Below are 144179 nucleotides of genomic sequence, written 5' to 3'. Positions count from 1 at the left end.
GCCATACCTCGGAACTAGTAGGGACCAGTTACCGAGGGGGCTATCCTGGTCCCTATGTCTCTTTGTCCATAACACCTACCATCAACTCCTCCGAAGACAATCGGCTCATGGTCATTGCAATCCAGTTGAACCACCTACATCAGACATTCGAGGTCCTAGCTCTATTAGACTGCGGAGCAGCTGGATGTTTTATGGACGTCGTCTGGGCTGACAAGACCGGTATCAGTCGTCTGGAGAAGGAGGAAGATCAAAAGGTTGAGGGCGTTGATGGTACACCGCTAAGCTCCGGTCCTATCACTCATTCCACCGCACCCATGATCATGAAGATTCTCCATCATACTGAGACCATCCAATTCGACTTGATTCGAGCTGCTCACTTCCCTGTCATCCTGGGGGTTTCCTGGCTCCGGAAACATAACCCTACGTTTGATTGGACCAAGAACCAACTGTCTTTTTCTTCTAGTTTTTGCAAGAAGTCTTGCTCAATACAATCCGTGGCTGCAACTATCCATACTCTTCCAGACCCTCTTGCCCTGACTGATGTTCGATCCGTGAACAATATTCCTAAGGAGTGTCTTCATTATCCGGAGGTCTTTGAGGGAGAAGGTCCTCAAGAACTACCCCCACATCGACCCGAAGATTGCCATATCACCTTGGTTCCCAATGCAGTGGTTCCGTTTGGCCGGATGTTTTCTCTTTCACTCAAGGAAAAGAGAGTTCTTAAGGACTACCTGGACTCAAATTTACAACACGGTCTCATTCAACATTCCCATTCGCCTGCGGGGGCATCTTTGTTTTTTGTTCCGAAAAAAGGTACAGATGAATTAAGACCGTGTATTGATTACCGGGGCCTAAATCAAGTGACAGTAAGGGACCGTTATCCCATGCCTCTCATGAAGGATATCCTAGAGGCGGTGCAGGGAGCACGGATCTTCACTAAGATCGACCTTTGAAGAGCCTACCATCTTTTACGCATCCATCCTGGGGACGAATGGAAGACTGCGTTCCGGACTCCGTTCGGTCATTACGAGTATCGAGTAATGCCGTTCGGGTTGGTTAATGCTCCATCTATCTTTCAACGTTTTATGGACAGAACATTCTCTGATCTTCTTTTTCACAGTGTCATAATTTACCTTGATGATATCTTGATATTCTCAAAAACCGCACAAATCCATAACACTCATCTCATTCAAGTTCTCAAAAGGCTACAGGACCACCATCTCAAGGCCAATATAGAGAAGTGTGTCTTTGGAGTTTCTCAGGTAATCTACCTTGGGTTTATTCTTTCTGCGGAAGGCATCCGCATGGATCCAGCTAAGACCGAAGCTATTTTGCATTGGCCTACTCCGGAATCTGTTAAGGACATCCAAAGGTTCCTTGGGCTTGCGAATTTCTATCGCAAATTCATACAGGGATTCTCGGAGACGGTTCTCCCTATTACTAGTCTACTCAAGAAGACGTCCAAACCCTTTTCCTGGACTCAAGACGCTGATCAAGCCTTCTTATTGTTAAAGGAGAAATTTTGTTCTGCACCCATCCTTCGGCAACCCGACCAAGGATTAAGATTCATTGTTGAGACCAATGCCTCGTCAGCTGCCTTGGGTGCAGTCCTCTTACAGGAACATGCTGGTCTTGAATACCCAATAGCCTATCTTTCCAAAACTTTGAATGAAAGTCAATCACATTACTCTGTTATTGAGAAGGAGCTTTTGGCCATGAAGACGGCTTGCGAAGAATGGCGTCATCTACTACAGGGAGGAACACACCCTTTTGAAATAAGGACGGATCACAAGAACCTCAAAGTCCTACAAAGTATGGAGTGCGTCAATTCACGTCAGGCCCGTTGGGCCCATTTCTTCTCCCAGTACGACTTTCTATTGACCTATCTCCCGGGATCTAAGAATATTCTAGCAGATGCACTCTCTCGGAGGCCAGGTTCCGGTGTAGCGAACAGGGAACTTCCCAGTTTACTGCTAACTGACGTAAGATTCATATTTACCGTAGATGCCTTTTTGGAGAAGGTACGTAAAGGCACACGATCTGAGGGAATTTCTCATACCATTCCTCACTCAGATGACATCTCCATACAGGATGGCCTGGGATAAATTGCAAGACAAAATATGTGGTGTATGCCATCATTTGCCAATGTGGAGAAATATACAACCATTGGAAGTCAAGCAACCAACCTACCACTAGCCCAACACTGGCAGAAGAAACATCAGATGGACGATAAAAAAGCGCTGAGATTTGTTGGCCTGAAAAAGTAACCTTAGGCCCAAGAGGCGGGGACCAAGAACTAAAACCTCAACCAAACGGAAGGAGTGGAAAAGAAAATCGAACACCACAGCCAACTAGACATTCCATCGCAAAAGTGAACGACCAGAAGAGCCCCCAAAAAACACGGAACTGCAGACCTTCAAGAGGCCAGTGGGACTGGTTTAAACCTACCTGGTCTAAGAAAACTATGAAATAGCAGCGAGCAGGGCCGGGCCTCGAAATAGTGGGAACAACGTCGACCATCGAGAAACGGCCCGACAAGGATCTTTTCATCCTCGGATCCTGGAACACCAGAGGACACAATCACCTAACTACGCCGGGAGATGTGAACTTGGGTTTTTTCGACATTCTATGTCTACAAGAGACATGGCTGCTTTAGAAACCCACATTGGACGGATTCTGATTGGAAATCGCAGCAGCAACGAGGGGACCCCTAGGAAGACCATCATCTGGGCTGCTAACGGCGATAAAAAACTGCCTGGGTCTCAAAGCGCCGAAGAAATGGAGAGAATCATATGAAATGTTAGTGACCCTTACCACATGGTCCCCATCCACCCAGAACGCCAAGAGGATAAAACGCAACATTTTGGCAATTATAAATTGCTACTGGAATCCCCAACGAACAACCGTAAAAGAGTTCTGCTCAACAATGATTTCGACCATCGATCAACTATATGAAGAGTTTGACGAAATAGAGATAATGGTATGTGGGGACCTCAACGCAAAATGCAACAAAGAAAATCAGGGAACATGGACAGACGCAGCTTTGGAACGTGGGAAAGCCTGGATGGAAATAATCAGCTTGAGAAACCTACAAAATACAGCCGCCTTATTCCCCAGCCAATTGAACATTCCAACTTGGGAACGAGGTGCCTCTAAAGCGACGTTAGATTACATCTTCATCTCCGCGGCCATAGCAACAAACATAACAAGATTTGAAGTCATAAAAACGACTACTAGCGACCACAACCTACTCACATGCACTTGGCATGGGTGGAAACCAAGGAAACCGGTCTACACGGCCACGGTGGGAACGAACGCCCAGCAAACACGGCTATGTCTAACGAAAGCAAACCTCAAACAAATAAAATCGGACTGGGAGGAAAAAACATCAGCTAACCAACTAAGCAAGAATAAAGAGAGACCAAATTATCTCGCTCTGCTGCTGCCATACAAGAAACCGGCAGGAGCCAGAAGGACGCCCCAACCACACACTGCCCACGCATATAACAAAGAGCTGGTAGAACAAAGAAAACTAGGGCGCAAACTAAAAAGAAGGGCAAAAAACTCAAAAAACGAACAAGACTGGCGGGAGTGGAAAACTGAAGTAAAAAGATACGTAAATTGGCGGAAAGAAACTAGAGCAGCGCAATACCAACTAGACGCTGAAGAAATGTTGAGAACACTGGCAACAAACAAATCTAGCAACTTCTGGTCATTAATCAACAAAAGCAGCCTTACATCGAACTCGGCTCCGATAAATGCTGTCCCAGAAGCGAAATGGATCGAGTACCTATCAAGGGAGTTTGAAGAGCCCAAGGAATCAGTAGAACACACTAAAACAACTGCAATCACGACCTGGGAACCAACCTCAAACCCGGAAGTTATCGAATTAAAAATCAGAAAATTGAAATCATCTAGATCTCCAGGTCCAGATGTACTAACAAACACCACCCTCAAGCAATTTCCAAAAGAATGGGCAGAACTGATTGGAAGGATCTTCGAGGAATGCGAAAGAACGCAACAAATCCCAGAGTCCTGGCTAAAAGCAGTTATCGTCCCGATTCATAAGAAGGGTTGTCGGGAAGACCCAGTAAACTATAGACCAATCGCATTACTAGACATTATGGAAAAGATCTTCTCTTCGATCATTCTGGACCAGTGGAGGATTTGGGAAAAATCAGCAAAGTGTAAAGACACTTTGCAAACCGGCTTCCAAAAAAATGGATCAACAGCTATTAACACCTTGATAATTAACATCTTAAAAGCCAAAGTAAAAGAAGGAGCACCCAAGATCTATCTGGCGTTTGTTGACCTGTCAAAAGCTTTTGACAAAATAGATAGAAACCTGTTATGGAAAAAATTGGAAGCCTGGGATTGTCCCAAATCAGTGCACGACCCTCTAATCGCACTACACTCACACACAACTGTCAGAGTGAAGCTTAATCAAGAGGGCACCTTATCGGAGGAAATCCAGGTAAAAAGAGGAGTAAAACAGGGCTGCCCGTTTGCGCCGGCGCTCTTTATCGCCTTTCTTGGTGACCTGCAATATGCTGAAGAAAACATCAGAACATTTCCGACAAAAATAGGGAAAACCACCATCCCCCGCCTACTATACGCTGATGACGTAATTTTGATCGACCAGACTAAAGTGGGACTGCAAAGGAAACTAACAAATCTTACAGAATACATCGCGACAAATCATCTAGAGATTAACAAAAATAAAACAAAAATTATGACACTTGAGAAAAAATCGAAAAAACCAACAAGAGCAGAGTGATGGCACTTAGATGACATCAAAATTGAAAAAGTCAAAGAGATCAGATATCTAGGGTTCGAACTAGACAACTCAAAAACTGATCAGGCAATGCAAGCAAGACTGCTGTTCATGAAAGCGAGACTCAACCTACTGCAGACAAAAGAAATACTCACCATTCGAGGCATGGCGGAAAACCAAACCTGCCGACTATGTAAATACACGGAGAGCGTGGAAACGCTCAGACACCTGGTGCTAGCGTGTCCCTGCACCAAACAAAACAGAATCATTTATCTGCTACGACTGATTATGAACCCGCTGTTGGCCCAGGAAGACGATATGTGGAAAAGATTAATCTCCGGAGAATCCACACGGTGGACGGTGGCCATGGCGACCCTTGTCGAACTAGCTTTCACACAGATCAACGAGACCACCCTTTAAATGAGGCAACTTTCATGCAGCGAGCTTATTGGACAAATCGCGCAACAACCTCTTTTGTGGCTGTCGCATCCCGCACTACTCACCTAGTTTTTGATTTGTGGAAAGCCTTTTTAGAAAGAACCTGGAAAACCTTTTTAGAAGAACCTGAAAAGAAAAACTATTCAAAAACAAATTCTCAAGACTTCCTTTGATAAAATTACAGGTTCACCTGAAATATAAATCAAATAAAATAAAATAAAAAAAATAAAAAAACTCAGGCAACAAGAAGCTGAACTAATTTGCAAATTCTGAGCTGTAGTGAAAGGCCTCAACACAGACAATGAGATGGCCTCCTTTTTATGAATAATGTGTGTGTTTTCGCACTGAGAAGAGCATTGACTGAAAATGTATTTGTTGAACTTGCGGATTGAGAACAAGCATGTTTTAATAATTAGAAAATGTGCAAATGTACAAATTGCTTTGTGTTAACCATGAATACAGACTTAGAGAATATATCAATCCATTTTTATTGAATAATAAAGAACTACCTTCAACTGGAACTGATAAAGTAAGGGATATTTGGTATCAGGGCAGCCATACGTGCTATCAGACAGGTTTTCACACATTGACAGAAAAGCGTTGACATAAAATCCATTCATAACATATCGCAGGGACTAGAACTGAAATACTGTATTAAACAAGACCGTAATTTTGAGCAGCCCAGGAACATGGCCGCGGTACCAGTAATTGAGAAAGGAGTATAGATCATGCGGTATTAACCAGCATTAGTAACCTATTAAAATAAAAAGAAAAGTAACAGGCAACTATTTGGCTAATATTTTCAACAAATGCCAAATTAGTAACTGTACATTGTACATCGGATCACTCTTTGCAACTAAAGAGGTTAATTCAGGATCGGAACTATGGGTAAACATGTGAACTCAGTTAGTTTTCCCATTCCAATATGGCCGCGGGCAACTACGGTGAAACGAGACTGGGTTGCCAGGCAACCACAGCGTAGCATACAATAGTCTGGTGGGGACGCTGTAAACACAAGGACATTTTGGCACGGGACGCAGTGAAGGAAAGGTAAGCCCGCTCACGGGGGGGCTAGAAATACGAAGGGGTCTGGTTTATCTTGCACACGCGGGAACACGTGGAACATTTCTGAACAATTACTAAAGTGTGTCTTTAAAATGCAAGAGAACCGAAGCCTGTAAATTTAACGCTCTCAATTTGCTGTGTTTACCATGAAGGCCAGCCAACAACAACAAGGAAAAAAATGCTCATAGAACACTTTTCCAACCATTTAAAGATTTTTACTCTTTCTTTATGGGAACTATGAGAATAAAGAAACGTGAGCCAGCACAAATTCGGTTAATGTAAACACATAACAGGACAAACATTCTTCCCAACAACAATTCCTTTTGTTTTTTGTAGATGGATCTGGTATTTAACCCATGATTATTCACAAGATATTAAGAATACTAGTGGGAAACAGTGCAACTAGGTAAGGCTGTGTACGTAGTACCTGATATCATAATAATTAAAAGTAAATCAAGAATAATAACAAAAAAATAAATAATAAAAAATAAAATATATAAATCAAGAAGTGCATGGACCATTACATGAATACCTGTTCATTTACCATTGAAAAGTACTAGTGAAATGTAACCTTATGTTATTTTGTGGTTTAACTTACTATTTTCTCTTTTTTCTCATCTAATTGTTTTTTCAATCCTTAACACTCCTACCCTTCACCCCTCCCTACAATGGCCATTTTTTAATTTTATTGTATCTTACTTAATTTGTGTATTTTTGATTTCAAACCAAAAATTTGTTGACTTGAATGTTCTTACTTGATAAATCAATGACTCTCATATGTTGTTAATATGGGAATATCATGGAATGTGCTTAACATGTGTAAATTATCAAATTATAAAAAATGTTATGTAATACTAATAGCCCTGATTTGAAAAGATGATTTAGTCATCGAAACACGTGTAATCACAAAGGGCACCAGAATATCTCATAATAAACCACAAGATGTGGAGTTTCTGAACACTGCAAAGGGAGTCCTTTGTCATCCTTTTCAGTTATTTGTGGGCGCTTGGGAAAAAGCCAATGTAACACCATAAAGAGTTTTATTTCATCGACCCAACACGGCCACCAAAATTGCCTGGATACCACTTCTTGGGTGGCCTTAACACCACAATGGCCGCTAACTCGGGAATCATGGAACCCATGTAGCATGATCGTCCGAAGAGGAACTGTGAGGATGTATAGCCTGCTCTGATAGAAGAGCAATCTGTTGCATTCCTTGATCCGTGGTCGTTTCAAGAGGTCCGTACGAGCTGGGTCTGCTAGAATTTCCGGCAGAATCGTCTGTAGGTTGGGTGAGTGCATGAGTAAAATATGTTTCGGAGAGATCAGTGGCATGTCCTGAGAGTTGCTCTCGATGTCATTCTCCAAGGAGCGGGACAGGGCATCAGCTTTCAGGTTTTGGGTACTGGGAATGTACGTTATGTGGAAATCATAGTGGGAAAAGACAAAAGCCCACCGGGCTTGGCGAGAGGCACGACACTGTAGAGAACGCAGGTACCGTAAGTTGCGATGATCAGTGCAAACATCCGCAGAAAAATGTCCCCCTAGCAGATGGTGCCTCCATTCCTCGAACGCTGCTTTTATGGCCAGGAGTTCCTTTTCAATCACGGCGTAATTCCGTTCACTGGAAGAGAGTTTGTGGGAGAAGTAAGCCAAGTGATGTTCAATGCCGGATCCAGGTGCTTTCTGCAGGAGAACGGCACCAACAGCAAAGTCGGCAGCGTCTGCCTCTACAATGTATGGCATTTCGTTGTTAGGATGACGCAGAATGGGGGCCATAGCGGAAAGCCGTCTTCAAGGTGTCAAAGGCCACAGTAGCCCGTGAGTCCCAAAGGAAAGGCACCTTGCTGTTGGTCAATCAGTTGAAAGGGGCCGTAAACTGCGAAAAATGGGGTATGAAAAGCCGATAAAAATTGGCGAACCCCAAGAAACGTTGGAGGGACTTAAAATCATGAGGTTGCTTCCAGTCCTGAATGGCTTGTACCTTAGGGGAATCCATGAGGATGCCTGAGCTGCTGATCACATGGGTCAAAAACTCCATGCTCTCCTGGTGAAAGGAACACTTCTTGGCTTTAGCGAACAGTTGGTTCTGGGACAACCGTTGAAGCACCTCTCGGACATGTATCACATGTTCTTCCTGGGTAGCGGAAAAAACGAGAATGTCATCAAGATACACCAAACCGAGATGCCGATCAGATCCCTGAAGATGTAGTCCATGAACCGCTGGAAGACGGCCGGTCTTGAAGGACGTCTTCCACTTATCACCTTCCTTTATCTGGACCAGATGGTAGGCTCCATGGAGATCCAACTTGGTGAAGATTTGAGCCGATCCGAGAGACTCCATGATGTTCCGGATCAAGGGCAGTGGGTACCCGTCCTTTCCTGTGATGTTGTTCAGCTGACGGTAATCAATACACCAGCGTAAAGTGCCCTCCTTCTTCTACACGAAAAACAGAGGGAAACCTGCAGGGGATTACGAGGTGGCGATGTACCTCTTCAGCCAGGTATTCCTGCAGGACCTGCTTTTCGGATTGAGACAAGGCATACACCTTCCCGTGAGGTACCACCGCACCTGGTATCAAGGCAATGGAGCAATCGAAAAATCTGTGAGGTGGTAAAGGTATATTTCTGGGCTCAGAAAACACAGTCTGGTAATCGGCATATACCTGCGGGAACAGTGACAGAGAACAAAGACCAGGCGAGTCTTTGCCCCATGCGAGAGGCACAGGAGTAGTGGTGTTCTGGGGCGTGCTGGCCAAACAATAATTCTGAAGGCAATGGGAAGAAGCAAACACCAAGGTGCGTGCCTCGCAATCGATAGTGGGGTTGTGTCACAGAAGCCAAGGTAAACCCAAAACCACCGGGTATGAGGGTGATTTGATTACGTCCAGGGTGATCCTTTCCCCGTGTTCCTCGATCTGGAGAAGCAAACCCATGGTATGTTGTCGTATGGGACCTGAGGATAGAGGAGTACCATCAATGACCTCCATGGGCAGGGCACTGCTCCTGGAATATAATGGTATTCTATTGATTGCGGCGAGGACTTCATCAATGTAATTACCAGAGACTCTGCAATCTAATAAGCCAGGGACTTCCATCGTTCTGTCTAGCCAGGCCAACTTGATCGTCAGAACTAACAGGACAACTGGTTGCATGGGCTGGCGCGTTTGGCTGGAAATGGAACGGACTGAAAGTGAAGGAGGGCCTGTCGTTGCCTTTCCCATAGACGACAGGCCCTCTAGTTTTCCGACTTCCTGGGACGGTGTAGAGGACAGGTAACCAGGTAATGGCCGGCGGCCCCACAGTACAAGCACAATCGCAAACTTCTTCTGCATTTCTTTTCGGCTTCTGATAATGGGCCCCTTACAGCATCAAACTGCATGGTTTCTGGACCGGAATCCTAAGACCCAGATGTCCTGGTCGGAGCATTTGATGGTCTAGGGAACATCGTCTCAGCCCAACTTCTTTTCCCTCTTCGTTCTGCCAGTCTATGGTCTATCCGCAAAACCTGCTCAACGAGTTGCTGGAGGGTATTGGGTTCTGGGATGTGCAGTAACTCGTCTTTGAACTCCTCTCTCAACCCCTGACGGAACAGGGTCTTCTGGGCTATTTCCGCCCATTGTGAATCAGTTGCCAGTTGATGGAAGTGCCCAATGTATGCTATGATATCGTTGGTACCTTGTTTGATGTCCATCAATTGGTTTTGTGCCACTGAAGCCAGATTGGGTGATTGAAAGACCTCCAAAAAAGCCCTTTTGAAGGCCACAAAGTCGTTGAGGATTGGACTGTTGGCAGAAACCAAGGGGGCTGCCTAAGCAAGTACATTCCAAGTCAAATTGCCCAGAATGTAACCGATTTTGGCCTTTCCTGACTGAAATGTGAGGGCCTGAAGAGGAAATGAATCTTGCAATAGTTACAGAATTCAGCCACACGTCTGGGATCCCCATCGAACTTGATTGGCACTGTGTGGGCCATTGCATCTTTGGCCTGAGGAGCGGCCCCGGTACCTTGTGCCACCATCTGCCGTAATGCGACGTTCTCCTGATCAAGCGTGGTCATCTCGGCACAAAGGGCCTGTATCTCATCCCCGAGTTCCTGAGCTTCATCCATCTCGGAGTCGGAAGGCAGGTGTATCAATCTGTTAAGGAAAGTGTCTCGGGGGTGCTGAGTACCTGAACTTTCAGATGATGGTTGCGGTGAAGTAGCCAGGCTGTCCGATGAACTGATGATGAATGAGTGATGCGAGAAACCGTCCCAACACCCACCCGTGAGACCACCGGGTCGGAGGTGAACCGCTCCCAACGCCATGGGTGCGCACTTCCCTGATTAACGTGGCGTCAGGACAGTGCAAGCACTGACAGGAAAGATGAGTCTTGGCTGGAGCGAAGATTCGAACTCTGGAAGCGGTAGGGCCCAGTAAGCTGCAAACTCTTACGAAGGTGAAGCAGCAGGCGAGGTCCACAAGGCAGAGCACCCAGGCAGAGGCAGGAGGCCAGGCACCAGAACCCAGATGGACAAGGTAAGAACCAGGGAACAGGTACCCAAGGGGGAGCTAACCCGAGTGAATGAATAGGGAACCCAGGGGTAGAGACCAGGTGTCAGGGGAAAACCCCACTCTGAGGATACTGGAAGCCAGGGAGAAAAAAGCAGATGGAGTCTATAAGATTATTTTTGATGTCCTGGCTGTTAGTCTTAGCAGTGCACGGTGCTGGCGTGAGTTATGGTTGCTTAGCTTACAATAAAGGGCACATTTCTGGGGGGTTTCTATTTTACTTGTAACCATAACATCCTTTAATAAAGTTTGTTCACTGAATATAAATACATATAAAGTTAAGGTATGTAGCAAGTTCCATAGGAAACCCAAAAATGTAATTGCTAATAACTTTTGACTTGCAGGATGGTTTGGGCTGATATTTTGCAAACAAAAATGTTGTTGAGGCCCCTCCAGACTGGACATTTTGGGAACATTCGCAAAGGAATGAAAAAGTTATTAAGAGCAAAAAACAATGTTTTCGGCTTTCTCTCATTAATCTCCACATAGAGAAAAAGTCAAAATATCCATGCAGCACACAGCAAAACCCGGTGAACGGAATTGGACCAGGTATCAAACAACTTGTGCACAACGTGTTGACTTGATTTCTGGAAGGGGTCTGGGTTATTCCGTTATGGCCGAAGGCCATGGCGAGTGGGCCCTAAAGAAACCTATTGCTGCCTTTGGCCATGTCTACGGTATATTTTACAGCATTACCAATCCACTAGCCATTAGCTTTGGCCGTGTCCACTGTATATTTTGCAACATTACCACGCCATTAGCCATGGCCTTCAGTCGTGACCACTGTATATTTTACAGCACTTTCATTCCCGATCTTGTCTTCTCAGGTAGCCACAGTTATCCTGCTGAATAATCGCAGCTACGGGAACATGTTTGTGCTGCAAACCCAGACCCCAGCCCACCTCCAACTCCCCAATTTGACATACTGTACCCTCCCGTCCCCTCACCTATATCCTGATGCCATTTCACCAGTTTACCTCTTCAAAATGGCATTTTCCTGCTTTTTGTTTGCCTGTATTGGCGTGTATAGCCGCAGCTATCTCTCGCATTGTAGGAAAAAAAGCTTTTTCAATTCTGAAAAGCCTGTCTGCTGCAATGCCCCATATGAGATATCTCTATTTTTTGTGAGAAGGTGCCCCCCTTTGTCAATTTTTTAAAAAAATGACTGAATTCAGTGCCCCAGAACCCCAAAAGGAACGCTAATGTCAATGCTTCGTGCCCAAGTTGTTTCGGACCTGGTCCAATTCCATCCAGCAATTTTTGCAATGCGGCCTGACAACAATTGTCTTTTTTTCTCCATGGCAAAATGAATGGGGACTAGGCCGAAAGTGCTTTTTTTTTTCTTAATAACTCGTTTATTTTTTAACAAACCGTTCCCAAAATTTCCAGTCACGGTATGTGGTCGGGGAGGAATCGGAGGGAGGGGGCAGTGCGTACAAAATTGTGCATGTGGGTGTGTGCGTATATGTGTGTATGTCACTATGGCTATCCACATGTATGATGCATATACCCTGTTTGTGTGCAGACATACATTTTGTCATATGCCAATTCTTTCTTGTTTGTCTGTGTGTTTGTGCATGTATGCAATTGTGTGTGTGTACATCTGCATGCGGGTACATTTGTATGTTGTGCCGGTGTTTGAGAACAACTGTGCACAACAATTAGGTCCTGTATTTGTGTGTGTGTAGATGTGTATGTCACTGAAGATCTCTGTATGTGTGATATTGGTACATAGGTGTACATTTGGTTGTTAAAAATAGCATTCACAGCACACATTCAACCTATATGAATAAATTGTTAATGTGCCAAAATTGGCAAAGTTGATTTTCAAATTATTTTCAGTGCTCCAATTCTTGATGAGCGAAAAGCTAACAAAAGTGAATATATATTTTAAAAGAAATTGTAAGAAGCAATTTTGAAGATATTTGGGCCACTTTTTCTCTATTGGAAAAAAACACATTAAAAGCTGTTCAAAACACAAACTGACTCATCATGAGTTTGGCGGTAAACCTTAAATGCAGTGGTAACGCTATTACCGTCGCATTTAAGGATCCGCCAAATCATGGGCTGGGCTAATTTACCCCCAGCTCTGAGCTGGGGGCAAACCTGCTGAGATTTTGCTGATTTGTGGTGCTATTACTGCCGGCGGTAATAGCGCCAGACATTCCCCGTTGGTCCCAATGGGGAATGGGGAATTCCCGAATGGGCCCAATAGGGAAAGGGAACTTACCATTCTGCCAAACCCGCAATCCAGCGCTAATAGCACCGGTGGGTTTGGCAGCAACGCTAATACCCAACTTGTGATGAGGCGTAACATTTTCTTGAAAATATGAAGCCATCTTTTGAAACTCAGACATTTTGCATATGGCTTCCTTTGAAATTGAATGTGATTTTTTTCAGAAATGTCCATGCAAACATTCAAAAGTTATTCAGAAAAGTTATTTTCTGAAACTTCATAGACAATTCGTCTTAATCATAACTATGCTATGCGCTAGAGTGATAGCATAGTATCTATATTTGTGTGTGTTTGCAATGGTTTTAATCCAGAATGAGAATTGGCATGCAATTCAATATGATAAATGAATGGCAAAGGTACAATCTTTGCTGTTGTGGTAGAAGGAAAAAAAACAGTAACCTTCATAACTACACAAAGTTGCGAAGTCAGGCAATTTACACAATTATGCTGCCATGTTTGCTCTATATATGCTGTTAATAGGCAGATATAATTGTGTTGTATTCATGCAATCATTTTCCATATGTGTTTGTGTGTGTGTATGCTGATGTGGCTCTCCAAGTGTTTTCTGCATATATGCTATTGGTAAGCAGACATACATTTGGTTATTTGCCAATTCTTTCCTGTATCAGATTTTCTGGACTACACCATATTAAAGAAAATCCTCGAGGGGGCAATCAAGAGCTTGAACTGCGCCAGATGGAAACGAAGTTCATCCTGGACCTCGAAACGAAAGAACCCAGAGGACAAAATCTTGACGAGGAGTTGTATATATTCCTGGGGACATAAAATAGCAAAGATCTAATCCATCTTGTCCCCTTTTTTCTAACCCATTTTTATAAGTTTTGTTTATCCTTTTGGAAACCATCTTGATCTACAATCCTTATTAAGAGGTGCAATATTTATGTAATTTTGTATCATCTCATATGTGCTTGACATAACTCTCCCAACTAGATTTAGATAATTTTGATAATTTTATTTATGTTTCAGTCTCTCTTCTCAGTTGTCCTTTGCACAAAAACGTATATTTCTTTCAATTGTTTCTTAGTATAATTTGAAGTATGAGAAAGAAGATCAAATAGTACCTTATGAAATCACTAGCCATGGGGTTACTGTAATCTTAAATGTGTCCAGAACATCCTAACAGTACTTTTCTAAGAAGACAAAGTATTGAAGCACTGTGCACTTTATTGTTCTTAAATAAGCAGTTTATAGGACTGGGAATGCCTAGCCATGAAGTCACTGGAATCTTAAATGTGTTTCAAAATATTCATGCATCATGCACTTTATTGTCAGGTTATTCTGTGGCTCTATTTTGCATAGGATTGTAATGCACTGTGCACTTTATTGAAACATACAAATACCACAGCAGCATGCACCTTAAAATTGCAGCAAAATGAGGCTATTTTTTTTAATTGAAGGTATATGAATACGGATGCAGCATGCACTCTATAGTCGCAGCAAAACATAGCTCATAAATTAGCAGGTGACAGTCATACATGCTCTCCGTAGTTTAAGTGGGAAGTGTTAGTCATGTTAATATAACATCAACAGCTTTCCAGTCTTGACACATTGCACTTTATTGAAATAACATGTAATATGCAACGGCAGCTATGAACTATATGCACTAAGCACTTTAGCTGACAGCAATCTTTGCAGGTTTGCTGAATGGGTATCTTTATACTCATGCAATATGGAACGGCAGCTGTGAACTGTATTCATTAAGCACTTTAGTTGATAGCAATTTCTGCACTTTGCTTAATGTGTATCTTTGCACTCAAGCAATATAGAGTGACTCAAAATATGACATCAAAAGAACCATGATTTTGGCACGCACAGCAAATATTTCTCAGAGGAGTGATTGTTTGTTACATTTTGTTACAGACAGCATATTCTGCAGAGTGTACGAAATGTTGATTCTTTAATGAATGGAATTCGTTGCAAAATGGCCACTGCATTTTTTCATTCTTAAACCATTGGATTTTGACTTGTATAGACAAAAGAGAAAAGGGACAACTAAAGACGAGAACCATAGAGACTGTCAGGCCGATTCATGGAATAATTAGCGCGGCGCAAGTGGGCAAAAACGTGCGAATCGCAGTGGAATAGCGAAAATCGCAGTGCAAGTGCGAAAATCGCACGAAAAGCAGCGCACGTCGATTCATGGAAGTCCGTGCGTGAGAAAACCAGCGGATGTGCGATAAAAAGTGCGCCGAGCACGCTGGCGCACAGGCCATCTAACAGCGTGCGCCAGGTCACAGCGAAAATCGCACAGGCCACAGCGAAATTCGCACATAGCGCGGCGCACGCAACAAAAGTAGGTGGAACACGGGCGTAACACTCGGAATGGGGAACAACTTGCAAAAACGTGGGCGTCACGGGGGAAGTACAGGGCACAAGTGCGCGGAACGCCCACACGCTTGCCTACAACACGTATTCATGGAATAGAATAGAGCAAAAAAGCGCACGCTCAAACCAGCGCACAGGCACAAACACGACCGCCACAAGAAAGCAGGCGGTAGCGTCTCTGCGGCTGTAAGAAATGTGTGCCAAAAGGTGCGCCAACAAATAGCACCCATATACTGCCATGATGAATGTCCTATACTGTGGCCCTCCTGGACAAATGACGTGCAAAGGGGTACCCACAAACACGGACACGCTGACAAAAAATACGTGTGCGTGTATACCGGGGTGCGCGGGAAGTCTCACACGCGATTTGGCCGGGTACGTGGATTTCAGGGGTGCGCGGGAAGTTCCACACGCGATTCCATCAGGGTAGGTGTATTTCGGGGGTGCGCGGGAAGTTCCACACGCGATTCCATCAGGGTACGTGTATTTCAGGGGTGCGCGGGAAGTCCCACACGCGATTACAGCAGGGTACGTGTATTTCAGGGGTGCGCGGGAAGTTCCACACGCGAATAGCCTGGGCGCGTGTATTTCAGGGGTGCGCGGGAAGTTCCACACGCGAATAGCCTGGGCGCGTGTATTTCAGGGGTGCGTGGGAAGTTCCACACGTGAATAGCCTGGGCGCGTGTATTTCAGGGGTGCGCGGGAAGTCCCACACGCGATTACAGCAGGGTACGTGTATTTCAGGGGTGCGCGGGAATTTGCACACGCGAATAGCCTGGGCGTGTGTATTTCAGGGGTGCGCGGGAATTATCACACGCGATTTGGCTTGGTACGTGTATTACAGTGTGCGTGGGAAGTTACACACGCGATTAGGCTGGGTGGGTCCTCACAGGTGTTCCCTGTACACCCTCCACGGCCCCTGCAGGCAGCCCACAAAACAGGGGACTACCCTGCACACCTGCTCATGTCTCCCACCACCCCCACCCCCCACCATCCTGGGGCACCCTCCACCAGGCCCCCACTCATGTCTCCCACCATCCCCACCCCCCCAGTCACCAGGGGCAGCCTCCACCAGGCCCCCACTCATGTCTCCCACCACCCCCACCCCCCAGCAGTGCAGGGGCAGCCTCCACCAGGCCCCCACCCATGTCTCCCACCACCCCCACCCCCCAGCAGTGTAGGGGCAGCCCCCACCAGGCCCCCACTCATGTCCCCTATCACCCCCACCCCCCCAGTCACCAGGGGCACCCTCCACCAGGCCCCCACTCATGTCTCCCACCACCCCCACCCCCCCAGTCACCAGGGGCACCCTCCACCAGGCCCCCACTTATGTCTCCCACCACCCCCACCCCCCAGCAGTGCAGGGGCACCCTCCACCAGGCCCCCACTCATGTCCCCTATCACCCCCACCCCCCCAGTCACCAGGGGCACCCTCCACCAGGCCCCCACTCATGTCTCCCACCACCCCCACCCCCCCAGTCACCAGGGGCACCCTCCACCAGGCCCCCACTCATGTCCCCTATCACCCCCACCCCCCGCCACCAGGGGCACCCTCCACCAGGCCCCCACTTATGTCTCCCACCACCCCCACCCCCCAGCAGTGCAGGGGCAGCCTCCACCAGGCACCCACTCATGTCCCCTATCACCCCCACCCCCCCGCCACCAGGGGCACCCTCCACCAGGCCCCCACTCATGTCTCCCACCACCCCCACCCCCCAGCAGTGCAGGGGCACCCTCCACCAGGCCCCCACTCATGTCCCCTATCACCCCCAACCCCCCAGTCACCAGGGGCACCCTCCACCAGGCCCCCACTCATGTCTCCCACCACCCCCACCCCCCAGCAGTGCAGGGGCAGCCTCCACCAGGCACCCACTCATGTCCCCTATCACCCCCACCCCCCCGCCACCAGGGGCACCCTCCACCAGGCCCCCACTCATGTCTCCCACCACCCCCACCCCCCAGCAGTGCAGGGGCACCCTCCACCAGGCCCCCACTCATGTCCCCTATCACCCCCACCCCCCCAGTCACCAGGGGCACCCTCCACCAGGCCCCCACTCATGTCTCCCACCACCCCCACCCCCCCAGTCACCAGGGGCACCCTCCACCAGGCCCCCACTCATGTCTCCCACCACCCCCACCCCCCAGCAGTGCAGGGGCAGCCTCCACCAGGCACCCACTCATGTCCCCTTTCACCCCCACCCCCCCGCCACCAGGGGCACCCTCCACCAGGCCCCCACTCATGTCTCCCACCACCCCCACCCCCCCAGTCACCAGGGGCACCCTCCACCAGGCCCCCACTCATGTCTCCCACCACCCCCACCCCCCCAGTCACCAGGGGCACCCTCCACCAGGCCCCCACTCATGTCTCCCACCACCCTCACCCCCCAGCAGTGCAGGGGCAGCCTCCACCAGGCCCCCACTCATGTCACCCACCACCCCCACCCCCCAGCACTGTGGGGCACCTGCCAGCAGGCCCCCACCCATGTCACCCACCACCCCCACCCCCCCAGTCACCAGAGGCACCCTCCACCAGGCCCCCACTCATGTCTCCCACCACCCCCACCCCCCACCATCCAGGGGCACCCTCCACCAGGCCCCCACTCATGTCTCCCGCCACCCCCACCCCCCCAGTCACCAGGGGCAGCCTCCACCAGGCCCCCACTCATGTCACCCACCACCCCCACCCCCCAGCACTGTGGGGCACCTGCCAGCAGGCCCCCACCCATGTCACCCACCAACCCCACCCCCCAGCCACCAGGGGCTCCCTCCACCAGGCCCCCACCCATGTCACCCACCACCCCCACCCCCCAGCATCCAGGGGCAGCCCCCACCAGGCCCCCACTCATGTCCCCTATCACCCCCACCCCCCCGCCACCAGGGGCACCCTCCACCAGGCCCCCACTCATGTCTCCCACCACCCCCACCCCCCCAATCACCAGGGGCAGCCTCCACCAGGCCCCCACTCATGTCTCCCACCACCCCCACCCCCCAGCAGTGCAGGGGCAGCCTCCACCAGGCCCCCACCCATGTCTCCCACCACCCCCACCCCCCAGCAGTGCAGGGGCAGCCCCCACCAGGCCCCCACTCATGTCCCCTATCACCCCCACCCCCCCAGTCACCAGGGGCACCCTCCACCAGGCCCCCACCCATGTCACCCACCACCCCCACCCCCCAGCATCCAGGGGCAGCCTCCACCAGGCCCCCACTCATGTCCCCTTGCACCCCCACCCCCCAGCAACCAGGGGCAGCCTCCACCAGGCCCCCACCCATGTCACCCACCACCCTCACCCCCAGCAGTGCAGGGGCAGCCTCCACTAGGCCCCCACTCATGTCACCCACCACCCCCACCCCCCAGCACTGTGGGGCACCTGCCAGCAGGCCCCCACCCATGTCACCCACCACCCCCACCCCCCCGCCACCAGGGGCACCCTCCACCAGGCCCCCACTCATGTCTCCCACCACCCCCACCCCCCCCAGTCACCAGGGGCACCCTCCACCAGGCCCCCACTCATGTCTCCCACCACCCCCACCCCCACCATCCAGGGGCACCCTCCACCAGGCCCCCACTCATGTCTCCCACCACCCCCCCAGTCACCAGGGGCAGCCTCCACCAGGCCCCCACTCATGTCTCCCACCCCCCCACCCCCCAGCAGTGCAGGGGCAGCCTCCACCAGGCCCCCACTCATGTCACCCACCACCCCCCCCAGCACTGTGGGGCACCTGCCAGCAGGCCCCCACCCATGTCACCCACCACCCCCACCCCCCAGCCACCAGGGGCACCCTCCACCAGGCCCCCACCCATGTCACCCACCACCCCCACCCCCCAGCATCCAGGGGCAGCCCCCACCAGGCCCCCACTCATGTCCCCTATCACCCCCACCCCCCCGCCACCAGGGGCACCCTCCACCAGGCCCCCACTCATGTCTCCCACCACCCCCACCCCCCCAGTCACCAGGGGCAGCCTCCACCAGGCCCCCACTCATGTCTCCCACCACCCCCACCTCCCAGCAGTGCAGGGGCAGCCTCCACCAGGCCCCCACCCATGTCCAACCCATGTCTCCCACCACCCTCACCCCCCAGCAGTGCAGGGGCAGCCTCCACCAGGCCCCCACTCATGTCACCCACCACCCCCACCCCCCAGCACTGTGGGGCACCTGCCAGCAGGCCCCCACCCATGTCACCCACCACCCCCACCCCCCCGCCACCAGGGGCACCCTCCACCAGCCCCCCACTCATGTCTCCCACCACCCCCACCCCCCCAGTCACCAGGGGCACCCTCCACCAGGCCCCCACTCATGTCTCCCACCACCCCCACCCCCCAGCACTGTGGGGCACCTGCCAGCAGGCCCCCACCCATGTCACCCACCACCCCCACCCCCCAGCACTGTGGGGCACCTGCCAGCAGGCCCCCACCCATGTCACCCACCACCCCCACCCCCCAGCCACCAGGGGCAACCTCCACCAGGCCCCCACCCATGTCACCCACCACCCCCACCCCCCAGCACTGTGGGGCACCTGCCAGCAGGCCCCCACCCATGTCACCCACCACCCCCACCCCTCAGCATCCAGGGGCAGACTCCACCAGGCCCCCACCCATGTCTCCCACCCCCCCCACCCCCAGCAACCAGGGGCAGCCTCCACCAGGTCCCCACCCATGTCCCCCTGCCCCCAGGTCCTGACGATACACAATCATGGCAGTAATGGGCAGCATACCCAGCACAAACACCCAGGCAAGGATTGCATCCACCCACATAGTGAATGCAATTACATGACACAACCCCAATGGCAAGTATGTAAATGAACACATGTCCGTCACACACACATACACAATGGCTGCAAGTGAATGTCAAAACCCATATCATGACATGTATGAAACCAAAGACAAAATAACACAAGTGGAAGTAAAAATAAAAAATGTATTAAAGATTAAAAATAAGTAAACAAATCAAACATACAACTATGTGGTTAACAAAATAAATGGTCCATGTCGGAGAACAAAAGTAAAAATCAAAAAAAGAAAAAGGAATACAAAAACAAATGTTGACCAAAGCAATATCAAGTAGAAGGAAAAGAATGAAAAACCATTTCCACATGGTGAACACAATAATGAAAAAAAGAAAATGTTCCTTCAAAAAACAAACTAAATACAGGAATGTACCAGGGTCCATGAGCCCAACACCATAAAGGAAACCTACTACTACCTAATGAAAAAAATATATACAAAAAAGTGGCCATTGTCCGAGCGGTCCAAAATAATAAAAACAAATAAAGGAAACCTAACACTAACTAACTATATAACTATATACAAAGGCAGCGGGCAAGTCCTGCGGCTCACTTGTTGATGTTGCTGGCGAGGGCATCACCGAACTCCATGTCGATGTCCTGGAGGCGGGACTCTGTCCTGGCCCCGAGGTCTCGCAGGGATAACCCCATGTTCAGCTCAAACTCCCTGCGAGCTTCCTCGAGGCACTTAGCCCGCCTCAACGCCCGACGCATGGAGAACTCCGCCCTGACCATGGCGAGCCGCTCCTCTTCCGCCGCTGCCGCTCCGCACCTATCCGCTGGACCAACTGCTCCCACACGGAAGACACCACCATCCCAGGGTTGCCCTGCCCTCCGGCCGATGCCTGCCCCTCTGATCTTGATGGCCCCGAGCCATGATGCCTCCCACGTCGAGCCCGCTGCTGCCTCCGACGCCACTGCCTCTGCCAGCACGATGGCATCCACGCTGATGGAAACCACCGACGCCGTTGTGCACGTGCCCTGCCTGATGATGCTGTCACATCTTCCATCTGCTGGGGTCCAGTTGCTGTGTTGTCCACCCCTGCTGGACCTCCGACTCCCAACTGTGGCAGGGATGGGATCCCCACCGAGCTGGCTGCATTGGTCGGGGCAGGTCCACAGGGGGCCCTGGTGGCATCTGGGCTGGAAGACGGCAAGGAGAACGACTGGTGTATAGCCTGCACAGAGGAGGAGAGGGCCGCCACATTGGCCAACACATGCAGGAAACCCTCGAACATGGCCGATCCCAATTGGGCCATGTCGGCACGGTGCACTTCGTGATGACGTGCGTGCTCCTCCCGGGAAGCACGCACGGCATCACGAATCACAGCCGTGCACATCGCGACCCCAATCAGGACCTTCTCCGCACGGCCAGGGGTTCCCACGTCCGCAGGTGGAGGGGAGTCAGGTGACATGGACATCCCCTCTACCTGCGGACGGGCCTGGGACGGGGCATCCCTGCTGGTGCATGGTGGTGCACTCACAGGGTCAGGGACAGCGACATGCACAGGCCCCTCCACGGTGACCTGTGCTGCCTCTTGCCCCTGGCCCTGGACTGCACCACTTGCACCAGCAGGGATGCCCCCACCAGGCCCCATGTGTGCCCCAGTGGCGGCCTCCTCCTCCTCTGTGCAAACCACCAACCTGGATGGCTCCTCACCGTCTCCCACCGTAGCAGGCCCCTGTGGGGGCTCACCCACCCCTTCCGCTGCAGCCGTGGGGGCATCCCCGCCGCCTTGCTCCACAGCGCCGTCTCCGCCCTCTTCTTCACTAGCCGCTGCGTAGAGGGAGACAAAGAACACAAGCATCAGGGTACTGTACAATGGTTCCCTAGACAGGAAGCAATAGCAGATGACCACCACTGTCAAAGTACACTTCCATCATGTCCCTCCACAACACATGGGTCAGTCCAGGCAAAACACACACAGTAACAGGCATGCTGCATGCCATGGACATTTCCATGCATGTCCAATGGACTCTTGAAACATTCAATGATATGGAACTCACATGCATCATGGCTCATGCCTTTCACATGCACACACTTCACCTCAGTCACATCCATCTGGCCCCAAACACAACAAACACAGCGGATACAAGGGCAATTTGGCTGCTTCACTGAATCTGTGCATTGTCACACACATGTATCATGCATCCATGGCATGCACAAGTCACAGACACGCAGGTCAGCCACACAGACATGGCTACCACATATGTACCTGGCATCAGCACCCATCCCTCACCCCCACCCATGTCCCGGTACAGAGACTGGCATGCTCTCATGTTCAAAATCTGCATAGGGGTCCCCATGCGGCATTTGAACACATGCAACAACCATGTGGGTCACACATCACTGGTTGCACATGCATTACCATGATGTCCATGCACACATACATGCATACATGGCCTATGGCACACATACAGGCAAGTATCATAGACCCAGCACACAGCAACATGCCCTGTGTCACACAGTAATGCTTGGACACTTACCGCTCAACACCAGACGGGCCTCCCTCTCAAGGATCTGGGCGTGGAGCGCTGGGCGTACGCGTTCCAGGACCCTCATCTGGATGGAACTCATGCGGCCCCGGCCCCCCTCCACGAGGCGCCGGGCCATCATAAGGGTCCTGGACCTCAAGTCCTCCCAGCGCTTCTTGATCTTCTGGACGTTGCGGGTTGCCACCCCCTCCGCGTTGATGGCAACCACACAGTCGGCCCAGATCCTCTCCCGTCCATCCTTGCTGGCGCGGGACGATCCAAAGAGGGCATCATACTGCCCCAGGACATGCTCCACCAGGACACCAACTTCGGTGGCAGTGAAGCTGGTGCCCCTCTGCCCCTCTGGCCTGGGGTTGCCACTGGTGCCAGATGTGGAAGTGCCCGACATGGCAACCCCAGAGGCAGGTGTGGGTGGGCAACTGGGTCCTGGGGCTGGGCTGTGGAGCGATGTAATCCCAGTCGGGAGTCTTCAGTTCCAGCAAGGGTGGACACAGCAACTGGACCCCTGCAGATGGCTGATGTGCAGGCACCAAATGGCAGGGCACGGTGGCAGCAGGCAGGCAGGCAGGCAGGCAGCAGCAGATGGCACGTGGGAGGCTGCTCGGGGCACGGGGGGCAGTAACTCGTCCTTCTGGGCAGGAGCGTGGTGTTCCGTGTGTTTTCGCGTGGCCAGCTTGATACAGAGTGATTTGGCACGTGAAAATTCGGCACGTCAGCGTGAAATCCGAGGAAAGGCCCTTAGCGCGTAAGCGCGTAAGCACGCATACACGATTCTATTGGTCCAGAGTCCCTCAGCGCGTAAGCGCGTATGTGACGTGACCCGCACGGGTGTTCCCCACCCAGCACGTGATGACGGAGCACACGTGTAAATACTGCACGTCAGAGTGTCATCGCGTGTAATTGGACAAAAGTGCGCGTACACGCGATTGGCCTATGTACGTGTATTTCAGGGGTGCGCGGGCACTTACACACGCAAGTACGTCAGCGCACCTGTATCCCGTTGTGCGTGTGAATTTCCACACGCTATTGGACTGGGAACTGGATTCCAGGGGTGCGCGGGTCACACGCTCGCCTAGAACACGCGCAAAGCATGAATTTGCGCACTTTAACAATAACAAGCCAGATGCCAGGATGAACATACCATTCCTAGCAGCAGTGGCAGTGGGCTACCAAAGGAGGAGGAGGAGGATAGTCAGGGCCAGAATATTCACACCCAGAACCAGCCTTTTCGGGATGCCTGATGACCAGGTGTATGGAAGGTACAGGTTTCCACCACACATAATACTGGACCTGGTGAGTGAGTGGGAGGATGACCTCACATCACCCACCCTGTGCTCCCAAGCACTCAGCCCCCTGGAGAAGGTCCTCAATGTACTGCACTTCTTAGCCACTGGATCATTTCAGCGGACAAGTGCCATAGTGGGTGGGGTGTCACAGGCCACCCAGTCACGCTGCCTACACCAGGTCTTGAACATCATCACTGCACGCCCATCAGTCCGCAGGCACATATACCTGCCCAGAACACCTGCAGAAAGGCATGCTGCCGCCCTGGATTTTTACGGTGTGGCACGATTCCCCAAAGTGCTAGGTGCCATCGACTGCACCCATGTGGCTCTACGTCCCCCCAGGGCATCTGAGCACATCTATAGGAACCGCAAGCACTGGCATTCCATCAACGTGCAGGTAGTATGTAATGCCAAGGGAATCATCACCTCAGTATATGCCAACTATCCCGGCTCCACCCACGACAGCTTCATTTACCGAATGTCCACCCTATGCCGGGACCTAGATGCTGGGCGGCATGGCGATACATGGCTGCTTGGTGAGTATGTATGCCACTGCACATGCATGCATGTTGGATACTGAGCAAGGTCACAACCCCACCAATGATACCAATCACCACCTCCACAGGGGACAGTGCCTACCCTCTCAGCCCCCACATGATGACGCCAATTCGGAACGCCACCCGAGGTAAGATATAACACAGCCCACATTACAACCCGGGGCATAGTGGAGCGCACATTCGGAGTGCTAAAGTCATGCTTTCGCTCCCTTGACCGTTCTGGCGGGCAGCTGTTATACGCTCCCCCAGTAGTGTGCAGGATCATAGTGGCAGCATGTGTCCTGCACAACGTTGCAACACGCCGGGGCCTGGCCGTGGACATGGTGGTGGCCCCACATCCCCAACCACATGCACAGCCGCTGCGCATGGGAGGGGAAAGGGCACGGGGGGAGGCAGCCCGTACACAGCTAGTGGCTAATTACTTCACATAGTAATCACACCCCTGTGGACTGCACACTGGCCTGGCACATTCCATCTGACAGTCAATGATTACTCAACCTGACACTGATCCTGAATGTCTGGAGATTCAACCGTGAAAAGCATATCAGCCTGAGATTGTTCACCTGGAAGTGTTACAATGTGTGCATCCCTACCCACACACACCACCAATGCAGTGTTGTGAAGAAACACATTCAAGCAGCTAAAATGAATACCCACTTGCTAAATGCAACAAGAGGACAGTGCCATGTCACCCAACCCATTCCCAGCACCGCCACACAACACACCGTGCCATGTCATGCTATGTGCAGGTAAACAAAGTAATCCCCACAACATGACAAGTGTTGCGATGTACAGTGTCCCCAATTGAAACTTGCTACACCTGAAATACTCACTGTAATGCAGGACCAACAACAAACTTGAGCAGGTACCACCATTGACATGACTTCACTAATGTGATAAATCAGTAGTCTCACCACCTGGAAATGCCTGCAATCCCACCACTTCCAACTGAACAGTGTTGGCGCCATGTAGAGTTGTAGGTGCACTGCTGCCAACAAGGACCCCTTCTCCAGACTAGAGGGCCTTGTGTAGACATGAGGTAGGGACCTGCAAATTGGGAGGCAGACACAGATGATGAGTTACACATCAATGCAACATGCAGTGTACAACACAACAGCAATATGCACTAGGAATGTATACACAGTATTGACTAGACTACCCACACATGTAGTGGGAGTCCAATGTCACCATGTACTTCAATGTCACTTGGGCACACCCTTTGCAAGCCCATGGAAACGGGAAGCAGGAGGGGTGTGTGTGACTCAAACCCAGGCATCTGAACCTAATACATGACAAGCCTGCATGTGCCCAGCCACAATGCAGCGTATGCCCACAGGAACCACGGAAGCCGACAAATTGTCCCAAAAAAATTGGGAAAAATATAAAATTAAAAATAAAAATAAAAATAAAAATAAACAAAAATCAAAAATGGCCATTAAAGGGCCCGGGGGGGTTGGGGAGGCCACCCAGGAGGTCCGAGGTCAGGGTGCACACCAAAACCCACCTGTGTGGATCCTGGGAAAAAAAAATACCTCCATGGGCTCATGGCCCACACGGCTACCCTATTGTGGGAGTATCACTGCTGTCGCTATTATCACCCTGTGCAGCTGCATCCGGAGGTGGTTGCACTATGGGAGGCAGCCCACGCAAGGCCCTACTCTGTTCCTCCATGGCTGCAAGCATGCGGGTGTGGTAGGTCTCGTTCTGGAGGATGAGGGTGCGGAGGTCCCCATGCAACAACTCACGGGATGCCCGGACCTCCGCCCTCGTTGCTTGCATCTCAGCTGAGAGCGTACGGGTGAGACGCTCCAGCTGCTGTTCTGTCCTTTGGTGTGTTGAAGCCTCAAGCTCAACAAGAGTCGTCCTGAGTTGATGTAGCTCCTGCCTCAGGGCTTCCCTGTGGCCCTGGGACTCTATGGAGATGGCCTCCTGCAGAGTCGCCAGTGCCGCCCGCCTGTCCCTGTTGGACGCCAACATGTCCTCCCTGTGTGACTGGCAGATGGAGTTGGTTGCCTGCTCTAGTCGCTCCATCAGCCTTTCAGGGGGGACAATGGAAGTGGCCACCCTATCCATGGCCTGAGCCATCATCTCGGATGATGCTGCCTGTTGGGTAGCCATACCGTAAATGGATTGCTCCCATGCGGTATTGCCAGGTGGCGTACGGCCACCACGTCGGCGGGCACCACACCTGTCTGGGGCAAGGCGGACTGCGCCTTGCTGTGCCGGCACTGCCTGAGGCTGCAGGACTGCATTCCCCCTCTGATCTGCTGGCCCAGGAACAGGATCAGATGTCGCGGAGTGTGACCCTGCATCCGTAACCACCAAAGGCCTAGCTGCCAACACTGACATCCCCATTGAGGGTTCTGACCCTGGTGCAGGTGGGTGGGACAGAACAGAATCCCTCCCTGGAACACTCACCTGCGACGGCACGTAGGTCTCATCATCCGAGTCAACAGCTGAGTACAGCTCGGGGGAGGTGCAGCCAGAGACACCCCTTGAGAGCACGACCTGCAGCACTTGTGGGTTCTCACCCACCAGCACACCACGTCCCTCACTGGTGGTTGGTCGGCCCTCGGACCCCTCCTGGCTCTGCACCATCTCCACAACCCCAGCAGTATCAGGTGCGTCTTCCCCTGCAATGACATAATGACAAAGAAATGGAAACACGCATTAGCACCATGGCACACAATGAGGGCTGAGAAGCAAGAGAACCAGTACTTGATTGACACATGTCCCACATGACTAAGACCCTCCCATGCATGCACCCTCACTGCGTATGAAGGGCAGGCAAATGGCACACACTCATGACACAAAGATGGAAGATGAACACATTTTCTGCATGCTGCCTGGCAGTGGCATCACACATTGGCCTGTGATTGCCAGGTGACACACACATGCCATCACACAGCTGGCATGTACCATTGCTATTGAGTGTAGATGGAGAGGAGGGCAGCACTTATTCATTCAGTCCAGTTCCCGCATGCAATAGCTTTTCTAATTCAAACAGGTCTTATTTTTCACCTGGAGCTGCCAGTCCAATATGGTCCAATTGCACAGGGACATGTGTGAACATATGATATCCAGGTAACAAAGTCACTCCACTTTACCATAGCCATGCCAGACATGTGACCAGAGGACTGAGGAATGCCTAGTATAAGTGGTGGAATGCAAACAATCTGTCTGATTGAACATAGAAAAATAAGCAACAATGTTGTGGCAAGGTGACACTACAAGGGCAACTGGGGTGCTGTTGGGCTAGATGTCTACTGTTGGCAGAAGGGATACTGCAATGGCCAAATGCAGCTGTGCAGGATGTATTGCATGAAGCACATGGCTGACCCATACGACTCAGGCGCACACACGCTCACCTGGCACACAAACAGATGCCCTCACACACACACCATGCACATGGATGACACACACATGCATGTGCACTCACCGGACAATGCCTCGTAATCAGGCAGATCTCCCACGCCTTGGATCTGTTCCTCCTTGACGTAGGTCCCAGCGACTGACTCATGTGGAGTGAGTTCCATGTCTAATACTGGAGACCCACCTCCAGTCACTAGAGTTGCGGCATGACTTGAGGCCAGCTTCTTCTTTGCCCTGTGCTTTAGGTCATTCCAGCGCTTATAGCAATCATTGGCTGTGCGCCTCACGTTTCCAAGGGCACTTACGATGTCCGCAACGGTCTGCCAGTGTGCCTGGCGTTGTGCAGGTGTGGTCTTGGATCCTGCAACAATGACCATCTCGTTATCATGTCCAGACACATACTCGACAAGTGCATTCAGTTCGTCATCCGTGAAGCTGGGCTTCCTGGACGGGCCGGACTGTGTAGCCGTGTCTGGGGCATCAGCCTGTGCCGGACGAGCACTCTTCCTCTTCCGCTTGGAAGGTGGTGGTGATCCTGAGTGTCCTGCGCCGCTCTGGACACTAGGGGCAGGAGCCCTGGTGGGCTCTGTATCAGGTGTGTGGGATTGCACACTCAGCATGGGAGTTGGTGCAGGCATTGGCTCTAGTGTAATGGTGTCAGGGGGAATGTCAGCAGGATGGACTAGGACCGACACTGTCCTGGCTGGGTGTGTGAGAGCTGGGGTGGATGGAGCCGCAGCTGCCCCTGCAGCCTCTCCGCCCTGCCTACTTGGGGCAGCAGATGACCTTGCTGCCCCAGATCCACGTGGCATGATGGCATCAACGTGCACCAGCGCACGTGTCGTAGCCCTGCTGACCTGGAAGTCAGCCATGGAGTCAGCCAGGTCTGGTGCCACAATGGGCTGGTCCAACAAGGGCTGAGCATGGATGGTGTCAGCCACATCAGCCTCAACGGGAGGGGGGGAGGGGGGGGAGGGGGGGATTATGGGTGCCCTTGACTGGTCCTCCACACATGGGGGATAGGCTCACCCTGCAAGTTACGACCACGTCCCCTAACGGATCCACCACGGCCACCACTTGTGGCTCTTCCACCTTTGCCACCCTTACGGAATCCTCGCCTCCCAGCCATGGCACTGATATTAATGTGCGTATGGGAGTGGATGTAGACTATTGTCCTGGGCAATTGGGGGTCAAAGGGGTTGGGTACCAGATGGTAATTGTACCCTAGTGCTCTAGCAAGGCTGAATGTAACCCCTGGGGAAAGATGACGGGTCACGCAACGCACAGGAGGCCCAAAAAAGGGAGATGACGTGCACGCAACCCCTCCTAGACCACGTGTGCAGAAAGAAAAACCTGCACTACGCTGTGGCACCCAGTAACACAAGAATGAACGTATGCGTGTCACACGCAGCCTAGAATGACCTCTGAAGGGGTAGGCTACACACGGGGCAAGCACAGAAGTTAGATACGTGCGTGACTCACCGTCTGCCAGGTAAAAGAGCGTGAAAAATTAGCGTGTTTGGTTGGCAACACCGCCGCCAAAAGAAGATTTGTACGCTGTCTGAGGAGACAGGACAACAGTAGAAGGGGACACTGTTTGAGGGAACAGGCCCAGGTAAACATGAGTGGGGGCCTGGTGGAGGCTGCCCCTGGTGGCGGGGGGGTGGGGGTGATAGGGGACATGAGTGGGTGCCTGGTGGAGGCTGCCCCTGCCCCTGCACTGCTGGGGGGTGGGGGTGGTGGGAGACATGGGTGGGGGCCTGGTGGAGGCTGCCCCTGCACTGCTGGGGGGTGGGGGTGGTGGGAGACATGGGTGGGGGCCTGGTGGAGGCTGCCCCTGGTGGCTGGGGGGTGGGGGTGGTGGGTGACATGGGTGGGGGCCTGCTGGCAGGTGCCCCACAGTGCTGGGGGGTGGGGGTGGTGGGTGACATGAGTGGGGGCCTGGTGGAGGCTGCCCCTGGTGACTGGGGGGGTGGGGGTGGTGGGAGACATGAGTGGGGGCCTGGTGGAGGGTGCCCCTGGATGGTGGGGGGTGGGGGTGGTGGGAGACATGAGTGGGGGCCTGGTGGAGGGTGCCCCTGGTGACTGGGGGGGTGGGGGTGGTGGGTGACATGGGTGGGGGCCTGCTGGCAGGTGCCCCACAGTGCTGGGGGGTGGGGGTGTTGGGTGACATGAGTGGGGGCCTGGTGGAGGCTGCCCCTGCACTGCTGGGGGGTGAGGGTGGTGGGTGACATGGGTGGGGGCCTGGTGGAGGCTGGCCCTGGTTGCTGGGGGGTGGGGGTGCAAGGGGACATGAGTGGGGGCCTGGTGGAGGCTGCCCCTGGATGCTGGGGGGTGGGGGTGGTGGGTGACATGGGTGGGGGCCTGGTGGAGGGTGCCCCTGGTGACTGGGGGGGTGGGGGTGATAGGGGACATAAGTGGGGGCCTGGTGGGGGCTGCTCCTGCACTGCTGGGGGGTGGGGGTGGTGGGAGACATGGGTGGGGGCCTGGTGGAGGCTGCCCCTGCACTGCTGGGGGGTGGGGGTGGTGGGAGACATGAGTGGGGGCCTGCTGGAGGCTGCCCCTGGTGACTGGGGGGGTGGGGGTGGTGGGAGACATGAGTGGGGGCCTGGTGGAGGGTGCCCCTGGTGGCGGGTGGGTGGGGGTGATAGGGGACATGAGTGAGGGCCTGGTGGGGGCTGCCCCTGGATGCTGGGGGGTGGGGGTGGTGGGTGACATGGGTGGGGGCCTGGTGGAGGGTGCTCCTGGATGGTGGGGGGTGGGGGTGGTGGGAGACATGAGTGGGGGCCTGGTGGAGGGTGCCCCTGGTGACTGGGGGTGGGGGTGGTGGGAGACATGAGTGGGGGCCTGGTGGAGGGTGCCCCTGGTGACTGGGGTGGTGGGGGTGGTGGGAGACATGAGTGGGGGCCTGGTGGAGGCTGCCCCTGGTGGCGGGGGGTGGGGGTGATAGGGGACATGAGTGGGTGCCTGGTGGAGGCTGCCCCTGCACTGTTGGGGGGTGGGGGTGGTGGGAGACATGAGTGGGGGCCTGGTGGAGGGTGCCCCTGGTGACTGGGGGGGTGGGGGTGGTGGGAGACATGAGTGGGGGCCTGGTGGAGGGTGCCCCTGGTGACTGGGGAGGTGGGGGTGATAGGGGACATGAGTGGGGGCCTGGTGGAGGGTGCCCCTGCACTGCTGGGGGGTGGGGGTGGTGGGAGACATGAGTGGGGGCCTGGTGGAGGGTGCCCCTGGTGGCGGGGGGGTGGGGGTGATAGGGGACATGAGTGGGTGCCTGGTGGAGGCTGCCCCTGCACTGCTGGGGGGTGGGGGTGGTGGGAGACATGAGTGGGGGCCTGGTGGAGGGTGCCCCTGGTGACTGGGGGGGTGGGGGTGGTGGGAGACATGAGTGGGGGCCTGGTGGAGGGTGCCCCTGGTGACCGGGGGGGTGGGGGTGATAGGGGACATGAGTGGGGGCCTGGTGGGGGCTGCCCCTGCACTGCTGGGGGGTGGGGGTGGTGGGAGACATGGGTGGGGGCCTGGTGGAGGCTGCCCCTGCACTGCTGGGGGGTGGTGGTGGTGGGAGACATGAGTGGGGGCCTGGTGGAGGGTGCCCCTGGTGACTGGGGGGGTGGGGGTGGTGGGTGACATGGGTGGGGCCCTGCTGGCAGGTGCCCCACAGTGCTGGGGGGTGGGGGTGGTGGGAGACATGAGTGGGGGCCTGGTGGAGGGTGCCCCTGGTGACTGGGGGGGTGGGGGTGGTGGGTGACATGGGTGGGGGCCTGCTGGCAGGTGCCCCACAGTGCTGGGGGGTGGGGGTGGTGGGAGACATGGGTGGGGGCCTGGTGGAGGCTGCCCCTGGTTGATGGGGGGTGGGGGTGCAAGGGGACATGAGTGGGGGCCTGGTGGAGGCTGCCCCTGCACTGCTGGGGGGTGGGGGTGGTGGGAGACATGGGTGGGGGCCTGGTGGAGGCTGCCCCTGCACTGCTGGGGGGTGGGGGTGGTGGGAGACATGGGTGGGGGCCTGGTGGAGGCTGTCCCTGGTTGCTGGGGGGTGGGGGTGCAAGGGGACATGAGTGGGGGCCTGGTGGAGGCTGCCCCTGCACTGCTGGGGGGTGGGGGTGGTGGGAGATATGGGTGGGGGCCTGGTGGAGGCTGCCCCTGCACTGCTGGGGGGTGGGGTGGTGGGAGACATGGGTGGGGGCCTGGTGGAGGCTGCCCCTGGTTGCTGGGGGTGGGGGTGCAAGGGGACATGAGTGGGGGCCTGGTGGAGGCTGCCCCTGCACTGCTGGGGGTGGGGGGGTGGGAGACATGGGTGGGGGCCTGGTGGAGGCTGCCCCTGCACTGCTGGGGGGTGGGGGTGGTGGGAGACATGGGTGGGGGCCTGGTGGAGGCTGCCCCTGCACTGCTGGGGGGTGGGGGTGGTGGGAGACATGGGTGGGGGCCTGGTGGAGGGTGCCCCTGGTGACTGGGGGGTGGGGGTGGTGGGAGACATGAGTGGGGGCCTGGTGGAGGGTGCCCCTGGTGACTGGGGGGGTGGGGGTGATAGGGGACATGAGTGGGGGCCTGGTGGAGGGTGCCCCTGCACTGCTGGGGTGTGGGGGTGGTGGGAGACATGAGTGGGGGCCTGGTGGAGGGTGCCCCTGGTGGCAGGGGGGTGGGGGTGATAGGGGACATGAGTGGGTGCCTGGTGGAGGCTGCCCCTGCACTGCTGGGGGGTGGGGGTGGTGGGAGACATGAGTGGGGGCCTGGTGGAGGGTGCCCCTGGTGACTGGGGGGTGGGGGTGGTGGGAGACATGAGTGGGGGCCTGGTGGAGGGTGCCCCTGGTGACTGGGGGGGTGGGGGTGATAGGGGACATGAGTGGGGGCCTGGTGGGGGCTGCCCCTGCACTGCTGGGGGGTGGGGGTGGTGGGAGACATGGGTGGGGGCCTAATGGAGGCTGCCCCTGCACTGCTGGGGGGTGGGGGTGGTGGGAGACATGAGTGGGGGCCTGGTGGAGGGTGCCCCTGGTGACTGGGGGGGTGGGGGTGGTGGGTGACATGGGTGGGGGCCTGCTGGCATGTGCCCCACAGTGCTGGGGGGTGGGGGTGGTGGGAGACATGAGTGGGGGCCTGGTGGAGGGTGCCCCTGGTGACTGGGGGGGTGGGGGTGGTGGGTGACATGGGTGGGTGCCTGCTGGCAGGTGCCCCACAGTGCTGGGGGTGGGGGTGGTGGGAGACATGGGTGGGGGCCTGGTGGAGGCTGCCCCTGGTTGCTGGGGGGTGGGGGTGCAAGGGGACATGAGTGGGGGCCTGGTGGAGGCTGCCCCTGCACTGCTGGGGGGTGGGGGTGGTGGGAGACATGGGTGGGGGCCTGGTGGAGGCTGCCCCTGCACTGCTGGGGGGTGGGGGTGGTGGGAGACATGGGTGGGGGCCTGGTGGAGGCTGCCCCTGGTTGCTGGGGGGTGGGGGTGCAAGGGGACATGAGTGGGGGCCTGGTGGAGGCTGCCCCTGTACTGCTGGGGGGTGGGGGTGGTGGGAGACATGGGTGGGGGCCTGGTGGAGGCTGCCCCTGCACTGCTGGGGGGTGGGGGTGGTGGGAGACATGGGTGGGGGCCTGGTGGAGGCTGCCCCTGGTTGCTGGGGGGTGGGGGTGCAAGGGGACATGAGTGGGGGCCTGGTGGAGGCTGCCCCTGCACTGCTGGGGGTGGGGGGGTGGGAGACATGGGTGGGGGCCTGGTGGAGGCTGCCCCTGCACTGCTGGGGGGTGGGGGTGGTGGGAGACATGGGTGGCGGCCTGGTGGAGGCTGCCCCTGCACTGCTGGGGGGTGGGGGTGGTGGGAGACATGGGTGGGGGCCTGGTGGAGGCTGCCCCTGGTTGCTGGGGGGTGGGGGTGCAAGGGGACATGAGCAGGTGTGCAGGGTAGTCCCCTGTTTTGTGGGCTGCCTGCAGGGGCCCTGGAGGGTGTACAGGGAACACCTGTGAGGACCCACCCAGCCTAATCGCGTGTGTAACTTCCCACGCACCCCTGTAATACACGTACCCAGCCAAATCGCGTGTGATAATTCCCGCGCACCCCTGTAATACACGTACCTGGCCAAATCGCGTGTGATAATTCCCACGCACCCCTGTTATACACGTACCCAGAGAAATCGCGTGTGGAACTTCCCGTGTACCCCTGTAATACACGTACCCAGCCAAATCGCGTTTGATAATTCCCGCGTACCCCTGTAATACACGTGCCCTGGCTAATCGTGTGTGAGACTTCACGCGTACCCCTGTAATACACGTACCCTGGGCAATCGCGTGTAAAACTGCCCACGTACCCCTGTAATACACGTACTCTGGCTAATCGCGTGTAAAACTTCCCCCGTACCTCTGATATGAACGTTACCCGCTTTGCGTTCCTTGTTTGGCAGCCCTGTAAACTGGTCCAGGGTTAGCGCAGCCCTTTGCGATGATTTAGCGATTTTGATGGCTTTTCCTTGCGCGAGGGCGTTCTTGGGGGCGTTACTGGCGCTGCTGCAGGGTCGCTGCGATACTCTGCGCCACGGCTGGTTTGGGAGCCTAAAATCCATGAATACGCTGTGCGCGGAAATCGGTTTTAGCGCACGTGCCTGGGGCAGACAATCGCACGCGGACACTCTGCGCCAGCCGCTTGCGACACTTTTCTGCGAAATTCTATGAATTACCCTGTGTGTTGTTATTGTTCAACTAAGTCTATGTACGTGAACAAGCAGCGAGAGTGCTGCGAAAAAAGTTGTAGCGTGTTTTTTCTCTCTTTTTTTATTATTTGTCTTAAATAAACTGGATATTTGAAAGAGTTGACAACCTTTTGTTTGGTGATTGCATCCTAAGGAGTAACTTTCTGGGGTTCAACCTTTGTATATGCCATCCCTCCTAGGAGAGACAAAACGACTTTCCTTTTTGATATATATATGTTAGCTACTTAGTACATGTTTGAAAGTACAGAAAAGTCTAATACAGAAGCATTCGCCGTTTTATTATATAACTTTAGAAAATTACAAATATCGCACCTCTGTGGTGTATGCTGCAGCCAATCCCTACATTTCTGTAGGAATAGGTTCCTATACTAGAAAGAACACTGCAATGGAATGTTCTTTAGGACACTACATTGTGTGATGAAGAATGTAGTGTATTTCACATCTCTCGATAATCCCTGATTTTTTTTGGCAACATTACATTCACAACCCCTTGTATGAAAAGTAAATGTACATGTGATGTGATCAGTGATGTCTTCAATGATATTTGTCATGTCATCATTGATGTCCTGTGTGTTAGTTTTAGCAGGGCACGGTGGTGGCGCGAGTTATGGTTGCTTAGCTTACCATAACTGGCGAATTTCAGGGGTTTTTAGATTTTACTTGGAACCATAACGTCCTTTTAACAAAATTTTTCGACTGAATGTCATAGGTTTTTATTAGTGCAACTTAACCACAACGTCCCTTTAACAAACTTTTTTTATTGAATTTCACAGGTTTTTAGTAGGGCAACTTAATCATACCATCTCTTTAAGAAAGTTTTTTTTCTAAAGGTCATCGATTTTTAGTAGTGGCACGTAACCATAGTGTAAAGTAACTTCTAACTTAATGACACACCTTGCGTAGAATGCCACATGACCATATGCTGGCGTACAGCACGGTGACGTGTCCGAGAATCCGTACACACTTCACAATAAGATGTATGCCTCGTGGACAGTGTGGAAATACATTTTATATTGATGTAGGAATGTCCACCTTCAACATTTCCCTTTCACAGCTTCAACACATATTAGTAGTCAGCCATTAGCATTGTAGTACACATTATAAACTTTTATCAAAAGGTCTACTTATCTGAAAACGACATCAGCTAAAGCCATCCCTCCTTCCCAACGAAACAGCACCACTGCTGTAATGAAGGAGCATGAGAAACACTGCCCCTACCTTTCAAATAACAAACACACAACATTTTTAGCAGTCCACCTACCCCCGCATATTACTGTTTGATGCCTCTTTCTTTATTGCCATTCGCAAATTCCTTATTAGCTGTCCTACAAGAACAAAATGCCATCCGTAAACAAAGTAAATGTTCTATTAAGAACCACCTTTCAAAGTGTAAACATATTTAAAAAATAAATGGCATACACGCCATTTACTTTGTATGTCTCAGTAAAGTTCATAGACGTAATAACATTTGAAATTAACAATGTAGATTTGCAAAGCACTAACGTGTGCTACTAAAAAATAGGATTACAAAACAAAATCCTTTTTCAAGATGGCCACCATAGAAAGGGAAGGCGGTTGTTCCATACATGGGCCCTGTTCGCTTTCCGTGGGAGCCTGCAAAAAAAAAAAGTATGTGCCGTGTCGCAGAACCTGAAAATGAACATACAGCAATGTACAACGTAGCACGTTGCATTTTGAAATAATACACTGGTTTTTAAAATAAAACATTAACATTTTAGAGTTTGTAAAGTAGTTTTATTTCACAAGAAACTGTACGAGACCATTAGACTATGCCCATTTTCAATGAAATTGTAACATTGTTTCTATGTGCGTCAGCAAAAATGTTAATAGTCAGTCACACGTTGTTCTTTTCCCATACACAAAGTATGCGTTTTCAATAAAGCAACTGCTTTGTTCGCACAGTGATTTCCAAGACATCGCCATGACCTTTGGCCTACACCACCATAAAACATGTAATGTTACTCCTTATGGCCACTTCAGCGTACAGACAAAAGGGTCTGGGGCAATCATCCCACAAAATTGTGACCGACAGGTAGCCGGTGACGATCAGTTGCATCTGGCGTCCAAAGAAACCACCACTTGGCATCTGGAATCCATGACACGCACAGTGAGGCAGGATATAGTTGGTTAGAAAATGTAGAGAAAGTACGTATCAATACCCAGCCTTCAGCAAACAATTTCAAAATAGAAAAAAATAACGTGGAAACTAATACACAAATCGAAGTGGTCAAGCAGGACGTTTTAAGGAAATATTAACGTTGAACATGGCTAAATCTAGTGACAGGCTACAAACGCCGAAAATCTGCACTCTCCATAAGTCTAAAAAAAATGACACCTACACAGAAAGATCTTACTTCAGTAACAAAGCCAAAAGTAATGTCCAAGTAACAAAAAATTACATCTCGTCATTACAAAAAAGACCAAAAGAACGTGCAAAGTGCTACACAAAGCGATGTGGTCAAACATGACATTTTAAAGCAGAAATATTAGCGATGAACAAGTGTAAGTCTAGTCATAGCCTGCAAACGTGGACAATCTGCACTCTTCGTAAGTGCAAAAAAATGAGAACTGCACAGTGAGATAATACTTCAGTTATATTGTCAAAAATATTGTTCTGCTAATAACAAATGTAAAGTCGGTCCGGTGTAGAGTCGTAAAAATTAAACTTACATGATATTTACCATCTCCATTGGTTTTAGATAAAGCCAAACTGCAAGGTATTTCCACCAAAGATTCTGCGTGAACTGATATTTCATGTGCCTTACAAACGGTTTTAAAACATAACCTTATCAAATGGTAGTTTTTTGAAAACTTGCACTCCCTTTAATGTTGCTTATTTTTCCCTTTTGCTCAAGGTCAAAAAACAATTGACCCTTATGGGTTTAGTGGAATGCGTGGGCCTACCGAGCTCGCAATGAAAAAAGAACATCAAGTGACCTTCACTCAGAATGCAAATACATTCTCACTTTGCAACAACATAAGGGAATCCATTCATGAGAACCGCGACTCCCATAAACGTGCAGAACCCCTGTTTCCATCAAACAGTGCAAGTGATTGGCTCAGATTTCAAACTGTAGGATGCCAGTATGACTGTAATAGTATTCTAAATATATTTTAACACAGACGCAGTGCTTCTTCGCCATATATTGAGCATGAACTTCCAATTTACCGTATGGCTTTGGTGACACTAAAACACCACTGCTTGTCTTCCTGCTTATGCATCCCATCCCACACTCATTAACGCTCACCTTCCGAAACAGTATTTTCTAAGTGAAAGAAGTGCAATAGTGTCTTGTTTTATATATGTTACCGCCGATGTCGGCGTACAACAAAATACGAACAAAAAATGGTGGACGCAGTGAGAGAATCTGACGCACTTCACGCTGTTCCACAACCAATCAGTGAACGCGTCACATGTCCACGGACATGACGCTACAGATTAGCCAATCCATTTCTTGTCCGCAGAGCGAACAGGGAAGTGTGTCCGCGGACCGAACATAGATATCACTAATTTTTTGTGACCTAATTTTTGGTCATTTTTAAAAAAAACTACTGGATGGATTTTCACAAAATTTACAAAAGCACGCTTTCAGAACCAAGCTGCTACTCCTGCTGCAAATTTGGTGAAAATCCGTTCAGCGGTTTGGGCTGTAGGCGTGAGCAAAGTTTTTTCCCCATTTTGTCTATGGGAAAAAAAGAAATTTTGGGAACCCCCTATAAATTTGCCCCCCCTGGACCAAACTTTGCAAAATAATTCAGAGTGGGCCATATATTTTTTTTGTAAATTTGGTGAAAATCTGTCCAATAGTTTTTTTAAATAATGACCAAAAAGTAGGTCACAAAAAATGAGTGATATCAATGTTCAGTCTGCGGACACACTTCCCTGTTCGCTCCGTGGACAGTGTCCTGATTGGCTAATCGGCTTGCGTCATGTTCGCAGACATGCAATGTGTCTGCTGATTGTATGGCGAAGAGCGTGGAGTGCGTTGGATATTTGGGAACGCCCGCCATCTTGTATCCGCAGACATCCACGGACACCGCAGTGACAAATGGTGATACAATTTTGGCAAGTGTGTTGGCGTGTAAGACTGTTTGGGGAGAGTGGGGGAGTAAGAGATGGGTCAAATATTGTATCTATATAGGTGGCAGGCACCCCTGTTGTGTTTGTTGTGTCCACGGACAGCCACGCTGCCCTCGATGTCCGCAATCGACCCAGATGAGGGTGTCCTAAGGACACTATACCTGTCCGTACTGTTCGCAGGCAAGTTGAAACTGTTCTAAGAACACACACGGTGTCCGGGAAGTCCGTAATTAAACGAAAATGGAGGTGTCCTAAGGACACTATACCTGTCCGTACTGTTCGCAGGCAAGTTGAAACTGTTCTAAGAACACAAACGGTGTCCGGGATGTCCGTAATGAAACGAAAATGAAGGTGTCCCAAGGACACTATACCTGTCCGTACTGTTCGCATGCAAGTTAAAACTGTTATAAGAAAACACACGGTGTCCGGGATGTCCGTAATTGGGCAAGTGGGGGTGCCCTGAGGACACTATTCCTGTCCGTACTATTCGCAGGCAGGTTGAAACAGTCCTAAGAACACACACGGTGTCCGGAAAGTCCGTAATTAAATGAAAATGGAGGTGTCCTAAGGACACTATACCTGTCCGTACTGTTCGCAGGCAAGTTGAAACTGTTCTAAGAACAGACACGTGTCCGGGATGTCTGTAATTGGGCAAGCAGGGGTGTCCTGAGGACACTATTCCTGTCTTTACTGTTCGCAGGCAAGTTGAAACTGTTCTAAGAACACACACGTGTTCGGGATGTTCGTAATTAAACGAAAATGGAGGTGTCCTAAGGACACTATATCTGTCCGTACTGTTGCAGGCAAGTTGAAACTGTTCTAAGAACACACATGGTGTCCGGGATGTCCGTAATAAAACGAAAATGGAGGTGTCCTAAGGACACTATACCTCTCCGTACTGTTCGCAGGCAAGTTGAAACTGTTCTAAGAACACACACAGTGTCCGGGATGTCCGTAATTAAACGAAAATGGAGGTGTCCTAAGGACACTATACCTGTCCGTACTGTTCGCAGGCAAGTTGAAACTGTTCTAAGAACACACACGTGTCCGGGATGTCCGTAATGAAACAAAAATGGAGGTGTCCCAAGGACACTATGCCTGTCCGTACTGTTCGCATGCAAGTTGAAACTGTTCTAAGAACACACACAGTGTCCGGGATGTCTGTACTTGGGCAAGCAGGGGTGTCCTGAGAACACTATTCCTGTCCGTACTGTTCGCAGGCAAGTTGAAACTGTTCTAAGAATACACATGGTGTCCGGGATGTCTGTAATTAAACGAAAATGGAGGTGCCCTAAGGACACTATACCTGTCCGTACTGTTCGCAGGCAAGCTGAAACTGTTCTAAGAACACCCACGGTGTCCGCGGACATAAAAAATGCCCAAATTGCATAGTTAAAATGTTTGTTTCTATTGGTGAGATCTATGGGTGTGATATGCTGCGGTGGTTGTGGCCCTGGCCTTGGGGCAGTTAGATACCTGTTGGTGTATTGAAACAGTTTATAATTTTTTAATTGAAATTTTGTTAATGTTTAAGTACAGATTAGTTATTCAATTTTGGTTTTAAGAAGATTAAATAAGCATTTGTAAGATTTGATGGTAATCTCTACTTTAGAATAATGGTACTATTATTACATTCGAACCATCCACATTTCTTTTTAATATATGCAGTGTATTGACCTGCATTGGTTGTGGCTCCTGCGTGGTAGATTATACCTATTGTTGTGAAGGTTTCCTTACCAAGTGATACTTGACCATGTGTGAATCCAGTCAGCTTGCAGTTATTTTTGGTACCATCTAGATTGTAACGTAGAAGCATTAGTATTATGTATTTACTATGTGTTTGTATTAGTAAGGTGGAGCGATTATCTGAATTGCAGGTAGTACATAACCTACCATGGTTTGCATTTTGTACAAGTTGCTGAAATGGAATGGATTCACAATTAGGTATGGATACATATACAAAGCGCTCAATAGGGATTTGTTCCTTTGCCACATTGTTACAGAGAGTGCATGTATGTTTCCACATGTATAAAATCTGGAAAATGTCATTTATATGTATGTTTTTGTTTTCAAGTACTTGTAGTAAGTACATTAGAAATTCTTGTGGATCTTCTTGTGAGTTTACAGTGAATTTCACCATTCCAGCACAGTAGTCCAATTCTTGTCTTATTCCATGAACACTATACATGTTGTCAGGATTGTTTGTTGCGTTTCTATGAAGTACTAACATTTGCAAACACAATTGGTTTGTACTGTGTAAGTAAATGTTGTCAACAATTCGTGGTAATTGAAATTGCATATTAATTGCTACATTTGCGTAGCAACTTACAACAGTTATATTTGAAAATTTGAATGGACTAGATAGGTCTGTGTCCAAGTCATTTTTTTGGAGTGTTTGTTGCTTCTTTGAAGAAGTACCTGAGTTACTTTGAGTAATAGGTTCTTCTTTGGTTGTGGTAATTGATGAAGTATTAGCTTCTTTTTGTCTCTATGGAGGATTTTGTCATGATCTCTGCTTCCAAAAGATCAGGACTTGCCCGACTCCCTTGGAAGCAGACCCATAACCCCGGTTCCGAGTGCCAGCCAGTCCCAATTGGGACCTTTTGGACCCTGTCCTGGCACCAGTGGCACCAGGCTCATAAAGATGCCCAGTCCCAGCGCTGGAAGCGCCGGGCTCATAATGCTTGGGTGGACTTACCTGCAGCAGACCATGCTGCTTACTTACCTGCCAGTTTAACCCCTGATCCTCTTCTGTTTGGGACTACTTTTCCTGTTGGGTGGGGCAGGAGCCACTCCCTGGGTTCAGAACACTGGAACTCTTCTGGAAAGCAGGAACTCTTTTCTTAGGCGTGGCTGTGGAAGGAGACACCTAAGCACTACAGGAGGCTATTTAAACCACACCCGATGGATGAATCTTGCTTTGCGTTATTCTGCACTCTCTGCAGCAGAACGCTCATCGTGTCTTCTGCTTCTGATCCTGGGCCTAAGGGAACAAAGGCTTACCATCCTGGAATCCAGTCTTCAGCAGCACCTGTAAAGACAAAGAAAGAACAGGTTAGCACTACGGTCTTCAGTGGCAGCGCATCTCTTACCTGGTCCATCGGCTGTCACCAACGCCTCGCGCTGCATTCCGGCATCTGAAAGACAAAGGCTTACCTACTCTTCGCATGCTCCGGAGGTCTTCGCACTGCATTCCGGCATCTGAAAGACAAAAGCTTACCAGCTCTTCGCACGCTCCGGAGGCCTTCGGCGCTGCATCCCGCATCTGAAAGACAAAAGAAGGTGCGTTTAAAGACATTGGGCAACTTTATTACTCACGTGCCATTACTCCTTCCCACGCCGAATCCAGTGGGTATTCCAGCACCCTTCAGCTTCTCTAAAGCTCCAAACTTGTACCTGCAAGATAAAAGGGACAGTTAGTGCGCATCGTGAAGCAGGCTACAAGCGCTTACTTACGTGCTTCCAGGCGCTTCTATTCCTCACGCGGGTTCGATCCTCAACTCTCATCAGCCCGCCATCCGCCATCGCCGGAACCCTGCAAAACAAGAGATATCATTACAAAAGACTTTTAAGACATTTGAAGTGCCCAGAACTTACCGTTCGTGCAGTTAACGACGGACAGCAGTCCTCTGAGGTCAAGAGGCCTGCACCCTTATCCAGTGAAGAAACTGGTTACGGCACCCTGCCCTGAGGCAGATGGAGAGCTCGGCGTTCACTTACCTAAGGTGAGGGTGTTAACCTTTGGGGTGCTACAGGAGAAGAGAAAGGGAAGAGGAGAGAGGCACCCAATAACCCCAGTTCATTAATCCCATATTTTCTATCTGCAGACATCTTACTCTTCAAGTCAGACATACAGCGCACAGAGGTCCAGCCCAAAGAGCCAACCGTGTGTTACACATCACCTTTGAAGATACGGCATTCACCCAGTCAAGACCGGCGCCTTTGCGGGAATCAGGTGAGCGTTACAGATTTGCAGTGAAATCCTGTTGCATTTCTGTTTGAATTATTTTTCTTTTACAATGTTTTCTTTTTTGTGGAACAGGATATGTTTTTACATGGGGGGGTGTATAGTGAACATAGTCTATTGTACTCTAAAATGCAAGGAATATCAGCATTTACTTTACTTGTATCAAAGTTGATTAGAAATAGACCATCAAGTGTACGTAAGCGTGATAGTGCTACATAGCTCATGGCTTCTTTATAGACTGTGTTACCAATATCTATCAATGCTTTGTCTAGGGTAAGACCTTGTGATTTATGAATGGTGACTTCGTATGCTAGAGTTAGAGAAAATTGTTCTCTGCGTACATACATGTCTTTGAAGAGAAGGAATTGAGCTGTTGAGCGCCCTATCCTTTTTACTTCTGAAAGTTTGTGAAAGAGAATATTGACAAATTGAATGTTGTTATCACGTTGGTATGTTTGAAAGCCAACAACTGTACTCAGTGCTCGCTCCATTAACTAGTCCTTGCTCCACGTTAAGGTTACGTTAAAGCATTACTCTACAGTTTAAGGATAATTTTAATATTTTTTCCAAACCAGCTGTGTTGGAGATAGAATTTTCTAAGGTATTTAGCCTTGTTGTGGCTTGTTGATACATGGGTAGTGTCATACCATGTATGTCCAGTTTGTCTGTTGTGGAAATTTCAATTATTGGTTGCATTTCTTTTTTCAACATTGTTTCATTGAATTTGGAACAGCTTGCAAGAGTTGGCATTAAGGACATATAATTGACATTTTTGTGCTCTAATTGTTCCATAACATCAGTAGCACATGAGTTATGGCCATAAAGTGCATGGATATGCTGGGTTTTTAATATTTCTTGTGCTTCTTGAGATAGTACACCAACTCTAATACTTTTTAAAATGTTGGCGTAGGTGAGGTCTGCAGACTGTCGCATGTTTTCTGTTAATTGTCTGTATTGGAAATGTTGCCAAAGGTTGACATTTCCTATGCTGCCAACAGTTTTCTGGCAGTGTTTGTGTCCTAAGGTTCTAAAAATTGGTTCACCTTTCACTGGTGTCAATTGAAGAAGATCTCTGAAAACAATAATGTGTTTTCCTCCAAAGACCGCTTCATAGTTTGTTTTAAGTATTTCTCGTAATCTGAGGTGAATCAAAGCCAACATTAGGTTGGAGACCATGCTCACTTCATCTATTGGTAGCATTTTCATTTGTTTTAACACTCTGCGTAGTTCCATTGCAGCTTCTGTAGAAAGTTTGTAATATTCAAATTTGTTTTGGTGTTCTACTGGCAGGGGTAGTAATCGGTTTAAAGTGACACTGCCTATGTTGTAGGCAGCTAAACCTGTGGGGGCAGTTACAACAGTTGACAGTCCGTTGTTTGTCAATTGTTGAAGGAACTTGCTGATGATTTTGATTAGGAATGTTTTGCCTGAACCAGCTTCACCACTGACATATAATAGTATAGGTTTCTAATTTTGGCAGGTACATTCTTTATTTTCATGTTGTACACCATGTGCAATTTCTTTTGTTACTTCTTGAAAAATACTACGCTGCTCATTGTTTAGTTTTGATTGTAGTGTACTTAAGTCTTCTGTATCTTCATACTGACACATGGAGTTTTCTACTTCTGTCATAGCTAATTTTGGTGTAGTATTTCCCTTTGTTTTTGTATTTGCGACGACAATATTTGCCACATTTGTGTCTTTGAAATTGTATAATTTGTGCATGAAGATCACTATTTGTTGCTTCTCATGGAATTGCACAAGTGACATGTTTTTCGATGTGGCATCACTGTCTTGACCAAATTTAGGAGCTTCTTTAATCCATAAAAGCATGTGGATATGTGGTTCTCTTCTGGCTTGGTATTCTTTTCTCCAAAAGAAGTGTTGCACTTCTCCGAGGGGAGGAACTGTTTTATTACAAATAAAGTGTAGCATAGCAATGAAGCGATGATGGAAATATCTTGAAACATTAACAGGATCTAGAGAGCAAAGTTCTCCAGGTGTTATTATATCTATGCTTGTTTTGTTTTTGTCTGATATGCGTAGGAAATCATGTAGATCTTCCCATGCATATTCTGCACAACTTAATGTAACAAACCAAGTGGGTGGGCTAAGGTTTCTTATCATACAACGTACATCTCTGTGACGTCGGAACCAGTACTCTTTCGTACCAAGCATGTTTGCTAACAGATTTGTAATGCTTGATTGTAAATCTTCATCTTTTTCTTGCACTTTTTGTAGTAATTGCGTAGCTGACATATTTTGAAAGTGGGTCCTGATTTGATTTTAATGTGTGTGCAACTCCGTAACATAGAGTTGCTAGTTCACTTTCAAAGAGTATGTGGAATATATATTCCACATTTTGTCTAAATCTGGGATCTTCAGAATACATTTGTAATGAGCGGTATTCTGATGCTGTTATCTGAGTGGGTCTATCATCGTACCTTCCTCCTTTTCCAGTAGGAAAGAGTAGAGGAAAAGCATGTGCTTCTATACTTTGTTCCCATATGCTGATTGGTGATCCTTTCGTTTGTCGCATTTGGTACGTTTCTAGTGCATCTTCTATGGTGTCATTAGAGTGTAATGGATGAATTGTATAATGGTCTAAAATATTGGATACTGTAGCAAGATCTAGAAGTTCAAATTGACCAGTATCTGGTGACTCTTGAATTATTTCAGTTGTTTCCCTTAAGTTTTCTTCAATATTTATTTCTTTGTAGTATTCATTATTGTATTTTAGATATTGCAAGGCTTGTCTAACTTTATGTAAGTCTACAAGTTGCTGGCAATTTTTTTTGCCTTTTGTAGGTACACCATTTACTAAGACAATTAAAGATTGTTCTATTGGACGTTGCACTCCCAGAGTGTGCACATTTTCTTTTAGATCTAATGGTAAATATACTACTTTGCCGCGAATGCCTTTCACCAATTCAGAGGGAGGTAATTTTGCTGTTTTTTGTTGAAGGAGTATTATTGCTTGAAATGGGTGCACTGTTTGAATTATGATGCTCCCATATAAATTGAGTTGTTGCAGGGGTTTTGGTAGAGGGAATAATTCCAAATTATTTGTGATAGCACGTGAAGGAGTTTGATTGTTGTCAAGTTTTGTAGTGCAGTAACTGCAAACTGTTAAGGGGTCAGTTATTTCGTATTTGTTTTCTGCTATAAGGTAGAGAGCTATTTCAAACCATTTGGAGTCTTCATTGTCTTCTATTTTGTATGTTATGTCTATAGTTTTTGTGTTACTTTTATAAAATGTTCTGTGGCAACACACCACACACGCACATGGTTTGGTATTTCAGCGGATGTACTTTTGAATTTTAGTATTTCTTTTTTGTATGTGTGTAGTAGAAGGTTGCCATGTGTAGAATTGTTGCTAGTCTGTTGTAAAGCTATTGCATTTTGTAAGTGGTTTTCACTTCCAAAATATTTACTCTGGATATGGTTGATTTCTTCAAGTAGGTCTTTGGCTGTACCATGTAGAAGATTGTTATTTAAATTGGCTAAGTGCTAAAGCAGGACTTTTAGCATAGTACAATTTATAGACTAGATTTCTTATAGTGGAATGATGTGTTGATATCATTTTGATATGATGGAAGCTGCTTTTGCAAATAGGTCCTGAAATGCAGGCTAATGAATGTCCTTGTAGTCTTGTGTATTTGCGCACTGGACAGGTATCCATATTTTGCAGCAGTTTTATTTTGATTTTATCTTTACCTTTTACATATTGATTGAGGAACTGGCGTAAAGATTTGAAAGGTTTTTTGGCAATGTTACACATTGACGTGCATGACCATTTGTATATTGGACGTTCTGGTTCAGTCGAATGGAGAATTGATTCTGTGTTTTCTGGGGATATTTTTGTAAGCAGTATTTCTTGTTCCATTATGGTATTATTAAGTTTTTCATAACCTCGTCCACTGCTATGGATGGCAATTATGTTTGTTTGATTTTGTTTGTATGCTTCTTCATTGAAATATGGTTTTGTGCTTGTGGTGTGACTCCATTCACCTCCACAGATATTTAAGAAGTTCTTTTTGTTGACATTCTGTTTATTGAGAAGTCTTTTTTGTAATTTAATACTTAGTTTTGTTAGTGGTTTCATTCTGTTTAACACTAAAATAAATAACTTTCTTTTGAGAAGGATTGCACTGTCTATCAAAGCTTCTAAGATTAATTTTCTATGGTAGTTTTTAAGGGTTGTGCATGATTTGTCTCCTGTTTTTTTTAAGATTCTGAAGGACTCTGTGGCGGAGCATTTTTGCTAATATACTTTTTTTGGTATGGTTACTTCCTACTATATCAAGATTTATAGGAGTAGTTTTAGCAGTAGTGGTAGCTGCATTTCTGTTAATCATTTTCTGTTTTCTTTTACATTTTGATAGAGGAGGCAAAGTTTCTTTACTGGAAGATTGTTTAGTTTTTCTAAATGACTGTATTAGCTGTTTTATTTGAAAGTTTTGTACAAACTCTGCTAGAGATGGATGCTTATTTTGGACATTTTTATTTTCATTTGCTCTATTTCTGCGTTGCTTTCTATGGACTTGCTTTCTGGTAGGCATTCTGTGGGGTCTGTTGAAACAAGAAAATAGAAGGTATGGGTTGGGCTGTTGTGCAATGTATGTGTGCTGTATGCATGAGTGTTTGAGTATGATGCTAAAGATGTATCTGGTGGTGTGTGATTGTGCATTGGGCAGCTACAATTAGTTGGGAAGGCTATTCTTCTATTTGTGTGTTACTATACTGCAGTTCAGATGACAGTAGAAAGTGAGCTAGTGGTGAGGATAAGCACTAATAGTAAATCAAATGGTATACAATTAAAACAATTCTTTGTTTTGTAATACTAATATTCTAGGGGCTGAGTTATGTTATTTGTGCTCTGAAAAACAGAGATTTGTGTGCCATTCTGCATGCTAATCCCTGTTTAATAAATGGTGATTTGTGGGTAGAATGGTACACAAATCTTCATTTTTTGGTGCACAAATTACATGAATCACCCACACAGTGTGTTTGAGTGATATATTTTAATAACAAGATGATACATATAACAATTAACATTATAAAAGTAACAGTGGAAGCAATTTAAAATTGAGAATCAGAGCAAGAAAACAGTAAGTATACCAATTAAACTGAAGGGGAGAAGGAGAGTAGTGCAGTAGAAGTGAGAGAGAGGGAAGGGTGGAGAAGAGGAGGAGGAGGGATACAGATGGGGTTAAAGGTGAGAATGGGAGAGAGGGAAGGTGGAGGGAGATGATTATGGAGATAAGGCAAGGGGGGAGGGGGCAAGAAGTTGGGAGGGGTTTCATGTTGGGGAATGTAGAAGGAAAGATTTGAGGAAAGTGTAGAATGAGGAAAAGGTAGAAATATAGCAGAGTGAGGGAGAGGTAAGGAGTTCCAGTGCAGGGGGCTAGGAGATGGAAGGAGCGGAAACAGGATGTGGAACAAGGGGAAGGAGGAACAGTGAGAAGAAAGTGGTCAGCAGAGTGAAGGGAGTGGGAGGGAGTGTTGAAAGAGAGGAGAGATGAGAGATAAGGGAGAGCAAGATTGTGGAGAGATTTAAAGATTAGGCAGAGAAACTACTTACTCTTTTTTGTGGAATGAGCAGGTTTCTTTGTAGTTGGTGTTTGTAGTTCAGATGTTGCTGTTTTCCAGGAGAGTGATTTTCACTGCAATTGTAAAAGAAAGAAGTCAGTAATTTTGTGTGTTTATAGCAGTGATGTTAATTGAGAGATTCATTTTTATGTCTTTGTGGTAGTATTCTTGTTTGATTTCTGAATATAGTGTATGCATGCAGTTTAATTTGACTGTGTGCAGCCTTTATATTTTATTTATATTATGTTAGTTCAACATGCTTTGTCAATGAGTAGAATATTAAGTGTATGAAATTCACTTGCTTTTCTAAAGCTGTGTTATAGAATGTTAGGAGAAAGAAGAAATAATGTTATATTTAGTTTGCAATTTTTATTAGGTAAATGGTAGAAACTGTATAGAAAAGCATGGAATATGTGTATTTGTGAAGCTGTGGGTAATAAAGTAGAAGGATGTGATTTACAGGTAGTGGTGTTATTACGGCTGGGAGCATTTCAATGATAGTGTCTATGTGTGTGAGTGTATTAAGATGCATGAAATTTTACTGGCTGTGTGTAATTTTATGATACACTACTAAGTGTTTTTCCACAATTATATTGTTATTTCTTCCATCTTCTAATATTATAATTTTTTAGATAGGTGTGTGTGTAAAATACAAATTAGATAGCAGACAGGTTTGGAAGTGATAGTTGATTTTAGCAGATGGAAAAAATGACAATAAGTTCATTTTATAGGCTATACAAGTTAAGTGGCAGTTACTCTGTTTATATTCATTTATAAGAGTTGTACGTGTACAGTGCAGAAAATATGCATACCTGTAGTTTGTATTCATGCATGTGGATATGCGTGCAGCTGCAAGTAGAAATCCTGGAGACATGTAGAGCAGTTTTTGTAGTAGGTGCTTTCCAATGATATGAGACTTGCACTCAGAGTGATCTACAGTACATTTGAAGTGCTGAACTCTGATGATGGCGTTAGATGTAGAGGTCTTGGATGTGATTGGTGGATGGTTGTGTGACTGGTTAGCTGTATCCAATGAGGGAATGGCACAGAGGGTGAAGTGGAAATGGTAGAAGGGCTGTCCAGGTTACGATATTTCCACGGACATGGCGGTAGTCCACAGACATCGCGTATTACATATGGGGATTTTGGGGTGGAGAGGCATGTAAATGAGAATGAGCAGAGCAATTGATTGGTCAGTAAAGTTTAGTGGGTGTGTTGTGTAAGGAGAGAGTTTGTCAGAAAGTCTTTTTCATGAGAGAAGAACAGTTAGCTATGGCTGTGTGTTTCAGAAAACAGATTGTCTGGGATACTCATGGATACATTGGTTGGAGGTGCATGCACAACGCTGTGGAGTAGCTGCAGATCTTGGTTTCCCTCATGTGGAAGTGCACTGGCATGTAGTGCATGGAATGAAGTGGCTGGACTTGGTACCTCTCTGTGCTAGTTTGGAGACAGAGCTTCATCCAGACATAATTATAATTCATTGTGGAGGGAACAGTTTAGGACATGTGTCAGGAATTTCTTTGCAATTTGCGATGAAAGAAGGACTTGGGAAGGTCATGGACATGTTTCCAAATTCCCAAGTAATATTTTCTCGTATTGCGCAGAGACAAATGTGGCTGCGTTCTTCTTCATTTGGTCCACAAATGGAGAAGCAAGGTAGAATGTTAATAAGGCTGTTTGTGCCTTTCTAGGAGATGTTGGCATGTCCTCTTTTCACAATGAAAATATTATGATTCATAGCACATACATTTTTCGCAGAGATGGAATCCATCTTACTTATGCTGGTAATCAGATTTTTCTGAGAAATGTACACAATGCATTGCGTCCTTTTGTGGAATTACAGCCATCCATTTTGCAGTAGGTGTTGACTATTTCAAGTTTTTCAACACAAAAAAACACCACCAAAAGTCTCTTTTCAGAGCCACCACTTCCTCCCAGAGAAAAGTGCAATGATCTTGATAGGGTAGCACCCCAAAAATGTTGATGTTCGCAAACTGTCTGCGGACTTCGAAAAAAAATGTACAGGGCCCTGCTCCATTTATTTGTCACTTCTATTTTTAGACTGTGAAAGGCGGCTCTGAAAAAAGCCTTTTTTGGGGGGGGGGATTTTTGTTGTTTTATATTTTTTTGTTTTTTTACACACAACACACTAGGAGAGGAGGGGAAAGGAGGATAAGGGGGGACACCAACCACAGGGATAAGAAAGGGCGGGTGGAGAGAGGAAGATGTAGGGTGGGCCTTACTTAGGTAATGGGCAGGTCTTCTCGTGCTCCGAGACCATAGTCTCGAAAGCACTTCGAAGACTCTCCCCCCTGCAGAGTACTGTGTCGCAGTACGTACACAAAACTGTGACCCTCAAAAGGTAAGGGTCATCAGCATTGTGAATGGCCTGTGAGGCAGCTGGAGGGATGCGCTCTCCCACAGGAGTGTCTCTTGTGGTGAGAGGAGTGGAAACGGAGGATGAAGTAGAGGAACTCAACCTACTACGCCCCTCACAAGGTACAACCTTGAGAACGGCCCCTCCGTGGAAGGACCTTAGGTGTCGCTTCATAGTTGTCGTACCAAAGCTGTACGAACCAGGCCTCCCGCGACTCAGCACCATTTTGCACTGGTTGCAGGTGACTTTGTTTGCACGCGCCTTGAGTACGTTACCATGAATGGTAAATAACCGCCACACCCAAGACTCACGGCGAGTACTGATAGTAGGGACTTCCACTACCTCATCCTCATCATCCTCTTCATCCTTCTCTACATCCTCACACCTGTTCCCCTCTTTAGGCGCTTGGGGAGGTGGTGGCGGTGGAGGGGGTGTGGTGGTGCTGAGGCAGATGTAGCACCAGGTGTAAGTAGAGGAGCCATGGATGCCATCAGGTTTCAGCAACATCTGGAAGATTGGCAGCCAAAGTACACAGTGTTCTGTCAGATAGCCAGAAACACAATGAGGATGAGCTCTGTGGTGTGGCCTTTTATAGGGGTGCGGGTGCGCGCTTCGTGGACAGATCGAAAACACCCCAAAAAGGCTCAAAAAGTTCCAAAAATTATGAAGAAAGTCAGGGTCATTGTCTGGGACATGTGCTATGGTATGGTGATTTTTTACAATAAAATACTGTGGATTGCCTGAAAAGGTACTTTTAAAATGTTCGGGGACCCGGACAGTGTCCGCAATTCAGGACACACGCTCAGCGTGGGTGCGGTCACATGATGGCGTCGCGAACATGTCCGCGAAGGGAACGGGTGTCTGCAGGACACCAAATGCACAGGAATGGTTGTGCGCATGCGTGCGGGTGTTCTACGGACAGTGTTCGGGTCCTGAAACTAATTAAAAGTGCGGCACAAGTGAGACGAACAGTTACGGACAGGCATGACGTTCGGAGAACTTATGGGTGTGGTGCGCATGTGCGTAAATGTTCTTCAGGAAGTACGGACAGGTATAGTGTTCTTAGAACACCCCCATTTTGCATATATGCGGACAACCCGGACACCGTGTTTGTTCTTAGAACAGTTTCAACTTGCCTGCGAACAGTGCGGACAGGTATACTGTCCTTAGGACACCTCAATTTTGGTTTCTTACGGACATCCCGGACACCAAGTGTGTTCTTAGAACAGTTTCAACTTGCCTGTGAACAGTACGGACAGGTATAGTGTCCTTAGGAAACCTCCATTTTGATTTATTACAGACATCCCGGACACCAAGTGTGTTCTTAGAACAGTTTCAACTTGTCTGCGAACAGTACGGACAGGTATAGTGTCCTTAGGACACCTCCATTTTGGTTAAATGCGGACATCCCGGACACCGCATGTGTTCTTAGAACAGTTTCAACTTGACTGCGGACATTATGAACAGGTATAGTGTCCTTGTGACACCCTCAGTCCGCAATTCAGGACACACGCTCAGCGTGGGTGCGGTCACATGATAGCATCGCGAAGATGTCCGCGAAGGGAACGTGTGTCCGCAGGACACCAAATGCACGAGAACGGTTGTGCGCATGCGCGCGAGTGTTCTACAGACAGTGTTCGGGTCCTGAAACTAATTAAAAGTGCGACACAAGTGAGACTAACAGTTACGGACAGGCGCGATGTTCGGAGAACTTACGGATGTGGTGCGCATGTGCCTAGATACGGACAGGTATAGTGTCCTTAGAACACCCCCCTTTTGCATATATGCGGACATCCCGGACACCCTGTTTGTTCTTAGATCAGTTTCAACTTGCCAGCGAACAGTACGGACGGTATAGTGTCCTTAGGACACCTCCATATTGGTTAATTGCGGACATCCCGGACACCGAGTGTGTTCTAAGAACGGTTCCATTTTGCTTGCGAACAGTACGGACAGGTATAGAGTCCTTAGGACATCTCCTATTTGGTTTATTACGGACATTCCGGAAACCGAGAGTGTTCTTAGAACAGTTTCAACTTGCCTGCGAACAGTACGGACAGGTATGGTGTCCTTAGGACACCTCCATTTTGGTTAACTGTGGACATCCCGAACACTGCATGTGTTCTTAGAACAGTTTCAATTGACTGCAAACAGTACGGACAGGTATTGTGTTTTTAGGACACCTCTATTTTGGTTTATTACTGACATCCCAGACACCGAGTGTGTTCTTAGAACAGTTTCAACTTGACTGCAGATATTACGGACAGGTATAGTGTCCTTAGGACACCCCCATTTTGGTTAATTACAGACATCCCGGACACTGAGTGTGTCCTAAGAATGCTTGTATTTTGCTTGCGAACAGTACAGACTGTATAGTGTCTTTAGGACACCCCCATTTTGTTTAATTATGGACATCCAAGACACCCACGCTGTCTGTGGACACCCCAACTGCCTTTTTTAAAAAAAACACAAAAAAGAACTGAATTAAAACACGTATAATATTTTTGTTTTATTATATATAGATGTACAATTTATGAAAGAGAAGGGGAAGCAGAAACTGACACAAACACAGGGGAATTGGGGGTTCAAGAGGATGGATAGGAGTAGATGAAGGGATGGAAGTCTCATCAAAAAGTTTTCCTTCGTGGAGAGGGTTTGGGGATAATTGACTGGGATATGGAGAGGGGGGACAGGTACATGTGGGACAATGTTATTTAATTTTTTCTTTTATGTGGTCCTCCACAAAGTTTTTCAAATGGTTGAAATTTGCCATGAGCATGTCAATTTTTTCTTCCATGCGCTGGAGAGTCTTTTCCAATGTATCTTTTGGTGTAGTATTTTCAATGTTTGTATGGTCTGTTATATATATATATATATATATATATATATATGTTAAGTGTACATAATGTAATGCTTATTAATTTGGTTATATAGAGAAGTGTCTACCGTTAGTATCACTATCTTTAGACATTTCCTCACGTGGGAAATTCTCTTCAAGCCACACCAACGTACTGGACATTTTGGTGAAATTTCTTTTTTTATATTACTTTTATTGTATCTAATACAGACATTTTAGAAGTATATTAGAAAAATGCAGTACACTTACTAGCTTCTGGTAAGTTGTGTTCTTACTGGTCTGTAGATCTGCTGCTGCTCCTAGTTGTGCAGTTTCTGTGAGGTAATTATGTTGGAAGCCTATCTTTCTTCTTTTGGTATATTCCATTTTAGTACATATGGTATTTAAATGGATGGTTGATGTGTTAGATATATAAGTTCCACTTCTTATTTATTACTACATATAATGTGTTTGTGTGCTGGTTTTTGAACTTGTGCATTGCTCATATGGCATGATATAACAATTTAAGATACCCCCTTAGTTTTTGGGTAGTGTTGCTGTTGTCCGCGTCCGTCCGCGGACATATGCACACTCCGTGGACATCAAAAACACTAGCTGGGGGTTCAGTATGTTCTATGTTACATGTATATAAAGTCAGGGATATTATGGTTAAGTTGTGCTACTAAAAACTTATGAAATACAGTAAATAAACATTGTTAAAGGGACGTTATGGTTAAGTTGCGCTACTAAAAACCTATGAAATTCAGTAAAAAAACTTTGTTAAAGGGACGTTATGGTTCCAAGTAAAACCCAAAAAAACCTGAAATTCGCTAGTTATGGTAAGCTAAGCAACTATAACTCGCGCTACCACCGTGCACTGCAAAGACTAACACCCAGGACATCAAAGATGACATCACAAATGTCATTGATGATATCACTGATGACATCACATGTGCATTTACTTTTCATGAAAAGTTTGTACAAAGGATTGTTATTATAATGTTGACAACAAAGGTTTCAAGGGTCATTGGAATAAATATCATGAGCTACTTAGTGCATTAAGCAATGCATTTATATAAATAGCATTCTATTATGAAGTTCTATCCAGTATACTAAGCTAATCATGTAGAAACATAGGCATTGTGTGCAGAATACATGATGGAGGTGCAATATTCATAATCTTGCCATGTTGAACAGTGAAATGATAACTGCTTTCTTATTAGAGTTTTGAGTACTGTGAAATATGTAATAAGTAGCTAATGAAACACACTTACTACATAATTGCATTATTGCAGGCAAAACACAAAGAGACAACAACACATACAAATATAAGTATATACAGGGAAAGTGAAGTAAGCAAAAAAGCAGCAGTAGCAGCAGAAAGTGTTAATAATCTAACTGATTATCTTAATGCAGAGAAATGATTGCTCTGTTTCAAAGACTTCTTCCCCTATGTATATGTATCACATGATGTGATACGACCCTAAGGAAAGTAGTGTGAGTACAATGTATACAAATATGAGCATATACAGAGAAAGTACAGTAATAAAAAAAACAACAGAACTATCAGAAAGTGCTGATAACCCTACTGATTATCTTCATGCACAGAAAGCATTGCTGTCTTTCAAGCTTGTGTCTTCCCCTGTCTTCCCCTATGTATATGTTTCATATGATGTGACTTGACCCTAAGGGAATTACTGTAAGAACATACTTGAAGGATAAGTTTACAAATATAGTACCTTTTCAATTTGTAGTTCTTGAATGTTACTGAAGAAAACCATGTGGCCTAGATATGTCAGTAAAGGAAAAAAGGGGGAGCAAGACATGTGATGTCATCAATGACATTTGTGATGTCCCTTTAACAAAGTTCTTTCACTGAATTTCATAGGTTTTTAGTAGCGCAACTTAACCACAACGCCCCTTTAACAAAGTTTTTTTACTGAATATATATATATATATATATATATATATATATATATATATATAAAATTTAAATTTTACTACACACAGCACAATAATCGCAAATGCAAATTACTGGCATTGATTGACTGACATGTATTTCTAAATGGACTTTAAGTTACCAAATCAAAAACAGGTTAATAGGTTGAATTTGACTATTTCAAATCAAAACACACATCGGATTTCTTTGCACATTATCAGATAGGACATTTAAACACACAGTGATGGCTTGAGTTATCACAATGCTCTTCTCTCCCGGCAACTCCCACCCCCAGGTATCAGATATATGACCCTTTAGTTTGAAGGTTAAGTTACAGGGAGTGAAAATATAATGGGCATTTTGTTTTGGCTTTTATTTGAAAGGCAGGGTTTGCGAAATAAACTAAATGTGAACATTGTTTGGGGAACACACATTCAAATGAAATACAGGGTTTGGAGAATTTGGAATGAATGGAAAAATTAGTTTGGGGACAATTAGTTTTCACAGGGAATGCAGGTGTTTGGGATTTGCATTTTAGGGACACTAGTACATTCAAATGAACAGCAGGGTTACCCAATTACATTAAAAACTAAAGTAAATTACAATGCACTGCGATAATCTTTGTCAATTTCACATTTTGACAAAAACATCACCCTGTGGTAGCTGACCCTCTGGGAATTGACGAAATGATATTTTTTGTTAAATAAGCTAAGGGTATAACGCTTTTACCCCCCGCCCCCCACTAATGGAAGAACACCCACTAATGGAAATGAATGGCTTAAAACAGACAGCTTCCCCTCACACTTACGGTTAAAATGGATATGGTTTTTTTCTCTAAGGGAATTCCTTAATTGATAATTTTAGTCAAACATGGCCAGAGTCCACACAGTTTTGTTCCCTACCTACCCACTAATGGAAAGGAATTAAGGCAGGCAGCGCCCCCCACAGATTTGATAGCTTTGGGATATATCTGCTTACATGGGAGATCTCTGTTCTTAGCTCAGGATGCCAGCCAGATTTTAGAACCTCTTTCAGGAATAGGTAGGCAGCTCACACCTCTGGTCTCCATCCACAGCAAGGTCCGCCCCAGATTGTAGGCCTCTCTCTCTCTCTGATAGGGCTCCCAGCTTCCAGGTAAAGGTCCCCAGCAAGTGCCCCAGGGTTTCCTGTCTATCTGCTCTCATGGGTGTCAGCCTTCTGTTTGTCAGCTCTCTCTTGTTGTCAGTCTGCTCTTCCCCTTTTTTCCTTTTTGTTCCTTTTACATTGAAAACCGATATTATATAGCGCTGATGACGCCTACATATTATGAATATTCCCATGCTACAGATTGCACATCTCTCTTTCTGCCCCTCCCACTAATCTGCCTACTACCCGCTGGTAGGGCAAGGAGTTTAGAGGTCTGTATTATGAATAATGGGAGAGCAGGAAGATGCATCATTTCAAAATGACATGTTTTTGCATTTTGTTTTTTACACACAATCTCACTATATGGCAACAACCTTATCTTTTCAGATAACTGCATAAACATATATATTGTTGAATTATACATTTTATGGCGAATCGGGCACTACTAATTTTAGGAGGACCTATAGTTTTTTGGGTTTTGCTTCTGAGGCGAAATAGTGAAAAATATGCCACTTCACTATTCAAACATTAATTTCACAATCTTTCACCGTACCAAATTTTGAATTTCTCTGAATTATGAGAAGGTCGGGATCATGGTTTTCTTTGTAACTCAAATTCTGTACGTCACACATGGTTAGTCTTCTCATGGAACTGACAGGCACAATTATTTTTTATTAAAAAAAAAAAAGGGGGCCCAATGTTAATCAATAGCAATGCATACCTATGGAAGGTTGTTTCATATTCCCAACAAAGCCTCTCATGAGTTTAATTTCTCTCCATTTACATGTGACGTGAACATCGGCTTCTCAGTAGATGCCTGTTTCTACACAGTGTTTAAAGATCCATTGAGGCTCTGAGATGAAATTTATTGGGGTCGAATCAGCCCTAAAAGGTCATTTCTGTTGCCCGGGTTATCTGCAACCTCTACAATTCTGATCTAATTCTTTATATTTCTTTGTATTTTTAAACTGAAAACCAGGCCTGTTTTCCTAGTGGGCCTCAGCCAAAGGTCTGGAGGTCACAGTTCCAGATACACAGCAGTTCAGTGGGGGAATTAGCAGCAGCCAGTTACATGCATAATTCTGAGAAAGATACTGTTTTAAATCGAAAAGATGTGTTTTAACATGTAACATTTGGTATTCCACCTGAGCCTGTTGTCCAGGAATGAAATATTTCCTTAAGACCATGATTAAAAAGATAAGAGTCTCACTTTCAGTATTATTCACACATAGGCCACAGTTAACACGTGAAACTATTGTTCACTTATACAACAAGTAGGCCTTTCCATTTAAATGTCAGTTTATTTGTGGAAAGTAAGTGTCTTTCTCCGTGTCAAATGAAATATGTCGCTTGGCTTCACTTTTTAAATGTAAGGCACAATTACTCCTGATTATTCTTCAAATGCAAAGCATTTCAGTGTATCTTTTCCCATGTGCACATCTGCAGTTTTGAATCTGTCAATTTTTTGCCTTTTCCCAATTTACACAAAGTCAGCATCTGCGGCACCACATGTCGTTTTGGAATCGATTGGACACAGCCATATTACAGTTCCGAGGCACACTCCTGTACAGCTGAGTGCCTTTCCATTTTGACAAAGTTGAGGGAGGCCCATTTTCATTCAATCACTAGGCCTCATGTTGGAAAAGAAGTGTTCTGTACTGGCCTGCATATTCCAATAGGTATCAACATCACGCAGCTTCATTCTTATAATGGGGCCTTGCATGACCTCTCAATCTCTGTCACTCTGGGGCTGTATTTGTACCCCTCAAGTGTGATCCCATAGCTGTGCGTGTGTGTGTGTGTCTATGTGTCAGTGTCACGGCGGCTCTGCATGTTTGTTGCATAAACGCTGTTGGTAGGTATATGTACATTTTGTGGTTTGCAAATTCTTTTCCATGATGGTTGCAGTATAAATATGGAAGACCAGAACGTCTGTGTGTCTTTGTGTGTGCTTGTGTATGTGTGTGTGCATGTGTGAGTGCTTGTTTGTGCGTCCACAGTGGTGTGTGTGTGTGTGTGACCAAAGCAGTGTGCGCGCAGCAGGTCTAGTGGTATCATAATGGCACCACTAAACCCGCTTATGCTCATTGGATTGCTCACACATTCAAACACCATAAACTGATTATAGGCCATACACAGCTCACCCCAAACAGGCCCATATGGAATAGTCATCCAGTGTGTGCTGCATGAATTACCAGGTGGAAGGGAGCTAAACTGTTATCTCACATGGTATCTGCAGTTTTGGAGAAGGCACTCGGCAGGCTGCAGTTCTGGCAGAATCCACCATCTACCAAATGCTCTGACTGTATCGCTATCTGTTGTTGCATGAGTTTAGAGCGTGGCCCTTCCATTCATATTTGGCTAAAGTGTGTGGGTCAGCTTCAGTTCACTTGTCGAGCAATGGATGCCTTCAACTGCATATTAGAAACAGAACACCACAGTAAATTGTTCCATCATGGAAGCACAAAGTGGACCAGAAGTGCGAGCAGGGCCTCCAACAGACGCAGCTGTCAAGGACAAAGCTGAGACCCTCCAGGAGGGATGGGCGGCCTCTTTTGATTGTTTTTATATTGCGCTGAAAGCTTTGCAAACACCTCATGGGAAAATCCCGCTTGCGTTGCCAGTGGCTCCGCGTTTCCTTCTTCCCTTTCCAGTGCCGAGCATGGACATACTGCCCTGGGAAAAAAAAGCCTTTGATCCAGAACAAGATGTGCGATCTGCATAATTGCTTTAATTGCGGCCATTTCCACAGTGAGTGTTCCTGCCGTCAAACTTAACTAGGATGCTGGGACGAGGGCAGGGCAAACATATCTGACAGCAAACATGAAAGAGATAAGCAGCCTCTTGTCCCTGTCGCCATTTAGCTAATGGCCAGATGTGTAACAGCAGAACAAACTAATTATAACGGAAAAGGAACGGCGCAGCGCCGCGCGCAGATACGCAGTGCCCTTTCCATAAAGCTGAGGGACGCAGCCACGACTGGACCGGACCGCCCAGGCGCGTACACAGTTTACAATATGGCATTGGGTCATATTAAGATTCCGCGTGATGTGCTGCATTCAAAAGATCATGGTAGTGGCCTGTTACTTATTTCATTGAATTGTATGTGGAACTGGACAGCCCCAAACAGCGCATCAACCAAGAACTGATGCATTGTTACCCATTCTCTCACATCTTGCTGCAGGGCAAGTGGACATTGCAATATCTGTCAATGGTTTTGTGGCCACAGATGTTTATATTGACTTACAGACTGACGGAGGGGTCAATATTGCCGAATAATGACCTGCCCCCAGGTTATTGCCCAGTGGGAAGCCAGGGGTCATAAGTTGGTAGAGGGGTCTTTATCGCAAGTGAAAATAACCCCTCCAAAGATTTATACAACTATAGGTTTTGGAGTTGGTGGTCCAGTAACATCGTTAGTTTAATAGTGAGGGAATTAAATGTTGCTTTATTTTACAAATAACAAGTTAATGTTTATGTAATACGCATTTTAACAGTAAGCTTGGTTAAACTGGAAACGTTTTCAAAATGAGCATGCATTGTGTTTAATATAAAAGTGTACGGTTTCTTTGCGGGAAACTGAAGGCATGGTCTCCATGCGTTAGCTTCCGCTTGGGGGGGGGGTACACTGAATGTTGCCAGTCACATTGAAGGGGCAATGAATAAAGATCCGTCCAGTGAGGTATTGTCTTGCTTTGCAGGTTGTGAGTTGAGGTAACGGTGGGCATATGTCTCGGGAGGATAGCTCAACAGCAACGTGCTTGCCTTGGAAACAAGATGACACGGAGCACCACAGGTTCGATCCCGGGTCCGCGCTTAGAAACCTCTGGGTAGTAAGCGCGTTATAAATAACCTATCATATCATATGGGCATATTGTCCGTAAGCATGGCTTTCGGGCTATGTTGCTCAGTTTTTATATCAGTGCTGGCTAGAGATTCTTGTATTTCTTTTTGAGTGGAGTATGATTGTGCTGGCAAGTGGTAAGTTTCATTTTTTAGTTGGTGTTTGCTCATTCATTTTCTGTGTCTGAAAAAAACATTCTGTTGTTTCCTTGTCTGCTTCTAAAATCAGAAGGTTTAGAATGTAATCAATTTTTCCATTCTATCTACAATGCTGCCTTTCGTCTTCTCTTCCTTCTTCTGCCCCGCTTGTCTCTCACCTCTGACCTTCGGTCTATTTCTTTCCTTTCCTTTGACTCTCTTCTCCTGTTTCATTTCCTCATCATCGTCTTTAAATGCTTCCATGGTCAGGCCCCTGCCCAACTTTCTTCTCTAATCACTCTGTACTCCCTTTCCTGTCCTTTGCGGTCACAATCTCAACACTTTGCGGTCACAATCTCAACACTTTGCGGTCGTAATCTCACTACTTTGTGGTCGCAGTCTCATCACTTTGTGGTCACAATCTCACCACTTTGCGGTCGCGATCTCTCACCACTTTGCGGTCGCAATCTCACCACTTAGCGGTCGCAATCTCACCACTTTGCGGTCTTAATCTCTCACCACTTTGCGGTCGCAATCTCACCACTTTGTGGTCACAATCTCACCACTCTGCGGTCGCAGTCTCATCACTTTGCAGTCGCAATCTCACCACTTTGCGATCGCAATCTCATCACTTGGCGCAATCTCATCACTTTGCGGTTGCAATCTCACCACTTTGCGGTCGCAATCTCATCACTTTGCTGTCGCAATCTCATCACTTGGCGGGCGCAGTCTCATCACTTGGCGCAATCTCATCACTTTGCGGTCGCAATCTCATCACTTGCCGCAATCTCATCACTTTGCGGTCGCAATCTCATCACTTGGCACAACCTCATCACTTTGCGTTCGCAATCTCACCACTTTGCGTTCTCAATCTCATCACTTTGCGGTCGCAAGCTCATCACTTGGCGCAATCTCATGACTTTGCGGTCACAATCTCACCACTTTGCGGTCGCAATCTCACCACTTTGCGGTCGCAATCTCATCACTTGGAGCAATCTCATGTTCTCCTTGCTGCTCCTACTCCCCCATGTGCCCTTTCCCGATTCTGTTCTTTTTCACTTCTCGCATCTAAACCTTGGAATTTCCGCCCTCTAAGTATTCTCTCTATGTCGTTGCTGCTTCTTTTCTGTGCTCGTCTTAAGGTGTGTCTACGCTCTATTTCAAACTGGTTTTGTAATCTCCTTTCCTTGCTTTCATTTCAACTGTTTGTCACACTTGATTGTTCCGTTATAATTCATTGTAAATTGCTTTGGCGAAAGCGCTTGATAAGCTTGAATAAATACAAATTCTTGCCCATAAAACCCTGAAATGCCCTTGCCCTACCCGTCCCCTCCTCTAACTCGCTGCATATGTTTCATACTCGGTTAAAGACTCATTTGTTGTCACACAACTAATGATTACTGTTTTTTTCCTATTTACTGCTGATTTAATTGTTGTATTCATTTTTAAATTCATGTACTGTTTATTTCTTTAATTGTACAGCGCTTTGGCGACAGCGCTAAATAAATTCCAATAAATGCAATTGTAAATGCATTGTGATTGGCTGTGGTGAGGTTAATAATGGCCTATGTGTGCACATTCCAGATGCAGGCCGAGCTAGTAGGCACTGTGCTTCCCCCTATGTTTGAGACGCTGTCACTTCTAGCATCACTGGACCAAGAGGCCCCTCAAAATGAATTCAGAGGTCAAAGTGCATTGTACATTTTCAGAAATGCACTAAACAACTAATTCAGAGATCGGAGTAAATACCGCTGATCACTCTAGTACAGTTTTATTTCATGCAATGGAAAAATATACTTGAGTTGGCTCTGTGGAGCTTAACCATATGGTGCCATGTTACACTGACCGGGGCTCGAACGCAAAACGTTGAGGTTGGAAGTGAAGGTGCTCTCTGCTGATCAAACGGTTGCGGCGCAAAACACCCACCTCAACCCACTGACGGAAAAAGTATATCCATGGGTGGAGAGATCTCGCTGAACTTCTGAGTGCCTGCGTGAGCGCAGACAACACACCCACACTCAGCCCAAGGCCAAACAGAAAACTCAGGGTTGGCAACAGGCAGCAGACCGGGGCCGTGGGTGAGTACCACAGTGCTGGAATTGGCAGTCCAGGTGGGCTGTGGGCAAAAATCTCATGTGGGCTGGCAAAAGAATGGAAGCTTGTGAAGGCAGCCATGGAAGCAAGGAGGGGCATGCCTAATTGGTGCGTGATTTATTTTCCCCCCAGTTTCGCCCAGGTTAGACACCCAGCTTGAAGACGCCAGTATGGCTGGTGCTTTGTGGAAGGCAGGAAGCGTGTCACTGCACTCTAGGGCCATGGGACACCCACCTCCCCTCAAGTAGGAAGAAAGCCTTCACCCCAAGCCCGGTGCCATGTGCCGCCTGATGGCACCATCACGACATGCTATGGGGGTTCGCACAGGTTTCATTAGACTATATGTACAATTAACTTTTCCATTTGCTATAGAATAGTGTACAGCATTTTCAAGGACGTCCTTTCACCAAAAAACTGGGGGTAGCAGAAATGACATCACACGACCCTTGACCCCTGATGACATCACCAGAAGTGATATAATTTGACCCTGCCCCAAGTGACATCACGGAAAGTGATGGCACATAACCTTTCACCCCTTGACAAAACAGGAAGTGGCATCACACAGCATTGTTCCACAGCACACTAAGAAAAATATGGTTACAAAATCACTGTAATATGATATACATTTCATACAAGAATGGATCACCATATGTAGCTTGAATATCAAGGTGTATAGGCCCATATTCCCAAATTACTGTGAATGTATGCAGACGTTCAACACAACAAACTATTGTACATCATTCGGGCTAAACTGTAAACAGACAGATTATCTCAAAGAGGCCTAAACTCCAAAGAGCAGACATCCAGTGCCTGCCCCAAGTGTCTGGCCACCGACTGGAATCAGCAACGGACCAACACAAGTCACACCACAAAAACAATCTGCCGCATTAGGATCCTGGTGGTCCAGTAATGAACAGTGCCGGTGTGGGACCGGCACCGTTCATTACGGGCTGCCCTATTACGAGGCCTGCTAGCGGGTCCCACTTTTCACACCTGGTCAGACCAGACGTGAAAAGCGGGACCCGCTAGCGGGCCAGGATACTAACAACAGGCCCGTCATTAATGGGCCAGTTGTTAGCATCCTCCCCATTCCCATTGAGCCCTATGGGGCTCAAATGGGAATGGGGATTGAGTTTTACCGGGTCCAAGAAAAGGGCAATTACCGGGTCCGCCAAGGTCGGCATGACCTGGTTATTACCCGTTTCTTGCACCCGGTAAAAAATCACTACCGGAAGGTGGAAATATTAAGGGCACGGCTAACGCCAGGGTCGTATTGAGTCCCAATTACCTGAAGGGTTGCCTAGAGCTTTGCCAGTGGTTATGAATGATTTGAAACATTCCAGCCATCACCTTTCTGTTTTGCTTATTTGGGGAGCAACCCACAGTTTTTTTTGTTAGATGGGTCATAAAGGGGAAGGATGTGTTGTAGGTCACAGTAATTGCAGGCTTTTTTATTTTAAAATGTAAACAGCAGCAGCTTCACAACATCACCCCTAGGAAAGCCTGCAGGGCCTACAGACCTAGGCTACTCCTCACTGATGATGCCCAATGAGGCTGCAACCTGTCTGGGGGTGCTTGTCTTGTGGAGAAGGGATGTGACCTAGCAGCTTCGGCTGGACAACCCCTTTTGGGTTGTGACCAAGCCCGATTTGCATTTGGTCTTCCCCTCCCATAGTGGCTTGGCAGGGTGAAAAACGATGATCTGGAGGGCTCCTCAGAGCTGTGCCAGTGGTTATGATTCATTTGAAACCTTCCAGCCATCACCTTTATGTTTTGCTTATTTGGTAAGTAACCCACATTTCTTTTTGTTAGATGAGATACAGAGGGGACGTGTTGGAGGATGTATTGCAGGTCACAGTAATTACAGGGTTTTTAATTTTAAAATGTAAGCAGGAGCTCCACAACATCACCCATACAAAAGCCTGCTGGGCCTAGAGACCTAGACTTCCCACTCATGATGCTCAATGAGGCTGGACCATGTCTGGCGATGCTTGTGGTATCGTGCAGAAGGGATGTGGCATAGCAGTTGGGGATGGACTGCCCCTTTTGGGTGGGACAAAGCATGATTTGCATATGGTCTTTCCCTTTCTATCGTGACTTGGCAGGCTGAAAAACGATGGTCTGGAGGGCTGTCGAGAGCTGTGCCAGTGGTTATGAATTATTTGAAGCCTTCCCGCCATCACCTTTGGGTTTTGCCTATTTGTTAAGTAACCCATAGGTTTTTTTGTTAGCTGGGAGACAGAGAGAAAGGATGTGTTGCAGATCACAGTAATTGCATTCTTTTAAATTTTAAAATGTGAACAGCAGCAGCAGATCCATGACATCACCCCTAGACAAAGCCCATTTTATTATTTGATTTGGTCCTTTTTATCTTGCTTAATGCCAGCCTCCTCCAGCTTCTAAGCACTGGAACAGGAACTGAACCTGTGTTGCCCCACATCCTCTTGTTCCAAAAGCAAGTGCATTGCCCCTGAGCTATCCTTTTGCTTGAGGAAGTAACAGATGGTTTACTTCAAAGGCGAAGGGCAACTTCATGTAAATTAATTATCTCAACTTGCGTCTATCTACAGTGTTCCTCTGATGCAGGTCTGGCAGATCTGGGTCAGGTCACACAGTGCCCAGGCAGGATTGATGGCAGAAGCCACTAGGGCAGACCCGTCGCATCACAGGCCCAGTGGCTCACTGGATGTGTAAAGCAGACGAGAAACACTGATGAGATTTGTGTTCATGCTTTGCTGTTACTGAGTACTGCAGGCTGCTCTTACCCACTCCCAGCTAGCTAGACCTAGCCCCCATTCCCTTCCTGTTGCTACAGTACTGGCTATGAGCTGCATAGACAACCCTGCCTCCGAACCCACCCATTCAGGCCTTCTTCATTAATGGGCTGCCAACCTGTTAGTGATGGCAGCTTCATGTTTTTTCCTGCATCCCTATTATTTCTCCAGCTAAGGAGATCAAGATTCCAGGTGAAAAAAGCTGTGGCACATTTAGCTGCATATACAACCGCCTTTTTCAGGTGCAACACAGCTAACCGCTCTTGGCACTGCCTCTTTGTCCAGTGGCTCAGGGGGAGCAAGGACAGGTCTAGGGGTGGCAGAAGGGGAGCCAAGGGTAGCAAGTGCTACCCCTGGCACCCACCAAATGACGGCCCTTAGCATTTTCCATTACATATGTGATAAAGTACTCCCTGTTATACTTTATAAGAATATTTCAAGTTAGAATAATAGAAGAATGAAGATGAAGGGCGAACTCTGTTATTATTTATTATTTATTAGTGCACAGAACTCTGAGGTGACTTCCAATATTCTTTCCCTGTGTTATAGGGGCATTTTACACCTTATAATCCATTGCCAGACTATAATTCCATATTTAATGCGTAGTCTCTTGCTTACAGTGTTGCAAGTGAGCTTCCAGTTGTTGATACATGTGACAAATGTATAATCTCTTCAATTTAAAAAATAAAACACCACCATACACCTTTCCTGTAATATCTGTACAAAGAATATTTAAAAAAGTTTAATACAATGCCTTTAAAATCCATCATGTGCTTTAAAATAAGTAGTCACCACTTCAGATAGTTGTTTTACTCTCGAGGATTAAACGCATTCAGTTTCACTAAATAAACATTTTGCCACAAACAATTATTTTGCAATTATTGGCTGTAAAATGCCCCAGAAAGCTATTTTAGAAGAACAAAATTTGAAGGCTAATCACAGTAGACTGCAATAAGTACATTACCCATCTTGCTCTCCAGTTGACCCCTTTGCACCACAAACTGGTAAGGAAAGGGCCCCTGTCAACTCTGTTGACCTCTCAACTTCATTCAACCTGTCCACCTCCACTGCTAACTGCCCAGTATGTTACAAAACGGCCACAGTCATGCCTCTTCTGCTGACCCCAATGACCTCTCATTCTACAGACATGGCTCTCTCCTTCCCTACCATTCTAAAATCCTCGAGCAAATGTCCTGAAGCACATTTACTTGCTCAGCCCCTCCGATCGGGATTCTGGTCCAAAAACTTCACTGGGACTGGGCTCATCTACTTCACCAACTCTCTTACCTCTGAGCACCACTCCCATCACTCCTCCATTCCTATTTCTCTAGACTTTCCAGTTGCTTTTTACACTGTGAATCATCCCTCCCTCCTTCAAACGTGTTCTCTCCTTGGCTTTAAAGACACCATACCCAACTTGATGTCCTCCTATCTCTCTGACCACTCCTCCCCCCCATGGGAATCCAGCACCTTCTCCACAATGCCCCATATCATGGGACCCCCCCATTTATCAGTTCTGTGCCCACTTCACTTGACCGTAGATGCATCCTCCCTTGGCAAACTCTCCTCAACCTGTCAGCCCCCACCACCCCTGTCCCTCCTTTTGGTTTCACTCCTTTTCCCTACTTGCTCCACTCAAATGGATGCTCCCCCAATTATCAAAGACATCTCTTCAGTGGAAAACTTCAAAAGAAGTCTCAAACGCAACCTTCTAGCAATGGAAGGCGCACCTGCTGCCCACCCCACTAACAACCCAACCCACCTACCCTGCATTCTGCCCTCAGACTACCTTATGTCATTTGTAAATATGTAAATAGTGGCCGCAGGCTCACAAAGTAAAAGAAATGTAATGCCCGCCAGTCTGCGCTGTATATTCCTATGCCTGCTACTTCATTGCCCAGCATAAGTCATTCAATACAGCAATGATCTTTTGTAGTAGCGCCATATCCTAGGAATTCCAGGGCTGTTTAGGTTCAAAATGACTTCCTGCTCTTAAATAAATATAAAAAAAATGTGTGATTATAGAATTTTTGAATGGGTGACAGAGTGTAAGACATGAACATATCCCTGCCAAACAGTACTGCATTGAGGAACTAAATGAACAATTAGCACACTCGCAGCCTAAAACAGTTACACCAATCAAGAAAATGGAAAAGGCCACAATGTCAACTCTTACATTGAGTACACACCCAAACCCTAATCATGCTCAAAGCATGTCTACTAAGTCAAGAGCCACAGAAATAAACACCCGACATGCGAAGACAAACAATGCAGCCGCACAAGGGCCGTAAAATGAAACACATCAACATTTCGACAGAACAATACACATATCAAGAACACATCACATGGACACACCTATGTGATTGAAATGTACCATCCATAGAGGAACCCCCACTCAAAACAGTAGAAATAAGGCTTTCCTCACACGTATCCAAACCACTCCACTCCTAATACCACCATGCTACTTCTAGGAACAACCACACGCCATACTGCATGGAGCCGATGCTGCAGCTTGCTCTCAAAAAGGAAAACAATAAGTTAGTCGATAATTTCATGAATACATACTTCACATAAATCTAAAATAATATGACGCCTATCATCAACACATATACTGGTAAACTCATCATTGCACATGATATTTAAATCATGACACGAGGTACAGTCAATTGATTCTTTTGTCTCGGGAGGATAGCTCCGGGGCAACTGCTTGACTTGGAAGCAAGAGGACACAGAGCACCACAGGTTCGATCCCTGGCCCGCACTTAGAAACCTCTGGGTATTAAGCGCGTTATAAATAAACTTTCATATCATACCAAAGGAACCTATTGAAACGTATTAGTTTATCTGAAGGATTTAGAATAATCTAAATTATTCAGTCAAAAAGGAGAAGAAACACATCAGGGTACGCAGTTAGGACATTATTTTGCGTCTCTGACCACATATTAATCCCTGAAAAACCAAGTTTGGTAAACATGTACGTCCACACATGTTTCAACAATTACAAGGCACCAATAGACTCGTCTTCTTCAGGATAATATCACTGAATCAGTCCCAGTATTAAGGGAATCCCTGAGTCCTGAACAGGAAATAATTAGCGAAAATCAAATAAAGAAATGGCACCAGTGTCAGCTGGTGTGGCTTATATTTATAATTTAGACACGCCACTATTGTACTTAGGTAGTTCTGTATCATTGGGATGTGGTAGCCCCGTGAAAGCATTGAAAACACATTTATAACAACGATTTTTTTCAAACTGATAGCGAAATTCTGAAGAAATGGACCCTTCATATTTAGCTTTAATGCAGAATGACTACCTGTATTACTGGCGGGGTGGGGCAAAGGAGCACTTCTGCCTTCAACGGAAGAGCAAATCAATAGCCAGTCAGTCGCATGTCCCTTGAAAATGACTCATTCTAAGTCAAGCATGAAAAATGAATTACGAAAACCGTGTTAGCTGCATGTAGTCTTTACATATCCAAACTTACCATAAGAAGAGATATTTGGGTACAACGTTGTTACATCCGCAGGCTTTTTTCTACAGTGTATTTGCTGAAAATCTGTGGCCGAAAAACTCCTCGAAAAATATGGGGGAAGAGGGGGAATAGGAAATATAAGAGGCAGGGGGTGGGGAATAGGGACTAGGTGAAGGGGGGACCGTGGGGGATCCCCAAATAAAAAACATTTGATGAGTTTTTTCACCTGAAAATGTTAGGCAAAAATCTCTGAGAAAAACAATCTGGCGTTCTAAGAACATAGAACCCATTACATTGTAGCAAAAAGATATTTGCTTTCTGGGCATACCAACTATTTCAAGATGGTTATTTAAAAAGGGTTTTCATGCCATTGAAATAATTGAAAATGGCAATTATTTTAACTCACCCTGTATGGCACGAAGAATAGCCATCACATATTGATCTGTGTTCAGCCAAGGATGGTTTTTGACCTTGCTGACTGTTTTAGGTGGTTACGGCCAAACCACCTATGTTCTAAGCCTTTCAAAGTGTTTCGTTGAAAGGCCTAAACCTTAGGTAAGATATTCTCCATTTTGATTGTAAAAGATGACAGTAGATTACAAGCCGTGCTGGTTCGTCTTTATCCTCATGCTAATGCTTCTTCCCTATAGGCTAATTACTTTGCTCACTTATTCTCTTCTAAAGTAAAATGAATTCAATACGTTTTTTACCACTCTGTAATATCTCTCTCCCCTGCCTCTTTTCCCTTCTCACCGTCTGTCTCTAGCACCTCCCCTAGCACCTCCTATTCATAAATTGGCATTTATCCTTAGGACTGCCAAACAAACATGTGGACTCTCTGGCCCTTTTGCTCCACAGATGGTCAGTAAGCTTGCACCCCTAGCCTGCTCCTACCTCTCTGACTTCTTCAACCTCTCTTTTCCTTGGATTCTTTCCAGCCTCCCTTAACGTAGCAAACTCCCTACCAATATCGTACGTAGAAGCCTTCTGCTGACTTCAATATCCCTGACAAACCAGCCTGTATCTCTCGTCACTCACTATTATAAAATCCTGGAGTGAATTGTTTTAAACATAATCTCCACGTGTCCAGATACCAATGATTTCCCAGAACCTCTCCACTTTGGATGTTGCAGCTAGCATTCCACAGAATAAAGCCTATGACTTCTCCTACTTCTGAGTAGCTTTGCTGACCTTGGCAGTCAGATCACAACTTAAGACTGGGTGTCCTCCCCATTGGACATTCTCCCTCTCATGGGACACTCCCTTCTCTGATTTCACTCCCCTCCTAGTTGGTGTCCACCAAGGCTCCGTCTATGGCCCCCTGCTATTCATCCTTCGCACCTCCAATCTAGAAAAACTGATCTTTTCATCTCAGTTGAATTAGCACCTGTTTGCTGATAACATGAACATCCTCTTTCCTTCCCTACCTTTCCTCCTGACCTTGCTGATTGAATATCTGCTTGTCTCTCTGAAAATCCATCACTGCTTAACTCTTCCATGACCGAAATGATCTATTTTTCTGCATCCAATTCCAGCCACCTCCCCTTCCTTCGCCCATCTCTTTTCCACCTTAAATACTCTCCCCTTCACCTAAGTCACTCAACCATGGGGTTAACCTTGACACCTACCGTAACCTTTAACACTTTAGCACTTCTACCTCTATAAAAACCAGGATTAACCTGCTTCATATCCGGAAAATCTACCCGCCACATACAACATCAGTAAATGCTCATGCTGGCCTTGGTGCTTAGCCTTGTTAACCACTGTGATAGCCTCCTCCTTGGCCTCCCACTCTGTTCTTTCTCCCCATTTGATAAAGTGCTCATCTTTGCTACTCATACCCTCTACAATTGTCCCCAATCAGCTGCCACCTGTAAGCACCACTTCTATGCAAGTTTACTCTCCATATAAAACTGCTCCCTCTTTAAGCTCCTTCTGCTTATTTCTAAATTCCTTCATGGACTTGCATCCCCCTCACCAAGAAAACAGTACTTCTTGCTACTTTTTTCCTTGCATCCTCCAATACGTGCACTCCCTAATCTCTGTCACCCATCATCCGGTGCCACCACCCACATCTGCTCCTTGCCCCTTCCTGACCTGCACCATTTGAACTCCCATATCCATCATTTAAAAAAAGCTACAACTATCCGCTCCTTCAAACCTGCACTAAAGCTGCACCTCCTTAACGAAGAAGGAAAACCCATATATACTCCCACATGTCTCCCCTTCCTTGACTACACTGCAACTAATCTCATTGAACACACTGCCTTGTATATTTCTTGACCGCCTGGACCATTCACTATTATCTATTTCCATCTTCTCTGGTTTCTGTACCATTTATTCCCCAACACCCACCAGTAAATTACTCACTAAATCTCCTGCTAATGTAAGGCAGCTGGTCCACCACTTCCCCTATGACTTTTGATTACGTATGTGTTTCTGGGAAAAACACTGTGTACCCTGAGTTAATAAATACAATACAACAGTGTGATTTTGTAGTTCTGGGGTATGTGCTGCTCATTCAGGGTGATTGTGATAGTTTACAGATGTTTCTGAATGCTGTCCTGACTCCATAAACATTCATTGTTCTTATGCCATTAAGCAGATTTTAAGGGTGTGGCCGAGGGTTGTAGGTGGACCTCATTAGTGGGCAAATGTGGACATGGAAGAGGGTGCCTTATCCTGTGTGGAACCCATTTCTCTTTGGCAAGTAATGGGGCAGCAACTGGCGCTCTAGTAATGCATGCATTCAATGGTGACTGAGCCAGGGAAGCATGGCTGATATGCTGCCTGTCAATGGTTCTGTGACTTCTTTCAGTGCAGGATCATGGTCTTTGGTTGCCTGCTGGCTGGCGCCATCAGTAGTGCTGGAGGCAAGATGGATACGGCAAAGAATGTATCTATCTCAGGAGCATTCCCAGTGAGCCGACCATCAGTGTTGGCAATACCCAGCTTTGCAGTTGCAGGACTAGCAGTTTGCTGGATGATTTAAACTGACAAATCCATGACGAGTGTGATCAGTGTCAAAATACGTATGAGGCATGAATTGCCTGTGCTTTCTAAGTGCGTCCGGAAAGCCAAAGAGAGCCAAATGAACTGAGTGGGCTTAGAAACCCAAGAGTGCTAAGAGATCCAAAGGACCCAAGAGAACATGTTATCAGGCTTCCTCTTAGTATCTGAAAGGAGGGTGCCCCAGAACTTTAGTAATGTCAAACTCCTGGTCCTGAGACATTTTAGTGAGACCCCTAGTTTCATTTGGTTTTGGGGTTGTACGTAAGGGGTAGCCATTACCCTCATTAATAAAGGGGGCCTCCTGTGAGAGGGGAAATGTAGAAGGAGCGCTGTGACAGGTACAGTGGATTATATTAGTTTATTGCGTTTCTTTCAATATAATTGCTCGCAAGAGCAAAAAGCATCCCCGGGTGTACTGTGCCTTATCTCTCCATCAGGTGGCCCATATCTTTTTAGTATCAATATCTTTGTGTGGCCAGTTGATAAGCACCACCTTCCTCTGCAGCTGGTCTAGGGGATGGGGGTGGGGTGGTTCCAGTGTGTTCCATCCCTGGTCTGGGGTAAGGAAGGTCCACCAAGGCCAGAAAATCTAGGGGCTACAGATATCTTGAGGAAGGTGGTAGATCAAGATAGGAAAACCTGAGATGTTTGCTATGAGGAAGATCCCTCAGGTGTCCACAGGATTTTCACACTTCGAGTTGGTCTATTGAGAAATATCCTCAAGCCTCTACTTGAAGGGTGGGTTAGTAATAAGAATAACATCTGAACCAAGCTAGTATTCAACAAAGATTAACTTTACCCATTGGTACCAATCACTTGAATTACTGTGGATAATCAAAATTCACTGGGAATTTATTTGGAACTGTTTTTAAAATTGGAAAGGCCATATGTTTGTCATACCTAACCACTGGATTAGTCACTATCATAATTGGCATAACTGTCAAATGACTTTGAAAAGGAAATTAATGAAACACAGAGGGGCTGATTCATGGAATTATGGGCGCCGAAAAATGGGCTTTGTGTGCCATTCTGCCCGCATATCCCTGTTTCACCAATAGGGATTTGCGAGCAGAATGGCGCACAAAGCCCATTTTTCGGCGCACATAATTCCATGAATCAGCTTGAGAGTATGTTTTTAACTGAGCCTGATCATCTCTTTACTGTGTAATTTTGTTATATTTTGTTATTAACAGGAAAGTTAAAATGTTCTTGGATAATTTCAAGTTGAAACTTTAATATTTCAAACAAAAAAGATATCTACTGTTATGGCAATGCCTTCCCTTCCATATATTACAAATAATTGAAAACAAAACCATTTGGCTGATGCTTCCAAATGTGCAGAAGATACACACAAAAAAAAGGTCTATGCTAAGAATTTCAAGAGGAATTTTCCAATAATCCATATAACTGTGGACTCACTCATTTGCGCCTTGCCACCATTCCTATAGACCCAAGTGAACTTCGAGTTCATGCTATACAATAAATGGATCCACTGGCATCACTGGGAAGTCTTTCTGAGATTATTAAGAAAATTGAATAAAAATGTATGAAGGGACTGATACACAGCCAATTTAACACTCCTATTTTTGGAGTCTTGAAACCCAAGGGTCAATGGCACTTATGGGCTGACGAAAGGGAATGAAATAAAGGGGTCATACCCACAGCTTAGCCTACACCATTCATTGACCAAGAAAGTCCTCACTCAAAATGGAGAGATCAAAAAAGTTACTTTGCTTTACTTAATGGCTGGCTAAATGTGTGTGGCTGTAGCTCATGAACATTACTAAATAGTTGCGTTCATCTCTTTGGGTAAACACTACTCATTTATTAGGGCCCCTTTTGGCTGCATGAACAATATTTTTCTCCAAAGGTCACGAACAGATGCCAGATAATGAGAGACTTTAACTTATGTTGATGACATTTTGTTGAAAAGCCAAACATTGGATGAAATCTTGGCAGCATTAAAACATTGTTTGAATTAAAAGATTCCCCAACCATTGTCTATTAGGAATAACTAATTAAAGTCAAACATGCATGAAAGATTATGTCGATATCACCCATACGCTCATTTTGTCGAAGAAAGGAGTGAAAAGGATTTAGGTCTGCCTCAGATGCAAGCTCTTCACACACTAAAACAAAGATTGTCAAAACCTCACATTTTGCTTGCCGTATCAGGGTAAAATAATGTAATCTTGAAACAGGATGTTTAGACACTTGCATGCCTGCTGCACTTTCTCAAAAAAATGACAGATTGCATAGGTTCACTACGTATGCGAGCAAAGCAATGTCTCCTTTTGAACTTCAATTTGTTTAGACTGAGAAAGCTATACTTGCCAATGTGTAAGCAACACAACATTTCAAACCATTAATTCTGGATGAAATGCCCAATCTTGAGACCACCCAACAAACTATACAATATTTACAAATCAATACATTTAAGCCAGGAAATGTATCAAACGTCTGGTTAATGACTATTGTGGTAAGTGCGCAGTGAGACACTGGACTGAATATTGTGGTTCAACCAAAGGCTTCAATCCCATAGGATTGAGTGGGTTAACATTTACCTAGTTTTATATCACACATACTATCAACTAAGTTCTCAGTCATGTTAACCAAAATAAATGTGGCTCCAATTCCACTACCCCACCCCTTGTATTGGGATTCTATTCTTGAAAGTCCAAGTCTCCCCTGAGGCAACCTACTATAAAACCAAAAGCTCCACATGATGGACACCAGAAATCCAATCTACAACTGAGGTGAAGATCCCCTAATCTAATAAACTAAGGTTCCAACGATAACGATCAGCCCAGCATTTCTTCCAAAACCTAATCTTTATATTTCCATCCCATGTTAGCAACTTTACAAACAGGTCTTGTAAAAAGGCACTCAGAGTCTGCCCTCACAGTTTGACTGTTTCTCAGGCCTTTCATTTCTAAAGTCTATGTGGACTACCTTCAGTCCAGTGTGCTTCTTCACTCAGCTTGGAGTCTTTCACTTTTCTTGTGATGTTGCTGCCTGTACCTAGAGTTCACAGTTTACACTTTCCTTCCTCTATCAGGGTGTCTTGCAACATCATTTGTTTTTGTAGTATCGAGTCTTGTTTCAAACTTAGCCGGGCTCCCTTAGATCAGCCTTCTGCTTTAGGCATAGCTTTCTGCTCAGGTCTCCCCTGGTCCTCCCCCGCTGCCTGCAGGTCATGGGAGGTATTTATCCCCCTTCTCTGGGACCTTCTCAAACAGATCATATTATGTGAGCCCTCCTTCAATTGGCCTGTTTCTGGTTCTCGGTCGGAAGTGGAGGATTTGGCTTCTCGCCATCCAGTTCCGATCTCACTGAGGCTTGGTGAACCATTCCTGGCTTTGAGTCTCTTGATAGGCACCCAACTGGAGTATATTATCAGTCTTGAAATCATCAGCTTTCCCCACAGCCTTCTTGTAATTATCCTGGGGTGTTTTCCACCGTCCCCCTTGGTGTCAGGGTAATTGAACCTTTTGGGTTATGCCTCTAACATTGCACCATCTCTTGCCATTTTCCTGTGTTGCCCAGACCTTTGAATCGGCAGACCTCTTGCCAACTGGTTACTCTCGCTTGTGTCAGGAAAGCAGTGAGATTGTATCCTCCACAAGTGTCTCCCCTTCTCTGGGCTTTCCTTGCCCTTCTTATCATTCCAGGAGAAGCTGTGCCACTCCCACTTCTCTACCGATTGATTAATTTCTAGCTGGGATTGAATGGGTGACTCAAATTGGACAATTAGAAAACGTGCATGATGACTTCACTCTCAGAGCGTGGTTTCAAAATTCAGCACAAGGGTTGGTGCCATTTTGAATATGCTTTGGTTCCAGACTGTGACTTTGTGGTTCAATGTATTTTCTGTCTGTCCCAGCTCACTGGGGCCGGAAGATGTCAGAAATCGGTCTTCCACTCCCCTCTCCGCTCAGTGAGGTTCCCGCTGCAAGGGTTAAGTGGATTGCTGAAACCGCAGCTCCATAGCCCTGTGTTCTTTTCCCAAATGCATCATTCTCAAGGTTTAAGGGACAGCTTGATCACGGCATCATCATAGTTGTCCATTTGTCCATTGTCCCAGTGGGAGCATTGTCAATACCCGGGTTCTTGTTAGATCTCTGAAGCTTTTGGCATTCACACTCTGTGTATCATGGGCCCGTAGGTCTGCCCCTTTCTTTCTAGTCCCCCTATTGGGAGATCTGAGTATACCAGGCCTTGAGAACCTTAGCGGGCCTGCCAAGTTCTTCCTCAGTCACCCTCAGGCAGGAGCATCATGTAGTGGACAGTCCAGTTCCATGCCAGAAGGACAATGTTGTGTAATGACAGAACAGGCAGCACAGTCAGTAGGCCTGAAAAGCCGGCTTGCTTAGGGTTAATTGATTTTCAATGCACACATCAAATGCCTGCAGATTGTAGCTTTTAGCTGTCCCCTGAAACGCTGTGTATCAACAGGCACGAGATGGTACTGAGAGCTGACATTGACCTTGGTCAATTTGATAAGACTGCATACCAGATCGCTCATCCCAGGCCATGTCTATGGAGGTGGAGCAGGAGTGAGTTGGACACAAGTGCAGTACTTCTGAGTCGAAAATGTTTGTGCAGAAACATTTAGAAAAGCTCTACATAATACTTGACAGACAGGCACACCTGATAAAACTTCACATCTTCTGGGGGGAGAGGGTATTCATCCAGTGACCTAGCATTGTGCCTGTGTGGAACTAAAAGGCCTCTAAGTGGCTGTTCCTGTTTGCTGTGTCTCACTGGGCGCTGGTTTGAGGGCGTGGCAAAGCAGAGTATCTAATCCAGTCTGGTGCCCAGATGAAAGAGGGTCCCTTTGTCACAGCCCAATACTGAAGTAATGGAGAAACTGTGCTCATTGTAATTTGCATTTTCTTATTTATCAGCATAATTCCCTGTGCAGTTTGTAGTGATTATTTGCCATTATATCTACTTATTGCAAAAATAAATGCAAAGTGTAAAGCGTATCTTTTCTCTCTGTGTGAGTTCGTTGTTTGAAGGAAATTGCAATCTGTCGTGGTATGCTTGTTCTTGGGCTAGTCCCAGTGCACTTACACACATATATAGAACAATTGGTGTAGTCGCAGGACTTGCAGAAACAATACCATTCTGGAAAGGAAAAGAGAAATCAGGGCACAAGTTAGATGAAGGGAGGTGTCAGACATATCCCCATCCGGGCAATCTGCAGGTCTTGGTCAGACGTAATTGAATTTTTGAAAGGATTGGTCATGCCTATTGCATGGGATGTGTTAGAGGCAGATACCTCACCGGTGGTGCTTAGCAAGTGCTTAGCAGGATTATCAATGGTGAAAGGAGACAAGGAGTGCAAAGCGGCAAGAAAAATCAGATGGCTGTTTCAAACCACACTCAAAAAGGTACATGAGCATCTGTAGGTTAACGAAGCAGCAATTTGAAAATTAGCTAATTAGATTTCTCTGCTAGAAGAACAACATTTAATAATGAGAGAAACATTAGAAACATCTGTCAAGCGAGGTACGACATGGAAGACAAATGTGCCACTCTTGCAGTCTGCATAGCGACACAGAGGCGCAGATAGGAAAGCTGCACTCCTTCAAATATTAAAGTACGAGTGCTAATTAGGAAAGATACTTGGAATCGAAATTCTTGGTGTAACATCAAATCACACTATACCAAAAGAAAGACACTTTTTGGTGTTTTAAAATATATAACCTCCTCAGTTCGAAGGGTGCACTACAAAGGATTGTGGAAATACCATCTCTAAACCATCTTCCTCTATAAAAGTTAAAACCCACAACCCCTCTGTTCAAAATATTAAGGGAATTAAATCTACCCTTATAAGCTAACTTTGGTAAAACAAACTACATGTCCCAGAATCCTAGAGGGACTGAGACGAGGAAGAGGGCTGAAGAGGCATGTACATGTAGTGGTCAGGCAATTAAGCCTAATAGCAATGGTAGGAGCCAGACAATTGAGACTAATGGCTCACACCTGAAGACAGTTGTCAAACCTGTGAAACATAAAAGGCCCCAGCAGGAAAGCAGAAGAGGAAGGAGCTGGAGCAGGAGTTGGAAGGCTGGCAGTAGTAGTAGCAAAGGAAAAGCACAAGGATGGCATTTCACGAGGAAATGGGAGCACACAAGGGACGTCGGAATGTGGAGACAGCAGTTTTCACCTGCAAGTTCTGAGATGGTCCTGTGTTCCCAAAACCTGTATTGCAAAGGCTACGCAGAGGAAGACGTGCTGAAAGTTAATTTTCCTCCATGTGAGCGGAGTTGCTGTTATTGCAGAGCCAGGAGTGTGCAGGAGTCCGAAACTAGAAGCAGAATGCAAGCCAAGGGTCACGGGTGTGAAAGAAACTCCCAACTAAAGTGGCCGGACTGGAGAAACCCATGCTGGGGAAGGGTGTGTGTCCCAAGTGAGCCTGAAGTAGTAGCAGTGGTCGAGGAAGTTAGGGAAGTATCCCGCAACCGCAGTGTACCTAAAGCCGGAGTAACGCACAGCATTCAGATTCCCTCGACAAGCCTTGCTGGTAACTGTAACCAGCTCCAAAGTGGCATGTGTATACTTAAAAGCGAGTATAAGTTGTTCATTATTCTTAAACTGACTGTTAACAATGGAAATGCAGCTGTTACGCTTATTCTGAAAGCTGCAGTGTTCGAATGAGAAGTAAAAGCTATTACATCCATTGTAACACAACAGTGTCACAAGCGAAAATGAATCCCGAAGTACCATTAGAACTCGCCTAGAAAGGGAGTACATGTTTGCATCATTACCTTAAATCTATTACATCCATTGTTGAACTCTTTCATATTACCGGAGTGGTTGCGTGTCCTTAATTGTCATATTACCGGAGTGGTTGCGTGTCCTTAATTGTGCAGAAGAAACGCTTACTGAATACATTCCGAAAACCTGGCATTAACGTCTTACAAGAGTTACAAGAGTTAGAAGTGAAAAACTGCATCAAGGGAAGGTCGTGTGTGACCTGATTGTGTTTCCTGCGGGAAGTCAGAAGTTGCCTCCTTGATACTACACAGGAATACAATTACATCCAATACTTTAAGTTTACAATCTACCTTAAAGAGTGGTCACGCAAGACTAATTTTGTATTATCCAGAATTGACAATAATCTATTTTCAAGAAGTTACTATACTGAAGAAGAGAACAAGCAGTACCCGAGCCAAGAGGTGCACCCCTTTTATGGTGAAACAAGCCTTGTTAAAACTCTTCCACCTAATCTGTGAAGTTGTCAACAGTCCAGCGGCCTCATATGTAAGTGTGGCATTGTTACGTGAAGCTGAAACAGTGGCACTACGGTGTCTGGCTAATTACTTGGGCCGAAGAGGTATGAGAAAGCTGGGGAAGGGAAGCTTGTTGCTTGTAAAGAATTTATAGAAGTTCACCTGTAATGCTAAATGACTGCTGAAGCTGAAAGGAAGTAAGTCTTGTGGGCAGAGGCAGGTTAACCTTGTGGCAGGTAGACAGATGGAAGAGGCAAAGAGGTTGCCCCTTTTTAGGACATAATTAAAAGGGAGAGTGCCTTGCCTACCTGAGGAGGTCGAAGTGTCATGTCAATACATGCCTAATACATCTAAAATACTGACCATTCATAATTGTATCTTTGTGGCAGTCAGACAGACGGAAGAGGCAAAGAGGCTGTCCCCTTTTTTGAAACTCATAAAAATTCTGCAGAGACATTAATTGCTCACATGCAGAGCAGAGGCTGGGCTATTAATCCCAAGAAGGTGCAGGGACCTGCTCAAGAGGTTAGGTCTCTGGGGGCAATATGGCCTGGCTCTATAAAGAAAACACCTGAGCGTGTAGTTGAAATAGTGCAGCAGATGACACAACCCGTGACTAAGAAAGAGGCACCAAGATTTATTGGAATTATGGGGTTCTAGATAAATCACATAACACATTTGAGCCTGATTTTGAAACCAATATAGAAAGTTACCAGGAGAATCATTCTTTTCAATGGGGAATTGATGAGAATAATGCCTTTCAACAAGCGAAAGATGCCTTGCAGAATTACATCGAATTGGGTCCTTTGACTGCTGATGACACCTTCAAAATGTAAGATGTTACTGTGGGGAGTCTGTGGCAGAGACAAGGACGGAAAAGAGTACCACAGGGGTTCTGGTCAAGAAAGTGCATAGATGCCATGACCATATACACTACACTGGCAAAGTAGATTGCAGCAGTTTATTGGGCTCTAGTTGAAACTGAACACATCACAGGTGAACAGCCAGTTAACATCCGAACACAGATCCTATCATGAGCGGGGTGAAGGAGGCTAGTCTGGAGGGAAAGGTGGAAGAGCACAAGATGCCACGCATGTGAAATAGAAATGGTTTCTTCAGCAGAGAGTAAAAGCAGGGTGGACAGGGGTGTCCAAGCTGCAAGAATATGTGCTGGAAGCTGTGAATTTGGAGATGATGCCTGAAACAAGCACCCTCTAAGCTCCTCTGAATCGCCTTTCAAAGATGCACTCGCTTATGACACACTGTCTGAAGAAGAACAGATGGCACCGCTAAGTATGACAATGGACAAAGGCATTGGCAAGAAGTTGCCTTGCAGCCCTATCAAGAGGATTTGCTGATGAGAGAAAGGTTGTGAGGTTCAAGTCAATTTACTGAACTGCAAGCAGTGGCTGCAGTAATTGAACAGGTGAAAAAACAGAGACTACCTATATATATACTATACAACTGAGAGTTGGGCCATATTTCAAGGTCTGAATAATTGAGCACCAGTATGTGAAAAGAAGCATGGATGATCAAGAACACTCCAATTTGGGGAGGGCAAGATATCTGGGAAGAAATGTGGAGCAAGAGGGAAATGATCAAGATCTTTATTGGACATGTAGATGCTGACATGCCCCCTGACACCTCTTTGGCTGCGCTGTTTAACAATGAAGTGGATCAGATGGATAAGATATGTCCAGTGTGAGCCCCAGAACAAAATCAAGTTCTGCAGGCACTGGCAGACTGAGCTCATGAAACAGCAGGGCATTTGGGGCCATTTGCAACGTATGAGTGGGCAAAAAGAAGACAACTACCCATCAAAGTGCATAATGCAAAGTAGAAAGTGTTTCCTTTCTCTGAGTGAGTTCATTGTTTCAAGCAAATATGAACCTGCAGTGGTGTGCTTGTTCTTGGGCAGGCCCCAGTGCACGTACACATGTATATAGAATAGACGCTACCCCTCATAAGGTAAGACAGTTCTTGGTGTAATTTCACAACAGTATGGAAGGATTCATAACCCAGGACTGATACTCTCAAAAAAGGAAAAGCTAAGTAGCACAAGATGTAGGTGAACATTATGATTGTGTCAAAGAAAAATGTGCAGCAGACAACATTGAGGAAGAAGGAACTAAATAAAAGAGGTAAACGTTACGTAAATTACCCACCCATGGTATACAATGAAATTTAATATGAAAGGTTACCAACTGCCCATGTGGACTGGTGTTCCTATCACAAATAAAAAGAACATACATGGATTTTATTGGTGGCATCAGTAATGCATGGGTGATATATGGATAAATTAATTTCTAGTATCATTTACGGGATGCAAGATTGGTTTTGGTATTAGTTAAATGGCCAAATTAATTGACATTCATGAAGCCATAAGTGAGTCCAGAATCACAACTTGAGGGAGCACGTAATTATAACTTATTCTCATTATGTGAGGAGTGGTCATGTTGAATACATACCAGGTTGGAAAATCAAATGCATGTTGTGTGCCAATAAGAAACCATTCAAACATGGAAAGTTGCTCCAAACAATAGATAATATTAATCAAGAAAATAAAAAAAAAGATTTATTGGCCAAGATTAATGGACATTCAAAGATAGAGGGACATGGAAACTGTGGTAATGGCTTGGCAGACCACCTGGCAAAAAGTTGGTGCTATTCTTGTACCTTCTTTAACAATTGAGAATCACCTAGGGGAAATACAGATTGCTGTTACCATTAGATCACAAATTTAGAAAGGAAATGAAGAAATACTCGTACAATGGCGTTCTGAAAACCTGGACTTAGATTTAATAAGGGCCCAACATGAAGAACTACAGCATGAATTCTGTACAAATGTACAATGGATCACATTTGGCATTCCAAAGGATGCAAAGACAATAACTGAAATCGGAGCTTAGATTGCTCATACAAGCAAAGAAACCATTTGATATAACCAAGGGTTTGTTGATTAGAAAGCCTCTTTATGGGCAGATACAATGGGTAGTTTTCCACCTCATTCTGCTGTTTAGGTGTGCACCACACTCACAATGCAATTTCGTCTGGCAATAAAGGATCACAGGAAACCATTGAAATGCTAAGGGATTTTGCATACTGGCCACACATATCACAACAATTTATCACATTATATGCTACAGGGTGTTTGATATGTGCCTAATTTCAACCAAGCTTGCCTTGTTATAGAGCCCCATTGCTGGAACACAGCCTAACTAATCCACTGTTATACTTGCATATACATCTCATTGCACTAGTAGAGCAATCATCTCAATGTAATAAATATATGCTAACAGTCAGTCAGTCATGCCTAAATTAGTTTGTTTGCCTTCCTACCACAAATTGTAAATGCAAAGCTGGCATCTTATGTTAAGTCAAGCACATGGCCTCCTGCTTTGAGTTTCCCCAGCATACAGAGTCAGATCGCAGAAGTCACTTCACAGGCAAAATAACGAGGACTGTTTGGTAAATATTGGGTGTGAAAAGGAAGTGCACATTTCTTTGCAACATCATACTGCTAGAAAGATATAATCAAACCATTGTAAGGCTACATCAAAAATGTGTTGGTGTCAGGAGCTTCTGCTGACTTTCACGAAGACAGTAAGATCTTCCTCCCAATGCCACTGAAAGGACAACAACAAATATAAGCCCTGACCAAAGATTTGGGATGAAAGAAGGGGTTGGGAACCAGAGACAAGAATCAGTCCTACTCTGCGTCTGATCCGCTGCATAGGACAAAATAAAAACAAAGACACTAATAAGAACTATGGATACTCTTCTATACCAAATCCAAATTAAAGTTTAAGAGGCAGGCTTACCCGAGGGACCTGTATTATAATCCAGTAGTAAGAGCCCAAAAAATAACAAATAGCTCAATAGAATGTCCATAAGTCAGGAGACCACTCGAATGATCCAGAAGTCAGCCGCACACACCATTGGAAAGTAGTCCAGGGCAAATGTTTGCAGGGTCCTAACCAGACAACACGAGGATGCTCCAATGGATAGGGAGGATCAGCATAATCAACACAGGTGGCTAGTTAAGCCAGTGTTCATTCCAAATCCCAAAGGCGCATGGGATCCAGAGGCAGTAAGAAGCAGGATACCAAATGCACACAAAAAACAAAAGCAACATAGAAACAAGAAGTTACAAAGAAAATAATCAAAATCAAAACAGCAACTGAAAGCAACAGCATACATTCTGAATGCACCATCCGCTCTCAAGCAGGGATCAAGGTTTAAGGAAATGCAACATAAATGTTGGGAGAAAGCACAGGACAAGAAAACAGATAAGTCGTACTTGGTAATGAAAGATACCAAGGTTTGAGAAGCAGCGGTCTGCGTGTATTGGCAACGTTTATTTCCGGGAGGCATGGACGCTGTGTCGTCATTGGTCAAGAGTGAGTCCTGCATGCTGAAGTATGCGACCAGGAATGGGGAGCGTGTCGGCGCACTCCGTAAGCTTTGCTGAGTTGCCAAGGCAACTGCCAGTGGCAACGCCAAGCCTTGATGCTTGTACCATGGAAACCAGGCTCACACTGACCGGGTAGTGCACAGCCCTTGCGGCTCTTGTGATTCCTGACAGTTGGCCCATCATGGGATACAAAACATCTTCTAGTCCTTATGGCTCTGGGGGCAACAGCTGCAGTGGCAACTAATCTCTTACCACACACACTTGTTGCAGGTCATAAGATGGTCCTTCTGCAACATTTGCTGTCTCATACCAATGAAGAAACCTTTGGTAATGTTTTCACCATTCATGAAGATGTAACCAAATAAAGACAACATCTTCAGCATGCTTTTGCAATCGCTGAGAGGAACTTGGAAAGATTGTCAGAGTGTGCCAAATCTAACTATGACCGAAAAGCTTCTCTGAGCTAAAACAAAGTTTGAGACAAAGTCTACTACTTTCATTATCAGAGACATAAAGCAAAGTAAAGAGAATGTCTTCCGTTCTGGTGTGGACCACATTTGATCTTATACCGAATGCAAATGATAAAAGGGATCAAGTGTTTGACGCATATGGACATGTTAACCAACTAAAACGTTACCATTATCAAAGAAAAATCTGGCCAATTGAAGAACAATTTAATGAATTCAAGTGGGAAATCAAACATAGAGACATGAACATCAATTAATGAAGAAACATAACAGATAAGTGATCATTGTTCGATAGGAGAGCATGGGTGAGTGCTCTAATTCTCAATGGTCCTCATTGTTATTTGTTCCAGTAGACTTAAGACATTCCCAGGAGACAATTCCCAAAATGATGGGAACAATGAGAAAGACTGTTAAATGTAACATTAGATACTGTCGATTTAAGCTTTGAGTTTGGATAACGTTCTTCTGAATCTGTTACAGAAAGCAAGGACTGGTTTTGTAAATGGAAGATAAGTTGCATCTAACACAGGTCAATTTGCTGATATTATTGGAATTGCTGGGGCCTCTCTGAGCCCATGTGTTGCGCTGCACTAGATGCAGAGAAAGCATTCAATGGTGTGAGGTGGAGGGTCATGAGAGCAGTGCTGGTTTGGCATTGCTTTGGTTCAAATTTCAGGTCCCTTGTAGATTGCTTCATTTCAATAACAGAGGCTGTGTTTATGCTAACAATCACTTCTTACCTTATTTTCAGTCAGTCAGTGCAAGCCTTATTTCGGTCAAAAACCAGATTGAACAATATAATATAAATATAAAATAAAAGCAAGTACGAAAAGCATACCTACGCAAATACAAAAAATCAACATTATTATCATAAAACAATCAATAAATAAGTTAAAAAGTATCACAGAAAAAACAATTATTTTTAGGATTATCCTTAGATGCCATTAAACAGTTGGCCTAGGTTTCCAAGGATTTCTTCTCTTCTCCTTACCTTATTTTCATTTATAGATAGGGACTGGGCAGGACTGCCCCCTCTCCCTTTATTTTGTATCCTCATCTTGGAACCATCGGAGTCAATACTAGAGTCAGAGGAATCCCTGTGAGCAAACATGATGCAAAGCTAGCTGCTTCTGCAGATGACATGCTAATTGTTATGGAATAATCAGAGCTTTCACTCCCACATTTTTTTTAAAGAAGGTATATTGTTATGCTCAGGTGTGGGGTTACAAATTAAATAGGAAAAACACAGAAGTCCTGCCCCTCAATAGATATTGCAGGAAAGCAACCTGTGACTGTTCTGGATACATAAAGTTAAATACCTGGGCAGTCATTTTACTAGCACAATACACAACTATGTTGCTATGAACTACAGGGCTACATGGAATACATTGAAGCTCCTATCTAGTAAGTGGCCCCCCTCCGCTTGTCCCGATGGTGGAGGTTTGAAACAAATAAAGTGATGCTAACGCCCCTAGTGTTGTATCCTATTTTGATATTTTGTGGTCAGAATCTTTCTATTGAGATGTGGATAAAATGCTTTTCAACTTTGTGTAGGGAACTAACAAAGCTAGGGTGTCCAGGAATAGGCTTTGTTCTCCAAAGTAGAATGGAGGATTAAGTAACTTTAGGTTGTATGCCCAGGCTTGTGTTGTGAAACAAGTTGGTTTGTGGTTGTGTGGATGTGTGTTTGTGTGGTTGTGTGTTTGGGGAAAACACAGAACAAGGTCCATCCAATGTGGCTGGCTTTGGAGGCAACTGTAATAGCCCCAGTGTCTATTGAATTCTTCAATGATTTAGATGGGAGTGTAGGAGTAAAGCTATGCCACCCGCAGTGTACACTCAAAAATGTATATGGAAGTATAGGAAGATTCTGGGACTGCCACCAATTCATATTACTCGTCATCCGATTACTTTTTTATTGGACATTTGTATGGCGCCTATACACAGGTGTTTCCAGGCACCACAAGTCAAGATGGGGAGGGGGGGTTGGAATAAAAAAAGAACAACAAAAACGGTTATATTGGCCATTTGACCATCCTACCGTGCAAGTGCATGACAAGGTGGTAAGTGCAAGGGGGGGAGGGAGGAGGGAGATGTGCAGGAATGTGGTAACCCTGCTGTGGACAGAGATGACAAAATTGGGCTTGTCTGGGAAAGGGGGCTTGATGACAAGTGCTGGGAAAGGATGCTGAGCGGACTGGTAGTTGGTGGTCTGGCCCCTGTATGACTCTGAAGGGACCAGGTCCCAGTCACAGTGGTAGATGGAGGGTTAGCACGGGAGGGTGAAGGAAGAGGAGAAAAGGAAAGTCTTGAAAGGTTTCAGGAACTTAAAAAGATCCGGCTCAAGTTTGAGGTGGGGAGGGAGGCGATTCCAGAAGGAGGAGCCAGCTGAGATAAGGGATGTACCTCTCACTATCTGTTTGGAGAAACGTTTGATCTGCAGAGAGTTGCAGCCAGTAAACCAAAGGACTCTGCCCAGGAGGTATTTAGGGAGGGAAAGCTGGATGTAAAGATGGACCAGGCCCCATACAGCCTTGTTGATAATGCAGAGGGTCTTGAATGTGATATTTGTGGTCACCGGCAGCCATTGGATCTGGATTTTAGGGCTGGAGAGATGCAGTCGCTGGGCTTCAGGCCAAGGATAAATCTTGCAGTCCTATTCTGGATTAGTTGAAGGGGGCGAAGGGAGGAAAGTAGCAGGTTGAGGAATAATATTTTGGCATAATAAGTCTATTTAGTATGTATTGGTACTAGCCACATGCTTGCAGGCATGAATGAAAGTATCAGACCAGAGTTGTAACAGTTTATCAGAGTTTTTCTCCTCGAAATAGAAGTCCTGTTGTAAATGTTCCCATGTTATATTGTAATGAGATTTACTTTAAATTAACGTTTTGGAAAAAACAAAAACAGGTCATACATATTCTTTGACAGAAGTATATATAATATATTTAATTGGGTTCTATGTGTTTGTAATTAATTATATTACCTTGTAGTAATTTACTTCATCAGAATTAGCTCAAATTAGTACCCGGCGAGGGGGCGTGGCAGCCTCCCAGCTAATGAGGAGGCTCAGAATGGGGTTTTGACCACACCGGTAAAGACCCCACTCATCCTGTCTCTGCTTTGCACCCCAGTCTGAGTGGTCTGACACATTGGAACAATAGCAGGGGACTACCAAAACTTTCTGGGAAGGGGCGACCACTCCCCCACCTACCATTTGCTTGAAGGAAGCTACGCACCCTGTTTTTAGTACCTGTAACATCTCATGTACCTGATTTGTCTGCAACTGTCTTGCTACTAGGCCGCCTTGTGGGTTCGTCGTGCATTCTGCAGTTTCTCCCTGCTTTGCAGTTTCTCTGTCTCACTCTCTCACCCTTTTCAGCACTCTGCTCTCTCCCTCCAGGGTACTCTCCATCTCTCTGATTGACTAACTGCTACTCTATCACCTATCCTACCTCTCTCTCAGAGTCTGGGAGGAAAACATTCAAAAAAGATCTCCTGGTTCCTGAGAAGAGAGCTCATATCCAAGCCCGCGTCTCTGCAGCATCTAACAACTCGGCTGAACTCTTTAAAATCTGCAAGGAACTGGCCAATCCTGCCGCAGTCTCTACCTCTCCTGTCCCTTCCCAGGCCCTCTGCATGGCACTGGCTTCTCACTTCATTTAAAAAACTCAGGACATCCTGTCCTCACTCTCCTCCCCTCTCCCCCCTCCCTCTATTCCCTGCTCTTCCTCTGGCCCTTCTGCAGCCACCCCTCCTCCCTCCTTCTCGGCCTTTCCCCTTTTCTCTCCAGACGAGGTTTCTAGACAAGTCCGATCTATGAAAGTCTCGTCGAAAGAGGTTCACCCCTGTTCCTCCAAAATGATCAAGTATCACATCGACTCCCTGGCTCCTGCCCTGGCGGATTTATGCAATCACTCCTTTGCCACTGGAGTTTTACCTTCCTCCCTGAAGCACTCCCTTGGGCACCCTCTTCTTAAGAAACCCTCCGCCGATCCCTCCTGCCCAGCTAACTATCGCCCAAATTTCCATCACTCCCTTCCTGGGAAAGCTCCTGGAGAAACTGGCCATCTCCCAGGTCAATCTACACACTGAATCTGTTGGTTGTCTTCATGACCATCAGTCTGGCTTCAGAGCTGTCAGAAGCACGGAAAATGCTCTCCTGAACATCCGTGAAGACCTTCTCACCAACCTCGACTCTAACACCCCTTGCGTTCTTATCTTGCTTGATCTCTCTTCTGCCTTTGACACTGTCAACCATGCCATCCTGCTCAACCGTCTCCGTGATAATCTGGGTATCACTGGTCAGGCTCTAGCATGGCTGACTTCTTTCCTCTCTGACCGACCCTCCCAGGTCCAACTAGGGTCCTTCCTCTCTGACATCTTTTTCTCTACTTGTGGTGTCCCCAGGGGTCTAACCTCTCTCCCTGGCTGTTCAACCAATACCTGGCACTCCTTGCCCACCGCAACGCCGCTCTCTGTCCCAACTTTCAGTGCTATGTGGATGATACCCAGCTCATTTTCAGGCTACCCTCGGCCTCCTCCTCTCCTTCCCTCATTTCTGACTGTCTGTCTGCCATCCAGGAATGGTGTGCCGCCAACGATCTCTGCCTTAATGCCAGTAAGACTGAGATTCTACTCATCGGCACACCCACTCCCTCCTTCCCTGCAGCTCTCTGGCCGGTCTCCCTTGGCCCTCCTCCCACTCCCACCTGCAAGGCTAAAAATGTCAGGGTCATCTTTGACTCTGCATTCTCCTTCTTCCCTCACATCTCTGACGTCTCTAAGAAGTCACACTACCAGCTGCACCTCCTTAGAGGTATTCTTCCTTTTCTCTTCTTCCCCCAGAAGCTCACCATCTCCAGAGCCCTGGTCCTCTCCAAGCTGGACTACTGTAACAGCCTCTATCTAAATCTGCCTGCCTCCACTCTCCGACCTCTGCAGCTTATCCAAAACAGGACTGCGAGACTTGTCCTTGGCCTCAAGCCCAGGGATCGTATCTCTCCAGGTCTGAAATCTCTGCACTGGCTCCCAGTGGCTGCGAGGATTAAGTTCAAAACCCTCTGCATTGTACACAAGGCCTTCTGGGATCTGGGGCCGCAACTTCAACTCTCTCTTCCAATATATCTTCCCTCTCGAGCTCTTCGCTCATCTGCCTCCAACTCCCTTAGGGTCAGTCGCTTCTCCAAGCAACGAGTTGGTGGCAGATCACTCTCTTCGGCAGGGGCCTCTCTCTGGAACAGCCTTCCTGCCTCCCTGAAACCCAAGGAGAACCAACTCTGTTTCCGGAAACACCTCAAAACCTTCCTCTTTGCTTCTTCTTTCTCTTCTCCCCTCCCTTGCTGAATTCCTGACTGAAATTGCACTGGTTACCTGGCCACCCTTCTGATCTCTGGCCAAGGCCCTGTCAATTACCCACCTGCACTGCCTCCCTGGCAACCCCTGCACTTGGGGACTGTTTTTCTGTATCCCTTCAGTCCCCCTACCAGCACTTACGTCTGCACCTCCTTGCACTGGCCGCTAGCTGGCTGTTTTATGTGCCTTATTATTCCACCTCCCATGTACTGCACTTTCCCTTCCCCCCCCTGCACACTTTTCCTTTCCGCCCCTTCCCATGCACTTTTCCTTTCTCCCCCTTCCCATGCACTTGCACGATCTGAATGACACCTGGCCTAGTAGGATCGTTGTCTGTCCTCCCTTTGTTCCCCCCCTTGCCTCGTCACGCCTTGAAACACTTGTGTATAGGCGTGTTATAAATGCCATATCATATCATATATCTGTGTGGGAGGTAGGCCCATTTACTGGAAATCTTGGGTAGAAAAGAGGATATACATTGCTGGTGATACCCTTAGTGATGGAGAGCTATGCTGTTCTCTTTGTGAGGGTGCAGAACTAAGGACGAGCCACAATGGAGCCATGTTTCTGGGTAGAAACATATATGAAATGAAAAAGGGGTTGGGGAAATGCCTCTCTGACCCCAAAACTCAGAGGGGTTTCCCTGCCTCTATGAAAACTAAGGAAATTGTCAGAATGTCCAAATTATAAAGTCTGTCCCTGTTGTGTCTCAAAAAGCTTACTTCTGTCCCTAACACTAATAACCTAAACCAACTGTGTAAGGATGACCTCTTCCTAAAGTAAAGTGTGAAGATTGAAGTAACAGAAAAGTTCCCAGTCTCTTGGGTAATGACAAGTGGTAAAAATAAAGAAATGTTCAAAGCTGTAGGACTCCAAGGTTAATGTCATGATCCGTTTCCCTAGGTTCTTTCTTATAGTGTTTCTCTCCCTTTGTGTCCTCTCACGTCTGTACTTGCTTATATAAATGTCAATAGGTAGTTCACAAAAATATGATCCTTATACTTCTCTTGTTTATCCCACCAACATAACACACTACTTTTCCCCCAAGAGTAGGATTTGTTTGCACAGTGTATTCTACACTTATTTTGGGTGCAGGTCTCAGACTCGCAGTATGGTTTGTCTTCTTCCTTGCAAAACAAATATCCTCTGATGAACTGTGCCAGATTTGTAATATAACTGCTTGGTTCGCTCTCCTGCCAAGCAGTTATCTTTTTGTGAACTTCTTATTTGGGGGTGGGTTCCAGATTTGCAATGTTCACATTGGCTTATTGTACTCCCCTGCCAAGCCTTCATCCTCTTAAGGACTGTCCCTCTTTGGGTGAGTATCCCAGACTCGTAATATTCACAGTTGCTTCGTTTACCCTCCTACCCTCCTACCCTCCTACCCGAACAGTCCTAACATGGACTTTCTCTGTGTCGGTGCAGGTCCCAGACTCACAATATTCGATTTGGCGTTGTTTCAGCTTCTCATATGAGTGCGGGTCCCAGACTCGCACTTCATTCCCAGGGTCCCAGACCCTCTTGATCTGGCTTCCGCCTTCACTGACCATTGTTCCCCCAGACCTCCAGCACCACCTGGGTAACCCACATACCTGTTTGCTTATCTCTGGTAGGTACCAGTGTTTCCTGAGTAGCAGCTGCGTCTCTGGAGGCTCTCCACTGCGACCACATCCCGACTGCCTCTTCTCTGCTCCTGGCTCCTCAGTGGTCTTCCTGCGCAGTACACATTGTGCTTCATCCGGTCTTTCTGGTAGGAAGCGCCTGCCTCCTTCGGCACAGTCTGCTCTCGGTTCTGCTTCTGCTTCGCCCCCTCTGCATCTCTCGTTTCCTCCTTCACTTCTGAATTGAAGAGGCACACCATTTTTAAATGCCTGCACAGCTGATTCCCATCAGAACAACTAGTTTGCACATTTAGCTTGGTGTTTCTTTGAATCCACATTAACTCCTTCTTCCTCTTCCTCATTCCAGTACTTGAGGTTTTATGGTAGTTGGAGTCCATAGGATTATTGTTATTTTTAAAGTTGTATTGCTTTGGAATTTTGTCTAACTCAAAACCATCAAAAACAGGAGCTGTTAAATGAGCAATATGTGTAATGGTAGAACCGGACTGCCATCAGTATTTTTGAGGTTAGAGTGCGAGGGGGGAAGAATACTGTGTCTCTTCTTGTGGAGTCATCACTTCCTCCTAATAGTCATCCCCTTTTACATGATCAACCCCCTAATACCAACCCCAGGGCAGGAACAGGTAGCAGCTGCCATCCCCATGTCATGTGGGAGGTGATCATTGCCGGGGAATCAGTGACGACTCTGCAGGATTCATCACACAATCCAGTGACTATAAAAAATGAACCTCTGCATCACAAATATATATATGGCTCTAGAGATGAGAAGCATGTTTCTCAAGTAGATGCACTGCAGGGTCAATGATCCATAGATTGTGATCAAACGTTTCATGATGAAACATGGGAATAAATATGAATAAAGACCCATAACATATCACTGGCTGCTAACATGTCTCCGCTGGTATATTTCATTATCATCATATTTCCTTTATTCGACTGTAAAGTCTTTAGGTACAAAACGCATTTCATTATGAATAAAATATTATTAACCACAGTCACTCTCCAGAAAAGTGGTAGGGATAATACAGACATATGTTAGTCTTGTAATAAGGGCCACTTAAGCACATGATACATGAATGTTCCCTATACATGGAATGTTGACAGATGTATGGCCTGATATATGGAAAATGTGCAAGGTTGATATCTATATAAGTGAAAATGTGTGGCTGGCTGGGTTTGTGGCAAAGCGTTGTTCCTTATACACTTCCACAACATTCCACCAATTTGCACCCAAATAGTGCACAGTTACCTGTTAGAACCCTCCTGACATGACTGGCTACATGACATTTGGACACCCCACCCCTTTCCCCGGATTTTCGCACAAGTAAAAATGTGTTTGTGGGTTTGTGGCTTAGCAAAGCATTGCTACTTATACATTTGCATCCCGTTTCACCATTCTGCACCACATTTTCCATCGTTACCTGATAGGACCCTCCGGGCATTACTGGCTACATGACATTTGGACCCCCCACCCCTTTGCATGGATTTCAGCACCTTCACACATGAGACGGTTGCCCAAAATCGGCTAAACATCAATGTGGTTGTGAAAGGTCCAGTCTTGACACGAGGAACAAAACTTGAGGTCCTTTGCAAACCATGTTTCAAGGCCCTAGGATGCACAGTTCCTGAGATATTTGCACTGCAATTCACCGCAACGAACTGCACCACACCAGGGTGAGGCGGCAAGTGGACAGAGAGCACAAAAGGTCCCAGTATGCAGCAGCATACCAACTCTGGTCTCCCCCAACGTCTGCTCCAGGGTATGTCCGCCAGCCACACTCACCCATTCTCAGTGCAGTTTACTTCAGGGTGCAAAGCACATCAAGCTATAAGCAAATCGGAACAGCGACCTACAGGATCACTGATTTTCAACAACTGATGAGAGTTTTATCATGTCTGTGTGCAGAACCCGTTCAGAGAATGGGTACTTTTTGCTAATATGATGTACGATTATCCTTGTCCGCTCTGTTATTGGATGGTCTGTTTGTCACAAATACCACTTTTAGTGGCACCAGTGGATTGCTGGACCTTTTGGTTGCTTTAGGCTGCAAGGTGATCACTATCCATTGGATAGCGACCTTTGATGTTAACTACCCAGAATGGAGGGACCAGGTGTGTGGTGTTCACAGGTATGAAAGATGTTGAAAGATGTTTTGCAAAATGGAACACTTATACAAAATTGCTAAATAATGCACGGATGATCTTTGAGGAAACCTGATAGGCCAACATATATTGTGAGTATGCAGGAGACCCCATACTATATACTCAATAGAATTGTGGAGGTGCATAATCCACATTCAAGAATGTATTATAAAGCTTTTGCTATGCTCCTGGGATTATGTGGATGCAAAAATTGTGGGTTGCCTTATGCAGTTTTGTGCAATGTGCCTCTTGACAACAACATCAAGACCGTTTCTTTTGGGGATGACTGAAGGTCTACGGATAATGTAAGCAATGAAACCTGCCAGCTGGCATCATATGGATAGACCTGTGAGAACCTTACACAAACAGGTGTATAACAAATGCGCTGTATTCATTTTCTTGTTTATGTAAACCATCCAGCCCCTTTCTGAGAAGGCATTTATGGCAAGGTACTATCATTTGGAAGTGGCGGTAGTGGGCAGCGCCTTCATAATTCAACCTAATATGCTCAATATAAGAACAGAATGTCCTGCAAGTCAGTAAGCCAGCTATGCACACGAATGTTTGTAGATGCTAGCGTGACTGAGGGATCTTTCCCTAGTACTTCCTGCCCTTTAATAGTAAACACTACTTAAATCAATCATAGAAATGTACACCTCTTAGTTAATCAAATTATTCATCATATTTTAATGTGGTTGCATCCTCTTCAATACTCAATGGACAGACAGTATCCCCCAATGCATTTTGGACCATCAAGGTCCCTCGCCAGGGCAATCTATGTGGACAAAATAAAAACATACAGAAAGCATAGTAATTCCAACAAGTGAAATATGCATGTACGCATAAATAATTGGTGGTAATATGGTTCCTGTTGAAAAAAAAAGTTTTGCCAGGTGAAGCACAGAATGTGGATATGCTGTGCAAAATAAGGAATCTAGTTGTATTCCAAAAGCTCAAAACATGATTAGAATACATGTATACGTAAAAAATGGTTAGCAACTTTAATGGTTAGCAACTTTTTAATAGGAAGAAAAAGAAACATGAATGGGACGCCATACCTGGCCAGAAGATGAGCCATATAGCCAATTAAAAAGGCACACTAATGTAGATAATCTATTTTTGAATATCTGTATAGAGAATAAAAAAACAAAGAATGTGAATTAATTATGTCTCCTGTTTTATCTACACTATCGTAACATGATAATGCATACTATACATTGCTTATTGTTCCAGTAAGTGGTTTGTATAATGGTAGAGAAGGAATCATATGCCATCCTAACCTTGGTATTTTTAAGGCTTATATGTGCCATTTTGCAACAGTGTACATGTTCTCTCCAGTGGTGTTTGTGGGGCAGTGTCCGAAGCCCAGTGAGAGCGAGCAGCACTCTCCTATTGCGACCAGTAAACCCCTCAGGCCATTTTCCCACCTGGGCCTCCATCTGCAATACCAGTGCCTCCTGTGTTGTGTCTCGTAGCATTTCCTTGCCCTAGCTTCACTCCCCCAGCATAGGTCCCTACTCTCTCCTGCCCAACCCCATTGTGATTGGTTGAGGATTCTAGGAAGCCCAACCACACAGAGAGCCCATGGGCAGCCTTCCCCCGGCAGCCGGCTGAAGCCCATGATGAAGGGCACCTCACCACAGCACCTCCCTTGCCTGTTTGCCTGTTCACCCTGGGCTTCCTACAAAGCTGTTCTAAAGCAACAATCAGGATAGATGGTTGGATCTTGGAGCACAGCCAGTGCTGTACTTCTGAAATTGTGCCATTGTGTTGAATACAGCTGCCTTTGGAACTGTGTCACTGCTTTAAATCATGCTGTGCTCTGCAGTTAGCCATTGTGTTGAATCCAGGTGCCCTGGGAAGTTTACCACTACTTTAAACCTTGCTGCAATCTGAAGTTGGCCACTGTGTTCAATACAGGTGCCCCATGAAGTCTGCCACTGTTTTGAATCTTGATACCATCTGAAGTTGGCCATTGTGTTGAATCCAGGTGCCCTGTGAAAACTGCCACTGCTTTCAATCTTGCTGTGCTGAAGTCTGCCACTGTGCTGAATCCTGCTGCCTTAAGAACTTTGCCACAGCTCTAAATCTTGTGGAACTGTGAAGTTTGTCATTGTGTTGAATCCAGGTGCCCTCTGATGTTTGCCACTGTCTTAAATGTTGTTGCACTCTGAAGTTGGTCATTGTGTTGAATCCAGGTGCCCTGTGAAAATTGCCACTGCTGTAAATCTTGCGGCACTCTGAAGTTTGCCTTTGTCTGACACTCTCACCTCACAACTCACTGGCACTATCACAACCCCTAACAGCCCTAAGACACCACTGTCTGCCCCACCACCCTCACGCCACCTACCACCCTTGCTCTGGATTGGCACTGCCACATTCACTTGCCAACCAATCCCCCCACCACAGTCATATATAAAATCTAGTACACCAACTTACACAGCCCCAAGACCACTCACCCAGCCAAGGTCCATACCCAAACCCCCACTCTCTATCCACTCCATCCCCCACTGACCAAGCCACATTACACACATGCACACCCCCTCACAATCACCCATTAACACCACAGCTGCCTGCCTAGGAACCACCAGACTCCAAACCCTCAGCTCAAGCACCATGTTCTGGCAACTCCCATGCCTAAGAACCACTAGACTCCACCACCTCAGATCACGCACCTCACCAACCCACCACCAACATAGCAGCACCTCATCCACACCACCTACACCAACACCAGCCAAAACCCTCCCCCCTCCACACCCACAAAGTTCCTAGCCTGTGCCCTCATAAACGCCCGCTCTATTTGCACCCATGCCACTGATATCCACGACCTATTACTACTCCACGACCTCGACCTGCTCGCCATCACAGAGACATGGATACACAAAGCAGCTGGGCCTTACCTGTCTCTCACCACCCCCCCAACTACTCCATCCTCCGCACTGACAGACTTGTCAACCACGGTGGGGGAGTTGCCATTATCTCCAAAACCTCCATCTCCATCAGATCCCTTCCCCTTGCCCCCTCACTGGATACAAAATCTTACTCACCAAGAACAACCCCAGCCCTAAAACCACTTCTAATGTCCTACTCATCTACCGCCAGCCAAACAGCTCCGGCACACCAGACGCCGACATACCCTTGCTCATTGCCCCTTTCCTGATACCCAATACCAAATTCCTGCTTCTAGGTGACTTTAATCTCGGATTTGCTGACCTGTCCAATTACCTGGCCTCCGCATTCGCCTCAACGCTCCAAGAGATGAACTTCACACAAGTCATCCACGCACCCACCCATATCAAAGGCTGCACACTAGATTGGATCCTACCCTTCAACAGCCCTACCAAAATCCTAGACATCACCCCTGTGCCCTGGACAGACCACTCCCTGATTCTATTCACCTTGGACCTTAACTTCACCACCAGAAAATTGACAACCACCCAACAACAAATCACTGCTAGACACACACAAAAAACGTATTAAGGAACTCCTAGAACCTACCGTCCTGCCCTTAGTCGAAACATGCCCTGACACGACAACCCTGAGGCCATGCTCTCAGCTTATAACACTGCTTTGAGCCACACCTTGGATATTCACGTCCCTCTCCTAACAACCACTCGGAAAAAGACCAACACCACAACTGATTCACAGAAGACCTAGCTAATCTCTGTAAAGCCAAGCATGCTAAAGAACATATTTGGAGGAAAAACCCCTCAACCACCAACAAAGGTGCCTTCAGCATCTGCGCCATCTCCTGCAAATTGACCATCAACACCAAAGCCAGCATCTACAATACCCGCATCTCAGAAGCCGACTCCAATACCAAAGAGTTATTCAAAATCCTCAAAGAACTGGAAACACCACTCCCACCCATCTCGACCTTTCCCAAAGACAAAGCCTGGTGTACCCTGGTACAATCCACCTAGGCCAATAAAATCCAGAACCTCAGAGATAAAATCATCCCCAAGAAAGCATAGATCCCTCAAGATGAACCCTCCCATCCTACATCCTCCCCTCCCACACTCGCCATTCCCCCCTTCTAATTCACTGATGTTACCACGGCAGAAACACTCACCATCATCCAACACATCAAAGCCTCCAACTGCACTGGCGACCTTTGCCCCGCACACATAATCAAACTCTGTGCCGAGTCCCTGGCCTCTACCATTTCTAAATTTATCAATGCATCCTTCAGCACCTGCACCATACCCAGCTCCATCAAAGAAGCCTGGGTAAAACCACTACTGAAATAACCCTCCCTTGATCCCGCTCTCCCCACCAACTACCGCCCCATCACCACAGTCCCATTATTCCTGAAATTCTTGACTGCACTGCCTACCTACAACTCCAAACCTACCTTGAGACCCACTCCCTAGTCAGCCTACGCCAATCCGACTTTAGACCTCCATAGCACAGAATCCGCCCTCCTCGATCTCAAGATACAACTTCATCACATTCACGACAAGGGAGACCTCCCATTCTCATGCTACTCGACCTCTCAGCAGCATTCGATCTCGTAGACCACAATCTCTTCTGCCACCGCCTCACCACCTCCTTCAACTTCTCCCAAGAAGCGGCCAAATGGGTCAAATCCTTTCTGCGTGACCGAACCTCTAGGGTCTTCGCCAGCACAGAAGCAGCAGACCCCATCCCAGTGCCCTATGGAGTCCCACAGGGCTCCTGCGTCTCCCCCACGCTCTACACACACACACCAAGGACCTGTTTGATCACCTTGACAACCTCAATATCCCTTACACAAATTTTGCAGATGACACCCAGATCCTCCTCAAACTCTCTGGCGCTTACGAATTTGACTGCGCAAAAATAAATCACATTTATAACATCATACAGGCCTGGATGGCCAACCACCATCACTGCATTAATGATGATAAAACCGAGCTACTCATTGTCGGCTCCCCCCACAATCTCAAACACCTTGACTCTGCCTACGCCTCCATCATCATCAACGGAAACAGCATCCCTGTCTCTCCCATGTCAAAAATCTAGGTGTCTACCTAGACGCCAAGCTCAACCTAAACAAACCTGTTAAGGCCATGACCTCCTCTTCAGCATACTCTACTAAACTCCTCAAACTCTATAGGAAATCCCTCCCCCTTGCCAGAGCAACCATCGGCAGCAAACTAGACTACTGTAATGCCATCCTAGCAGGGACCTCGAACAAGAACCTCAATAAACTACAACTCACACAGAACAACGCCCTCAGGGCTGTTTGGGGCCTCAAATGCTCAGAAAATCTGACGCAATGCCCATTGACTTCCCATCAAAGCACACATTGAATTTAAAATACTTTCCACCACTCACCTCTGCCTCTACAACACAGCCCCTCCCTATCTAACTGCATCTCCAAAAAACCCAATCTGCGAACCCTACGCTCAACTTCCTCCATCTCACTTACTACACCCAGATTCACCAGAAAATGATCAGGGAGCTCCTCCTTCGCTGTCATCAATTCAACATTATGGAACACGCTCCCACCCACAATCAGAAATGAACCATCCTACCTTGCATTCCACAAACAAGGCAAAACCTCACTTTTTAACAATTATGCATGATTATCTCTGTAACCACTGTGAACCCTAACTCTATACTGTACTGTAACTATGTAGGTAATTTAGCGCTGTGATACCTCCGGGTCCTGGGCGTGTCTAACAAATTAAATAAATAAATTGTGTTAAATCCATGTGCACTGTGAAATCCGGCAGCGTTTTAAAATCCTGCTGCGCTCTGAGGTTTGCCTCTGTCTTGAATCCTGTTGCCTTAGGAACTTTGCCAATGCTTGAAATCTTGTGGTTCTCAGAGGTCTGCGATTGTTTTGAATCCAGGTGCCCTGTGAAGTTTGTCACTGCCTTACAACTTGCTGCACTGTAAGTTTGGCATTGTGTTGAACCCAGGTGCCCTGTGTAGTTTGCCACTGCTTTAAAATGTGTTGCTCTCTGACGTTTGAAATTGTGTTGAATCCAGGTGCACTTTGAAGTTTACCACTGCTTTTCATCTTGCGCGCTCTGAGGTTGGCCACTTTGTTGAATGGGGGGGAGAGATGCATACCTCACCTGTGAAGTTTACGTTTGCCATTGGGGGTCATTACGAGGTTGGAGGTAAGGGGAAAACGATGCCGGTAATGGATTACCGGCATCGCTTACCGCTCCGCACGATTATGACACGCCAACCCGCTATTAGCGGCACTGTAATTAACGGTGCCGCTAATAGCGGCAGGGGCGCGGGCACGCGACCCTTCATGCCGGCAAAACCGGTATGGCGTAAACAGGAGAACATCACAAGTCAGGCGGACATGCAAATAACAGCCTACTGAAGCCCGAAAAGTACCTTCCCGGCATGGAGCAAATACCGGCTCGCGGACCACCCGTAAACAACCATGTGCAGTGTTCCCAACTACCACAGGTGCACACAATCAGCACAGGTGGAGGCAATATAGACTGAGCCAGCACAAAAGGAGCACACCCCACCCCTTCCCACACCCAGTCACACACCAAAATGATTCCAATACTACTAGCAATGCTGGGGCTGGTGGACATGATTGCAGTGGAACTGCTGCAACAACAACAACAACAACAGGCAGCACAGAGGAGACGCAGGAGGAGAAGGAGGCTGAGGCAGGCCCAGCATGCCCCACCAGTGCAACCAGTGGTACCACGCAGGCAGCCCCCAATCCCTCCCATCAGAGCCAGGCCATTCAACCTAACCCCTGAGCAGATCCACACGCTGTACCGTCTGGTCCGGGACACCATCACCACCATTGTGAACATGATAGATGAAGACATTGTCAGCCTGATTGAAATACGCACCGCCATCTCTCCCCTACTGGAGGTGGTGTCTGTGCTCCACTTTCTGGCCACAGGCACCTACCAGCACAGGGTGGGACACAAGCATGGCATATCACAACCATTATTCTCACAAACGCTGAACCAAGTGCTTGATGCCCTCCTGAAGCAGACAGGCGACCACATTTACCTACCACGGACAGCCCAGGAGATCTCCAACACAAAAGTTGGTTTCCATTCACTGGCCGGCATCCCTGGTTGCATTGGCGCCATCAACTGCACCCATGTGTAATTGGTGGTCCCACATGCCATGGAGGTAGTGTACCGCAACCGTAAGTTATACCACTTCATCAACGTGCAAATGGTATGTGACTCAAACAAGATCATCACACATTGTTGTGCCCGATTCCCCGGATCAACCCATGATTCAATGGTCATGTGGAACTCCACGATACCACGCTACATGGAGCGACATGCAGGGCAGAGATCCTGGCTTCTCAGTGAGTTGCATGTTAGGCTCATGGAAATGCAATGTGGGTAGGTGATTGGGGGGAGAGATGAATACTTCACCTGGCTGAGATGGGGGGGAGAGATGCATACCTCACCTGGCTGAGATGGGGGGGAGAGATGCATACCTCACCTGGCTGAGATGGGGGGGAGATGCATACCTCACCTGGCTGAGATGGGGGGGAGAGATGCATACTTCACCTGGCTGAGATGGGGGAAGAGATGCATACCTCACCTGGCTGAGATGGGGGGAAGATGCATACTTCACCTGGCTGAGATGGGGGGAGAGATGCATACTTCACCTGGCTGAGATGGGGGGAGAGATGCATACCTCACCTGGCTGAGATGGGGGGATGCATACTTCACATGGCTGAGATGGGGGGAGATGCATACCTCACCTGGCTGAGATGGCGGGGGGAGAGATGCATACTTCACCTGGCTGAGATGGGGGGAGGGAGAGATGCATACCTCAACTGGCTGAGATGGGGGAGGGGAGAGATGCATACCTCACCTGGCTGAGATGGGGGGGAGATGCATACCTCACCTGGCTGAGATGGGGAAAGAGATGCATACCTCACCTGGCTGAGAAGGGGGAGAGATGCATACCTCAACTGGCTGAGATGGGGGGAGAGATGCATACCTCACCTGGCTGAGAGTGCCTGAGAGGATGGGCCATGCTCATTTCCCAAAGCAGGCCAGACTGGACCTGACACCTGACCCCAAAATGCAAGACGTAAGCTGCCCTACCATGAAAATGATGTAGTGTTACAACCATCCCATAGCCATCAACAGGTGCACTGTACATAATCAGACCGTATCCCCGCAACACAATGCAGCTACAAGCAATTAGTATGGCCAATGCACAGCACCAAATACTATCAACAGAAAGGACAGTCCTCCATTACTTCGTACAAAGGAGTCACATGAGGGCCAAATACATTAAAACACCACCACACTAACACAGATGGTAATCTCATCTAACTGCCCTGCATCCGCCGGCAGGTGGAAGAGCCGGCCTCTTCAAAGGCCATCTAAGGCCCTGTTTGCCCCTGAAACTCGTCAGTTCCCCTTCTGGTGGCGAGGGCAGGAGCCCCCACCTCTGCAGCACCGAGGGCAGGAGCCCCCACCTCCTCAGCACCGAAAGAGAACCACCGTGCCACGTAGATCGAAGGAGAACCACCCCTCTGACGTGGGCGTCCCCCTTTGTTGCCCACTGACCTCCAGGTCCTGCCACTGGGTAAGCATCCAGTACCCCACTTTCACCCTGGGCAGCCCGGGCCACTCGCCTGCATCAGCGCCGACATTCGTAAAGGAAAACAAAATGTCGGGCGCAATGCAGCGCCAAAACGAGGCTAAGCGTCCTTGTGGTTGCTAAGCAACCATCATCATCTAACTGCCCCGCATCCGCCGGCAGGCGGAAGAGCCGGCCTCTTCAAAGGCCATCTAAGGCCCTGTTTGCCCCTGTTCGCCGCGGGACGGCGCATGACGACCATTACTGAACTACATCCCTGGACAATATCTATGTTGTAAGTACCTACACAGTAAAGTTAGCTGCTTGCTCAACTCCCACTTGCTAGTCTATACGCTTCACATTGACCCATGGAGTTAGTTAACCGCTTGCCACAGATATGCAAAGATGTATGTACCTTTGCACGCATGATCATAAAATATTTTGCTTAACAGCCACAGCTAAGCGCATCCGCTTTGAACTACCCCAGCAAACTCTTATCTGTTATGATATAACTGCAACTGCTAAACGTATGCAAACATTGCCCTAACAAGGCTGTTCAATACTCGGATGACCTCTTACTATTGCACACTAACAGTATCTCTGCATGCTCTTTGCACCAAATGCTAGCCATTATTACACTAGTACTGCACTGTATTACAATGCCTCTATGGAATCGCAATGCCTTTACTAGCTCCACCAAATTGGATTCTCAATCTGTACTTAGCCTACATTGATAGCTGTATTTAGCCTGCCTTCATAGATGTACTCAGCCTACCTGTTAGCTGTATTCAGCCTGCCTTCCGAGTTGCACTTAGCCTACCTGTTAGCTGCATGCAGCCTGACCTCGATAGCTGTATTTAGCTACTTAATCGACACCAATACCTTATCTGCCTGATATCCAGCCACAACTTGTTACCAGCCCTATGACGTTGTTACTATCTGGCACTACCCTACCCATGCTACTGATGTCCTTCACTCGCCAATCCTCTGCACGGTGCCTCGGCCCAAGCTTCTCTATTATGCTAATTTGCCTCACCACAATCATGTTCCCCTTTTGTGTCGTGCAAAGTGACATACCTTGCAATGGTTACAGCTACATAGCCATTCAAAATGGTCTAGCGAGACCTGCCTGTCCAAGATATTACCCTATCGTCTGCCCCACTCCATTCTTGCCCACTACACCAGCCTTCCTCCCGGTCATACAATCTGCCTATCCCACCCTTGACCACGTACACTCTTCTGATATCCTAGCCAACTAGAACTCAGATAGCTCTAAGCGGAACCCTACCGACACGAGAGCATCCTGCCATACCCTTGACTACAGCCCCTGCATAACGACTGACCTAACTGTCTCTCAAACTACTACCCTCATCCCTTCCGATCGTAACAATAGACTCGGTGCCAGAACCCACCACAGAACTAGCAAACGCCCAGCCAAACTACCCAACAAGACTAACATTCACACTGTTACCTCAATCAACTCCACCCCTCCCACATTAAAAGGAGCTCTCCTAAATTTTAGATCATTAGTCGCCCATTCCACAGAAGTCACCGATATTATTCTGACCAATAACCTGGACTTCCTCGCTGTAACCGAAACCTGGTTGCCCGATGCGGCGGGACCATCTCTTACCCTATCCATCCCCGACAACTACACCATCCTCAGAGTAGACAGACCCAACGCTCGAGGAGGTGGTGTAGCTATCATCTTTAAGTCCTCACTTGATATTAGACTAGCCTCCTCTCTCCCACCCAAATCATGTGAGCATCTCACAGTTAAATTACAAACCTCCTCTAAGAGCACCATCACGTTGCATCTAATTTACAGACCCCCGGGCCCACCTGGCTCATTTGAGGAAGATATCACCTCACTAGTAGTAGAAAGCTCCAAACCTCCAGCACAAATGATTATACTTGGAGACTTCAATCTTGGGTTCAACGACCCTCTTGACACCCCAGCCAATGCCCTGGCTACAGCGTTAGAGGAGCATGGCCTCCTACAACTTTGTTCCAAACCCACCCACTCAAAGGGTAGAATCCTTGACTGGGTAACCGACCTCAATTGCAACATCACCCTGAAGGACCCCGTACAGCTTACCTGGACGGACCACAACTTCCTCCCACTCGACATTAATATCAGTAACTTAGTGCATAAAAGGCCTGTTATTGCATCGGCCTGCCCAACTAGGAAAAGGAGCAACATCCCAGCGGAAGCCCTAATACCCCTGGTGACCCCCACTCTGAACGCTCTACCAGTTACTACTGACTTAAGCCTGATGGTCAACGCTTACAACGATTCCATGGCTAAAGCTATCGATATCATTGCCCCACTAAAAATGCGCAAAGGGAAACCAAATGCGCACCTGAATACGTGGTACACCCCGGAGCTCAAAACCCTCTGACAACAAAAAAGCAAACTTGAAGCACTATGGAAATCAGTGTCCTCAGTAGACAACAGAACTAACCTTAGTAATATTTCTACCCTCTACAAAAATGATTTAATCCTTAATTCCAGGATCTCTCAGGCAGGCTCTAGCACAAAAGAGCTCTTTAACATCCTAAAGGAATTAAAAAAAACCATTCCTCCCGCAGATATCTGCACAAAGGACAAACCATGGTGCACAGGGATCCAGAATGCCCTTGCTAACAAAATCTCAGGGCTCCAAACTAAAATTGAAAACAAACGACAACAACTTACTCATGGTCCTACCTCCAGTTCCACCCTACCTTCACCCACCGCCACTAGCTCAGGCTTCACCTTCAAAAAGGTAACAATACCTGAAGTACAAAAAATTATAGCTTCCTTGAAACCCTCGAACTGCAAGGGGGACAGCTGCCCTGCACAGATCATAAAAGATGCAGCCAGGGATCTTTCGCCCTTCATCACCAAATTAATAAATCTGTCATTCTCCAATAACACGGTCCCTAGCAATCTGAAATAATCTTGGGTCCTACCTCTGTTAAAAAAACAAACCCTTGACCCAGATATACCCACGAATTATAGACCCATTACCACTGTCCCTTTCTTACTAAAAATTCTTGACAGAGTGGCCTATTTACAAATTCAGGATTACCTCGAGACTAACCAATTACTGGGAATTCGCCAATCTGGCTTTCGTCCTCAACATGGGACGGAAACGGCCTTTGTTAACCTCAAAAGCCAGGTAGACGAACTCAAAGATAAAGGTAGGGCTGCCATCCTTCTTCTCCTTGACCTCTCCGCTGCCTTTGACTTGGTTGACCACAAAATCTTGTTCAACCACTTGTCATCGGCAGCACACTTCTCCCACTCTGCGGTCAGATGGATCCAATCCTTCCTTGACAACAGGACCATGCGGGTCTTCTCACCCCTAGCAGCGGCCGACCCCATTCCCATCACTTGCGGTGTCCCACAAGGATCTTGTGTTTCACCCACTTTGTATAATATATTTACAAAGCCCCTATTCGACACGCTGGACCATCTGGGTGTCACCTACACTAACTACACAGATGACACCCAGATACTCCTCACCTTATCCTGCAATTACAACGTGGACGCCAACCGGATCAATGAAGTTTTCTCCATCATTCAGGCATGGATGGCCACACATGGCCTCTGCCTGAATGATGACAAGACCGAACTGCTCCTTGTCGGCTCACCTAATACCATCCGGAATCTCAGCACTAGTTACACCAGCTTCACCATTGACGGTAACACCATTCCCATCGCTAAGAGTGTAAAAACCTTTGGTTTCTATCTAGACACGAATACCAACCTCGCCAAACAAATTAACATGACCGCCTCAGCCACTGCTTACACTGGTAAACTAATTAGGGCCTGCAGACCTTTGATCTCCCTCAACAACTGCCTCATTTTAGCCAGCGCACTTATACAATCCAAACTGGATTACTGTAATAGCCTCTATGTAGGTGCCAACAAAGTGGTAATTAATAAACTGCAAGTTCTACAAAACAATGCACTCCGTGCCGCCCTTAATATTCCTAGAAGAGAACATATCTCGGCCACAAGAATTTCTTGCAAATGGCTCTCCATCCAACAAAAAATAGATCTCAAAACTATCTGCCTCACCTACAAAGCTCTCAACCACCTAGCCCTGCCCTACTTAACCAACAAATTCACTGTAAGACAGAACACCAGAACCACCAGATCCTCCAATACTTTACAACTGACGGTGCCCAAATACTCCCTTAAAAGAGCCGGTGGATCCAGCTTCCCAGTTCTAGCCTCACAACTGTTGAACACTATCCCATTGGATATTAAATCCACCCCTACCTTCCAACCTTTTAGAACTAAGGTCATCACTTGGTTACTCAATAAATAACCAATTATGTTTGTATGCCTAATGTATGATTGCATCCTTACTATGTCTGCTTGTCAGTATCTGCTTTCTTGTAACTTTACATATGCTGCACAAATGTACAACTGTTCCTTACCTTTGCCTGTAACTTGATACTTAAGCGCCCATATACCCCTGGGGGAGGAGCGCTATATAAAAACAAATAAACAAACAAACAAACAGAGGTCCACCAAAACTGCATGTCACCATTTGTCGTGTATAGTGAGAGCATCATGAGGCTGCCATCAACGGTGACAGGATGAAAGCATAGAAATGACTGCACATCAGCCAGATCATGGGAACAACCAGCACCAGCGTGGACTAACACAGTGCATGATCACTCACAAGGAATAGGACCCCGCTGCGCCCACTAGACGATGGCACGCACACCTGTCCATAGGAGGAATACACACATAGCAGTCACATCGTGTGTCTCTATTCATGCATGGATATGTGGTAGCAAACAGGAAATAAATGCATGCTGTGGTGTCATTGATACAGGTCCCATATGATGTGATGACTTACACATAATCATTGTTGCCCACATGCAGGTGATGCAGGCTATCCCTTAAAGAGGTGGCTCCTTACCCCAGTCCGGAACCCGCAGAACAGGCACGAGGAGGACTACAATCGTGCGCATACACGTACCCTTGTGGTGATTGAGCAGACATTTGGCCTCTTGCAGGCACGGTTTTGCTGCCTCATCATGTGTGGTAGGGCACTCCTGTACGGACATGAGTAGGTGGGCAAGATTGTCATGGCATGTGTCATGCTACATGATATGTGCATCAGATGGAATGTGCCTCTGCCCCCTGACGCTGAACTGCAACCACCTGACGATGAGGATGAGGAGGGTGGAGATGGGGCTGCACTTCAGGGAGGCAGCGATGCACAGGAGGGACGTGACATGCGCTTGACTCTGATTAACTAATGTTTATAGCACACATGGATGGGGGTGTGACATGAAAGTAGCACTCAGGGCACAGGGTGTATGAGGGACACGGACACTGTAGACTGTTCACCAATAAAGCACACGTACACAATAAGCAATGTCCGCACATGTGAATTATGATTTTCCAACAGGTGTATTAAAGAAACATAACAAAGTGCACAAGCCCTCCACCCCACACACCCCCCCCCTCAACTCCCCCACACTCCCTCTCCCCCCTCCCCTCTCAACTCCCCCACACACCCTCTCCCACCTACCCCCTCAACTTCCCCACACATGGTGTGCACTTGCATGCACCGTAAGTCAACATGAGTTCAGGATGCCTGCCAGAGCCTACACCCCTTCTCCTCTTCCGGCATCAGGTGGACCCTTGGCCGACCTGCGCAGGTCCTGCCCAGACCTACGCAGGGGGCTGGACCTCGTGGAGCTGGCATTCAACAATGTGGCAGGTTGTTCGGCCACCTGTGCCGGAGCCAAGGCCTGCATTGCTGACACCATTTGTGAGACTACCTGCCTCATTGCTGCCAATTCTCAATAGCAGATCTGATGGAAGAGGCGAATTCCCTCATCTCATCCCTTGCATGTCCACATTCTGTGATATGCTGGGTTAACAGCCCTGCCAGCTCCTCCTGCCGCTGTTAAATTGCCATCATCCCCTCTTGGCTGATTGGGACACTGGTGGAGCTATGATGTGCCACTGCCATCGTTGGTTCCTCAGGCAGGCTTTGTGGGGGGCTGAAACTGGCGGCCCATGACTCCCCAGGAGATAGCTCTTGCCTGTTGATGTTGTCAATGCTGGTTGGTGAGAGTTGTGGCGAATGCAGTAGTCCTGTAGCGGCAGTTGTGCCTTGTGTGAGACTTTCATCCTCATCTTCGGACACGGCTGCTGTGGCATCTGTCTCCCCAACAATACTGCTGGCACCCGAAACAGTGCCTTCAGCCACTGGCTCCTGGGTGTTGGTGGCTGGTGTGGGTGCTGTGGTGTTGGCCGTAAAGGAAATTGGTGGTGGAGGTACTGGGGTTGTTTTGCCCTTGCGCAATACTGCAGCTTGCCCTCTTCACCTTGATGTAGAGGGGCAGTTTGGTTCCTCCATGCCCCTGGCCTTCTTGTGGGGCGTTGCGGCATCCTCCATGGTGTCCTGCTCATCAGTGTCTGATTGCGTGCCTGTGGGGAAGCAAGAGAGGGAGGGCATTAGTGATGGGTCAAAGTGCATCAGGCATGCATTGGGTTTGCTATTTCTCTATGGAATGGCAGGAGATTGCCATTGGGGTAGTGACATACAGGTTGCTTGGCTTTTGGGTGGGTAATGAAGAGATGCGTCTGGGAAGAGACATATATGGGGTGCATCATGCATGTGGACGAGTTGGTGCTGTGCACTGCCTGTAGGCAAAAATGTGTCTGGTGGACCATGCCTTCCATCATTGCACTGTCAGTTCAGGGGGATATCATGTCTTGTACTTTAGAGTGTTTATTTTGTGACACATACCTGCATCTGCTGAAGACGGGGCTCCTCGCTCCATGTCCCCCAATACTTCTATGGCCTCCATCCCTATTGTGCTTGCGCAGATCTCCTCCCACGGTTGCAACTTGATGGGGCAGTCCGCACCGCCACCTTTAGCCATCCCCTGGTTCCAGTTGACCATGAGGATGTTGCTCACGCGTAAGCGCAGGTCGTCCCAGCGCTTCCGGACGCCTTTTGGTGTGCGCGGGGTGTTGCCAACGGCACTCACTTTCTGCGCCACATCCGCCCATATGGCCTTCTTGCGCAGCAATGCGGGTCGGGACATGTTGGTAGAGAAAACTACCTCTGTATGTTCCTGCAGCGTCTCGGCGAGCATGTTGAGCTCCTCCTGTAAGAAGCACTCCTTGCACAGGCGGTCTGCGCTTTTTTTGAGAGATTTTGGCTTTATTAGATGCAGCAGGTTATGGTACTAGTGAGGAAGAGGTGTGGTCGGGATCGGGGTCCTGGTTACAGAGGATGGCAATGGATTGTGTTTTTAAAGATGGTCGCCGTGATCTTTCCCGTTCCTGTGCGATGACGCTAGTTCCGGTTCTGCTTATTAGCGGTGACCGCTAATAGCGGTGACCGCTAATACAGATGGCTTGGAAGGCGGTGGAGCTATCTACGCTTCGCGCAATGCCAGTAAGGGTGATTTTCCGCCCTTTACCGGCATGCCGGTAAGGTCATTACCGGCATGGCGCAAAGCTCGTGCCCGCGAAGTCGTAATAGGCCGCTTTTAGCGGTCTAGTACCAGCACGGACACAGTATTTGCTCCATGCCGGTGATGACCGGTACTTACCTCCATCCTCGTAATGACCCCAGTTGTGTTGAACCCAGGTGCCCTGTGAAGTTTGCCACTGCTTTGAATCTTATTGCGCTCTGAAGTTTGACATTGTGTTAGATCCAGGTGCCCTCTGAAGGTTGCCACTGCCTTAAATCTTCTTACACTCTGAAGTTGGCTATTTTGTTGAATCCAGGTGCTCTGTGAAAATTGCCACTGCTGTAAATCTTGCTGTGCTCTGAAGTTTGCCATTGTGTTGAATACAGGTGCCCTGTGAAATCTGCCACTTTAAATCTGGTTGTGTCCTGAAGTGGGCCACTGTGTTGAATCCAGGTGCCCTGTGAAATATGGCACTACTTTAAAATCCTGCTGCACTCTGAAGTTTGACACTGTTGAATCTGACTGCCTTAGGAACATTGCCACTGCTTTAAATCTTGTGGCTCTCAGAAGTGTGCCATTGTGTTGGATTCAGACACACTGTGAAGTTTACCACTGCTTAACATCTTGCTACGCTCTGAGGTTGGCCACTTTGTTGAAGCCAGATGCCCTGTGAAGTTTGCCACTGCTTTACATCTTGCTGCACCCAGAAGTTGGCCATTGTGGTGAATCCAGGTGCAAAGTGAAAATTGCCACTGCTTTAAATCTTGCTTCACTGAAGTATAGCATTGTGCTGAATTCTGCTGCCTTGAGAACTTTGTCAAGTTTTAAATCCTGCTGTACTCTGAAGTTGGACACTGCGCTGAATCCAGGTACCATGCAAAGATTGCCACGGCTCTTCCCTTCCGTTCTTCCCCCAGCCCATCGCCCCACCCCACTCCCGCCCACCCCTTCCCTGATGGGTTCCCTGCACTAGGAATCAGCACTAGCAGTGAATCACAGGGCAGCCTGGCCCAGTCAGCCAGCTAAGAGCAACAGCAAAGGGCACTTCACTAGGGCATATTCATCGCTTGTCTGCCTGTTCACCCTGGCGTTCATGCTGTTGCTGTTTGCAGCGACACACAGGTAGGGAACTTCATCATGGTGGTATTGTTTCATTTTTAATCTAGATAATACTGTGTTTCACCACAGTGAATCCTTCATCCTCCACAACTTTTAATTTGGGTTTGGTTTCATTTGACTCTAGTTGTGTTGAGTTACACCACGTTGCATTCCCCCCCCCGCCCACAGTGCAGTCCAGATGTAAGTTTGGTTACATTTTGCAGCTTGCTGGTACTGTGCTCTACCACATTGCACTTTCTTTTCACAGGGCTCATGTTTGGAGTCTAGATGTGTTGTTTTGTGCCTCCACACTGCATCTCCCTTCCACAATGCCTCCTAAGTCAGCATGTTTGCATAATTGTGTCCCGCTGGTGTCTTATTCCACCACGTTGCACCCTCCTTTCACAACACTACCTGATGTGAGTTTGGTCACACTCGCATCTTGTTATATCTTGCTATATCAAATCTTCGAATACACTGCATTTGCTTCCCACAAGGCCGCTGGGCTGGGTGTACCTTCATCTCTAAATCATGATAGTATTGTGTTCGGCTACATTGAACTTTCCTTCCACAGTGCTCCCAGGGTTGGATTCAGACTTCTCAACCTCGCAAGTGTTGTGCTCCACCACACTGCATTTTCATACTTCCACGGTAAGTCTGTCCAATGTCTGTAGTTTGCCACACTTGCATTCCGCCTGACTAAGGATTCAATCTGATATTGAAACTATAAAACTAGTACCTTTTGGACTCCAAAACTCAGTACCACTAGTACTAATTTTGAAAACCACAACCTGGCCTCTAATACTACTATTGCAATACTGGAGCTCACAAGCACTACGAAGTCCGAAGAATAAGCTACAACACTACAAGGAGGCTTTTGCCACTGTGAACCTGATACCACTACAAAACACTAAAAGCTGGGACCCCTATCACCATGAAACTGAGACTGAAATACAAATGCAACCACCACAGAGAGGATTTTGCCACTGTAACCTTGATACAACTACAGAATCCCAGAAACCTGAGGCTCAAGTCCCCATGATACGCTGAGGCTGAGATACAACCACCACAGAAAGACCTTCACTACTGTGTAGTAGATAACTATACAGGACACAACTAGGGAAGATCAAACCATCAGGAGAATAAAACCAATCTAAATCATTCATCAAAACAAGGGATCAGAAACCATAGCACAGTAAACATAATCCAGCTCTGCCAAATAATCCAGACAGGGAGCAATCCACCCTGGAATCGCTATGCCCAGGAACTGCTGACTTCTGCGACAGTTCAGACCCTGGGACAGTTCATGCCTCTGGGATTGACCCCAACCCCTGGGATAGACCCCATCCCCTGGGATAGACCCCGACCCCTCAGGACAGACTCCGGCCACCCTGGTTAACCCCCAACCCCTGGGATAGATCCCAATCACCCAGATTAGCCCACAACCCCCAGGGTTAGGCTCTGATTGCTGGGTTAGCCCCTGACCCTTATGTTGGTACCCGACCCCTGCGATAGGCTCGACCCCTGGGATAGTCCCCATCCCTGGGGTAGACCCCCCTCTCAGGATAGGCCCAACCACAAAATTCTCTGTGCCAGGAAACACCAACGCAGAAGGAATAACTAAAACAGAATAAACCAATTGGTACAAACTCATAACACTGCACCCGGAAATCAACGTATACCAAGTGATGGCACACCTACACGTTCACCGCAAATGAGTCCCTTTGCTAGAACATGACCAAAATCACTCTACTTATCATGCTACCCGTCAACTTACCACCCACTCGGACAACCATCCATTCCGAAGAACAATAAGCGCGTGAGGATGATAACCGGCAACACAACGGAAAGACAGGAAATACAGAGAAACAAAACCAAAACAAACAACATCAACACACCATTCATCAAAAGAAATTGGCACGACACACTGAATCATCAATGTCAGCAGGCAGACGACCCTGAAGAAAACATCAATTTAAGACGCAACCTTTTTGAACTACTCAACCAAGAAACAGAAACGACAGATCTGAATGCACAAATTTGATGGAAAATGAACCAGTATAACAAATCCACAGCCAAAGACCAAACAAACTGCAGAAAACAAAAAGATATGCTGCAACCTAGTCAACACCAGAACAATGTCAAAACATACAACAGAAATATACTAATTGCTAAGCGATGGAGGGACAGACATCCTATTCCTCACCAAAACCTGCCTAATTCAAAACTTCAAGATAATAGCACATGATTCCCTACGCAACAACTTCGAACTTAAATAAGCCAACAAGGACCAGCACTAAACATCCCAAATTGCGAATCACTCCTCCTGAACCTAGACTTAGATCACCAAACCAACCTATCATTTCTACTTGTGTACAGGCCACTGACATGCAACCCTATCTTCAAAGAAACTTTTGTTGATGCCATCACCAATATCACAATTAAACAGGATCACCTGATCATACAGAGGGACTTCAACATCTGGTTAGAAGAAGACAACATCAACTCCCCCAAAACGTCCCCAAATCAACTAGCAACAATGCATCTACAACAACTGGTGAAAGGAGCGCCACACAGAGCAGGCACACACTAGATGCAATCCTATGCAAACAAAAGCCTTGTCACAACTGCACTATCAATGCAAATCCTCTAAAGCGACCACCTCATTATACCCTTTGTGCTCAACCCGCCAACACAGATATTTGCTAAACTCCCATTAAATCCTCCAATTCTGAAAAGAAACTGGAAATCCATTAACAATGTGGACCTAAATGCGAGATTGGAAGCCACAAAACCATCAATCACCATTCTAGACTCAGCCAGGATAGAAGAAAGAATGGCCACAATCCAGAAATGGATTGGAAAAACATTGGATGAAATTGCACTAGAAAACCCATTCACCTCCTCCCTAAAGAAAACAATGGCAAGTTGGTTCACATCCCACATCAGAGCAATGAAAAAAACGAACAGAAAACTGGAATAAGAATGGAGGAAAAACTACAACCAATGGAGGAAAATGCATACCAAAGACAGAAACTACTATAAAAAGCCAAAATACTCAAAGCAAAAAAGACATTACACAACAAACAGATCACAAACTCAAGCAACACCCAGAAAGAGATGTGAACATTGTAAACGAGTTAAGAAACCCAGCAGTATACAACAATACATCAACCCCATTACAAAAGCTATACAATGATCTTGCAGAGCAATTCAAAAACTAAATCACAAGCATCCAGCAAATCATTGAGAGCAAGCCGAAAATCACCAACAACCACCTCAACCAGCCGACACCGAAACCATCTACTTGACTAAACCATCTCCCACTGATCTTGAAAGAAAACTTCAACAGCCCGGTGAGCAAAAGCAACAGAGCCGGTTCCCCAGCAGATCCCACCGGATGCATGCAAGACTATCCTCACCCAGAAAACACCTGCAGAATATTTCCTCAACCTCTTCAACCACTCGCTACCACTCACTAGCAACAGGAACTATGCCACAAGCCTTCAAATCAGCATATATCAAGCTGCTCCTTAAAGACTCATCGGGAAACACAGAAGACTAACTACTGACCCATCTCAAACATCCCATACTCGGCGAAACTACTTGAAAGTTACTGGAACATGCAGAAAACAATCAGATACTAGACCAGGCACAAGTAGGTTTAAGACCCATGAGAGGAACGGAAACTGCACTACTACCTATATGGGACTATCTAAAAAACGCTTTGAAGCACTTCACCTGTGTATAAGCGCTCTATAAATAAACAATTACAATTACAACTGTAAGGGTGCAGAAGTAGGAAACAGACACTGGAATGTTGCTTTCCTTAGTTCACTTTTATTCAAAGTAAAAGAAAAGGTGTGGATTTGGGGAAATGCCTTGCTAGACTTAACAATTAGAGGGATTTCCCTGCCTTGATAAAACTAACTGTCTCTGTCAGAATGTCCAAAATAAAGTATTCTGTCCTATTTCCAAAACCTAGTTTGTCCCTCACAGTCTAAACTCAACAAAAGGCGCAACAAGGGAACATTTCTCTTGTCTGGTCCTCTGCAGCCTTTCTTTTCAGTTCCAAAAGAAAGATCCCATATAAAGTGGGGTGTTACAAAGCAACAGTTCCAAACAATGTGCTCCAAAATTAAAGTTTCATGTAATTCAAAGGGGTTGCTCCCCTTCCCTTTTATAGTCACTGTGGTTTTGGTAATGGCTTTCCTCTTTGTCCAACTATAGGCTGATTCAAAGTATTGTCTTACTCTCCTGGCAAGATCTGTGTGAGCCGGTTTCATGCATAGGTTTATTTTATTAGCCTGTGTTTTTTGCCAAATTTCACATTAACGCACAGCCTAGGTCTTGGTGCACTTTCCTGCTAAGGTCTGCGCGTCTTTTTACTTGTCCAGTTTGGCAGTCCAGGATACTTGGTTTACTAACTTGCCAAGTATTATTTTGTATCTTTTGCCAAAATACTGGGACATGGACGAGTGGTGCTACAAACAGATAAAGGTTCTCGAATTTTGTCTGTTTGTTCCTTGTTTTGGATTTTCTGGTAGATCGGGAATACTCTTGCTCCGCCAGCTTCTGCCGTATTTGTTTGGGTTGCTTTGATTTCTTCTTCTTTCGCTACTTCACCTATTTCCACCACTCCTCTGGCTTCACTACTGCTCCATTCACTTCTTCCCGGATTTTGTCCATCTTCACAGTTTTTATTCTCCATTTGGTTCCTGTGGATGTTCAAAGACTAGAGCGTGCACTGTGGTTTCTCTGTATGTCTGATTCATCCCCAAACGGCCTCCTCACCTCAGTATTGTTTTTCCCTGTGATTGGGGTCATATTTCAGAAATACATGTAACCATATGGTATTTGCGGATTTAAATTAGGGGAATTCAGGGAGCTTTTCTGAACTACCTTGGTTTGGGTATGGAAATGGGGTTTCCTTTCTTTATTGAAGGGACAAGACCCCTAACTCATACAACAAAGACTCCAACCTCAAATCAGCACTCATACTACTCGACCTGTCAGCAGCCTTCGACACAGTCCACCACGAAACACTCATCAAAATACTCAAATACATTGGAATCAGCAGCACAGTACTCCTCAGGTTAAAATCCTTCATGACTGAAAGAATGGAAACAACTTGGATAGCACCATTCGAGTCAGTGCCTCATGAAACAACATGTGGAGTCCCACAAGGATCATTGCTCTCACCACAACTTGTCAACATCTACATGACCCCCCTGAATAGTCTCATAAAAAACATGGTGTCACCTGCTACAACTATGCAGATGACACTCAAATAATCTACAAAATCAACGCCAACGAAGAACAAATCCCAACTCTCACCAAATGCCTCACTGAATTAAATCATTAGATGAGCACCAAGAGCCTTAAACTCAAACCGGAGAAACCAGAAATCATGATTGCACTCAACGACCCGTTGAACAATCACCACATTCCATGGCCTATCAAATTGGTAAAAGCACCAGAACCATCCAAAGTGGTCATGCATCTCGGAATACTAATGGACAACAAACTAACATTAGAACCACAAGTCAATGCTTCTTCCACTTACACACAATTAAGAGGATACTCCCCTTCTTCACCTTCCTACACAGAACACTTACCGTCATCTCTCTCTTCATGTCAAGTATAGAATACACCAACAGCATCTATCTTGGAATGCCAGAATACTGTATGAGAAAACTACAATGAATACAGAACGTAGCAGCACGACTACTCCTCAGACTCACTAAGAAAGAACACAATGATTCTTCTTGAAAACACAATGCATAACACACAGAGCAATCCATGGCCAAGGAGTGGAATTCATACAGGGGAAAATCTGCATCTACAAACCAACATGAACACTAAGGTTCAGCAACAACATCTGCCTCGAACCGAAACAATATGCAAAGCACAAATTCAGGGATCGGCATTCTCCTGAATAGCAGGGAGACTTTGAAACTTGCTCCCAAAAGAATATATGAACAATAGATTTTATTTATTTATTTATTTATTACATTTGTAGAGCGCACAAAAAACCCAAAGGCGTCAAGGTGCTGTGAGTATAGAGGCATGGATACAGATATGTATAAGTCAGGTATGCATGGTTACAGAGGTGTACAAATAAGCACATGAGGTTCCAGGTCCAATAAGTTCAGTTCACCAAATATTTTAAAAAAAACATTACCGACATATTCAGGAAACTGTTAAAAACTTGTCTCCAACTCACCAAGCAAAAGAGGGAACAACAGCGAAGGAAAACCGACAGCGTAACACAATTAGCAAACTCTGAAACTGGATCACCCAGAGAAATAAAACACCCGACACCAAACACCATGGAATAATATAAACCCAACGGATCAACCCAAACTATAGAAAAAGAATCAGACAACCATCGATTAACCCTACTAAAAGCGTTCTAATAATCTGCATACCCACCCTCGAACACTGACGAAACCAGACACACACCTATGCTGCAAAAAAATAAAAACTCTGCAAACCACAAGCACTCTACTGACTCTCCACAACACCCAAGATGCACATAAACCAACCATTTACAACCAAACACAACACATCGGTAAACTAATAACAAACCAGTACACAGTGACTGTTTTTTCTCGAACATCAAAGCTCTTTTTGCTCTTTTCCTGCTCAATCTCACTAACTAACCCGTCCCAAACCCCTTCACTTTCCAATCCATCTGGGCACCTGGAAACCATGAAAATGGCAGTGGTGCGTGGTAGAAATCGCAATAACATAACATAACACATTGGCCCTCATTACGACCCTGGCGGAAAGTGACTGACCGGACCGCCACAGCGTAAATAGCGTTTCCGCCATTGCACGAAGGAGCAAAGTGCGGCCCATTCCGACCCATCGGGCACGAGCACCACGGCATGGCGGAAGTGCAAAGTCCGCGATGGCGGAAATGACCCCAAAACGGCCCACACCGCCGCCGTGCGGCGCCCTAGGTGCAATACCGCCACCCATCACAGCGGACACCGCAGTGTGCGCCTACCGGAAAGTACGGTGACCGGAAATATACGGAAACGGAAGTTAAAACATGGGCCCGGAACGGGAAACATCCCGCCGTACACCTATAAAACCACTAAAACCACACAACCACTAAAAACACTACCCTGAGACACACCCCAACCCGTCATCCACCCTAGCGAAACCAAGAAAAATGGGAAAAGTAGCGAAGAAAGCGTGCGACCGCAAGCGGCAGGTCCATTTCTCCCGTGAGGAACTCACCGTGCTAACAGAGACCCTCCAGGAGAATGCTGCCGTCGTCTTCTGCACGCAAATGACCAGGACGGCACTTGCAAACAAGAAGGCCATATGGGCTCTGGTGGCACAGCGGGTAAGTGCGGTGGGGACCGCACCCCGCACCCCACAGCAATGCCGAAAGCGATGGGACGACCTGCGGATACGCGTCCGCAGCATACTCTCTGCCAACCGCAACATTGCCACAGCCACCGGGGGAGGTCCTGAATCACCCATCAAGTTGACCCCCTGGGAAGAAATCTGTGCCTCCACCATCGGAATGGAGAGCATAGAGGGAGTCGGAGGGATGGAGAAAGGAGTGCAGACATCCGAAGATTCAGGTAGGTGGGCCAAATAAAACAATGCCAAATCCACAAAGTCCATCCATGTGAAGTACCATGTGTCCACATAGTGCAACAGAAACACATGTCCAGGAGAACGTCCACACACATCGGCCTGATAGCGCACGTTAAAACCCACAATAAATACATAAATAATTAAAAACCCCTAAAACACGCACTACACGTGCAGCAGGCACACCCTAACTGCAGGCTGCCCAACAACTGCACCCTCACTCCACACACAAATGAAAGCACCTCCAAGGCCCCGACCCAAATCACCCTCAGGTACCACCCCAATGCATGTGATACAATGCCATTCCAATTCCCACAGACCCATCAATAACCCTCGCCCTCCTTTACTCCACCACAGGGTCTGATCCAAACGACGAGCTTCAGGACACCCCTACCAGCACACCTGCAAAGAGGGCCAAGACCAACGGCCAAAGACCCTCCACCTCAGCTGCACGCATCAAGACACGGCAGCAGCACAAATCAGGTGGCAGCACAGAGGAGGGAACATCAACAGGCACCCCCGCAGCCAGCATGCCCACACCACCACCACCACAGGTCCCCCCCACGGATGCCACAGAAGGCACTGCCTCTGGTGGCAGCAGCACCATAGGTGACACCCCATTGATGGCAGCATGCTCCGACACAGAAGACGGGGATGTCGAAGTCAGATCCATCCATGACCTGTCCCAATCCCCCTGTCTGTCCCATCCCGTACAACATGAGGATACCACGCAGGGGCACCCACAAGACGACGACTGGCCATCCCCCACAAGCCCTGTGGCAAGGCAACATGAGGACAACAGCCCCTCTGTGACACCCCCGCAAATGGCCATGGCCCAGCAGAGGCAACAGTCCCTCGACCAGTTAATCGTGCAACAGCAGCAACTGGCCACGCTCCTCAAGGACCATGCCGATGAATGTGGGGGCACTAAGGCAGACATAGAAACATCAACTGAGACACTTAGGGCAGAAATGGAGAGAGGTACAGAGACACTAAGGGCACAAATGGAGAGTAGCACCGAGAGCCTGGGAGTCCAAATGGAGAGAAGCACCGAGAGCCTGAGGGGGGAACTGCATGCGACGTCCAAGGACGTATGTGCCGAACTTGCCGCAGTGCGCCGTGTGCTCACTGAGCTCTCGCAAACCCTTAGGGACATGCATGGACGTGAGCAGGCAGAGACATCATCCGTTGCAAGTTCCGTCCAGGGCAGCCCCCAACGTAGATCTGGGAGGAACCTGCGCTCCACAGGCAGGGGTGCCCCTGATACCCGCAGAGGGGGCTTGCAATAGCGACTGCCCACTGACAATGAGCATCTTTGGACACTGGTGTTCGGGGGGGAGGTAGGAGGGTGGAGGGGGTGTGTTGGGCTCACTTGGGTGGCGGGTCGATAGGGTGTACAACATGATATCACATATGCCATAAACAGTGCACGATCAACCAATGAGATGTGTGGACATTGATCTTTGTGTACTAGGCCATCATAGGCGTACAGTCCATATTGTGCATGTCCCAGACACACACAGTGCCACGAGTCCCGTGTCCATGTATCAGCCACCAGGCGTGAGTGCTAGAAGCATACATCAATGAGATGCTGACGAATGTCACGGCCCTCCGGTGCCTCGCAGACTCCTTGAGGTGCTGCCACATCACCACCCTCATCATGACCATCATCAGGTGCTTGCAGTTCTGCGTCAGGGGGCATGGGCACATTTCTACGTACGCACATGTTGTGGAGCATGACACATGCCATCACCATCTTTGCAACCTTCTCATGGCGGTACAGGAGTGCCCCGCCAGACCTGCTGAGGCAGCGGAAACGACCCTTCAGTAGGCCGAATGCCTGTTCAATGACTACACGGGTACGTGAGTGGGCATGGTTGTAGTCCTCCTCATGCTGGTCCCGTGGGTTCCGGACTGGTGTGAGGAGCCATCTCTTCAGTGGATATCCAGCATCACCTGTATGTGGACGATAAACGTATGATGTGGAATGCCATTGCTACGTACGCACACCCCCCCCCCCTTCCTGCCAGGTCATTGCCGAATCACATACCCCACATTATCATGCATGTAATGAGACTCACCGAGTAGCCAGGATCTGTTCCCTGCGTGTCGCTCCATGTAGCGTGGTATTGTAGAGTTCCTCAAGACCATAGAATCATGGGTTGATCCAGGGAATCTGGCACAACAATGTGTAATGATCCTGTTGGAGTCACACACCATTTGTACATTCAGAGAATGAAATTGTTTTCGGTTGCGGTACTGGGCCTCCATGGCATGTGGGACGACCAATTCCACATGGGTGCAGTCGATGGCACCAATGCAACCCGGTATGCCGGCAAGTGCATGGAATCCCACTTTTGTGTTGGTAATTTCCTGCTCCGAGCGTGGTAGGGAGATGTAGTCGTCTGCGTGCTGCAGGAGGGCATCGAGCACTTGCAATAGTGTCCGAGAGAACAGTGGCTGAGAAATGCCATGCAACTGTCCGACTGTGTGCTGGTAGGTGCCTGTGGCCAGGAAGTGGAGTACAGACACCACCTTCAGTAGGGGTGGGATGGCGGTTGGGCTATCTATCATGCTGACAAGGTCAGCCTGTGTCATGTCCACAATGGCGGCTATGGTGTCCCGGTCCAGACGGTAGAGGGTGTGGATCTGCTCATCAGTGAGGTTGAACGGATGTGCTCGGAGGCGTGGGATTGCGGGCTGCCTGCGTGGTGGTAGTGGCTGTGCTGGCGGCCCTTGCTGGCCCTGCCTTGCCCTCCTCCTCCTCCTGCGTCTCCTCCGTGCGGCCGGTTGTAGTTGGTGTTCGTCTTCTTCTTGGAGTTGGAGTACTTGCAGTGCTATCAGGTCCCCCAGGGCCAACATCGCGAGTCCTGCCGGTAGCATTTCGGTGTGGTTGTGGGAGGAGACTGGCTGTGCAATTTATGTGTTTTCAGGCTGTATGGCCTCCACCTGTGGTGATTCATTCCACCTGTGTAAACTGCTCTCCCCTTTGGCCGAGCACGTCCCGCGCACAACGCTGCAATTCGGGGAATGGCATCTTGCTATTGCAATCATGTATTTGTACCCGATGGCCGTGTAACATTGGTTGATATGTTCATTCTGCTGTGGTCCCATTGTTTCACATACTATCTGTGCAGTCGCGAACAGACTTGTGAAGGGTCAGTGGAACGTAGTACTCGAGTAACGGTGGGCCCTCATGCATCACTGTACCGAGTTGCTACGACGGGCGGGGCGTCCCATTTGTGGGTGAAGGCAGTTGCCATTTTCACACACAGCCGCACTCGATGGATTAATTAGTGATTTCAAACGGCCACAGATGCCTCTTCGATGTGATGTTGCAAATGAGGAATTCGAAGGGCGGCGCTTTCGGTTTTCAGCTAGCGGCGAGGAAATGCCCACAGGTCTGACTGCAAATATAACGTACTATTGTTCAATGTCCTTGGGACAGGGGCCATGGCGAGGATGCAATGATTGATATGAATGGTTTGGGATGCGCAATGGCGACGTGGGCGATGAGGCCGGACGTTCCCAAATACATGTTACTTCACTACACTGGAATTACGGGCTGGGGCACTGTGGATTTTGCAGGCTGCATAACGCACAGACTCAATGGATATTTCTAATGTTATGTGAGTAAATATTCAGGCGTTTTAATCCCGGGATGAGGGAATGATGAATGGATGCATGGGCAGGTGATTTGATACAGAGTTTGCCATGTACAGGGCTTCTTGGGATCTATCCGCCTCCCCTACGCTATGTGATGCAGGGCTGCCATAGTGGGACCATCGTCTATCTGGCCTTGTTGAGCCCTCCCTGTCTCGACGCGCCCTCAGACACTTGTGTCCATGCACGTTACCAATCCCATCTGATGGATTCTGTTTTGACAGACGCATGCACAGGTACACTCGTTTGTGATGGTGTTTACACCTCGATATAGATAGTTATGAGTCGCAAGTGGTTTTTGGGTGGTGATGGACCTTTGGAGTGGGCTAGCATGCATATGGCTGTGGATTTAGTGTCATCATTGAAGTGAGTTGTTGGAATGTAGTTCTGATGGCCATTCTGTTCTTTTTCTTTTCTTTTGGTTGACAGGTATCTCCTCCCCTTTTGCCACTGCCATCTGTATGCCACTCCTGCAGATGGGTTTTACTCCCGACACCTGCTGCTTCGTGTTAATCAGTGGAGCAGCATTACGATCTTATGGGACGATCGCCAATGGGCCACATGCCCTTACGCAGTACTGGTGGCTCGGAGCAACATTTCGGCCTTTCAGCTGGACTAGTGCCTCCCCATTGGGACGGCCCTGCGGTTCTGTGCGCTTCCATGTTGCCTTTTCGTACGTGAATGTGGCTCTGTGTACCATGATGGAACAGGGCGTCACACAAGTAGTGGCTGGTCATTTCTTGCGGATGCAGCCCACAATGGTGAAATGTGTTTTGGAGTTCATGGCCTGATGGCTGTATGGGCTTGGTGATTTTGATGTGCATTAAATTTCTATTCTGATTTGGCCCGTGTAGCGTTCTTCTTTGCAAGTGATGTGGCATGTGCCTATTTGGGGAGCGATGTATTGTGAGGAGATCTGCATTGGGTTCCAGCTTCGGAGTTTAGTTGCGTGGTACTGTACTGGGCGCGTTTGCCTACGAAGCCCGTGAGGTCAGGGATGGGGGCTGCCAATATGACTGTTTGAATGTTGTCATGCTCAGGGGCGGGGGATTGGGTTTTGTGTAACAGATGCCGGTCAGCCAGGTGGACTGGTGGAATGATGTGATTTTCGGAATATTGCTGGTCACAGGTGCCTGTGTTTGCGTGCGTTTCTTGGTGGGGGACTGTGGTCATGTCCATTGGGATGGCTTCTGTATTCGTGCCATCTGTGCCCTGCAGCTCCCATTGGCCCCTCTTGTGTTTCATTTGTTCGTTGGCATGCATGGGTGACTTGTACATTTCAATGGTTGCATTGTGACTTCATTGCACCTACGGGGAGTTGTACTTTGTGGGCAGGGAGCGGTGTACAGGCACTCAGTGGGGCCGTTTACGGTTGATTCGCGATGCCGTACTTCTCACCATGGCGGAATGGTACATTCCGCCATGCTTGATGGCGTTAGGTACATGTCCGCTAGGGTCGGAATTGGCGTACCCTTGCGCCATGGTGGTGTTTACGGTTTGGCATGGCGCGCGCGCGCGTGCTTGGTGCAGTTAGCGTTGGCGTTCACTATGGTGTCGCTAATGGCTTCGTACTTTGCGGTGACGGGTCATAGTCGCACCGAGCGCTATTCGATGGCGGTATTGCATTTCCGCCATCGTTTTCCGAATTCCGCCAGGGTCGTAATGAGGCCAATTGTGTCTATCGCCTGTTCTGTTTTCATGTGCAATGGTGTGTATTTTTGCCCTAGACATGTTTCCAGGATATCAAGGAGCATTCACCCTTGATTGATGATGATAAAATGTGTGTTGGGCAGTGATCGAAGTGAGCGGGAACGGTCGGGAACATTCCATTACTTCTATTTTTTTCTGTTTACCATTTCTCTACTTTTTATGAGTTTATTCACCATTCTATATAGAGGATTTATCCATTCTTGTCCCTGTGCAAGTGTAAAGTTGTAGTAGGAGCCTTAGTTACTAGGCACTTAGACTATTGCAATGCCTAGGCCGCAACACCTTGCCACATGTTGCATTATGCTTCTGCCTACCCTTTCCCCTGCCGAGACCACAGTTCCACAATTTATTTTGGTACACTTCTACCACTGGTGTTGCATATGCCGACTTTGATCACCTTTTGTATTATTTTTTCCTCCTAGAGAGGAATGGACACATCTTGACCATCAGTTGATGTGATCATAAAGAGGAGTAAAATACTTTTAAGCTATGTTAAGGACTAATTGATAGTGTTGTTTGGTTTTATCACATGTTCACTGGTCCAGTTGTTGCTCATTTATCGTATTTTTAATTTGTATTCTTAGAAAGTAATAATTTCTACTGGTCTTTCACAGATGTTGGAGTTATTAGTAACACCATTTATGTATTGTGTGTTTTCGGTAAGCATTTTCAATAAAAGATCAACAAATAGAAAAAAGAAAAGTGGGTCTGTGTTCATATAGTAAAACTCTTTCTCATGTACAAAATACAAATGTATGTAGGAATGTGTAATGGCGTGCAGCATGAAATGGGTGTCAGTCTGACGAAGAAGCTCACTGACTTCTTTTTTCACTGAAATTAAATGTGCCTTTTGATTGAAAAATATATTTAAAATTCAGCAAAATTATAGGATATTAATTTAACATGATGAAACCTCAGATGAGATGACAAATGTGACCTGGTCATAGGAAAAAACAGGATATATAACGATAAAAGTTTAATTTTGGAGACATGACTTCACATGTTATGATGTCTGGCATTTTTCTATCACGGTGCGAAGAGCGCTCCCAGTACTGACAAAATTGATGGGCAACATTACCAGCTGTTTGAGGCAGGCAGAAATGTGTTTTTCAGTGAATTTAATGGTGCTCATTTTTTAAAATAAATTCTACTAAAACTTTACTTCAATAATGGAATTGAGATTGCTGTCTGACTCGCTATGTTCCTGGTCTTGCGTGAAAGAGAAGCAGCAACATATCTGTATTTGCAAGCCATTTTGACCCAGCAAGAATGATTTTCTTTTATTATTGTGGATTGCTCTGATTGAAAAGCCCTGCTTGAAAGTAAGCTTTGATAAACTTCTCGAAAATGCACAACGTTTCGCTTGACTTTTGATTTCCAGAGGAAAGAGGAAAGAACCAGGGAGCGTCATTTCACCAAAATGCCAGGGGTAGCGGAATTGACATCACACGACCCTCGTACTCTGATGACATCACAGGAAGTGATGTCATTTGACCCCACCCTGAAGTGACATCATGGGAAGCGATGGTGTTCAGGATGTCCCTTGTCAAATTAGTGTCTTGGAACCTTATCTTGAGTCGAGTTTAGCGTTCCCCAGGTTTGTGGTCCTCAAAAAGTCTACAATCTGACATCCTCTCACTGTGCGGAGCCAACGGCAACATTTGTTCCGTATTGCTTGTGTGGCTAACTTAGGTACACAGTGTAGAAATATGGTCCGAGATGCAATTGCCCCTGTGGGTCGAATCGATTCACCGGCTGGGATAAGCACATTTTGGTCCTGGGAATTAATTGGGTTCACCAGTATCCTAGTGGCCCTGAGGGTTCTGGTCCCTTGCGAGCCACACATTTACCCCAGTGGGGGTGAAGTTGCTGGGTGTGCGCTGGCACGACGTTCCCAGCTTCAACTTTCATTTCAACAGCTTCCAGTAGAGACAGGAGAAGGTTTTTAACTGACAACAGTTCAGAGAGCACAAGTCTGTAACAGGAACAACAACACACCTTTGAAGTTGGACCCACCTGCCCTTCTTCCCCTGGAGGGATAATGGCTTCTACATTTGTTTTAGTTAGGTGACTCTGCAAAATGCCCAGAGAATCTACATTTACGGACCCAAGTGCTTGCACCAGACTCCCCCCTAGCACACTGCCTGTACTTACAACTCGTGGGCCACAGGACGGAGAGGGTAGTACATCTGGAGAGGGGAAGGAGATGGTCACATCGGCAGGTTCATTCATCGTAGGGTCGGGTTTACTGTAAACAGGAGTTAGAACAGGTGCGGGGAAATCAGCAACACTTGGGGAGTGTCCTAAACACTGTTCTTGGCCCTGCTCCATGTATTCTGTGGTGCGGGCAGCAGAAGATGGGCGGTATAGAGTGACTGACAAAGAGATAAGTGGTTTGACAATTGTTTTGGGAGTTGGTTCGACAGGTAGGGCTAAGGGATTGCTCCTGTTATCAGACTCAGTGGCAGTGTTTGTTGATGTCTGCCCCCAACCTGTTGTGCGGGCTGCTTAAAACACTGGAATGGCCCAGGAACTTCTGTATTTCCGTGATTAACAGGTGACAAATCTTAAAGGGGACCACAGCATCTGCTACATTCAAATTAATCGGGGCGGCAACATATTGGAAAAACAAATTAGATGCTTCAGTGGCTCGCAGGTTCATCTTTATAGTCACAATTTTCTTTGGGTTCCCTGGCCAAATCCAGGACCCAGATCGAGCACTGGTCCATATATAGGGAGTGGTAAAGGGGTCTCCACATACTCCACAGTATTAACCTGGGGCGACTCTGCAAAGACTGGAGGGGGGTGTCTGTACTCCTGCTCTCTATATGGTAGAGGAGAGGCACAGAGGACCCCAGCCAAGATTCTCTATAAGGTAGCAATCGACGAGCAATCAAGGACTAGCTTCTCAGGAGGCGATGCAGGCTGGTTCTTAAGTACAGAGTAGTCCCCAAGCCCCCACAAAGGAATGTCCACACACTGTATTACTGAAAACACAGTCTTTATATAATTAATATTCAAGGTTATGTACACTATCACAATAACTCACTTTGTGCTCAGAAAATCTACAATGGCAAATATATACAGTTCTAAGTGGTACCACAATTATTATCAGATTTCATTAAAGTGCATCAACTTTACTCTGGTTAAAATGTCACACAAATCAATTAATAAAGGGAACCAACAATAGACATAGGAGGAAAGCAGTTGGTTAGAACAATTTGAAGAATACTGGCCCCTACCACTAGACACAGTTCTGTGTGGAGATCCCCCCACCTGGGCGACCCGTAAAATAAAGATATAACACAAGCCCAGTCCATATATTGTTCTATAAGTGTTATTTCTTTCTATGATGTTTCTACCCCCCCTCAATGTACCTGGTGAAGCAGAGTTCTTCGGAGAGGCGTCGATGCAACCTTCTTGAGTGACTCCCTTTAAAGCAGGAGCCACGGATCATCGAGAGGTGTTGAAGAAGGTGAACTCGGTATCGACAGCGTCGATGAAAAGTTTGAGGGTGCCGAGACCACAGCATCGGTCCAGGCAGTGCTTGTCGGCGATGTCCTTCGAGGATGAGGTGTGCGGGGCACCTCGGCATTGGATAGATCAGGTCAGCAAAGAGTTTCTGAAGAACTGTGGCTCGACAAGGGCGTCGAGTCGTCAAAGTCTTTGTGGTCTTTGGGTGGTGGGAAACCCACCGGCGGATTCTCCTCGGCACGTCAGCATCCTCGACTTTCTCTGGCAGGATAAAGCGGTCGATGGTGCGGACAAGGGAGTCCTTCGATTCAATAGTCTTAGGCAAAGAAGCGGGCGGCTCCAATCGTCGGCGGCACGGCGTCAAGCGGTCCACTCTTCTGGGGCAACATGGCTTCGACGGGCCTCCAGCAGTTACGGCGATACTCCAAACCCTGTTTGACCGCAATGGACTTCGATGGCGTTGATGTCTGGGTGCTTCACTTCGTTCTCCTCGGCGGTCCCGTCTCCGGTCGACAGCCTTTCGAGGGTCAGACTTCCAGGGAGCTTCGGCGAAGGTTAGTGGTGCTCGATGGTCCCTCGGAGCACAGGAAGAGGGCACCTAGCCAGGTCCTCTCTCGGATAAGTCCTCGACAAACTCGACAGCTTTCGGATTGGGTTGAAGCAAATGCAGCAGCAGTTCTTCTTCTTCCAGCTGGGCGTCGAGGATAAGCAGTTCCAATTACTCTTCAAGGGTAGACACAGCTACAATTTCCAGTGGTGAGAGGTCCCCAGATATACTATTCTGCCTCTCATCCACACTGCTGGGTCACACTCAGCAGCCAATCATACAGAAGGGCATTCATACAGTCAGTCAGCCAATCAGGTATACAGTGCATTCAGGCCATACCCCTCCCTCTCAGACACTCACAACACGGAATGTGTATTGGGACGAGTACCCAGCCATTCAACACTACACACTGTATTCATACCAGTTTGGGGCAAGGCTCCCTCAGTTTTTGTCTCTCATAGCAGAAACCAGACACCCACAACAAGAAGTGCATATTGGTCACACACTCCATTCATCCAGGTCCCACCCACAGGGTGTACCCACAACATACAGTCACTGGGAAGGCTCCAGCTAGTCTGGCCTGGATTTCACAACAACACCATATATGGAACTTCCGTCCAACAGCCAGTCAGGGGGAAGGGACAGAGTCAGGGCTTCCCAGGACGTTGGGAAAACAAGGTAACAGGCAATAGAAAAGCAAGAGGCCACAGGGGCCATCTTGTTTCCTATCAGGAATCAATTGATTCCAATGGCGTGGCCTGGGTATCCCAAAGTGGAAGATACTCAGAGCACCCATCAAATTTAGCATGGAGCTGCCACCAGCCCATACCCTGCTCTGTTGGCCACACACAGGGGCCCAAAAACATACACTAGGGGCACAGGGCCGCACCCCCACCCATGGGTGCCATAAGGGTATCCCATGGGTCTGTACACCAAACCAAAAACTGGAAGTGCTGCACTGCCAGGAGTCCCACATGGACTCCTGGGCAGTAAACAATACAGAACACAAATGAAAAAGGACTACAGGACAAGGACAAGGAGGCCCTGTCTCTCCAATGCATTTCCAGCATAACAGTCGCCCCCCCAGACTGAGGTTAGGGTGCCTAATCTCCCACGGGATAGACACCCTCATCCAGATGGTCAACATACCTTCTAGAAAGGCCATCTACATTATCGTGACTCTTCCCTGGTCTATGCTCTATGATGAAGTCTAGCCCTTGCAGGCTAATGGACCACCTGAGCAGTTTTGGGTTTTCACCCTTCATCTGCATAAGCCACTTGATGGGTTTATGATCTGTTTGGACCTTGAAGGTAGACCCCGTAAGGTAGGGCCTAAAACACCTAAGGCTCCAAACTATACTGAAACACTCCTTTTCAACAGTAGCCCACCTAAGTTCCCTACCCTTGAGTTGTCTCCTGATGAAGATGATCGGATGTTCCCTCCCTTTGTCATCTAACTGGGACAAGACAGCTCCAATTCTGGTGTCGCAGACATCTGTCTGGACGATAAAGGGTTTGCTGCAGTCAGGTGCACACAACACAGGTGCCCGACACAGACTTTCTTTCAAGCCATCAAAGGCCCTCTGACAGTCTTCAGTCCAATTAACCTTCATAGATTGTTTGGGTGAAGTCAGAGCTGTCAGTGGTGCAGCTATGGTTCCATAGTCTGCCATGAAATTGCGATAATACCCAGTGAGACCCAAAAAGGCTCTCACCTGGGTTTGAGTAGTGGGAGTCTCCCAGTCCCGCACATCCTGTACTTTACTGGGGAGGGGTTGAATTTGGCCACCTCCTACCTCATGACAAGATACGTGACTTTCCCCTGAGTTATCTGGCACTTGGTGGCCTTGATAGTGAGGTTAGCCCTTTTCAAGGCCTGCAACACCTTATCCAGATGTGTCAAATGCTCTTCCCAGGTGGAACTGTAGACGGCAATGTTGTCTAAGTGGGCCACACAAAAGGCTTCCAGCCCACTGAGCGCATGATTGGCCAATCTCTGGAAGGTGGCAGGGGCATTCTTCAACCCAAAAGGCATGACCCTAAACGGGTAGAGTCCATCAGGTGTTGGGAACGCTGTCTTTTCCTTGGCATGGTCCGTCAGAGCTATTTGCCAATAGCCTGAGGTAAGGTCAAAGGTGCTTACAAATTTGGCAGCACTTATGGTGTCCACGAGCTCACCAGCCCTGGGCAATGGGTGCGCATCAGTTTTGGTGACGGCATTGACTCCTCGGTAGTCCACAACCTCCAATCCTTGGTACCTGCCTGGGAACTTGCCTTGGGGACAAGGGCCATGGGACTGGACCAGGGACTGGTTGAGGGTTCAATAACACCCAGATCCAACATCTTGGCGACCTCAGCCTGGATGTGGTTCTTAACTGTATCTGACATACGGTAGCACCTACTTTTGACAGGCACACTGTCACCAGTGTCAATTTCGTGCCTACACCAAGGTGTACGGCCTGGTGTCAGTGAGAACAGAGAGGCATACTGCCGGAGCAAAGCCCTGCAGGCCTTCTGCTGCTCTGTCGTCAGATCGGGAGAGACATGTACTCCCTCCACTGAGCCATCCTGAGTGTTGCTATGCAGCAAATCAGGAAGGGGCTCACTCTCATCCTCTTCTTGGTCTGAAGCTAGCAAGAGACATGAAATTTCTGCTCGCCTGTGGAAAGGCTTGAGCCTGTTAACATGGAATACCTGAGGGGCTACCCCATGGACTCCCATGCCAACCAGATAATTGATTTCGCCCATCTTGGAGATGATCCTGAAGGGTCCAGTCCACTTGTCTACCAAAGCTCTAGGCTTGGTAGGCTCCATCACAAGGATTTCCTGTCCCGGAGTCCAATCCACTTGCGAGGCTTTAAGGTCATGCCAGTATTTATTCAATTCCTGGCTGGCCTTGAGATTCGCTGTTGCTTGACCCATCATCAGTGTCATCCTCCGTCTGAGGCCTAACACATAGTCCCCCACTTGCTTGGCGGGACCTGGAGGGGTGGCTTCCAAAGCTTCTTTGATCAAGGCAAGGGGCCCCCTCACGGGATGTTCAAAGAGTAACTAAAAGGGGCTGAAACCAACAACCTCTTGAGGTACCTCTCTGTAAGCGAACAGCAGGCATGGCAGGAGGAGATCCCATTTCCTCCTTAGGGGCTCTTCCAAAACACCTAGCATGCCCTTGATAGTTTTATTAAACATCTCAACCAGACCATTGGTCTGGGGATGGTAAGAGGTGGAGAACTTGTAGGTTACCCCGCACTCTTTCCACATGGTTTTCATGTAACTAGACATCAAGTTGGATCCTCTGTCAGAGACAACCTGCTTAGGGAATCCAACACGGGTAAAAATGCCTAGGAGAGCCCTGACAACCACCTTGGCAGTAACAGTCCAAAGGGGTATAGCCTCAGGGTACCTGGTGGCATGATCAACCAGGACCAGGATGAACCGATGTCCACCTGAAGTGGGAGTGTCAAGGGGATCGACAATGTCGATGCCCACCCTCTCTAATGGTGTGCCAACCACTGGCAATGGTTGCAGTGGGGCAATGACACTGCCTCCAGTCTTGCCAGACAACTGACAAGTTGGGCAGGTCCTGCAGTGGGACTCTACTTCTACTCCCATCTGGGGCCAGTAGAAATGGGCAGAGAGCCTCTGCTTAGTCTTCTTGGTACCAAGATGACCAGCCAAGGACACCTCATGCGCCAACTGCAGTAGGAAGGGCCTGTAAACCTGGGGTACCACCAACCCCTTGAGGGCACCAGGTTCAGGCTTAGTGGGCTCACTAACAAGGAGCTACACACCCAATAGATCCAGAATGTCCTAGGCACTTCTCGTTGTGCCTGGGACAGGGCCTGTTTCCTCAGACCCTCAAGAGAGTGGCACTCTCTCTGTCCCTTACAGAAGTCCACCCGGGAGGGTCCCCCTTCAGCCAACAGGCATTGAAGATCAGGGTGGTCCTACGGGTTGAGAACCTCTCCCACAGGAGAATCATCTGTCTCTTCTCCCTCAGGATTTGAGTTTGGTTGTTCCACTGGACCCAGCCCGTCCAGAGAATGGATCCCAATGGGTGCTGTAGGAACAGCAGGAAGAGAAGGAGCCCCCCTCGCAGAGCGGGCCTTCTTGTTCTTCCGTCTTCTTGCCTTAGACCTCGCCTTTGGCTCGGGTACCTGACTCACAGCCAGACCCGGGGTCACCTGTGACCTATTGACTGCAGCAGCAGTCAGGGGGAGACCATCCGAGATAAACCCCAACTCTACTAGATCATTTCCTAACAGAATGTTAGCAGGGACTTTGTCCTGAACCAGGACAGGAAGCTTTGCTGTCTTGTCTCCAATCATGAGTGTGACTAAGGCTACAGGCGATAATTTGGGAGGCCGACCAGCTAGCCTGGTGGTTTTCAGAGGAGCACCTACATGGTCCTCTGGCTTGAGCAGGGTCCTTTCCACCATTGTCATGCTTGCCCCAGTGCCTCTCAAACCAATAGAAGGCTGGCCATTCAAGAGGCCACTTCTCAAAAACCTACGAGTGTTCTGTGGGATAGTCGACAGTAATTCTGCGTACTGGTACCAGGCCCCAAGGGACACTAAGGAGATCTCTACAGGAGCACCAAACGTGATTCCTGTAGAGGAGGGGGGGACAGTGGCCTCCACCTCAGACATGGGGTAAGGGTAACTCAGGCTGACAGCCTGTATTCCAAGTGCCATACCTTTACACTTGGAGTCACCCTTCTTGTGATCCAGAGCCCCACATTCCCAACAGATGCCAGGAACACAGGGTACGGTACTGGGACCACTGGGAGCCTGCTTTGCAGCAGGTGGACCATTACTCTTATTCCCACCCACAGATGACTTATCCCCACTAGATTTTTGGGTATTAGGAGAGGAAGGTTTTGGTTTACCCGACTGTGACTGCTTTTGTGGCTCCTCAGCTTTCTGAGAGGTCCCCTTTTCTTTGTCCTTCCCACTGGAGTGCTTAGGGGACACCCGGTGGGAGACCCACTTGTCAGCCAACCTAGCCAGCTTAAAGCGGTCTAAAATGTTCTGGTCAGCAACATACTGAGGCAGCTCTGGTGAACAGGCTTCAGAAAAATGCTCAAAAAACAACAGGTGGGACAATTCAAGAAACGTTTTCACTTTGTAACCATCAATCCACCCCATCATGTTCATGTGCGCAGCACCTACCCAGTCAACCCAAGACACATTCTCTCTTTTCTTAAATTCCCTGAACCTTTTAACGTATTGGGTAGGTGTCTTGCCAAACTTGGCAATCAAAGCAGACTTCATGCACTCATACTGACCCCTTTCTTCCACACTCAATTTCAGAATACCGTCATATCCAGTCTGAGGCACTCTGCTTAACAAACACTTAGCCCAATCTCGCTTATCAACATCATGAATTACACAAGCCATTTCAAACGCTTCAATCCATTGGAGGATATCTGAACCCTCCACAAACATGCCAACCAAATCTTTCATAAACTTGGTGGCTGGGGACCTGACACTCTCACTGGGTTTAGCTGAAGTCTCCACTCTAGCTTTCTCTAGCTGGATTCTCTGACATTCAGTGTCCTTGTTCTTGAGTTCAAGGTCCTTATTTTTGAGTTCAAGATCCCTATTCTTGAGCTCCACTTATTGAGCCAACTCCTCCTTCTTAAACTCAGCATCTATTTCCAACTTGCGGTATTCAAAGGCCAATTTCATTCTTAATAACTCAAGCTCCAAGGAATTGCTGGGGTTGGGAACAGAGGCAACAGGAATGGTGGCATTCCCAGAAACAGATTCAGCAAAAGCCCCAGGGTCAGAGTCCTCATTGGTTGCATCCCCCTTTCAAGAGTTTCACCATCAGTCTGGTAGTCCACCAGGGCAGCTATCAGCTCAGCCCTAGACTTATCCACAAAGTCTAACTTCCTGGCTTCACAAGCACTCTGGAGAGCCTCTAAGCTCACCCTAGACAATTTACCATTTGCAATAGACTCCATTGCTTGTAATGCAGTTATTATGTACACAACTAAACCTTAACTTAACAAAGTGCAGATATTTTGTAAGTGGCACGGTTATACACTGATTCTTAAAACCATAAGCATCCCACTGCTGCCTCCAGTGTAAAGACTGGAGGGGGTGTCTGTACTCCTGATCTCTATATGATAGAGGAGAGGCACAGAGGACCCCAGCCACGATTCTCTATAAGGCAGCAATGAACGAGCAATCAAGGCCTAGCTTCTCAGGAGGTGATGCAGGCTGGTTCTTAAGTACAGTGTAGTCCCCAAGCCCCCACAAAGGAATGTCCACACACTGTATTACTGAAAACACAGTCTTTATATAATTAATATTCAAGGTTATGTACACTATCACAATAACTCACTTTGTGCTCAGAAAATCTACAATGGCAAATATATACAGCTCTATGTGGTACCACAATTATTATCAGATTTCATTAAAGTGCATCAACTGAACTCTGGTTAAAATGTCACACAAATCAATTAATAAAGGGAACTGGCAATAGACATAGGAGGAAAGCGTTGGTTAGAACAATTGGCAGAATACTGGCCCCTAACACTGGACACAGTTCTGTGTGGATATCCCCCCACCTTGGCGACCTGTAAAATAAAGATTTAACACAAGCCCAGTCCATATCTATAATGTTTCTACCCCCCCAATGTACCTGGTGAAGCAGAGTTCTTCGAAGAGGCATCCATGGATCCTTCTTGAGTGACTCCCTTTAAAGCAGGAGCCACGGATCGTCAAGAGGCGTCGAAGAAGGTGAACTCGGCATCAATGGCGTTAATGAAAAGTTTGAGGGTGCCGAGACCATGGCGTCGGGCCAGGCGGTTCTCGTCGGCGATGTCCTGCGAGGATGAGGTGTGCGGGGCACCTCGGCGTTGGATAGTTCAGGACCGCAAAGAGTTTCTGAAGAACTGTGGCCCGGCAAGGGTGTCGAGTCGTCGAAGTCTTTGTGGTCTTTGGGTGGCGGGAAACCCACCGGTGGATTCTCCTCGGCGCGTCGGCATCCTCGACTTTCTCCGGCGGGATAAAGCGGTCGACGGTGCGGACAAGGGAGTCCTTCAATTCAATAGTCTTAGGCAAAGGCGCGAGCGGCTCCGGTCGTCGGTGGCACGGCGTCAAGCGGTCCCCTCTTCTGGGCAACATGGCTTCGACGGGCCTCCAGCGGTTACGGTGATACTCCGAACCCTGGTTGACGGAAATGGACTTCGACGGCGTTGATGTCTGGGTGCTTCACTTCATTCTCCTCAGCGGTCCCCGTCTCCAGTCGGCAGCCTTTCGAGGGTCTGACTTCCAGGGAGCTTTGGTGACGGTTAGCAGTGCTCGATGGTCCCTCGGAGCACGAGAAGAGAGCAGCTAGCCAGGTCCTCTCTCGGATCTGTCCTCGATGAACTCGACAGCTTTCGGATCGGGTCGAAGCAAATGCAGCATCAGATATTCTTCTTCCAGCTGGGTGTCGAGGATAAGCAGTTCCAGTTACTCTTCAAGTGTAGACACAGCTTCTGAACAAATTCCAGTGGTGAGAGGTCCCCAGATATACTATTCTGCCTCTCATCCACACTGCTGGGTCACACTCAGAAGCCAATCATACAGAAGGGCATTCATGCAGTCAGTCAGCCAATCAGGCATAAAGTGCATTCAGGCCATACTCCTCCCTCTCAGACACTCACAACAAGGAATGTGTATTGGGACAAGTACCCAGCCATTCAACACTACACACTGCATTCATACCAGTTTTGGGCAGGGCTGTCGCAGTCTTTGTCTCTCATCCCAGAAACCAGACACCCACAACAAGAAGTGCATATTGGTCACACACTCCATTCAGAAAAGGAGAGGAAGAGATGGGCACTACTCAGTTCTTAAAACAAGGTTCTGAAGTCCATAAGAGTAAATAAACAAAACTCTAAAATTCAAAGCATTCAAGGAATATCAAGTAGTTATGTTTCAGGTGCAAAGGGACTAAATCTGTCTCTAGACCACTGGAGACAAACAATGTAAAACCAAAGAAAACTGAACCTGTCATATGCTGGCTGGTGGTCCCTACATGCACTCTAATGGGATAAAATGCCCCAAAGTTCACTGTTGCAGTTTCAACAAATCAATGTGGTTATCATGGCAAGGTGAAAAACGAAACGAAAGCACAGATTGGTATTTTCAAATGACCATATTTTATAAAAGTTTTATCAACCAAAAGTATTTTCACCAAAAAGTAACACACCCAATTAAATCAAATAAACTTCACATAGTGTTCAAGATAAAGCAATCAATATTTTACATAGGCGAATGGAGTGTTCACACCACACTCCGAACACATTATTCAAATCAGAAATAATGCCAGTGTTGGCCATGCAATGGTACAGTCTTTGTTGGGTTCAGTCAAGGCAAACAATGCCCATGGAATATTATTAAAGTCCTTTGTGACTTCCAAGCTGGTAGTTCATAGGTGGGAGAAATTGCTGGTGTAAATTGCATATAGTTCCATATCCTGTATTGATGTCTCAACGCGATCCAAATCTGTGGGCAGTGTCCACAGTATTAGGCAAAAAGTGCCAACGCGTTTCGGAAAAAATCCTTCATCAGGGCGATTATTGCTGTACCATCATTATCATTCACATTCAGGATGTGTATCTGTAGATAACACATAAGTATAGTATTAGGTCAAAGTACGAAGTCTCCAGACTATACTTCACAATTGATCGAGTGAGTGAGACTAACAAAAATCTTTAAAAACACAAACCCTGTGTCAAAACCCAGAGTCTAGAGTGGCTCAATCACGCCAGAGGCGGTGGTAGATGTATATGGTCCAGAGAACTGCATAGAGGCTGTCGAAGGAACCTTGCACGCCCTCCTCCACATAATCATATTTCCAGGTCTTGATTTAACAAGCTGCATGGTAAGTAAAGGGTGGAAAGTGTCACTGTATTGTGCGTAGCAAGTGTGCCGAACTTACTCTTAGGACATATGAGATGTAGTTAGAAGCAAACAATCCGTAGTTATACAACGTCCCATCATAAGGACTTGTATATATTAATAATGTGTCTGCAATCCAACTCTGTGTAACAAATGTTGATACAACTAAATCCGGGTCAGGCTGTTCCCTACCACTCGTGATTGATAATCCTCAAACGAAAAGTTCCCTCTGCATGCACGCGGCTGCACACTGAGTGCAAATGCTGCGCGAGTGTTGTAAGGCCAACTATAGGATTCCCCCACACATTGTTAAAAGATAGTCTAATGGGTCCTTTCCGCTCGTGATGGTGATATACAAACGGAACGGGCACTCTCCGCACAAGTAGTTGCACGCTAAGTACAAATGCTGCGCGGAAGTTTTGAAACCAACTCTAAGATGCTCCCACACACTATGAAGCGTAATACTGGAAAGGGTACTTACAGTGGCGGAAAGCATTCCCAGCGCGTCTGTCCGCTCGCGAAGCCGCACTGGAGTGCGAAAAGTGTATATACGTTGTTATGACAACTCGCACGCATGCGTGGAACGTCATATGGGCGCCATGTTGGTAAGGGCTGAACAAGGTACTCATAGAGACATGATAATTTCATGTCATCTCCGAATTCAACTATTCATCCATATCCTACGTATATTCCACGGATTAACCAACTAACAGCCAGTGTTATCAAAATTCCCATACTGTCGGTATGTACATCAGGCTTCCGATGCCCCTCTCCTTTCACCCTGGTCCCACCCACAGGGTGTACCCACAACATATAGTCACTGGGAAGGCTCCAGCCAGTCTGGCCTGGACTTCACAACAACACCATATATGGAACTTCCACCCAACAGCCAGTCAGGGGGAAGGGACAGAGTTAGGGCTTCCCAGGACTTTGGGAAAACAAGATAACAGGCAATAGAAAGCAAGATGCCACAGGGGCCATCTTGTTTCCTATCAGGAATCAACTGATTCCAATGGCAGGGCCTGGGTATCCCAAAATGGAGGATACTCAGAGCACCTGTCAAAATTCAGCATGGAGCTGCCACCAGCCCATACCCTGCTCTGTGGGCTACACACAGGTGCCCAAAAACATACACTAGGGGCACAGGGTTGCACCCCCACCCATGGGTGCCATAAGGGTATCCCATGGGTCTGTACACCAAACCAAAAACAGGTAAGAGCTACACTGCCAGCAGTCCCACATGGACTCCTGGGCAGAAAACAATACAAAACACAAATGAAAAAGGACTACAGGACAAGGACAGGGAGGCCCTGTCCCTCCAATGCATGTCCAGCATCACAGGCTCCCTGATGGATGGTGCTGCCATGACAGGTGTATATCGGAGCTGAACTGAACATTCAAGTAAAGTGCAGAGGGAGGGTGAAGAAGAGCTTAGCCCAGTACAAGTGCCAAACAGAGCATCAGACGCACTTAGAACCTGTGCAGAGCTTAGTCCAGCACAAGTGTTAAACAGTACATCAGAGGTGCTTAGAGATGAGTGTATTACAGGAGGAATTCAAGGGAAGCTACACTCCTCGTCAGAACACGGTACTATTGTTAGCTCAGGCACTGAGGGCATAGGATTCCTGAATAGGAAAGTCTTCAGTCTTTTACTGATGTAGAGGAGGTTTTCTACTCTTCTGATGGCCAAAGGCAAACTGTTCCAGAGTCAGGGTCTTGCTGTTCCTAGAGTTCATCCCCCAAAATGTTATAGAAAGTGTTTTAGAGCCAGTGGACCTTGGGTGCCTTGTATGGAGTGCTTTTGTATGGTCTGCTCTGTGTTGATACAGTGGACCATTGTTTCAGTAAGCTCTGTAAAGAAGAAGGCTGTTTTAAAGTCAAAGCAGTGAGCCAATGCAGGGATAGAAGTGCAGGTGTGATGTGACCCGTATGTTTGTGCTGCAGGAAAGGTCTTGCCACTCTTTTCCGGATCACTTGTAATTGCTAAGCGAGTTTCGGAGCGAGACCAGAAAGGAGACTGTTACAATAGCTAAAACATGTTTATGAAGTCAAACACACATGGAGACAGAACCTATATTAATCTACAGATGGAGCAATGGGTTTGAATATCGTTGATGTCTCAAGATGCCTTTCATGGCTTTTCAGATGTCAGAAATCCTGGGTCATTTGTATCTCATAAACATGCTCACTGTCTGAAGCAGCCACGCTCATGGTACCCTAGTGAACTGTCTTCACACAACTTTGAAATAAGTTGTTCATGTATTATTGTATTTATTAATATTTATTTGAAGAACAGGGATGTCATTTGCAAACAGAAATGACTTACAGCAACACATTTACAGCTGGTAGATGAACCTCAGGGCAAAGCTAAATACATTGATGTTTCCTCATCAATATGCCATTCCCCTTAGCCATCTTAGCAAGTAGATGCCCTTTTAAAGTGATCATCTGTGCTCTACAAACACACGTTACCATACAATACCATACAATGTATGGTAGTGTATCAATGTAGCGCATCAATGTAGTAATGCAATGTTGTATATTTGTACATTACTATCCTTTAGCTTGAAGCAATTTCCCCCATGTAATGTGACTTTTGTAAGTGACCTGTTTCTTATATATTTTATTTTTTTTCCCCTTGGGAAATGTCCCAATTCGTCGATTCCCTCATAGACTCACTCCCCAAGACACAAAGATGTGGGGAGTGAATCTATGAGGGATTGGACGAAGTGGGACACATCCCAAGGAAAAAATAAAATCAACAAACTATATAAGAAACAGGACACTTACAAAAGTAATATTACATGGGGGAAATTGCTTCCAGCTACAGGATAGTAATGTACAAATATACAACATTGCATTACTACTTTGATGCGCTGCACTGGATGGAGTGGTGCGTAGTGGGGTCAGGGAGGGAGGGTTGCAGAGGGAGTTCAGGGAGCTCAATCCTTGGCAAGTAAGTGCATTTTAAGCCGAGCTTTGAAGAGTCAGGCTGACTTTGATTGTGCTGGGCAGCAGATTCCAATGGAGCGAGAAGAGAGAGAAAGAGCGGAACGGAAAGGATTCACTGGGGGCACGAGACAGTGAGGTTGAGTGCAGAGGAGGAGCATAGGCAACACAGAGGTTAATTATGTAGAGATGAGTATATAAAGAAACGCTTATCCTCATACTGAGGAGCAAGAACAAATATTGTTAGGTTTGTGGACTAGGAGAATGAACTTGAAAAAGGAACAGCTGTATATGGAGAGGCAACCAGCATGCTGCCAGTAGGTAGAAGTGGGCGATGATCTAGATAGGTTGTAAAGAATGCAGGGAGTGAAACTGAGGACATTGTTCAGCGGGAAAAGGCAGTGTAGATGAAGGCTGAGAGATAAGCAGGAGCAGTTGGTGAGTTGGGTGAACAAGAGGAAGGAGATTCGAGTTTTCATTGAATCGTGAGTATGAAATGGAAGAAGGTTAATAGAGGCAGCAGGGGTGTTGGTAGTGATGAATTGTTGAAGTCAAATGTCGCTGCCAAACAGGACCCCAAGGATCTGAGCCTTTTTCTGAGGGAGCAAGAAGATCAGTTGGAAAGGAGATAGGTGAGGAGAGGGGAGGGATGGCATTTGAAGCCAAAATAATGATGTCTTTCCATTTAAAAATAGTTTAGGATGGGGCAGCGAAGATCCATGCAGTGATTGATTGCAGTGAGACAATTGGTAATCTATTCCGAGGTGGCTGAGGTGAAGGAGGGAAAAGAGAGCAATATATGAATGTTGTCAGCAAAGAGCTGATAGTGAAAGCCAAAGGAAGGGATAATTATTCCTAGGAGGATAGCTCAGCGGCAATGTGCTGGCCTTGGAAACAAGATGACACGAAGCAATACAGGTTCGATCCCCGGGTCCGCGCTTAGAAACCTCTGGTTAATAACTGTGTTATAAATACTCAACTAAGACAAAAAAACTCCTGTAACAGTGCCTCGATGCCCCCGGGCTGTGTGAGCACTTTAAAAATGCAAATAAATAAATAAGGCAGAGTTCCAGAGGGTCAAGAGCAGAGTCACAAGGACTGGCCGTTGGGTTACACCAACATCGAAAGGTGTGGCGCCAGAGGTTTTCACATTTCAGGACATCTTAAAGGAGTAATATTGCAGGTAGGTGGCAATCCAGACAAGATCAGATTACAAAAACACAAGTTCCTGGAGAGCAGGGAGGAAAGAGGAGCAGCTGTTAGTGTTGGAAGTGGCATGAGTCAGAGGATGAGTATTAAGAGAGTTCTGATTGGTAAGCATCAGATGAGTGCAGACTCAGTGGCATGTCTACAAAGGAGTCAGATTGAAGGTTACTCCACAGGCGATTATCCTCCAGCTACTTAGTGATCCCATTGAAGACCACTCACTCAAAGACCATTCTATAATGAGGAGGGAGGGAAACTGGGAGATAGTTCACCGGGACCCTTGGGCCATTGGAAGGTTTCTTCAGCGGGGTATTACAGTTGGAGTTTTGGAGGAGGCAGGGAAGAGTCCAGAGGAGAGCAATAGTTTAAAGGGATCATGTAGATAAAGGTAGGTGATTGTGACTGAGTCTTTGACCATTTGAGGAGCAAATGGGTCAAAAGGAGTGCAAGATGGATTGGCGCTGCAAAGGATGTCTGTTAATTCGGTTGGAGAGGCAGTTAGGAAGTAGTTAAAAGTAGAAAGGGAGGCATAGACGTGGTGCTGGGAGAAGGGTGGTGGAGCAAGAGATAGAGGATGGCTGTGACAGTGTCACAAATTTTAGAGATTTTAGTCAAAATGTAGAAATAAAAGTATTTAACATATATTGGCTAGGCTAAGGATATTGACTTGGGAGGTTTGTGCTTGGAGGGTAGATGAAAGCTTGGAGGGGGGATTGCAAATGGAGGACATTAGCCATGTAAAGTAGGAGGTTAGTGCAGCCAGGGGATCTTTGTAGGGTGCGAGTTGGGTGGAGCTCTGTGATTCGTGCCGGCATAATAGGTCATGGGGAATGTTTGTTTTAAGATTTTGGTTTTCAGATGTCATCCAGGGATGGGGTCCCAAAGGCATGAATTTGCAATGCAGTATAGTGTTGAATTTCCTATTTGACCTTGAAGCCGGTTCGAGGAGTAGTAGAGGATGGAGGGACCAAGATCCGATTTGACCTTGAAGCCGGTTCGAGGAGTAGTAGAGGATGGAGGGACCAAGATGTTAAAGTGAACAATGGAGTGATCAGAGGTAGAGGGGTCAATGGAGAGGTCAGCAGAGGACAACTATTAAGAGAAAAGGTCAGGTTCAAGATGTTCCCACCAGAGTGGATAGGCTGGTCTTGGAGGTAGTACATGAGTGGTTAGAGAGGAGGGAGTTACATTCCAGGTGGGTGGGCTGCGGAGGGCTTGGGAAGGTTAAAGTCCCAAAGCATGACAATGGGGATGTCAGAGAGAAGTGACTCAAGGAGAAGGTACAGGTTAAAGAAGAAGGAATTGAGAGGACAAGGCAGTCAATAGAGACCCATGGATTGAGAGGTATAGAAGGGAGGAGTTGCTTAGTGGCTTATTCAACAGAGGAACCGTTGATGTCAGAGGGTGCATGGGGCAATAGTGAGGGCCTTATTGATCATGAACCTCTCTCCTCCACTCTTCTGAAAAGGTTGGGAAGAGTGGAGAGGGCGGTAGAGTCAGTATAGAGAGCTGCCACTATAGCAGAGTCATGACGGTTGATCCACATGTTTGTCATAGCAAGAAGTGAATCTTGAAGGTCAAAGCAGTCAGTAATTTAGGAAGACTTCTTGCAGAGGGATTGTTTATTCCAGAGGCTTGGTGAAAGAGTGATGGAAGGCAGGGGAGAGAAGCAGGTGTTTTTTTGGTAGGTGTGGGGGTAAAATGAGGTTGGAAATCCCTGGGGGAGCAGGAAAATCGGGTCTGATGGGTTTATGTGCAGGGGGAGAGGATGGAGGTTTGGAGTAGGGAGAGTTAGGTAGAGGTTTGACTGAGTTGTGGCTGAAGGCTATGAGAGAAGGGAGGAGAAGAATGAGTAAAATGAGGAGAAAAGAGCAAGGTCAAGGTGAATGATTGAGGGAGTAAGAGGAAAGAAAAGTTTGACGCTGTGTTAGTCTAGGTTTAAAATCACACTAGTTGCAGATTTGAATACCTTTCATTGGAGTAACACAAATTTCTATGTAGAGATTGATCAAAAGATTAGCGTACAAAGGCTTACAGACCTCTTCATCGGGTGTTGTAGGGTGAAATGTTTTGTAAAGGAACGTCACATCACAGATAATTGTCAAAAGGAAAAAGAAAGAATATTTTAAAACTTCCTTGGCTGTTGGAACAGACTGAATGCAATGTAGACCTGAAATTGCTCTCTTATCTAAAATGCCATAAACACTCCTGGAAGCAGGAGACACAAGGGGTTGGAAACAATACACATTCTGACAGTTGCATTTAACAGAAGTAAAAAAAAACAATTATTTACACATGTTGCCATTAAGTTAGGCACAAACAGTATTAAGGGGCTAGTTTCTTAAAATTACTGATGCTAATTTAAAAGACGTATTGAAGTGAGAATTTTGAAAGCACATGATTGGGAAACAGGACCAGTATATCATTTTACTCACAGATGCTACAAAGTGTTTTGTAGCCTGTAAGTAGTGTTAGGGCATTTTAATGATTCGAATGCAGCAGGTAAGATTTCCTGGCTGGTATACAATCTGATACTACAAACATGTGCTGTCAGGGTTTAACTGGTCCAGTCTACAAAGTTTTCTCACTATGCCTAAAGATTCACAATGGTTTCCAGGCTTGCATACAGTGTGGCAAATGAAAACAACTTTACCGATGATTTTTGGGGGGTGCAGTGTCCACTGTTATCTCAGCTTGTCTCATGTTCGGCAATGGGTGCCAACATTTGAGCTTAGACCCCCAAGATTTCCATTATCAGTGTCCTGTTCCCCTCAAGCATTAGGGATCCTGAAATGTAGTGTCAGATAGCTGTTGGTGATAAATGGTGCTGGAGGGGAGCCTTCTGACTTTGTTCATGTTAATGCTTTGCTGGGCCTGGGCTCAAAGGTGACCATAGTGTTTCATGAATCCAATATAAATGTTAAGACCGCTGTCTTTTAGGTTAAGGATCTGCAGGTACTTCATGGATTTGTTTTTGAAAGTCTTCACCTTCTGCCCAAATTAGGAACGCAGGTATGTTAGTGGTTTTTCACCGGTTTGTGTTGCAAGAACTCCTGCTTGCGATCCTCCATGTAAAGGTTTGCATACTAAGGTGCCCTTTTTGTTCCCATGGCCATTCCAGTCTTTTGTTGTGCAGGTAGCAGTGGGTTTGCCTTCCTTCTACAACATCCCTGTTGTTACCTTATCAAGCATCATGTATGTTATACTGGAACCCCTCACAGGAAATGCACTTCCAACGCATATTGTCTGTAGTGACTTTGTAGAATGATCATGCCACTGGCTTGCTGGTAATTTGGACATACTTCTCAGGCTCGGGAGTTTCTTGAAAGCAATAGGGCAGATCTCAGACCAGACAAATGTGATGTGCCCCTGACAAAAGGCGGGCGAATGGTGGGGTAAGCAAGTGGATCCTGCTCACGTTGCCCCTAGTACCAGCATCACGGATGAGGTAGAGGCACCTGCTTTCTCTGGCCGGGACACTGTCTGTCCCAATAGTCATGCCGTTGACTTCATCACACCCCCATTGCAAATCTTCGAACCAGGGTAATCTCCTTCTGGATGGTCAGTGACACTCATACACAGACACAGATCACTGCCCTACCAGCAATGACACCTTATGAGAGTAGAGAGGCTGCCACTGGAAGTGCCATAATCAGTGGTTGTTCTGCAAGAGCAGTAAGAACTAGGTCACAATATGCAGTGAGATTCTGGTCACCAGCCCCCTGCAGCAGCAAGTGCCCCATGATTAGCTCCGGGTTGGCTCTCAAAGAACAGAGATATCACCATATCAATCCCAGGCACTGCAAACGTAGAACCAGGTGCACTCCCATGGTTGGTAACTGGAGAAGAAGCAATAAGGCTTAGCAAATAAAAAAGCCAGCCAAACAGTCAGCTCCAATCCACATCCTGCCATTTTCTATTCATGTGTTC

The sequence above is a fragment of the Ambystoma mexicanum genome, chromosome 6p, assembly GCF_040938575.1.
Source record: "Ambystoma mexicanum isolate Mex_15411 chromosome 6p, UKY_AmexF1_1, whole genome shotgun sequence".
NCBI classification, from domain to species: Eukaryota; Metazoa; Chordata; class Amphibia; order Caudata; family Ambystomatidae; genus Ambystoma; species Ambystoma mexicanum.
This window is presented reverse-complemented; position numbering follows the sequence as displayed.